We start from the raw sequence: 128,695 nt of genomic DNA, 5'->3' as shown, positions 1-128,695 counted from the left end.
AGCACCATCGGCTAGCAAAAGCACTACAGGTCTTCAGGGCACCACAGACCTGCCAGGGGCACCAGAGGCCTGTCAGGGACACTATCGGCTTCGCAGGGGAACCACCGGCTTCTCAAGGGCACCATGGGCCTGTCAAGGGCACCACAAGCCTGTCGTTGGCAATTTAGGATTGTCAGAGGCACCCAAACCTGTCAAGGGCACCTACGTTCTAACAGGGCACCACAACCTGCCAAGGCCCAGGGACACCACTAGCAAGGACACCACAGGCCTGTCAGGGGCACCACGGGCCTGTCAGGGCCCATGGGCACCTAAGTCATGTCAGGGCCCACCGTAGGCTTGTCAGGGGGCAGGGTAGGTAGGTACCACAGTCTTTCCAGGGGCACCAGCGGCTTAGCAGGGGCACCAGTCATCACATGACTAACCAAAAATAAAGCAAAAAAAACTGAAAATAGGGCACCACCAAAATTAAGTGGGCGAAATCCGTTGAGGTTTTAATTTTGGGCATAGGTACTAGGTAGGGGCACCACTTCGATTCATGAACCTCCCCTTTCCCGAATTTCCCGAGTTTTCCCGAATCCGCCCCTGGTACTAATACATCAAATTTAAGGGGGGGCACCTTGCTATTGGTGCCCCCCTTGCAGAATCCAAGGGGGGGCACGGTGCCCCGGTGCCCCCCCCCCCCCGTTCCGCCGCCTATGGTTTTGAGTTGAGATAGCCAAATTGGTGGCCATGGCCTGAAAATACCGGTTTGGGCACTCACAACATCGAAAAATGCTTTAATTCGGAGATATGGAATTTCAAACTTGCAGTTTTCGGATTCTAAGGGGCTAATGTATTGGTATGCCCCCTTAGAATTTGTGACGTCAGCGGAGGTCTAACGATTTTTAAATCTTTTACTAAAACGTTTGGTAGCACGCGGTGGTATGCGTATTTACAAATTGCAACCGAGCTCCGCCGTGGGGTAAGTTGGGCAGGGGTTTTTGCACTACGGCTGCGGTTGAACTACCGTCTGTGGTAGAAACTTCAGGACGATGGCGCGTTTCATACGAAATCTGGCGCAATGTTTGTTTGCTTCTGAACTTGTATGTAATGTTATTGCTGTGAATTCTTGAAGTGGGAGTGTTTCAATAGGTAACAATTTGTGGATTATTTGAGTTTCTTTATATAAACATAGAAAAGTATTATGAAATATTTTGTGGAAACTGCAAATGCTGATATGATCAATTACTTAGTTTGGGAATTGATACACATTTTGTAGAGATTTGTCTGGCAAATGGTGTAACAAACCTCAAGCCTATCATGATCTGAAGCTGTTGTAACAAATCAAAATTGCTTTGATGTTACATAGAACCTTGTTGGAAACACTGGAGCATGGTTCAAGATGATGCGTAAAAATTCAAGATTTGTGCGAAAGCTTGTGACTGAAGAACGAAAACAGTTCGATATGATGGCTCAATCAAACGTGGAAATGGACGACAAAAGTAGAGTTTCAACATTCCAGCATGTGAGAATAACTTCAGAAATTCATAGTTCTTGTAGTATTGCATTCTTCTTATGTACAGTTATAGGTTTTGTTAGGGTATTTCAAATTCATTGTGTCAGTTGAGATAAAGATGGATTGCGGAAAAAAATTAGAATCATTGCATGGTAGCTAGGTACTTGTTCGGTAAAAAGGTATGTGATGAATGCCATGAGAAGGTTTTTTATTTAATATATGGTCGTTGTTGTACCTACAAAAATGCAAGCTTACTAGCAACTAGTTTCTGAATCATAATCAAATCGAAAGTATTTGCCATGAATGTAAATATGTACCTGCAAAGTGTGTCAATAAATTTGTGTGATGTTGACCAGAGAGTTTTATCATCTGGGCATTTATGTCGCTTCTTACGTTAGGTGTTAAGCATAGTAATTACGCATGAACTTTGTGCCAATATCTTCAATGCACAATGTATGTAGCATGTCTACAACCCTCACTGATCCTGCTATAGCTATAGGCATTTGGCACCAGCTTGACCAAGGGCATGAACTTCACAGTTGCACAACCTTTTGTCATGTACCACCAGTCACTTTTTTACCTAAGGTGCACATAGTGCACACAACAATGTGCAGAGGGCCTACACAAAAACAACATGAATAGTGTGCACTATGCACAGCATTGTACCCTGATTATTTGAATATTTTGACCACTTAACAGTCAACAGTCAGGAGATAATTATTGAATATCACATTTATTATACATCACTTGTCAAACAAGAGCATGATGACACACATTTTGACAAGCAATCATGGTAGTATTCCAATAAGTTGGACAGTCACCTCCCTGGGCGTCATTTTCCCAGGAAGGTACCTCTGTAGGTGTTGTGGTAGGCTAGGTTGAAATGGGTTTAAGTTAGGCGAAGTAAGGTGGTTAGGACCAGGCCAGACAGTAAGCCTTACTGAGTAAGGACTGGTCAGGTTGATTTTAATCTTTCATTCTAATTTGACATAGATACCTATTACCTATGTATTTGCTCCAGCCTGAATTTCATTAGGTAATGAGTTAATTTTGCTTTGTTTTTATCTGTCTTGTTTTGTGTTTTTGTCCCTTATATTTTGCCCCATAGGCAAGGGTGGAGCTTTTCCAGGGAAGGTGGTGGAGCATGATTGGAGGCGCTCAACCAGACGGCATAGGAGGGCACGGTTTCTGAACGCGCACTGATGCCTGATTCAAGCCACGGTGTCTTCATGCGGGGCGGCGCGCTACTTAAAAGTCCCTAAAAGAACGGGAAGTGATGCCGATAGAACCTTCAATCATTCTGGGCTAACGCTTATGACTTGGGAAAAGTCGCGATCCCAATTCAATCGAAAACCTGTGGGCTCTTGTTCAGCAGGAGGTGCATGAAGAGCCACCCGCCATAAGCACTGCTCCATCGCAGGCACAGGTTTAGACGGCGTTGGTCCGCATCAAAGCCAGTGTGCTGGAGAATTCATTGGCTGAAATGCTTCAGAACATTCACCACTGTGTTTTTATGAAAGGTGGCTACAAGCTCAGTTAAAAGAAAAAGTACCAGATTGTTTTGCTTTTTAATTACAGCTGCAAGAAAGGTGTCCGGATAATTTCGTTACACCCCCTGTAATGTTCAAATGGTTGCTAAATTCGAAATCAGCTCCAAAAACTAGCCTAGAAACATGTAAAACTCGAAAAATGAACCGAGGTCATCAAAGGTCATTGAGCTGACCTGACCTTCAGGTGACCTTGACACCCACCCTAATGCATGGGACCAGCATCATATCACATGTTTCAACGGTTGAAACCACGTGAAGACTGCAACCGCGCGGCTAATGCGAGCCGACATACGCCGAATCGCGATTCGGGCCAAACATGGTCTCGAGAAATAGGTCACAGGTCAAAGGTTATTTGGGTCAGGTCATGAAATGAAAAATGATTAAATCGGGGTCATTGAAAGTTTCGTCGCGATCGGACGGTTTTTACGCGAGTTACTCACGAAAAACCGATAAAGCGCACCCAAAAAGGCAGAAATATGCACATGCGATATCCTATACTGCGAAAAAAGTGCATCATTTTTTAATGTCGCCGACAAATTGTAATTACCCTAAGCTCAGGCAGATGTATGGTAGAAAATCCCTCAAGTGAAATACACTACGGCGGAAATAAAATACCTTTAAAGGGACCCTCCCACCTTCAAAAAAGTTAATGAATTGGCACGAAAGTGGTGTCGCTCGGTTCAGAAAGAGCGAAAACGAATATCTACCAAATTTCATCGAAAAATATTCACCGGTTTTCAAGATATTAGACTTTTACATTTGTTTACTTTTTGGGATCTCCGCTGTTCCTAGCGACTTTATTTGAAAGTGCGGCATTTGTTGCGCGCAAAGCAGCATATACCACCGCGTGCTACCAAACGTTTTAGTAAAAGATTTAAAAATCGTTAGATCTCCGCTGACGTCACAAATTCTAAGGGGGCATACCAATGCACTAGCCCCTTAGAATCCGAAAACTGCAAGTTTGAAATTCCATATCTCCGAATTAAAGCATTTGTCGATGTTGTGAGTGCCCAAACCGGTATTTGCAGGCCATGGCCACCAATTTGGCTATCTCAACTCAAAACTAATGTTAAGGTGGGAGTGTCCCTTTAACTCCGATTCCAGGCAGAACTGTCGACTCCGACCGACTCCAACTCTGACTCCGACTCTTACTCTGCAGCCCTGGTCGAAACTGCTGAAACCCTCTCATGTCCCTAGGAATAGGTATAAAAGGGTACAATTGCCGTGTAGGGTACAATTGCCGATTTATTGTTAAATGCTTGTTTATTTGAATAATGACCTTATCCTCGTATTTAAAAAGGTTAAATCAAAACACTTTTTATTAATGATTTCGAGCACAGCTCTTCATCAGAATATCAAGTCAAAAAGTTTTTTGACTTGATATTTTGATGAAGAGCTGTGCTCGAAATTATTAATGAAAAAGTGTTTTGATTTAGGTAACCTGTTTAAATATGAGGATAAGGTCATTTTTCAAATATGCTTTAATATCTTTCTCGCTCAAGCACTGAGAAACTGCTTGTTTGTTACCCATTGACTGAGTGCTTATTTATAAGTACCTACCTAAGATTAAATCCAAAAAAGGTAGGTACAGCTCAATTTTCTCACAGTTGCTTACCTACCTATTACATTCAACATCGAGAGATCGCTAACCTGACATTAGGTCACCGATAGCGAAATTCCGATAAAACTTTATAAGAAAGTAGGTTGTTATGCTATCGATGGCCAGTAGCGGAGGAACACCTTCAATTAAGAAGGGGGCACTGCCGACTTTTGGTCCCATTCTTTCCACGCAACGCCCATAGGGCTAATGTTAAAATATGCCCAAATCAAAGGGGAGCACGGTGCCCCGGTGCCCTCCCCGTTCAATGATTTTCTTGAGGGCCCACTTGACGTGACGTAGTATTGACCTTTAATTTATTTAAATATATAATATTATCAGATGTGTTGGAAAGATAAATCACCAGCACCTTGCGTAATGCGTGCCAAGCACTTAGCGCCGCTGGAAAAAAAAAAACAAAGAACGGGAGATCGCGTAAATAGCAGGTATGGAACATGTTCCGAGCAATCGAAATAAGACAGTCAGTTGTTAATGGCTCAGGTTGCAACCGGGCTAGATAAAGTGAATCCAGATTTTCATGTAGGCACGGAACATAACAGCTTACCCTATTTCGCTTCAATATGAACTTTATATAGGCAAGAAGGTGCTTTATTGCAGATCAATCATCAGTCATCTCCTTTAAATCGACCGTCGAGATTCGCACGGTTCTTGCATTGCCCCCCAAAAAACGGCAAACGTTAATTGGCACCGGCACAGTGCACTGGCGCAGTCAGCTCTTTTGTCCAATCCGGCTCATCTCTTCTCTCACGACTAACTGTTTTAGATGAAAAACATTCGGCGATAAGTCACTCCGTCGGAATACCACTCATGGAATTGTCAAAAAACTGTCCAAAAGTTTCTGATATTGGCGCAGCCTGCCGGCGACGCCACATAACTGCGATCCCTGCCGGTTCGTCGCCTGTGACGTCATATGCTCTGTGCCAGGAGGTGACAGATCCAACTGCCACCGCTGCCCGCTGCCGTGACCATGAGCACCAACTGTTACGTCACTGGTCGACACAACTGTATAGGCAGCCGCGGATGATCACAACGATATGATCCTGGGATTCTCAGCCCAACGGCACTGAAAGGAACAATTTCAATGGAAAATTGTCTGTCAATGTCTCCACACTGCTGGCTTTAAAATTGATGCGGCGATCTCAGTCACGATGGTACCGGATAAAAAACATACCTTTTTCTGTCCGTTTGGAAATTCTTGATGGGAAATTCTCGATAGATGACATTCAGAAAAACGCTTTCTTTTCAATGTTTACGATGCACAGCCCACAGCTAAAGTAATGTGAGGTTCTGCCAATCGACAGATGGCTTTGACTGGCGGTTTTTGAATATGGAAAACAGACTACAGACAGCAAGTTTGAATAATAGCGCTTGCCGCTTATGCTTCGGCTCTGAAGTTAGTATGCGTTTCAGTAGCCCCTGCACAAGCCCCATGACCAGAAACTACATACCTACAGACGATTGTTCGGATATTGGTACATGCTTGCGGTAGCTGAAGTACGACACCATTTCTGGCTAACTGCAGTGCTATTGCATTATTTGATTTACCTATATTGATTAATCAAATTTTGAATGAGCTAAATGAAAGTAGAAACGACATGCCCAGAACGAAGCCACGAAAAAGGCATGAGCGAGACTTCAATTAGTTTTAGTTGTTGACCCAGCCTCGGAGGTCAAAGCAGCGTATTTTGACCCATGACTCAGAGTCTCTCGCACTCGGGGTGCGTCTGGCCTTTCCGGTAGCTCCTGTCCTGTTTGGACGGACGGCTGGTATTCTCCACCAGAGGCGGACGTGTCTGGGGGACCAGTTGACCGCAGTACGGGCTGGGCTGGTGATCCAGTGAAGACGGTGGAATATGGTGATTGGTAGGAAGGGAGGGGTTTTCCAGTGAGGATTACATACTGATCGAAAGCATTTTTTTTTCCTAACGAGAGCGTCATTGTCCATAAACAAAGGGCCTTTGGATGATATGCAGTATACTTCTCTCTCTCTCTATTGACATTCAGTTGGAATATGCGCACTTGTAAGATATGACATCGTTTTCTGATACTACCTTATAGGTATGCTCCAATAGGACGCTTGGATCTAATCGGATTTCCTCAGAAGTGGTTATTTTGTTCATATAAGGCACACATGCATGCCATTTAACAACAGAGTAATTGTGGTCAAACCCGTAATTCAATATACCCTGGTCAAACCTTCTTAACAATATATAATAACCCAACCATGTTATGCGGCTCATCCACAACATGGGCTGATCAATAAGTGGATTACCGGTTATAATGAGGTCGACGCACTATCATTGCAAGCTGCAACCATGAACCAGATGCTTTCGGCGACACTAGCGCCGACATAAGACTTGTTAAAATTAGAAATAAAGATCTAGACACAGAACATAGGCAGGCCTAGACGGAGTTACTTGTGACTTCAGAGTTGTCTGACCTTTTTTACAAATAAATAAGCACCCTAGATGTCCACTGATATTTTTATTTGATATAGATATGTTGTCATTCGTCACAAACTTTTAATTGACTCATTGAGGATCGTATGAAAATGTGCCCTCATTTATAAAACAAGCTTATAAATCCAAAAATGCATGTATGCGTATTGCGTACGTATTATGAGTTACGTACCCGAGTCGCTGTCGCCGCGTGCTTGCTGTCGTCTCCACCTGGACCGGTCCTGCTCGTGCCTATATAAGGCCGCTGGCCGCCCAGTCGGCCCAGACCCGCCGACATCGCCCCGTCGCCGCCGTACGATCGCAGTACCTCCCCAGCGGCCGCGCCATGGATTTCAAACTGATGGTAAGTGCAGGGGAACGTGGGGCGAGTGGTACCGCTAATTAGCTAATGATCTGATTGCAAGTGACTTGCACAAACTGCATATATTGCATCCGATGTGACCTAAGAAATTTTAAACTGAAACTGCCGTAAACGGAAATTTTGTACTTCTTGGTTTACAATCAACATCATTTATTAAAACGGTTATAATTTACAGTTCATAAAAGTAAGACATGTTTTGTGTGTATAAAAGTTTGGAGCCTATTTTGGTAACATATTAGGCATGCGTAAGTGACCGTCTCGTCTTACTGTTCCGATTATTTTTTCTTTGAGCACCACGTTACAGAGACGACGTTTAACAACTATTGGGCGGTACCGAGGCATGTGTAAGGAATGCCTGGCATGACACTTAATACAGTAGACTCATGCATTAATGCCCGTAAATAAAGCGATTCTTAATTTGAATTATTACCTATAACTACATGTTAAAAAAATATAAATGATCTATTTTGCTTGCATTGTACAGCTTTAAATAACCAAAAAATTTCAGTGGAAACGAGCAGAATGGCCACTTGAACGTTAATGGCCTCAAATGTAAGTGTCCTTAACCCGGCGGCCGCTGGGCCTCCGCGCTACCCGCCGGCCACTGGGGGGGGGGGGGCATATAGTTCCCCCCTTTACTTCTGCGACGATATCGTCGTAATGCGAAAAGACAGAGAGGCGAAACTTCGCACACATCCTTCTGTATACCTACCCGAGGTTGTGTCCAAATTTGGTGTCGATCCCATTTGAAATGACGTCACAGTGACGTCAGAAGTAAAATTATAGATTTGCGACTCTCGGGTTTGTCACGATATATCCGATATGTGAGACCGAATATAAAGAACTAATTATTGGTCAGGAACTAGTTGGAAGTGTACTTAGATGCTTTAGGATGACAGCTGGTGCTGTCTGGTTCATTTACAGTTGAGTTTCATGCTCAGCGACATCAGAAACTGTCCATATCAGAAAACGACAAAAGTTTATGACGTCACTGTGACGTCATCTTAAGTGCTACAACCACCAAACTTTCCTCAAACATTGCCTGGGTATTGATTTGAAGCTATGCCAAGTTTCACGTTTGTAGCACATCAGGTTTCGGAGATATTTTACAAAACGTAAAGGGGGGCAACTTTATGCCCCCCCCCCCCCCCCCAGCCGCTCGTGGGTTAATTAAATCAGACGACCAGTAAGCAATAGGTACCTACGCATTTTTAGCAATGCCGTTCAGTTAATGTAATTTCTTCTGTAGACCAAGTTAAGTGTTCGTAAACCAAACTATTTATTTTGAAAATCTATTTTTTATTAGGTTCTTAAAGTACCTATATTTATTGTTCCCTGTCCACCGAAGATAAGAGTCGATCTCTATTTCCATTAATTCCATCTTTTTCTGCCTTTTGAAAAGGTAGTTATAGTATATGTATTTTGTTTATACCTAATATAATTAATTTTTGCTATATTTCCTTTTCTAGTAATTATTCATGCAATACGTTTTATAATATGTGTATTATTTGCCGGTAATATGCGTGTTAAAACCACTACAATTGTACCACAGGTGAAGCTATCCCACGAAGCCGGCGGATTAAATGTCGTTCATTCCAAACTGATAGTATCAGATCATTGATGGTCAAGCCAAAAAAAAAGTGCTTGCATAAAATCGCTGCTGCCCTCCCAGCGGTCGTTTTTATCTGCACGGAGCAGTAGGGAGCGATTAAGCGCGAAAGGCTCATTTTTATGTCTAGAAGTCCTTCAGTCTGATCCGAATTGGTTAGGATAAATTTGATTAGTGGGGTAAACGCCCCACGTCCCAACAGAACTGTATATGGAGGTGGAAACTCCACCCATGATTGCATCCTTTTATCACTAATCAGTGTTTTCAATCGAAATCTTGCTTCTAATCCCAAAAGTTTATGCAAGAAAGAAAATAATCGCAGTTAACAGCCGGCATACCTACAGTTAATATCCATAGCATCGGGTATCTATCTATTCAGGTGTGCTGTCACGACAAGTGCCGTTGGTTCCTGCCCTGCCGTGCGGTATATCCTGTTCTCCATCGCCCGCCGCCATATCGGAGCGTGCACGACCCAGTAGGTCGAGGCTACCGGCCGGACAGCGGCCGGTCTCACTGGGACGGCCTCCCTCGGACCACTTCCTCAGGGCGCGCCCTCTCCCCTTCTAGAAAACAGGGCCGCTTTGTGCCGTCACAAAGCCGGCCACTTAGCCAGGCGCGGGGTCACAATGTCACCATCTCATCATAGCGGTACTGGGAACGGTGGCGAAACGTCTTGTCAGGAGCGGTTTAATGACGGGGAGGATGCAACTGCATCGTTTACACATCTGCCGCGTGGGACGGTTGGTGCCATTAGAGATGCATTCTTTTGGCACCGCTATTGCTGCTGCCGCCTAAATTGCATATAGGCGCTCTTGCTTTGTTGGCTTCTCGTCTTTAGCATACCTGTTAGACGGTGATAGCAGTGCATGACGTAACGTTATGGACTTTAAGTTGAGTTCAATGGTTTGTCTTCCATGATCAATCAAATGCACTTCTTTGATTGTTCATCAAAATTAACACGTCTGCGCATTTGCATCAGGCGCGGATACAAGGGGGGGGGCCATGGGGGCCATGGCCCCCCCTTGGCCGATTTTTTTCAAAAATAAAATAAAAAGTTAAAAAGTTGAAAAGCTGAAAAGGGGGCCTCCTGAAAATAAAGTGGCCGAAATCCGATGAGTTTTTTTTTTTAACCTACCCACTTAGTTATTTCTTAGAAGACTAGCTGAGAAGACTTCTTTGTTAGAAGATTGGTAAAGCTTTTCATAACTTGGAGGTCTCTTATACTCACAGAGATGACCACTTTTACAGGGCCTCCTAACCTGCACAGAGGGCCTCCAAGCCTGCACAGATGTTGAGATGTTGTCTGAACAGCTAGATAAGCTCAATAGACGCAGTTTTTTTTTTGGGGGGGGGGGGCCAACAAGTGGGAAGATGGGGCCTCCAACAGGTGGGATTATGGGGGGGGGGGCTCCTGGTTTCTAATGGCCCCTCCCTTGGAGATTTTCTGGATCCGCCCCTGATTTGCATCGATGTATTTGCCGGGACAAAGATAATTCCCATGCAACAGGAAGACGCTAGATAAACAAGTTGTTAACTTGCAAACCTAATAATTGTTTATATAACTTCACTTTTATCATCAGGCCCTCACATTTGCCTGACAATGAAGATATTATGTTCTCCTCGCTGATGATATCATCTATGTAATTAGACAGAAAACAACAATTACCCCTTCATTCTGAGCAGCATAACAAGTCAACACTTCGCAATCGAGGATTTCTTATTAGCGTCGAGGAAATACCCGTTGACTACCTCGGTTCCTTGCCGTCCTCCCCTGCGCCGCTCCGTCCCGCCGTCCGGAAGTGCCGGGCGCCTCACGAAGGCCGGGAACAGGGCGCTGTTTTCTGACCGGGACCCCGACCCCGCCGTCGCCACTCACGGCGCTTCTCTGTCACTCTATCGCCGATTGTGCGTCGAACAATGGAGCGTGACGGCTGTGATATATACACAGCCTGCCGTCGTCACGGTCACTAGACAGACTGAAAAAACGTCAACGCATCCTCAGAGCGTGAACAAACGATCTGAGTGCCTCTCTGAGGTATTCAAGTGGTCTTTTTGTTAGAACTGTATGACCGCCTTGATAGTAACACTCATTAAATGCGAAACGACGTCACACTGAGGTGTAATGTGCTGCATAAATGTAGGTAAACCATGATATCCGAATAAATGTGACACTGCGCGTTTGTCCGGCAGCTGGTTTTGTCTGCGCTGGGCATGACCTGCGGGGCGTCCATCCAAGACCCGTACATCCACGACTCTGCCGAGGACCAGATCGCCATGGAGTCGGGTCCGGTGCAGACGGTGGTGATGGCGCCTCCCCACCTGCAGGCCGCCGCCTCCGAGCCCCTGCCGACGGAGGTGCTGGCCGACCAGCAGATCACCGAACCCGAGGTGGCCACCAACGAGCTTACCGAGCCCGACACCGAGACCAAGAAACAGTCGACACCCTTCACCGTGCTGGTGAACGGTGAGTCCGTCACGAGTGTGACCCGGGGTCTGTTAGTGGGGCGCTGAGAGCCCCGTGACCTGCAGTCAGGGATTCGGGACGGATCGAATGTTCTTTTACGCTTCGTTGACGATGACAGGCAGTGGCAGAGGTGACGGTATCAGCAGTTTTTATTGGGTGATTCCGTTAGGTCACCACGTCGCTCGTGGTATCGCAGGTCGCCCAACGGGTGTCACGGTGAGCTAACGGGGCCCGTGTCGACGACCGTGACCACGCGCCGCGCCGCCGCGCCGTTCGTGACATGGACGCGAACCGGAGGCGCCGCGTCGCCGCCGCCTGACGTCGCAGCTGAGTGGCTGACAGCCGGTTCGGCGGCGTTCCACCTGGCTACAGACTGGTCACGGAAGCTCGGCCGGATTGGGCACGGCGTGTTTGACGACCCGTCGGCAGCTCACACAACGTCCGTTTGCAGCTTTCTCTTGGCACAGTGTGGAGAGGTGGCCTGACGATCGGCGCACCCACTTCCGCAAACGCTCACCAGTCTGTGCGCGAGGTCGACCCGGACATGCGCCGGCTGATCGCGAAAGGGCAGGCCGAGGGTCATCCATCAGTCACGTTTTTCACGTTCTGCCACGACTGGAGGCGGGATCACCGGGTCTTAGTGTGAAGGATGCCAGCGGGAAGGGCGATGGACCCAGGAACGGAAGAGGTGGGCAAGAGCTTTCAGGAAAGAGACCGCTCAGTACTTCCTTTCGAAACGGGAAACATGACCGTGATGTTACAGGTCAGCGACATATTAGCGGTCTGACGATCTGGTTTATGCCAGTGCCTAAGAGTCAGCGGTCAAACCTGCCTTTCCCTGACCTCTGACTGGGTGAGCGGATTCATGGCTCATAAACACCGCCAGACTGGAGTCTCTTCCAGCATTGAGGTCGCACGATGATGAGCGGTATCACGCCAGCGAATCGCCGGTGCATTAAAACTGGTCTATCCGCCCGATCTGTACCGGTCGCGGCGATCTTGCAGACAGCCTGGAAGCCCTGCAGGCCCCGAGTGCCAACCAGGGCCGGGTTTCCCGAATTCCGGTAGTCAGTTTATGGCACGGATTTAGGCCGAGGTAAGCCCGTTTCGTGCCTGGACCGAGAACCTGACCGAAACAAAGTCACACAGCGGAATTGTTTCTTAGTTGTCGGAGCAAAAAACATCGTAACTAAAAATCCTTCAGAGTCGTGTTACAATTAAAACAAAACATTTCCACAGCTATTCCATTGTCAGAATAAAACAAATCACTATCAAAACACGACACGTTGACGCGCGGCCCAACTTCCTGGAACTCCAACCACAGCTCTGACTGGAAACTCCTGCGACTCGTTTCGCATGCGACAAACGGCGTACTTCTTAAACGCCTTTCGCTGCATTCAGCTCTATTGTAATACCTCACCGGGCCGGTTAATGAAAGCGGCATGGTGGCCGACCGGGCGTGGACGGGCACTGTCCCGGCATTCCGATCGTTCCCCGTGCTGAGCCGTGCCTGGCTCCGGGGGCGGCAGACGAGCTTCAAACGGAGAGAGACACCGCCTTATATGGCGGGCGTGGGCTGCAGACGCACGAGCCGCACCATCGCCAGCCATTAGCGCGTGCTGAAGGCGTCAATGTGGCGCCACAGCCAGCGCCGGCGCCCCCATCGATTAGCAAGACGCCCTGGAAGGAGGAAGGATGTCCAGGGTGAACGCTGGGGTGAATGTCCAGCTGTGCAGCGTACCTGAAACATAGGCACCGACCTTGGTAAGGTGATAGGCCAATAGCTGACTCACAAAGAAAATTACTCACTGCAAGGCTGCGACAAATGACCTTGGTAGCAATTGCTGTAAAAACGTGGAATGATTTTAGGCATGAACATGGGTTGTGATCCCTATTTGGCTCGTATTTTCATACTTTTTACATAGGCGCCAGAGCTGAGTCAGCCTTATTGCCTTTCGAATGCCGTCATCTCGGTTACCACGGCAGGTTAGCCTGCATGTAACCAGTCGTTTACGGCGTTAAGTCCGTGCGTCAGTGGCGAATTGTCCAGTTGGTCTGCGACCGAGGTTACATGCCTGTGGCTTTGGCGACATGGCATCCCGCTGTAGGCACTCGGCGGCATTAGCGTCAAAAACAGCCAACAAAAATATCAGGGGCTCAACGGTAGATCACATGCGGCGAGCACAACACATCGGGCAAGCCCATTCCGAACCCTGCACGTCCAAAAGCCCGTGATAACAGTTCCGTGTACCTCTTTTTTATTTCGGCTTGACAACAGACCCATTTATCGCTAGCACCCGCTTTTCTCACCACATTTTAAAAAGCTCATCTGAGATCACTCTGTGTATGTGGTGGGCGGTGGCCTTCAGGTCGCGTCACACCCGTCTCGGGGTGCGGCTCGGACGCCTCCTCACGAGCGGATGGTTTACGGGCTCGGATCACGGTCCAACGGGCAGAAATAGTCGTGACCGGCAGAGAGGGTCGTGACTGTCACGGAGAGGGCGCGCGGGTCAAGGGAGACCTGGGAGCATATGCGTGTGGAAAGGGCAGACGTTAGAGAGGGGAGGGTATGCAGGGGCGGGAGGAGTGCAGCCACAGACATGTGTCGCTGCTCGGAGGGGATTTATGCAAACTAGCCACTCCTGTTTTGGTGTGGCTTGGGTTTGTCCCGTCGAGGGGACTGAGTTTAAGTCTCTGACACGGTAATCGCCTCCGCTATGCTATACTGAGAAATTAACGATGGTGAGACCGCGGCCTACGCATTGTTTAATGCTACTTTATTATCCGTGTCTGGAACGACATATTTGGTTGCTGATTCCCGTGTATAACGGAGACGAGATGCGGTCTTCTGAGGCCGTCAATGATAAGGGATTCAGTTCACCCCTAGCCACCACTTCAACTGACAAATTTGTAGTTATATTTCTCAAAACACATTTTTACAGTGGTCAACGACTGTTCTGTAAGTTTAATGCCCGGGTATATGTACTTCTTTGCAAATACCGCAAAGGAAACATGACGAAAATTTGTCAGTAACGGTCGAAATTCGTTGAACCACTACTTTCCGTACTTTTATGAGGCGTTTATAAAACTTGACTGAGATGATTCTTCGAAAATACGCGACCACATGTAGCGATTGACCAGAACTAATTTACCATAACCATTGTAACGTAATGACTACTGACGTGTCTACATTCTCGTACACTTCAATTGAACTGTTGGTTTTGTACGTACCGAGAAGTGAACAGCCACAAACAAAAGTCAATCATGCGATTTACAAACATCTCGAAGCTCTGCATTATGGCACAAACAATGATTTATGACCCCATTACATGCACGACCTAATTAACGGTTGAAGGTCCTTGATTTTTAGTGCCGTTAAATTCCTTAGTCCGCCTCATGACGGCACTCAACACTACTGCCCACGGTCGGTGCGTCTGCTGAGTTCTATTGCATGACTGATACAGGGCATTAAACAAGGTGCTTATCACACGATCAGCCCCGGTGCACGCGACTTCCCGGCCGGTTTTCCATGCATCTCTGTATACGCAGTTGGGGCAGCGGTCACCTGTCTGGTCACAGATCCTTCACCTTATTCGTACCGGTATTGCCGGTTATATGTATAATTCGTAGAAACAAGCGTGTACATGAGGTCAACTCAGAGTCTGCCTCGCCTCAGTTTCCACGCTCGCCCATGGTGCTGTGTCCATATACGACAATCAGACAACGCGTAATTTTAACATTACTTTTATCGATGGCCAAATCCCCTTCCCACGAGCTCTGCAACACTCGTTTGGAGCGGAGCTCACCATGTTCACAGCGCCCATCTCTCACGTTTGAACTGCAGCTCTGACGGTATGTGTGTGTTTTTTTTTTTCCGTCCGCAGATGAGCCGATCGAGTCGGTGGTGGAGGCGGCGCCCCAGCCGGCGGCCCAGCCGGCGCCGGTGCGGCCCTCGTTCAGCGCGTTCGCCGTCCGTCGTCCGGCGCTCTCCCCGCTGATGCAGATGTCTCTGCTGAGCCGGCTGCAGCCGCAGCTGCAGTTGGGCGGCGCCCTGGGCGGCTTCGGCGGCTCGCCGGTGATCCTCCTGCAGCCCATTATCGTGCCCGTGCCCGTAGCGGCCCGTGACGCCGAGCAGCGCCCCAACTCACTGGCCGACTCGGTCATGTCGAGCCTGGTGCTGCGCCGGGCGCCGCGGCCCCGTCCGCTCAGTCTGATGGACATCCTGCAGCGAGGCTACTACGGATTCTGAGCGGTCCCCTGCGTCCGACCGAGACCGCCAAGGGTCTGGTCTTGACGTGTGTCGGTCTGTCGGTCAGTTCATCTTCCAGTCCGTCCGTTCCGCGGTCCGTCCGTCCTCCATCCGCCTTTCCTCCGTCCGCCAGTTCATCCGTCATATGTTATTGAGGTGTGGTGCGCCCGGTCCCTCATCCCCGACCGCTCAGACCTCCTGCCGACCTCCTGTATCGCCAAGCGAGCATGCGAACGAGCAGAGGCACCTGTCATAGAAAGGTCACCTGTCACAGAAAGGACACCTGTCATGGAGTCAGGCTGACAGGACCGTTGGTCGAAGCAGACAGGCGGTGTGGTTGGGACCGGAGCTGCGTCCCCCTGCGGTGCCTGGTACGGGCCGTCGCGCGCCGCGTCCGAGCCTGATCGCTGCACGGGAGATTTGTGGACGAAGTGATGAGATGAGATTTAGGGTGCGGCAGAGTGGCTCAGAGGCGATCCATGGCATTACTGTACTTGTTGGCTTGTTGACAGTGTGTGAGTGGGATGAGTGGTAATTTATTGCAGGCTCTGATACAGCCAAAGATTTGAGAGTGACACGCAACTTGGCCCTCATTATCGTGACCCCGTAACGAGAAAGAAAAGATTATTGTTCTTTGGCTGCGCTGGAACGCTATTTAACACGAGTGTGATGATCAATTGGTTGCAGTGTCATTTTCATCAATAAACGGTTATATATTTCAAATATCTTTAGCATCTTCAGCATCTTTAAGATCTTTACAATTCTATGCTCGCAGCTGGCTTTAACCCCTTGCATCGTTCCGAGACGCATGCGATGACAAACTTCAACGCACTGAATCCCACGCATGAAGCATTGTGAACGGATACTCGTCTCTCACAAGCTTAGAACCTGATTCGTAGATTTACGCCAGTAATCACGCATAGAACTAATTCGTAGCGTCATCAGATGGTCAATATATGCAACATTCGGTCACAGTAATGCGCGATTATTTGGCTGTTTAGCTTATAAGCCCCATCGCCCACGTCAGATGAAGCAGGATAACGAGTTTGTGGTATTACATCCTGTAGAGGACATCACCATTTGTGTAATCGTATTTTGTGCTGGGCTCATTATGTAACAGCGAGCTTCAGCTACACCAAAAATAAGAACAATGATTTCTAACTTTCCCTCGATTGTTCACAGTTCCATTTCACGTGCTCGCACGCAAGTGCAAAACGGCATCTTTCCTTAGGGAGACCTGTGTGTCTACCATAAATGCGTGACGATCGTCGCATTTCTAGGGGCCTAATCACAAATCTGAAGAGTTTAAATAGAAAACAAGTCTACAGTCACCTTCGGCAACTTATTACCGTATGCATGTTGAATGACGTTTATTCATCCCAAAGTTTGGTTATGAGAGAATCAAAGTCTAATCAAAGATCAATAGCTTCATTGGCAAGATAAAAGTTAAAAATGGGGTAGGTAGGTACAGTATGTCTACAATATAAGTCCTCTCCGTATGCGGGCAGGTGGCGCCCGAGTAGCGCTCAGGCGCTAACTGCCCACTGGTGACCCGCATACGGCGGGGACTTATTTTGTAGACCTTCTGTACCTAACATTGAAATGACAACATCAACATCAAATAGAATACGTAAACATTATACACGGATACAAAAAGAAAATGCTGACTGTTCACAGATCTCCCAGCACACAAGACAAGACTCACCAAATATTTATGAATACACACAACATGACAAAATGAGAATGTAATTAACTACCAAGTCACGAGCGGTTCTCTGGAATCCCGGGGTGATGTTTTTTATTTTCTGCTGCCGCCACAGTCCGTCTATTCCCGCCGTATAGCGGTGGGCCGTACCCAGGGTATATTGAGGGCCGTACCCGGATTTGGGGATCAGCGCGCGGATGAGCTCGCCCGATAATAAAACCGGTCCGTTTCCGGTCGAACAGACGATCGATATAAATAACATCGCGGACGGCCTAGAGAAGAATAAATGGCTATGCATGTCATTTGATGCATGTCACGCAAACAGACTGAAACATCCGGATATCTATGTCAAAATCGGGTATTCTGTAATGCTACATATCACGATTCAGTGCGACTATTTTATTGGACGAATAAGTAGAGCAAAAGCCCGATCTAAAGGGTGAGGCTGTTAGATGTCCTTATAGTCTAATCAACAGATTCGGCAGAATGTCAGTTCAACCAAATGTCATACTTAGCTGCATACAATAATGCAGCAAATTCGGCTAGAAGAACGTTTATCATTTGAGTTGTAAACTTTGTATCATAGTTGTCATTATTTATTCCCATTTTTCGTGTCACGAAAATACGCATATTGTTACGAATACGAAAAAAAATAAACTAAAATGTGAAAATGCGAGAGAAAACGGTCGGGGTTTAGATGCGCCAGCGATTTCGTCTTTGATTAACCATACTGTTGTTGAACCTTGGTGGCTCTCCAAAACTTGTCAGGCTTACCTTTAATTAAAATCATTCATAAATCTCGATTGCTCTCAGCAGTTGTTTCGCGGTGACCTCATCGTCCTCTCATGGTCACTGTTTGGCTGCTTCCGTTGCTTGCGGTCTCACATGCGACCAAACCTCGAGCACTGAAAAATATCATAACGGTCGACAAGGGACCAGAGCTGACGATGAAATAACGTTACAAACACCCCTGTCCCCAGCAGAGATGAGCGGGGACTCTCTGACACATACCCCAGGAATGCAGGATGCAGCCTCAGGTGCTGTTAGGTATATGACGAAACCAGAAAACACTTCTGATGATAAGCCGTAAGCGCAAGGTGACATGTGGTCAGCTTCACGATTTGGAATGTATCGTTCGGTGTGGTTAGGTTTAGCATAGGTATGATTGGGAAGGGAGTTGTGGTTTCAAAGCGAACATGTGGGCATACAAAATAATCGACCACGAAGGAACGGTGACGATGTGCAGCTGTTATAGATGCATTAGCATATAGCATGCCTGCCAGCAATGGGAAAAATATATTTGTGCATAATGGCGCACGATTTACATATGTTATGGACAAGGATTCAATCGAATGTCGTTTCAACTTACATTTCGCATGCATTTCCTTTAGCACGTTAGCATAGAAAGTCTCAGACCTTTCAGCTTTGCATGTCAATTCATGTCTATATAACTGATGCTTGGATTTTCAAATAATTAACATGTGTGTTTGTCGTTTAAGTTGGGAGTGCCTCATTTTATTGCGAAATTGAAAACTTCCCGCAAAAGCCCAAATACGTAGTCTAGCTGAAAGCATTTATTGGATGTATTTGGTATTTGAAATATCAGTCACGATGGCAAGTTACAAGTGAGCAAGGGATAGTATTTCTTTAAAAATAATCCCCACTTCATGATGAAGGAAGAGGAAATAGCACAAATTACCGCGTAGCCTTCTATACGGGTAATAACACATCTCGAAATGACGAGAGAACGAGGGGGGATGATGGGGATGACCTTTTCTTGGAAAACCGAGTACACTGAACAAAGATTATCGCGCAGATAAAACGTGTTTGTGAGCTCTACAGCGTGGAATGCGGAGACATCGAAACTGTTCCGTGTCCACCGTTCGCAGCGAACAATAATGTCCTCTCTTCACTGCCCATGGACAGAGAAGACGACACCGACAATAGAGACGTAGGCGACGACGGAGACAATGACGACTGCCAACACCGACAATAGAGACGTAGGCGAGTTAATTTGCAGACTAGTTCAGCGAAAAGTCAAACGGGTCAGATAAGTCAGCGGACTCGGTCTAAGTCGCGCAGACCATGACTGCTCGTCATTTAGCCGGACAGCGGAAGTGACTGCGGCCTTTGACCCATGCCGACCCCGTTTGGGCAGAGCCGCCGGTTTTCGGACCGGTACGGACCCGGTGGGAAGCGGGTGGGATGGGGAGGGGTCGGACAGGGCTGCAGACTATGCCGATCAGACGGTAGCTGGCGCAGACGCCGCACCGAATGACCTTCAGGTCACTGCGGCCACCCGCCCCGTCTGCACCGAACTGACGTGGGCTATGTGGAGAGAGGAGTGGCCTGTCACGGGCCGCTGGGTAAGCAGTTATGTTCCGATCACAATGGCCCCAGCAGATCTCTTCGGGTGACCGCAGACAGATGCTTCTTACTTCTTAGTCAAATGCATGATGGGATTTGGCTGCTTTTTTCATCTACGTTGTCACATGCCAATTGCTATTGGTTGGTATCTGTGGGACACGGATATTTTTTCATTATATTAGAAAACTGTTTTTTGATGCCGATCTTATTATTTTCACAAGTGTGCCATACCATAGGAAGTTATTTTGGCAGGTCTTTTAACTTTGTGACATTCAAAATGTTTTCAAGCTTTAATCATTGCTTTTGCTAAAACAAAATGTCAACCTAATGGAGTGCAGGGTGGCAAGCATGCTTAGATTAGCCATGAGGAGAATGAGTATAACAGTGACACTTCGGAGACATACTTTGACACCTGTGGTTCTGTGGCATTACCCAAATCCATAACAGATGACCGATAGTGACCACGGCTGAGTGCTCGTAAAACCTGAGGAATGTACGGAGACGGGCGCTGGTGATCCGCAGCTCATGATGAGGCTCGAAACGGGATCGACACGACTCGGGAAACGTGCTCGTTTTCGTGTATCAGAAAACAAAAATACCTATACGGCTCTCGGCTTAACCGGTGCCTGGCACAATCCATGAGCCGTGCCGTGTAGAGACACCTGTTACATGCAGACGTTGCATCAACAGGCAATAAAACAGCAGTGAGTAACGCTACGATTATCTTGTGTGTGAGAAAAGCTTAATGTAGGTATACATCATTTTTTATACATATCTAGGTACCGTGTTTCCCGAATGAAAATAAGGACCACTTTTTACCTGTGCGCTCCAATATCGCAGAGTCCTTCTGTTACCAGAAACTGACTCATCGCTATAACCACCTTAGAGTGTTAAACCGTTTTAAATAAACAGTCTCTCGAGGATTATCAAATGACAGATGTGACATATAAGGTATGGCCAAAACTTTTGAATTCATTTTAAAAGGGAATTATAAAATAATTTTAAAGTGGTAAATTGCGTTTTTATCCCTTTTAAAATGAATTCAAAAGTTTAAGTCATGCATGCACTTATAAAACAGTCTCTTGTTAAAAACCGCTTAGGTCTACACCATTTTCGAACCTAGTTAAGACAAATGAAGCCCAATTTAAAACTGTTGATTTTTTAATTAAAACAATCGAAAAAATTGTTAAAACACGTGATATTCAGCTTAAAACGACCAACACGTAGTTTCGCGTGTCAGTTGTTTTAAGCTAGATGGCACGTGTTTTAACCCACTTTTCGATTGTTTTAATTCAAAAATCAACAGTTTTAAATTGGGCTTCATTTGTCTTAACTTGGTTCGAAAATGGTGTAGTCAGAGATTAACGATTAACATTTTCCTTTAACAAAAAAACTTCTAGATATAGGCACCTACATGCTAACTACTTATCAACCTCCAAACCAGAGAAAACAAACAGATAGTCCACAAATTCCCAGGCATACTTTGTCTCGGTCGTGCCGTTATCGTTTATCGGTATCTGGTGACGTTCCGCCTGCAAAGGAGCTATCCCCATTATTACGGAGCGAGCGAAGCGAGCGTAGTCTTTCCTTAGATTAACGGAAATTTCTGAGTATGAGCGGCCGGCCGGCCGGCCGGTGGTCACGCTTTTGCGAGGCTTATATCTCAGCAACCACTTGACCGATTTACACGCGGTAATTTTTGTAGGGTAGCTTCATTCCTTCTCCCAAGTATTGGACTATTCCTGATGCATGTGGGTGACCCCTTATGCACGTGCCACGTGCAAAACGAAGAGGTGTCCGTTTTGTAATTGTTGCAATATCTTGGTAACTACTTGGCCGATTGCGCTGAAAGTTGGCATGTAGGTAGGCACCCACTAGGCACTGCATATCCATGTGCCAGAGTTGGGGTGCTGCTGCACGTGCGCACGTGCAGGGGTCGATTCCAGATCTCGAGAACGGCTGGACCGATGGCGCTCAAATTTGGCACATGGGTAGGGACCGGTTAGTAGGGTGCCGTGCAAAAGTCAGTTGGGACCCATTTTGCACGTGCGCACGTGCAGGGTGCCGCTTCCAGATCTCGAGAACGGCTGGGCCGATTGTGCTCAAATTTGGCACATCGCTAGAGACCGGTTAGTAGGGTGCCGTGCATAAGTCAGCTGGAGGTACCCCCTCGAAATGTCGCACGTGCAAGGCTCACCCTCTCGCTCGCTCCGTTAGTCGCCCCAAAAGGCGTTATACTGGTTATGTTCACTCAATAATTACACCAGGACTTGTCAGCCAAATGACGCATGTCTCCAAATCCCATAGAACAAAAGTAATGATGGAATCTTCTCACACTAATCAGTCCTTCTCATGAGGCTACATCACTTGATAAAGACCGCAGGACGAAGCTCGACCGATAGTCGTGAAGCATAAAAATGCAACTGGTGAGTATAAAAGTCACCCTCGTTTGTAGCCAGACAGTCGGCAAAACCGCTTTGCGTGTATCATCGATAGAAGTGTAGGTCGGTAGGTCATATTTTGTGAGCATTTTGCGAATGCCCATTTGATACAGACCACTGGATAGCTGAGGGGCAAGCTCAAGCGCAAATAATAAATGTTACGAAAATGATAGTTGTGTGACTGCTGACTGTGTCTATTCATATTGGCCTATAAGTACCGCTACAGGGACACGGAATGGAAGAATTAAGTATCAGACTAGGGGGGAGGCCAGGGGGAGGGATTCGACCATCGACTGGTAATCGCAGCCGCTGAGCCCATCCGTTGCTTGGGACGGGGCCACGGGACGGGGTCACGACGGGACGGGACTCACGAAAGGCCACCCAACCGCCCAAACAGACACTTCGGACGAATGGACCTTTCTAAAATATGCCCTCAATACCTACCTACGGTGCCAGACTGCAAAACGTTATTGTAAGGAGTGCACCTGTCACCACAACGTCTACATAGGTTAGGTAGGACTCGTACTGCAGCGCATCCTTGTGGTAAACACAGGCAACTATACTAGCTCACTAGAGGGCGACGTGGTAGCGGCCAACGACGCAAGAAAATGTGTGGTCTTCTGCGCAACACGAAAGTCGACTGTATTTTTACAGTAAGGAAAGAGTTCGAAAAGACCGTTCGACCTTTCCGTGCTTCTATCCTCAGGATACTGAAATCCTTCTCCTCCACGCCGCAACCGCCCTCCGGGCTGGACAGGCAACTTTATCTCATGCGGGCTGCTCCCTTGGAGCGGCACCGCTGCTCCTGAGGGAGCGCACCCCGTAGCCGGGTGCAGTGAGTGCCTCGGGGCTGGGTGGTCTGTCCTCTGGACGGGCTCAGCCCCGGCGACTCACTAGGGTGCCTGTCCAGACCAATGTCTCCCCCTAATTCCTATCATCCTTCCGGCTCTGCAATGGTCTTGTCGACCGAAAGGGCCTAACCCAACAAAACAAACAAAAAGACCGTTCCGTGCTTCTATCCTCAGGATACTGAAATCCTTCTCCTCCACGCTGCAACCTCCCTCCGGGCTGGACAGGCAACTTTATCTCATGCGGGCTGCTCCCTTGGAGCGGCACCGCTGCTCCTGAGGGAGCGCACCCCGTAGCCGGGTGCAGTGAGTGCCTTGGGGCTGGGTGTCCTGTCCTCTGGACGGGCTCAGCCCCGGCGACTCACTAGGGTGCCTGCCCAGACCAATGTCTCCCCCTAAATCCTATCATCCTTCCGGCTCTGCAATGGTCTTGTCAGACCGAAAGGGCCTAACCCAACAAAACAAAACAAGTTCGAAAAGTCAAAGGAAATGCTGAGGACGTTTGTAAATTAAATGAAAAATTCAGTTAGATCAAAGCGTTTTAATCGTTCAACTTCGTCAATAGCTACGTCTTTATACGGCTCGTCCGTTCGAGGCCCGACCTTATATATGTTATGTCAATTTATATCGCGCAGAGGTCGAGAGCATTATGCGGATATCATGGAGACCAAGCCTATACATAAAACTTAGGTGGAGTCCTAGTTCAAACTTCAGAACGGGACAAATTTAGCAAAACATGATACCTATAAGAGGAGCGATTAGCCGAAGAAACTCCGACTGCAAGCTTGATATGGAACAGACTATAGTCTTGTGCTTCCGGACAGTTATGAATTATGATGGCTGTGAAATGAATTCTTATAACACGTGCTTCTGATGATTCATGCACATGCAGCCTGGTCCTGATTGACTCGATAAAATGGGCTGTAAGGCATATTGAGGTTAAAGGGGAATTATCCCGCACCGTAGACAGTGTTTACACTTTACAATTGCTTCACATGCAAAGAGAGAAAATTATCAGATGTCCTGATTTGTTAACCCTCGCCCCGTTGGGGGGCCATTTTGGCCCCCCCTGTTGTTTTTCCTGAATAGCAAGAAAACGGCGGCGCGCAGCGCCGCCAAATTTTCAGTACCTTCCCGGGCATCAATTTGACACCTTCACACCAAATTTCAAGTCTTAGGTCACCTTAGGTCAGGAGTTATTGAGGTCAAACTGAGGTCATGTTCGAGCAAAAATGAGCAAAAAACATGCAATCTTGAAACGCTCACCAAATCTACAGTTATCAAGCAATTTCAAACTTCTTTATATGGTCTAGTAGACAAAAAGAGGCGCTACAAAACTGCTATCTCGGATTTTCAAAATTTTTTGTTTTTGACCAAAAAAATATTCAAAAAATTGATTTTTTAGAAAAATTTGAAAAAATCCAAAATTTTCCGAATTTCGAAAAAACCGGAATATATATGATAGTCCTAGCGCTCTTCTATATACATACCAAATTTCAGATCGATATCTCGTTTTTTGGCCAAGTTATAGCGAAAAAACTGTTTAAAAATGATGACGTCAAATTTTTGAACTCAATTTTTAGCGATTCTAGACCACGTACGGCAAAACAAAGACCACCATTGAACTCCCCGTGACGAGCTGCATCGATTCGATACCCATTTTATGCAAAAATATTAACTTTGAAATTTGACCTAATTTGACCTGACCTTGACCTGACCTTGACCTGACCTTGACCAAAACGTGACCTAAGCTGGCCCCAAAGGCTGCCTGACCCACATAATCGCATTTGTCATGTAAAATGGACCATAAAACATGTATCACACGACACTTTCATATTGTGACCCCCCCGTGACCTGACCTCTGTGACCTGACCTGGTATCAGTGACCTCAAATAGCAAAATATGTGTTTGAAGAACATTTCCCCATCGATGATTTTCAATGAAATGCATTTTACTCGATTTTACAACGCATTTCTTGAAATGCCTGTAAACGGTGAAAATTGGACCTTTGACCTGAACTGTGACGTCATCGGTTTGACCTAGGTCAATGAAATTGGGTCACAAGGTAGTTCCCCGTTGGGGCTATCCAACGCCGTTTACCGCTTGTCGCTATGTTGCGTGGTTCTCGAGATCTTAGGGGGGCCAAAATGCCCCCCCCCAACCGGGCGCGTTGCTCGGCAGAGCCCAACGGGGCGCGGGTTAAACGTCTAGACGATTGTCAAACTGTTAAACGTCTTGTAGACATTTCGTCTAGTCTGAAATGTGTCGTATTTTTATATAAAAAAGTATTTTTTTACCTTTAAGCGCCCGAAAGATATCGGCTGTCGCTCGTACGTAGAAAAATCTTTTAAACGCCAGGCCTATCGGCTCGACGTTTAAAAAAATTATTCTACCTACTCGCGGTTTAATATATACCTTCATTTGAACGGTAATGTAATAGAAAGGTCCATTTACGGTAATAGCTTCATTTGAACGGTAATGACTAATGACATTATCCTTGGATCCGGCACTATCCTTGGACGGCAAAGGACAGTCTGTCTTAAAAGTACTACGCAAAGCAACGGTGGATCCATCAAGCCTGACTAAGGAAGGACTGCTAAATTTGAGTCACCGAAGCAATGGACATCCTCGTCCATTCCCCAGGTCAATTGGTTCGGTGACTTTCAAATTATAGCACGCCCTTCCTAGTTCCTCGGTCAGGCTTGATGGATCCACCGTCACCTTGCGCGGTACTTTTAAGACAGACTGGACAGTGAGTGAACAATGCCTCGGGGAACGGACACATTTGAGCCATACGTAGGTATCTAGGTAGGTGCTTTTGAGATGTATCGCTCGAGGACACTTGTTTTCTTTTTTGGAAAGCTATTCGAAATGCCTAGCTGAATCGAATTTCACTGGCATAATGTATTAAACCCCTCTTCCCACGTGCTTTTGGCTAAAAGGTAGCAGTGAGTTGTGCAGTCAGTGGGCATTGATAAGCTTATCCCAGCGCGTGGGTGTTTGACACGCGTCACACGGTTTGCCTTATCGGTCAGTAGGGAGCCGGCGGTCGATACCGAAGGCCGCGCAGCGTTGCGTCACTGGCCGCCGTCATTGCGCCGTTACAGGCGCCGAGAGCAGAGGCAAGTCTGCAAAAGGAAACCACTGCGCAGTGAACATTGAACAGTCGTGAGATGAATGCTTGGACTTCACTCTCGATTGAAGGCTGCAATGCTACTACTGAATATGGGTGGTTACTGGTTAGAGCCGCCAGAGTAACGTTTTTGCAAAGGGAAAGCTGCTCTCACAATCGCCGTGAGTTCGGGCTTACACCGTGCGCCAAACGTGTATAATCTGGCCACTCTACTACCGAACGGTGCAGCGGCAGGACCGGCGCAAACCGGCAGCTCGGTCACGTGACTCTTGCTAGCTGCAGTCTGTAATCAGCTGTTCCCGCACCGCCGCGGGCGCCGGTCGCCGGCGAGCGGCCCCGTGTCACGAGTCTGAGGAAAGGGAAGCAGTAGTGAAGTGTGGGCCGCACAGCAACTGTGAAACACGTGTTCTACTGCGCACCGGCTGGCGACTCGCTCCCCGTCTCATCGCCCATCGGTGCCGAGCCGGACGAGTCTGCAGTTTTTGCTGCCTGATATTCTGCGCAGCTGGCTGCGGCCTCCAACGGAACGACACGGCGACGATCGACAGATAGACCCGTGAAGCACCGACGGTTCAAGCTCTCAAGCTCGTCGGCGCGACGCCCGCCAAGGTCACGGCGTCAAAACAATCGGTGGGCGGGCGCACGTGGAAAGTGCCGTGAACGGGTAGTGTTCGAACTTCGTGACCGCCAGGCGGCGTTGAGAATCCCGGTGCCGATCACGTGAGCCGCCGGAACGGAGGATCGGATCACGGTGTCTGGTGGCTCTCCTGACCGTCTCGTGTGCCGACAGGACACCAGACGCGTTTGTTTATCGTTGTGAAACGGGAGATAGATCACGTCTTGCGTCAGCGCGGGCGTGGTGTGCTGTTGAGTGGCCCATCCACTGTGTCATTACGCTGTTGCGTCGTGCGTCGCCTGGTCGTGACTTGCATTAGGTTGTGTTAGTTCTGAAGTGCTGCAATGGCCGAGGGTCGGGATCCGACCGTTCCGCGGGCATCTGAGGCTCCCCTGGGCTCCGGCTCCGGCTCCGGCTCCGGCTCGGGCCGCCGCGCCGTCTCCGGCTCCGTCTCCGTGCCCCGCTCCCGGCGGTCAGAGGACTCCTACGAGCCGGGCTCCCTGAGCCAGTCGGTGGACTCGTGTCTCTCCGCCGGGGAACTGTGCCGACAGGAGGAGCGGATGGCCTCCATGAGCGACTCCCTGTACAGCACTGCCAGTGACGTGACACTGGTCGGGGAGTGCTCCTGCCCCGCCGGCGCTCCGTGCCTCTGCGGTGCCGTGAAGGATCTAGGAGAGGAGGTGAGCAGCAGCACGGACAGCGGCGCATCGGTGAGGGAGTGTGCCAGCAGCAGGAACGGCAGTGGTGCCGAAAAACTGATGTCAATCGAGGCGGCAGCAAATTGTGAACGAGAGGGACGCGAAAAAGCTGGTAAGGTATTAAAGTCTGACACTAGGGAGGAGAAAGGTCGCTCACGCTCGGTTGGTAGAGATAATAACACGCCAACTCTTCCTGTTGTTACAATTCATGACGAGGCAGCTACTGCAGCTGCTGAAGACGATGACGAAGCGACGCCTCGAGCGCCGGCCGCCGGCCGCCCGTCCGCTCCCGTCACTGCGTCGGGAGGCTCGGGTCTCCGAGTGCCCGAACCTGAGCGAACCCGACGTCTGTCGCTGGATTCGTCGGGAATACTCGCTGCGGCCTTCCACCAGAGCGAGCAGTTCCACGAGCTCAACGACGCCCGCGACGACCGGCCGGTCAGCTTCGTCGTCTCCGGCGGAGCGGACCGGTCCCAGTCGCGGAGCACGTCGGCTTCGGAGAGCCGCAGCGACGAGGGCGAGGGGGGCGACGACGGCGGCGACGACGAAGACGTTGTTGACGACGACAGCCGGTCTGACAATGAGCTCGAGCAGGCGCTGTATCAGTTCCACCATCAGCGGCGGGAGAGCTTAACCTCGGCCTCGGATGTCAGCGTCCAGGAGCTAGAGTTGGAGACGACCGGAGACTTTCCTCACGACTTCCAGTTCCCGGGCGCTGGCGGCTCCAGTCGGCACCCGCCCGCGGTGTGGCCCAGTGAGGCCGAGGCGGCACGGAGACTCGCCGAGAGGGTCGGGATGAGTAACGGATCTCGATCGCGACGTCAGGCCGCCCGGAGATCGTCAGAGGACAGAGGGAGACGAGAGACAGCAGCACAACCCTCTAGACCTCCCGTGGTGCCTGCGGTTGTCATAGAGCCTGCCGACGAGCCTGCCGCCAGCGCCGCCGCCGCGCCGCCTCCCGCCCGGCCCCCACCCGTGCGACGGGGCCTGCTGGCCAGACTGGTGGACTCGACGGCCGCCTTTCTGCTGGGCGGCATGCAGGACGACGGTGGCGACCGGCGGCACCGCTCGTACACGGTCAGCGCCTCCGACTACCGCCGCTCCGCCGCCGCCGCCGCCGCCGCCGCGGCGAGACGGGCCGCGGCAGAGGCCGGCGAGGACCCGACCGCCTCCCCGGCGGGGTCCGCTGAGCCGGACGCCGCCTCCACTTCCTCCCGCTCCCCGGTGCTGGGCCAGGTGGAGGAGCCGGCCACGGTCTGCCGGCAGTGTCAGGAGCCGAGCTGCTCGCCTGAGGTGGCCTGTCAACGGCCGCTCGCCCGACGCCTCTCGGTACACAGCGACGATCGACCGGTCGCCATCATCTCGTGAGTGCGGGAGATGGGAGGGAGGGACACGGGGTGGGGTGGCTCCGCAAATACGCATAGGAAACATTGCCGCTTGTGTAGTGCATTATCTTGATAGCGTGTCAGTGTCTTATTGAAAACGGCATTTGATGTGATTGTTACCCAATAAGTTAAATTGGTTTTATCAATTGAAATTAATGATGCAATTGTGATATGAAGTACCTGTGAATTGCAACTATGAAGTACAAATATTGCATCTTCAATATTCTATTATTCTGTAGCAGTAAGAACTGTCACTCACCCACGCCTCGTCCGTTTTCCAGGGAGCAGCGAGACGGCCTTCTGGCGCCACCTACCGTGGTGGGTGGCGGTGGTGGCGGTGTCGGCAGCGACCGACCCCCGTCAGCGGAGGGACCGACAGGTAGGTCTACTGGCCATCCGTTAGACACGCTGAATGAGCTGGTTACAGTGGTTGGGGTGCCGTTCTTATTTAACGCCGTCCTGTTTGTGCATCTGTCTTGAGTCTTGCATCTGTCTTACCAACAAAAAGACCGTTACAACGCGAAATCAGAAACATGCTATGTAAAGACAGGTTACAGTGGGTACGGGTACCAAAATATACTTGTTTGTTGCTTAGACCCTATTTATTTCCATTTTGTCTGTACACTGAGTTCATATTGTACGCATTAAGTATGGCTGACACAATCGCTAAGTGACATGTTTGGTTTCTTATTGAACGCTTCCAGAGCTCGGACATTATTGTATCTATACCAAGGTCAAGAGCCGAGAGGCCCTGTTTTCGTTTCTCGGTCCTCCCACCGAAACTTGGAAATAAACACGCAGTCCTACTGGACTGTATCATTTGACGAATAGCAAGTTTCATCAGTGTTTCCAAACATTTGAATTTATTAGCGAATTCAAATATTTTATTATCGATATGTACAGGGGCGGATCCAGAAAATCTCCAAGGGAGGGGCCATTAGAAACCAGGAGGCCCCCATAATCCCACCTGTTGGAGGCCCCATCTTCCCACTTGTTGGGCCCCCCCCCAAAAAAAAACTGCGTCTATTGAGCTTATCTAGCTGTTCAGGCAACATCTCAACATGAATAGCCACTTTATTTTCAGGAGGCCCCCTTTTCAGCTTTTTAACTTTTTATTTTATTTTTGAAAAAAAATCGGCCAAGGGGTGGCCATGGCCCCCATGCCCCCCCCCCCCCCTGTATCCGCGCCTGGATATGTAGCTGTTGCCTTGGAATATCGCCGCCGTCACCGCCGCAAAAATGTCCAGAACTGGTAACATTTGAGGCCACCAAAAATATGTTTGGTATCAACTATCAAGCGATACCAATCAAGCGATTGGACTGGATCTTGGCAGACGTCGTCGATACGCAATATAGACAATTAATTCCCAATTTGATTTAAATCGGTTCCCTGGGTTATAATTAAGCGTTAACCGGTAAATAAATCGGCGGTCATTAACTCGCTTTGTAGAAGTGGTAAAACTGTCCCCGGACGGGCCAATTAATTACCATGGAAATTTATTTTTTGACACATCGCTCAACTGCTCCAGTGTTATTCAGTCCTCAAAGAACTGTTGTATTATAAAAAACGACTTGTCGTCAAGCGCTGTAGACTGATAAACACCATTCATCTCGTTTCGTTAACGTCGACAGTCGACTACGTTTGGCTTATCCAAATATCCAGCCACGGCTTACCCCGTTTACCAATATCACCTGGCCTGTACCGCGAGAGAAGCCGCTGACCATCTTTAGCTATATCAACCTTGGGAGCCAATACGAGCGTGGTAGCGGCCTGAAAGGGAATGTCACCATCTAGCGTGGCTGCTTCATGAGATAATGCCTACTTCCAGGGAGCTACTGTACTTGGACGGGCAATGGCATTTCGTCGCTTTAAGTTCGGACGACAGGTAGATTAGCCGGAGTCATTGGATATACGCTGATGCTCAGTTCTTTCGTTTATCATTTATCACAATTCTGAGCTATTTCCTTAGCCCGATATTTTGTTTTTCCCATGTTTGATTACTTAACCCGCGCCCTGGTGGGGGGCTATTTTTTTGCCCCCCCCCCCCTCCAGACTTTTCGATATATCTCCAGAACCGCTGCGCCGATCGTCACCAAACTTTCAGTACCCTCCCGGACATCAATTTTACACATTGTGACCAAAAAATTTCCAAAGGCTATGATAGGTTGGCCACAAATGACGTCAGAGTGACGTCATGTTCTGCCGTTTTTGACCCAAAAAAGGGTTTCGCGGGAAGAGCTGTCAGGCCTATAGCTTTGCAAATACAGAAAAACGATTAAGACATAAAAGCTGTAGAATTGACAGGGCTACAAAACTGCTATCTCGGATTTTTAAAATTTTTGGATTTTGACCCCCAAAAGTAAAAAAATAGATTGTTTGAATATAATAGCCGAAAAATCCTTTTTTTGTATTTCGCAAAAACCGGAATACATGTGATAGTCCCTACCATCTTCTATCCACATACCAAATTTGAGATTAATACCTCTTTTTTTAGCGAAGTTATAGCGAAAAAACGGTTCAAAATTGATGACGTCAAATTTTCAAACTCAATTTTTAGCAATTCTAGACCCCGTAGCGCAAAACAAAGACCACCATTAGACTCCCTGTGACGAGCTGCATCGAATCAATACCCATTTTATGCAAAACTATCAACTAAAATTTGACCTTTTTTGACCTGACCTTGACCTGACCTTCACCAGAAAGTGACCTAAGCCGTACCTGATAGTCTTATAACCAACACCATTGAGTTGGAAATGAAAAATTGGCCATAAAACATGTATCGCACAACCTTAGTACCTAAAGTTAGGTTCATGTGACCTGACCTGTGACCCTTGGTGACCTGACCTGTGACCTGACCTGGTAATGTCAGTGACCTCTTATAGCAACATATGTACTAGGCAACTGACGCCCTATCGCTGATTCTCGACAAAATGCGTTTTCTTCGGTGTTGCAGCGCATTCCCTAGATGACCCGTGAACGGTGAAACATTTCATCTTTGACCTGACTTGTGACGTCATCGGTGACCCCGAGGTCAATGAAATTTGGTTTCCTTCGACAAATTTGACAGGCCTTTCGAACGTCGTTTGAATTTGGCGGATCCGTCCAGTAGTTTCGGAGATACGAAGGGGGCAAAAAATAACCCCCCCCCCCCCACCAGGTCGCGTTATAAACAGACCCCACCAGGGCGCAGGTTAATGGAGAAATATGAAATGAATTTAGGAAAATTATTTTATCCTACTGTATGTAGATTACATCACCGCATTACATTTCCCTGCATAACCATTGCGCAACATAACGGTACACATTTATGCACAGCATCCAAGGCATCGATCATTATTCCCACCATTATTCCCATTCCCTTTGACCCTCGTCCCCCACCCTGCTCCGGCGGTTTGTCCACAACACTACACGACTCTCCACTCACGCCACCCCACACGTGGCCTGACCGCCACTCGCTGGGGGTCTGGTCTTCTGTCTGGTTCGGGGCGGTGCCCTGTTTGGACACTGAACAGACCAGGCCAATGAGTGGCGCAGTGTAGAATCAGGGGTCAGAGAAGCTGCACGTGTCTGCTCCTGTATCAGTGTAAAGGGTTTTATAGAAAAGAGTCAGAGAAGATTTGCGTGGTAGTGTTAGTTATGCTTCTCAAATATTCGATAATGGAACAATTGCTAGATTGCGATTCTCAGATGGCCATGCAGTATAGTATATCGTGACAATGGGCTGTTTGCTACATTTAATTTCAATATGATATTGTTCCGTGGTTAAATCGCGCCCCATAAAAGTAAAAAATGGAAGTCATTGGGCTGCTTCAATATCATGGTAAGTTTGATAAATAGGTTGGCTGTTTAGATCCACAAGCGTCAACTTTGATCGAAATGTGATATTTTTACGCGTAAGAGAGGTGCCACTCACCAGCAATGCTGGAATTGTGAATTTTTGTCCTGGTCCCGGAGAATAAATTCTGTCCCAAATCTGTCCGGAGAACCGGCCAGCTTGTAGAACACTCAATATGAAAATCATATGTTTGGCCTACTAAATGTGACAGTTGATAAAATGTGTTCTCTCAATGCTATAACTGCATGTTTAAGTACATTGCATGGAAACATGGAAATGGCCATTGGTGACAATAACTATAGGCATGTGTTAGTTTTTTCTTTGCTGGCGTAGCCATTGACCTGGCCCGGAAAAGTGCAAACTTCTGACTGAGACAGAAATGCCTCTTTGCAATATTTGTTTTTTCTTCTGTTTCAGATGAGAGGCGAAAGATGCGTCAGCAGGCAATGCAGAACGATTTGAGGGTGAATGTCACCTATCACAATGTGAGTAACTGGCCGCTACGTTATTCTTTCTCTTCGCTCTTCCCCCTGGACAATGCTGCTTACCTGTTCCATTTTAGTATGATTGTGTCAATTTAGAACATTGATTTCCATTCGCAAACGTAGTACGCTTATGGACTAATTCCCCTTCCCCGGTTTGTTTTTGTTTGTTTGTTTTGTTGGGTTAGGCCCTTTCGGTCCAATTAGACCATTTCAGAGCCGGGAGGATGATAGGATATGGGGGAGACATTGGTCTGGGCAGGCACCCTAGTGAGTCACCGGGGCTGAGCCCGTCCAGAGGACAGGCCACCCAGCCCCAAGGTAATCACTGCACCCGGCTACGGGGTGCGCTCCCTCGGGAGCAGCGGTGCCGCTCCAAGGGAGCAGCCCGCATGAGATAAAGTTGCCTGTCCAGCCCGGAGGGGGTTGCGGTGCGGAGAAGAAGGATTTTTGTATTCTGAGGATGGTATCACGGAACGGTGTCCCCTTCCCCGGGACAAATAGCTCATTTCAATGGCGGGGTGGCACCGACCTGAACTTTGACCTTTCTAAGAAGATTGTGCGCTCCAAGTACAACCTATTCGTGAAAATGTTATTGAGCATCGCACGAAACTGCTATCATTCTTCTTCCGGAGATCACAGTAACCGAATTACTTCAGTCACCGAGCCATGTGCGTTTTAACGCCGTATATGAGCAATAAAGTTATGTTCATATTTTGTTCTATTCCTTATCGAGTCGAAATTGCTTATTGTACTTTGTCATGTAATCAGACAAAAAGTTTTATTTGTCGTGAAACTGATTCAGTGCAGGATGACATTTTTATATTTATTGGCGCGTCATTGTAGTTTTGTGTGTTGCATGGGCAATTGGCAACATATGTAGTGTCATTAGGCATCATTACACTGCACATATTCTCTTGCAAATATGCAAATAATGCGCAAAATAAAATTGAAAGGGTGCTGTCTTGCGCACAGTTTGAATAAATAGAACTGAAAGTAAACCTAGACCAACGGCACGCGCTACACCTTTGTTGGAAATCAAGTCCTGTTAATTTGACATCGTCAGCATTTTGTTCAAACAGTCCGTCCTCCAATCTGTCGTTATTTTGGTATTAAATGTAAATGCATTGTGTTGTTACAGTTTCTATTGGACACTTAACAATAACAGTACCAGTAAGTGGTGTTGTCGTACATGCGTTCTTCTCGTATTTTAAAGATGACAAATTTATCATTGTATCCATATAAAATCATAAGCTGATGTGTGACATGTGCTATCGCGCCGAATCTGCCTTGAGCTGGTGACTCTTGAATGCCTGGAAGTGAGCTTCTCGTCTCTCCTCATGGGAGGACGGGACGCAGTCAAGCCTCGGAGCTGCTACTATCGTCCGCCGCCGGCCCGCTCGGTGTCTCACCGGGCGACAAGTTGGACACTGCCGGCGATGCAGTGGCCATATTGGACGCCTCCCTAGTCGGTTCGGAGACCTTTCACCGCCGTCGGACCTGTCGTCGGCGATGTGTCTTCGTTGTGATGTGGACGGCTGTCATGCTGACGGCGGCGGCAATAGCTGTGCTGGTATACGAAATATTTAATGCCAAAGAACATGTTTTGGTACTGGAAAATAGGAAAGAGTTCATGGCCAAACAAGCTGATTTAAAACTGAAGGTAACGATGCCCGAGACGACAACGAAGCGAGCGACGACAACTCCATCCACCACGCCGGCTTCGACTCCATCTACGAACAGCATATTTATTCCTTACACCGGCACTGTTCCACCGTTGGACAAGGACATGGATTATGAGATATACGATGGAATGTTGGCCGTGCCGTCGATCGTGGACGGCCAAATCAATCACACAGGTGCTGTTGGAGACTATATGGGCAGCATCTTGAGCGACTACGGGAGTCTAGTAGGGGACTACAGTGATCCCCAAGTCGGAGATAGTGCCACTGGCCGCCGCCGTAGACACGTCAGGGATGTCTCTGGAGGGTACAAAACGCGGAACACCATCCAGCAAGATGTTGGTGGTGATCGTAAAATAAAGAAGTACTCTGCTGGCGCTGGGAGTTATCTACCATCTATCACTAGCTCTCTTAGTAAAGCCATGGGACTGTTGAATAATATTCTGACAGGGAAAACTTCTGCTAGCAGGCTGGCCTTGCTCCTAGGTATGCTCAACGACACAGCGACAACCGCAGCAGAGAAGAGACACAGCTTGGGAGAAAAAGGCCAGCCAAGTACGACTGAAGCAGCAAAAGGGACAAGTCTTGATATAGCTACAGCTTCCGAATCGACACAACATTCAACTGAAAGTACAAGACTGAGGTCAAGTGAGCTCGAAACCGGTACTTCCAAGTCTGTGCCAACAGAATTGACTCAGAAGCCGACTCTTCCAGATGGATTACAGAGTGCGATCGACAAGAATGGGCCTGTCGCTGCAACCGAGGTAACAATGGAGCCCACGTATATCAACGCTAAATATGTCCTAGATGATGGGAGCATCTCAAACTCAACTGAGAACCAAACATCGACAGAGGCTGGAAGTGGCAGGACTTACATGATTTCAACTCTTGATGAAGACCAACATCCAACTGAACCTGCCAGCATGGGGTCAATTGTCGACCGTGCCGAGAATATTTCCAGATTCAATGGGAACCGGACTACGTCGGAGCCCGGAAATGACGAGAACGACAGTATTGTATCTCGGCAATCAGCCCAGCATTTTACTGAATCTTCCAGTCTTGGGGCGAGTGTGAACCAGACCGGCTCTTCAGAAACAGTTCCTATAGCGTCGGCAAATCTAAATCTGAGTGCGGCACATGGATTGGTAATTTCAATTAATATCACTAATTTGGTCATAGACATTGATGAGACGACGGAGTCTGAATCGAATTCTGAACGGGTAACAAACAATGATCAAGCCATTTCAAGTCCAGAGGATGACGACTGCGCACCGTCATCGACCATGCCGTCTGTTTTCGATTCTGATGGAGACGACTTGGTCGCTAGCGGCTTGGACTACACGTCATTATTTCCGGTTGATTTAGTCGGCAGCACAGAGAGCCTTAGAGGTAACGACAGAGTAGAGGCCTCGACGGTGGCTTCATTTGAGTGTGCTGATAGTGGAGATCATATTGGCGTGGATGGAGGCTGCCAGGACTCGCCGTCGTCTACACCGGGCTCAACAGATGCCATCTCAGAAAAAGATGGCTCACAGAAAAGTAGTGATTTGGAATCTGGCAAAAATGCCTCAATAGTTTCTGAAAGCACTATTGTACCTACTCCGGGTATCGCACATTCATCTCACAGTTCACACGATGTCACAGTAGGGACCAACAGCTCACAACTTCCGTGGAGTTCCACCTCAGATGATAGTGACTTTGGGACGACGGTGATGAGTGCCGGGAAAAGAAGCTTTAGTGCATTACCTCCTTCTCAAGATCGCACGATCAACGATATGGAGAGCACTGTCACAGAACAGGTAACAACAGCTTCGCCATTTTCAGCGTCCATTACGGCTGCTGATCTGACAGAGAGTGACTGGACCGGTGGTGGTTTGAAATTCGGATCAACGGACGCTCAAACTTCGGCAAGCAGAGCCACTTCCCAACCGGACCTCGACTTGATTTATACCACTTCACTGCTCAACCAGCCAGACACTTCAACTTTGGCTGCCGACATCCAGCACAGCTCAACGTCTGAACCTTACTCCAGTCCAGAGCTGACGAGCCAATCGAAGGAAGCAGTTACTATGCCAGCGTCAACATCCGAGCGGCCTCCCATAGGCACAGACGAAATTGAGCCATCTTCCCGGCAAACTACTGGAACTGTCGATGACATAATCGATACCAGCGAAAGTGTTACTCAATCGGAGGATGAACTCCTATCGACACAATTGACCACAAGAAGTCCTGATGAATGGTTATCTTCGTCGGAGCCGAAACAAACTACAGAGTTCTGGGACAGAACTGAAGTTTCGACTGAGAAACGGAGAGGCGAAAATGAAACGCAAGGAATACACGAAACGACCTCGATACCAGAGACCACATCGAAAGCAAATCCGTCAGGAGATCCATTTTATTTGCATACAGCAAAGCCGTCACTCAAACCGCAACCGTCTAGTACAGATTTACATTCAGTGTCTGAAAAGCCGACCGAAGAAGCTTCTAGATCAACGTCTGAAACACCCGAGGTAGATGCAACATCAGCATCTGATCAGCCGACTATTGGAGAGCCAACATCATCAGCCAGTAGCCATGCAACATTTAAAGAACCACCTGAGGAAGAGATAACACTGGCAGAGGGAGAGGCAACGTCAGCATCCGGTCAAACCATGACTTCGCCTGTTGTTGTCATGCGTAGATTCGGCGTGGACCGTGAAGGTGGATTCACATCATCGTCCGAAACAAACAAGGGGCAGGAAACCGAGGTGGCCAGTTCCACTGGGCCTCTTCATGAAGCGGATTCGACCTTCGAGTTCGGCGAGACGACGACGAAGCAACTGCTGACCGATCCTGAGCATCAAAGCACAGAGAGTATCTCGGAAAAAGCAACTGGGAGTATGTTGCCCTCGTTACATACGACCGAGAGAATGCGGACAAGTTATGGAAATGATGGGCCAGAAGCGACAACAGGTGCTAAAGACATAAGCACTGCGCCAATGTCTTCACTCGATGATGTTACTCAAGGAGAACCAAAGATAGAAGAGCTGACAACCAAAGGCAAGAGCGTAACAGAAGTATTGCCGTTAGAGTCCATGGTAGGCAACGAAACCGAGAATAGCCAACCGTCTCATCGTCCTGTCACTACCAGCTGGGGAACGGAACACATGGATAAGGGTGGAACGACATCAGCACATCCAGTAGGAGAAGGCGAACTGACAACTGATCAAACGTTAAGTGACAACTTAACGACACTACCCCAGGAGTCAACAGTTTGGGCACCTTCTTCAAACAAAACTGAGTCGACTGTACTCAACAAAAAGGAAACTAGGCATCAGACGTCTCCGATCTCGCCGAATTACAATGAAGACAGATTTTTCACAGTGGGTCACACAGATGAGTATAAAACGATATCCACAACAACAGAAGAATCTGTGACAACGGAACAGCCATCCAGTGATGTGATGCTGTCGTCTCAGCAACCAACAGGTTTCGCTGGTGCGATGAACAGCACGGAGTCGACTACATGGGACACGACGAAGGATTACCAACAGACATATACAGTTCCGACGCCTACCGGTGAAGAGGAGGCTTCAACTACTGACTATACATATGAGGAACGAACGACACCGGAAGTCAATCAGTCAAAAAGAGGGGAGGCAACAACAGATCACCCTCATAGCGATAGCTCGACATCACTGCTTGGGCAGTCAACTGTTGATGCTGCCACGATCAACAACACCGTGTCTGCTGCATTGAACGGAACGGAAAGTCGCACTCAGACTTCATTCTCAGCGACTACCGGGGAAGGAGGGCCTGTGTCTTTTACCAGGACAGTTTCCGAGGAACATGATACAAAATGGAATACATTGGAGGATTTGAGCACAATCCAACAATCAACACCAGTGTTCGAGCCAACAAATGGAGTTTATGTGCCTTCGGTCTCCGGTAATGAAGTGAAAACATCCGTACAACCAGTGACGTCTTCTCAGGATCAAACTATCCAGGAATCGAACGTAACGTCCGAGTACAAAACAACCACTGATGGTTTGACTCCAGAACCACTCGAAAGTACTGAATCTGCGATTAATGGAACATTCTCCACGAAAACATCCCAACAGCATTCAAGAACGTTCCAAATCAATTTAAGAAGAGCAGGTGTTGGAAGGAAGACAACAACGAAGAACATCAATGTGTCTACGCCATTATCTGTGGCGGCTCCGAAAGAACAAATGACAACGGAAATATACCAATGGTATTCAAAAACTTACCAGGATAATTTCACAGAAGTTGAAGTTGGAAGAACGACGCCAAGCACAAAGAAAACCAACGAGTCAACGATACCGGAAGAGCATTTGTTAACCTCAACAGAACTGTCGACAACTGCTGAATACACTAACAGCGGGTCAACAACCAGATCGAATGATAGCGCTCAACTGACGTCCGCCTTGTTTGATGAGCTAACAACCATGACCTCGGAAAGTACCGTTGACGATGGCTTCTTGTTTGAGACGGGCACGACTACTACGAACTCATGGGGCGAAGGCGAAGAGACGGCTACTGATTGGAATGTAGAAGAAGGAAACGAGGACTATTTCCATGAGACGCCCACATCCAGCACAATGAATGAGAATGGAACCCCGACGCCGGAGAGGACAAACGTCTCTGGGTCTGCGACTTCAACCGACAAGGCAGTTCGGGAAGATTCAACAGAATCGGTTAGAGAGGCGTCTGTTTCACCACAACATCACCGCTCAAAAGGAATGTTGGCATCAACCAAACAACATACTGGAGAAGAACCGCTAGTAACGTCTGAACTCCCAGTAACGATGCATCCAACAACAAAATATGTGCCGTCGATCACTATCAACCGCAACAATGTCACCGTAATCGACGATATATTGCACCCAGACTTTGTGACCCCATCGACAGCCGTGCCTTTTGATCAAGCTAGTGATGATTCAGCAACAGATGCTTACCAAGAACCTGATATGACGTTTACAGCGGAGATGCCTACCACAGCGTCTGGTAAACCGGATCGTCTGATGACAGGTCAGGATTCTGGAGAGGAAAGTGGTGAGAAGTCGCAGTCGACCCAGACACATGCGCAAATGTCCACAACTCAGTCTGAGTTCCAGTCAACATCCAAGCGCCCTGATTCCTCTGGTAACGGAACGCTTGATGAAGTGCTGACACAAGAAGATGATAACGTCGGGGAAACGTCTGCGCCAGGTGGCTACGCAGGTGTAACGACTTCAAGGACGATAGGTGATGACCGCGATTTAGATACGACATTGGAAAAATATTCAACCACAGAGACGCTAGGCGGATCTGAAGATTGGACCTCGAGCTGGTCTGGCTTTGTAGAGCATTCACGAACACCTCCAATAATCGATGGACACAGTTCAGTTTCCACTTTTGAAATTAATGCAACCACAGAGGCGTTCAGAGAAGCTGAAGAGGCGACTACGAGCTGGTCTAACTTTGGAGGATATTCACGAACGTCTCCAACAAGCGATGAGCGCAGTCCAAATTTGACGGTCCAAGAAAATGTTACCACAGAGATGATTAGCAAAACTGGAGAGACGACCACGAGGTGGTCGGACTTTGAGAAAGGTTCACGAACACCGCCAGCGCCCGATGAACACAGTTCAGTTGCTACGATCGAAGCAAGTGCCACCACAGAGGCGCTAAGCGTAACTGAAGAGACAGTCTCGAGCTGGTCTAAATCTGAGGAGGGCTCACGAACACAGTCAACACTCGATGGACACATCTCAGTTTCTACGGTTGAAGGACTTGCTACCACAGAGACACCAAGCGAAACAAAAGAGACGGTCTCAAAGTGGAACACATTTGCTGAGACGTCACAAACAGTGGCGGGGATCCTTCAAACAAAGACCTCAGTCGAACCTTTCTCAGCACCAACAGACAACGTCACTGATGCTACGAAGGTAGACCAAACGCGAGAGTCCACAACAGAGTATAATGGCAAATTTGGGGTAGACGACGAGTCGACGACAGCTGCATCCCAGTCGAAGGGAACGTTAGAGCCTCAAACAACCTCATTTGGTATGGCTGACTGGGAACGTACCCACGAGACAACACCGATTCTAGTTCGAGCAACTCAAAGGAACCAAATCTTAGAGCCGTCAGAAATTCCAATAGATATATCAGATGCTGGACGAATCCAAGGCTCAGGAGCGGACACAAATGGTACAGTCGATTCGGAGCAAAGTCTGGAGTACTCGACCAGCCCAATCGGTACAACGGACACGGGACAAAATCTAGAGTCAACGACCGGTCTAGCCGACACATATAATACAGAGGAAATTACGGAGCCTGCAATTATCGTTAATATTTCAACAGGTACGGAGCTAACTCTTGAATTAACAACAACACTGGATAATGCAACAAATACGGAAGGACTCATAGAGTCGACAGAAAGCCGACTGGGTGGGAAAGATGTGGAGCCAACCCTAGAATCGACAATAACCCAAAACGTTACCGCAGATACAGATGTATTCCTAGAGTTGACAACAAATGCAAGTGTTACATCAGATGCGGAGGTTATAACAGAATCAACGATAAGCCACAGGTCTACAACAGTTACGGAGCGAATCCTGGGGTTAACAACGAGCTCCATTGGCACAAGTACTAACAATCAAATATTGGATGCTTCAAAAAGCTCAAGAAGTACAGCAGATGCGGAGGGTATGGCCCAGTCAACAACGCCAATCAGCCGAACAATCGCAGAGCGGATCATGGGCTCAACAAGTGCCAGTGTTACAGCGAAAACCGAGCAAATACTTGGCAAGACCTATAACAAATCGGCAACATCCGCGACAAATACCACGGTGGAAACGACGACAGTGATGGCTACAGTGTCGAAACCATCGACATACGTCACAGACAAGGTTGAGTATGAGTGGACGGGGCCGGTGGTGCGGAGGAGAAACAAACACGCAGGAGCTGACGAAGGCACAAAACCGACAACAAAGCCCCTGCCTCTCACCAGGAAAACGACAACAACGACGAAACGACCAGTGACTAAGAAAACAGCGAAGCCATCACAAGCGTGCTTCAAAACATGGATCGAGTGGCGCGGTTCTTGCTACAAAGCCTTTCCCTGGCCGGTTCCCTGGACGTACGCTCAGCTGTTCTGTCAAAAACGAAAGGCCAGCCTGGCCAGCGTCCACAGCAACGACGAGAACTTCTTCCTGATGGGTCGTTTCGGTCCGGTCTGCCACGAGGGCAAGTGCCGCGCCGTCACAGGCCTCCACATCGGCCTCACGGACGCGGCCGAGGAGGGTCGCTACGTCTGGACGGACGGCAGCGACGTCGACTTCCTCAACTGGAGCGACTCCGAGCCGTCCAACTCGCCGCCGCCCTACGGCGACAGCCAGGGCGAGGACTGCGCGGAGCTGCGCGTCGTCTTCGGCTTCGGACAGTGGAACGACATCAGCTGCTCCTCCGTGAAACGACCCTTCGTCTGCAAGGCGCCGGCCTTCGAACATCTGCGCCGCTTCGGCTACTGATGGAATGTTGATCACACACAACTAAAGCTCTGGCAGCGAGTGTTCGCGCATGCCACTAAAGCTTGAACAGCAATAAAAGTTGACGCTGGCTTCTTGAGCCGTGGCAGAGGTTATTGCCTTCAGTTTGAGGATCTCTGAAGCCAGCTCAGCGGCCTTTGAAGTCAAGTCGAGGAACCGATGATACTTATTACTTGCATCTCGATGTTAGCCTCATATTTCAAGATTTAGACGAATCTGCCCTGAAAGGAGGGTAGTTACGCATTGCAGCTTTCAGATATTGCGTTTTGAGTGATGTGATTGCTTACCATGTCAAGAGCTGTATGACGCAATGCGAAATCGATTCCGATCGAGATCTGTGTGGTCCGTTTTTGTTAATATGAGCATTGATTGTGTATTGATGTGTGCATTAATGTTCCTATTTTTGTTCAGTAGTGTTTAAAAATTTATAGTTTCCGAGCTGTTCCTAGGAATGTGAATACTTTTTAACGTAAATATTTACTGTCTAAATAAATATTATGGCCACGTTTTCCTTGCTGGCTTAAGTCTTCATTTTTGTTTTTGATATGCGCCTTATTGGAAAGTATGAATTTATAACGATGTGCAGGATAACGCACGTAGTTCCTTTTTCTCGAGTTATGTATGCAAAACGACGAGACTTAAGTCTCACCGCTGATAACTTCATTTCTACTATAGTTCGTTTACTAGGGTTACCCGCGTGCTCCGCAACGCGAAGAAGGGTTATTTTTGACCAGTGGGTATTGGGTTGGTCTGTGTCGATTTGGTTGGTATCCATTTCGTTCGATTTCTTTTTGACGGCCAAGCATCTTGTAATAAAACAAAAAAGATACATCGCATCGAGGTGCCCGTGTCGTATTATCATGCGTTCTACTTTAGAATGATTCGAAAACTGGCGTGAAGTCTTTTGAGGGCCATCGATGAATTTCGCTAAAAATGACGATGCAATGGTTTGGAAAATTTACATTTTTTAAGAATACTGTTGCTAATCATGCAAAAATGAAGAGTGAATATTGGACAGAATTGCATGCTCTATCCAATGGTACCATATTCAATTACCAACGGTATCAGGTTATGCAGCAAACCCCGTGTGATTAATAAAGTGACACAAAATTGACAAACACCATTTTCTCCCGTGATTTGTACCACCTTGATTTGGATCAATCAGCTTTTCACAATTTTTATATGAGAGGCGGTACCTTTCTCTTGCAAATAGGCGTTGATTCAACTCGCTCCATTTAACGGTCACCTAAAAATAAAATTAATTCCAAAATCCCTCAAAAACCGCAATTTTTCAAATAAAAGTGCCCTCTCCGGTGCACGTGGCGCGTGCTATCCTCTGCACTGCACACCATTCAATAGCCCGTTCAATTCTGTACACGATGGTGTTTTCCCAGTGCCGATCGGACCCCTGGTCACCAAGATATTGCACCGGGACCGGACCCGTGTCGGGCAAATTTGGCCGTTTTCGCCCGATTTCGCGCGCCGATTTATACATGTAAAGTCTATGACGCGAATTTGCACTTTTTGGGCACGCGCCACGCGCTCAATATCGACCCGATCGAGCTGAGACCCCTCAAAGGCACGTCGCGCATCCTTGATCTATAAGTTGTGCAAATTTCACCGGGCTAGGTGCAACGGTCTGGCCTGTAGTCCACGCAAAGCACCACCAAGTCGGGACCTCGGTAACGGACAGACGCACCCTCCTCAAATAGTAATATAGACTAGGTGCAACGGTCTGGCCTGTAGTCCACGCAAAGCACCACCAAGTCGGGACCTCGGTAACGGACAGACGCACCCTCCTCAAATAGTAATATAGATGGAGGTGTGGAAGGGGTGCGTTTTTGGAGAATCTTTTTCTTCGCGTGATGGTAAATCATCTGGTAAATATATGCTGTATGCAAGTTTGCAAGTGTTCGAGGAATGCAATGTGCAATAACTACGGGCATTTTTTTCGCTCCTGTGGCGAACTCAAGGTCGACCGTATAGGTATTTGACGGGTTAGTGAATTAGTGAATTAGTGGGCAGGCTGACTGACTGACTGACTGACTGACTGACTGACTGACTGACTGACTGACTGACTGACTGACTGACTGACTGACTGACTGACTGACTGACTGACTGACTGACTGACTGACTGACTGACTGACTGACTGACTGACTGACTGACTGACTGACTGACTGACTGACTGACTGACTGACTGACTGACTGACTGACTGACTGACTGACTGACTGACTGACTGACTGACTGACTGACTGACTGACTGACTGACTGACTGACTGACTGACTGACTGACTGACTGACTGACTGACTGACTGACTGACTGACTGACTGACTGACTGACTGACTGACTGACTGACTGACTGACTGACTGACTGACTGACTGACTGACTGACTGACTGACTGACTGACTGACTGACTGACTGACTGACTGACTGAATGACTGAATGACTGAATGACTGAATGACTGAATGACTGAATGACTGAATGACTGAATGACTGAATGACTGAATGACTGAATGACTGAATGACTGAATGACTGAATGACTGAATGACTGAATGACTGAATGACTGAATGACTGAATGACTGAATGACTGAATGACTGAATGACTGAATGACTGAATGACTGAATGACTGAATGACTGAATGACTGAATGACTGAATGACTGAATGACTGAATGACTGAATGACTGAATGACTGAATGACTGAATGACTGAATGACTGAATGACTGAATGACTGAATGACTGAATGACTGAATGACTGAATGACTGAATGACTGAATGACTGAATGACTGAATGAATGAATGAATGAATGAATGAATGAATGAATGAATGAATGAATGAATGAATGAATATTAGATAGATAGATAAGTTGGTGAATAAATGAATTTGATAAGGACTGACCGACAGAATGAACGTACCAATGAATGAATGAATGAATGAATGAGGAAAGGAATGAAGAAATGAAGTGATTTGAAAGTTAGGCTTTATTTTCTCACAACGGCATGTTTGTCTAGTGTCCTTTCGTCACCATGTTTCTGGTTTATGCGAGACAAGATGATAGGGGGATCATGAGGAAAGCTTTCCGATTCATGCTCCCTCGCCACTTTCTCTCTTTCTCATATGTCATATGTCATGTGCCGCGACGCAACATATACCGTCTCCGAGAGGTGTGTTTTACATGAACTTTCTTCCCTGAACATTTGTACATAGAAAATCAGTTTCGCTAAACACACTTTCGACCACGATCACCGGTGTAGGTAAGACTTAGGTAGGAGTAGGACTTGGTACAACCGATGCTGGAATAAGTCGACGACATGCACGTAATGCACATACGTAATTACAGTCTTAACTCTCTCTCTCTCTCTCTCTCTCTCTCTCTCTCTCTCTCTCTCTCTCTCTCTCTCTCTCTCTCTCTCTCTCTCTCTCTCTCTCTCTCTCTCTCTCTCTCTCTCTCTCTCTCTCTCTCTCTCTCTCTCTCTCTCTCCCCCTCTCCCTCTCCCTCTCCCTCTCCCTCTCCCTCTCCCTCTCCCTCTCCCTCTCCCTCTCCCTCTCCCTCTCCCTCTCCCTCTCCCTCTCCCTCTCCCTCTCCCTCTCCCTCTCCCTCTCCCTCTCCCTCTCCCTCTCCCTCTCCCTCTCCCTCTCCCTTCTTCCCTCTCCCTCTCCCATTTTAACTTCGATTCACACGTTTGTCTATTTCGTGTCGCGCAGGTGAAGCCCGGTGAGACCATCCCAAGTATCGCCGCCTTCTACGAGTGCCTGCCGGGCGAGCTGAAGGAGCTGAACCGACTGCAGTTCAAGAAGACCATTCTGCCGGGCCAGGTGTTGCGTGTTCTGGATCGGCGATCCACTCCAGAGCCGACCCAGAGCCAAGGTCAGACGATAACACAGTGATAAACGGCTGGCTGCAGCTCTTTTTCAATATCCGTAATGATCGAAATGGCTAGCTGACTGACGTGTTGTCGTTATATTTTGTGTGGCACAGGAGCTGATGCTCTGCAGTGCCTGATAGGCTCGTGCCACTGCCCCCAGCGCCTCCAATCTTATCTATCGATGTGTTCTTTTTGTGAGGGTCTTTCAAAGGCCTGGATGTGGTGTGTTACTGCCAGTTATCTTGTTTATTGCTGTCCAGTATCCAGTTCCGTCGTAATTAGTGGTGCGTCTCTGTGTGTGGCGCGTTCTCAGGAGGCGGTGACGCCGACCAGGAGCCCCCATCGGACAGCGGAGGGCTGTCGATCAGACACCGCTCGCGGTCCACACCGAGCGGCTCGCACGGAACGGCCCGTGCCGGGGACGACACGAACGGCAAGCAGCACATCCAGATCCGCCGGACGCGACTCTTCACGGAGTCCGAGGTGATTACGGTGGTGGTATAGTCTGAAATGACCAATTTTTAAAGGGACCCTCCCACCTTCAAAAAAGTTAATGAATTGGCATGAAAGTGATGTCGTTCGGCTCAGAAAGAGCAAAAACGAATATCCACCAAATTTCATCGAAAAATATTCACCGGTTTTCAAGATATTAGACTTTTACTTTTGTTTACTTTTTGGGATCTCCGCTGTTCCTATAGCGACTTTATTTGAAAGTGCGGCATTTGTTGCGCGCAAAGCAGCATATACCACCGCGTGCTACAAAACGTTTTAGTCAAACATTTAAAAATCGTTAGATATCTGCAATGACGTCACACATTCAGAGGGGTATTCCTATGCATTAGCCCCTCTGAATCAAAATGCTGCAATTTTGAAATTCAATATTTCCGACTTAAGGCATTTCTCGATGTTGTGAGTGCCGAAACCGGTAATTGTGAGCCAGGGACCCCATTTTGGCTATCTCAACTCAAATCTAATGCTAAGGTGGGAGGGTACCTTTAAGCTTTTGATTTTCTGCAAGATCGAATATCCAGCGTGGTGGTATTCAATCTGATGCTCTTTGCGTGAAAATCTAGCGGATGTTGTATGACGGAGCATTTTTGACGCTTTTCATGACGCGGTTTCTATTCTGACCGTCACGACTCCCCACTCTGCTATGTCATTACTCTCTTCGGGATCAGTCATTACGGTTGTACCTCTCTGTGTCGTCAGGGCGTGGCGGTGGGCACGCTAATCATGACGCCCAACTCGCTCATGTTCCGCCCGAACGTGTCCGACCCGCTGGTGGTGGACCGCGGCGTGGAGTACTACACGGTCGACGTACCGGTACGGTACCTGGTGACGGCCGAATACTATACGGAGCCGCCCCACCACAGCCCCGCCGCCGCCTCACAACAGTGAGTGGATGATACGAGCTAGTTAGTGAATAGTGGGGTATGCTGAGAGATGTGATGTGGGGACGGTAAAGTGATATGCGGTAGTTTTGTTGAAATTGCGCTTAGATTGGGATTCCGTTTGCGTTGTTCGTCAGGTTTTGTTTATCATGTTTTTTTTTTTTTTTGTTATCGAGAACATGTGGAGATAATATGTTTCGGAATTTAATATTAACATGTCTATGTCATCGTTCCACAGCCGAGAGGCACATCGAGAATCGTTCAGCTCCAAGGAAAAGCGTCGGAGCTCGGCACCGGACCCTACGACTTCGGAAGGGGGCGCTAAGGTCGAGACGTCCACCACAGATGACTCGCACATCACCGTATCTGGCGGCAAGCGACCCTGTTCCACCAGCTCGGACGATGGACAGGGTCCAGAGGGATCCACCACCGCTCTCGGAGACAGTAAACCCTCGTCACCACAGAAGCCAAAGACGGACACTGGATCCAAACCCGACCCGGGTGAACCGGGCGACCCGGGCAGCCCGGAGAAGCGTAACGACTCGAGCCCGGCCGGCGCTGACCGCTCGCCGTCTTCCCCGGCCAGTGCGGGCGAGGCCAAGCGGCCGGCGTACGGTAGGGGGTCGAGGGACGGTCGGGCCAGCTTCTCCGCGCCGCCGCCGCCGCAGGAAGGAGACGAGGAGTACGGATCGCCTCTGTCCAGTGTCATACCCATCGTGTCCTCAGTGTCGTCCGCGACAGAGGGCTCCGAGTGGTGAGTCCGCTGGGTGACTGTCAGAGCGGGGCGGCTTAGCCAAGTAGTTACCAGGATGGCGATTTTTTGCTTAAATGTCCCTCGACGGGACACTTAGAGGACATTCATTGCTTGTTGTCATGCGGATTTGTGTGATCTGCAAAAAGGAAGCCGGGAATCTCATTTTCATATACATTCTTTGCAGAGACCGCTATAAGCTGCATTTAAGAGACAATGCGGATTATTCAGTGTCATGGAAAAGAAGCTTGTTACGGTCTGGAAGCCTTGCGTCTTATGCTCCTGCTCATAAAGGCGGGGCATAATACCGTCTTTGTCAACCAGTTAGCAGCCGCTGTGTAGTTTTCCGTCGACTGTTGTCTACTAACTAGAAAGCTCCTTCTTCCACCCATGTCTGAGAGGACTGTGCTGCCTGCATATATCCCTTTCCCTGCAGTCCCGATATCCCCTTATCTGACTCGACCTCCGTGTCTCACGCAGCTCACTGCCGCTGTCTACGAGCCTGCGCAGCCAGGGCTCAGTCGGTGTCCCTTCCCCGGCACCGGAGGCCACCGCTACGGGAGAGGCGCAGGATGATAAACAGAACACCGAAGCAGCTGAACGGTAGGACAAATAGTCTGATGTCTTGCTTGAAACTAAAGGTTTATGTGGAAGAAACGAAAATCAGGATTAAGGTTCAATGTCCCTTGGAATTATGATTCGTTGATATGTTAGTCAACATTGTGGATAGTTCATTCACTCACATTTTTGTCTCCTTTCAGCGCAAAGACCATTGCTCTCCGGAAAGGCTCTACTGGCTCGGAACACTCGCTCAAGAACGAAATAGCTTTTGACGAGAAGCCTTCACTGTTCAAGGCAGCAGACGGTATGTTTTCGGTTTATTCGTTTTGAACGTCGAAAAGCTTGTTCGATTTTGTTAATCGCCTATAACTAGTCACTTTCCATTTCAACGAATTTTGCCGCTCTGTTCGTATAAGCTGCTGAGTGTTGATTGAAACACTACCCCCTCTCTCCCTTGGCCAGCCTGTCTCTAGTCTGACCTACCTTCCCCTTATTCAGAGCTGCTGTGGGTGTACACCCCGATGGTGTCTGTACCTCCTGTCCTGCCCCTCCCTCTGCCAGCCTGTCTCTGGCCTGATCCCCCTCCCCGTATACAGAGCTGCTGCGGGTGCATACCCCGGTGGTGTCGCAGCCACCTCTTTACCTGGAGATGGTGACGGGAAAGACGCGCGGCCGGCTGCTGCCCCGCTCAGAGCGCACCAAAGTCATGTTCTGTGGCCAGCGCCGTCTGCCCTCGCGTGTGCTGTTCGCCGTACCCCGAGACAGGTGAGGTGGTCTAGGAACTGTCGTGGGAGGGTTCTCAATAGTGTGGTTTACGAGAATGTGACGAAAGCATTATGCAGAAACCGATATTGGAAGTAATCGGTAAATGTGAAAGTTCGATCAGAGGCTGTAGGACGTGGTATTTAGATATTGCAAACTGCATACATTACGTCCGTTTGTGCCTGACAATGCAAATAACCATGCATGTGATTTGTGTGCTGAGATGACCTGTTTTATTGCTGTCTCGTACTTTATACCTTATCTGCGCCTGCCGTTCTCGGATCATTCGCAGTATATTCCTTGTCGCACGAAACATCGCCGGTGCTTGACTGACCCGAATCACTCCCCCACTCTCAGATGCGAGGAGCTGCACCAGTTCATCACCCAGTGGACGCCGGAGCTCTCTGACGATGTCGATCTAACAACCAAGCTGCAGCGCCAGGGCTTTGAGCAAATCGACTCTGACGACGGTAAGCGGTCCCCTGTCTTATTCAATCGCTCAGCCGAGGCGGCTCGTTTTTCCACTGCTATTGAATCTCAATCGCGCATTCATCCATTCCGGATTTGTGAAATCGCCCATCCACGATGCGTTGGACGCGTGTTGACTGAGGCGGGCTGTTTGTGGCAGATATCTGGGAGCCGGAGGAGCTGGAGGGCGACTGGGAGGAGGTGGATTTCGGCGGGTACCCGCTCGGGAGAGGAGCAAAGGTGAGTACAGCTGTTGATGTTCACATGGGTGCTGGTGTGGCGGTGTGGTGTGATCTATTAGATAAAAAAAATTGTTCTCTCCCTGATGGTAGACTGTAGAATAACCTGATTGCATGATTGTAGAGTAACTGATAACGGATTGACAATTTTTTTTTTGCCTGTCTTTTTACTTTGAGTAGAAAAATACGGGAAAGTTTCCAACACTCCCGAGAACCTGTCTGTGATGTAGCTATGTTGAATGCGACACAAACGATAGTCCTTAAAAACGGATTTAACAAGATTATGTCGTGCGCAATTCACAACCGCAGAAAAGAATTTTAAATGGCTCAACGCAATCCTCAACATTTGATGAATGGTACTTTGCGCAATAGTATGTCTGTTCGGTATGTTTAGTTATAATTGATTCATTAGCAACACATTCATGCACAGCCCACAATCACAAATTGCATCCCACTCAGCAATGAACCAATGCTAGCACCGAGCCGGGTTTGTGATTCCGATCTCGGTCGTAAAGCGTGCAGCGTCGACTCTGTCTCCGAGAAACTGGCCGAGAGAGCCCCAAAACTGGCCGAGAGAGACCCAGAACAAAACTGGCCCGGGAAGGCCCAGAACTGGTTTCCGCCTACCTGGATTTGCGTCGAAATATGTTTCTCGGTAAACACCTTCATCAATAATGCTGTGACATTTTGCAATGCCTGCCGTCATGCCGCGGCCGTGGCTCGCCTTGCAAGGGCTATTGTGCATTGCAGAACGCATATTTCGGAGAAAGATGGACGGGCTCGGCATTTGCTCCAAAGGGCATATGGGCGCGGGGCTGGTGAACAAACCTCAGCCGTGTATGTCAAACGGCGCACGTGCCGGTCGATGACAGGAACGGACAGATATGACAGCCGGCCTGGGACGGCGATGGGAGCACGGGTTTGCCGTCTCGTACACGTGCCGTGTGACCTATGGGTGACCTGGTTGTGGTGTGGGGTACACGGGTCCACCGACCTGTTATTTCTGCTGTTGCACATCTTGACATGTCGCGTCATAGACTTATCTGGATAGTCTTCAGAAAACTTAGTCACATTTTAGTGGCATGGTGACGAAATTGCATGTGCCATTGCGACATCTTGTGCCATTTGCCATACCAAAGTTATCCATCTGAACGTCATTAAAAGGATCCTGCCAAGGTTTTTCGACGTGTTCATTGGCAAAGGCATTGCTAGTTTTTGCATTCGATTGCGTTTGCTGTTTTTTTTTTCTCCAAATATCTTGCGGAGCGGAACGGGTGTTTCGAGCAAAAAGTCGCATATTGAAATTTCAATTGCATTTGTGTTTAAGTTTTTATCCTGCTAACTTAAGCAATTAGACCTGAATCTGTAATTAGATCAAGGCCGTGTTAGAGCTGCAGAACGCACGCACTTGTTACAGTTAACGCTTAGAAAGTCGTCTTCGCTCGGCAGCCAGCACACTCCGCTATTTTTAGGCGTAACTAATTTGTAAGTAGCTTATTTTTATCTCTTCGTACCGACCACAGATAAACCTTAACGCTTGATTACCATTAACCTCTACACAGCCAAGTAAGAGAGTAAGCACGCCAAACTTAATGTGTGACTCAGGCTGACTAATACGGAGATTTGCTAATCGCCTGTGCAATTGCATGTGTGGTGGGCGCTGCCGAGTGGTGTCATTTCCAATCGATTCTGTCGCTCACAAAATCGGTCGGTCGGTCGGAGGGTCGGGGGGAGGGGGGTGAGTTGGCGTGTCTTGATGACCCACTAACCCGCCCAGCCGGGTCGGCGTGCAAAATGCAATAACTCTATCTATCTGCAGGGCGTCATTGATTGATTAAACGTGGTATTGTGTTCCAGAAATGGCTGGCCATGGCCCGTAAAAAGTAATCACACAACAGTGGCTAAGACGTGTCACTTTTTCGATGCGTCTCTGATAAGCAGAATGTTCGGACACTGCACGCAAAGAGATAAGCAGTCTTGACTATCAACCAAAATGTCTCAATAATTAAAGGGACTATCCCACCTTTAACATGGGGTTTGAGTTGAGATAGCCAAGTTTGCGGCGAGGTTCAGAAACCACTATCTATCTAGGTTGCAACCCCCGCGGCCTCTTGGTGTTGAAGAAATTCGTTCCCTTCATTTGAAAATGGGCCTTGCGCAAGGCCCTATCTTCAACATGGAGCGACCGTTAGTGTGACGTCACCTCGTTTAGTCATTCTGATTTAAATAGGTTTGTTCGTTGAAAAATCGCTTAAAACTTGGTCTGAACTTTGTTTTGGTGCCTACAGAGTAAAAAGAATCAGCTTTATGACAGTAATGTGGCCTGGGGAAGGAGGTAATTTTGGGCTGTGACGTCACATATTTGAAAGTTTGTGTTTGGAATATGGGAAGCCTAAGATGTTTAATGAAAAATAAATGCCAGAACGTGTTCCTGGTCATCCAATCTATAAAGTCGGGCACAATTTAACTGGTTTTAACAACATTTTAGAAGGTGGGATAGTCCCTTTAAACGAAGCCAAGTTTGCATGTGATGCTTTTCGTGTCCGATGCATAATATGATTACAAGAAGCAAGAACATTTCAAATAGGAGATTAAATTGCACCTTATCATAGGCTACTTTATAATGCGTCTAGTTGTCTATAAGTCAATCTCATTTTGACGTCATCAAATTATATTTTCCATGTCTGCAACAGATACAAAAAGTCGATCTGGTGTGCCTGAAAAAAAACTTTAATAACAGCCTCCCTGTTTTCTGAGAAAGCGTGCCCGTCAGTCGATTAGGTGCATGTATTTAGTTACCTACCCTGGATCAGCGGGCTCCTCAGTGGTCGGTTCTGGGTCGGTTCAGGCGGATAGCCAACAGCCATGACGTCACTTATTCGTGATAGTTTCAGCTGACCCATCATGACTTGGTTCATTTCTCCATGTTCATATGCATCATCGTTCGGTGATTGTGCGTGGACGTGGCATTGGAACGGTTTGGCGGAACTTTGCAGCGGATGTCAGCTGATCTGTAGTTGTAGAAAGAGTTGTAATGAGGTCATACCGGAACTTCTGGTCCATTGAGTGCCAGGCTTGGCTCCACGAATATCCGTGAGCATTATCACCCCGTTGGTCACGTCGTGCGAGCCCGTGAAGCCATTCTTAGGGCATGCCATATGTTTGGTCTTCCCGGTCCCAAGTTTGTCTCGTGAAACATGACTGTCGGAATAGGGCTTAGTCATGTTCCAAACTTCTGCAAACATAGTTGGGTATTCCAAAGCTTGGCGACTAGCCGTCAGAATCTACATACTCTCTTCCTCGTTCTTCTTCTCTCGTGTTATCGCCCTTATCACTGAAGCCGATTGTCATGATGGGTTACGAAATGAAGGTCGTTCTCTCGTAGTTGAGTTCATAATAGATGACGATCCACCATCCGCACTGAAAACAAATCTACTCTTCTCTCGTGAGTAAACTCACGGAAGAGCGGTTATATGGACACCACCTATTTGACGGCCCCAGCGACCGGTTAATCAACTCACCACATGCCGGTCAACTTTCCGAAGAAACGTGCGTTTACTCATGCATATTTACCCACGCTCGATGAGTTAACTCATTGTGAAAACTCATGTATCGCTGGTTACTCATTTCCGTTACTCTCATTCTGTGAGATAATTTACTCATGGATGGGCGGTTTTATGGACACCACCTATTTGACTGCGCCAGCGACCGGTCAATCTACTCACCTAACTCATTGTGAAAACTCATGTATCGCTGGTTACTCATTTCCGTTACTCTCATTCTGTGAGTTAATTTACTAATGGATGGGCGGTTTTATGGACACCACCTATTTGACTGCGCCAGCGACCGGTCAATCTCCTCACCTCTTACCAGTCAACCTACCTATCAGTCATAGGTAACGTTGACCGGCAGGAGATGAGTAGATTTTCCGCTGTTAATATTACGGATAACGCGACTTATCAGATTTTCATTCCCATCTTGCGTGTTATTTTGTGTGTAAAATAGCATGCAAGACGAGGAAGAACATCCAACAAGACCATACACTATCCGTAATACTAACACCGAGCAATGACACCGAACACAGAAACGTGGTCGTTTTGTAGGAACAATCAACAAGATATCGATTGATCTGTAAAACGACAAGTGCGTGGACACCTATTGTCATGCCATGGGCGACATAAAATTGACAAAATAATAACCCTGCGCTCATTTTGTACTGTTTATAACGAATGACAAGTCAAGAGAACAGCAAAGTTAAATCTGTATTTCATGCACATACGAACAAGCAAGCTGGACAACCTATTATGGACGGTAACGCTCAATGATCATAGCTGGTTGCAAGACCAGACCAGCTATAGGAACCGATCATAAGGAGCAGACTATTATACCAAGTAGCTTTCTATTTCACAGTCTTATGTGCGATTATGTTATTTCGTATTCTATAGAAAGGTCGTGCAACCATGGCATGTGAAAGACGCAGTTTCCGAATAATCATACGCAAAAACAGTTTCAATGGTTTGGTTAACTGATACATTTACGACTCCAAAGCTCTGCCTGTGCTTAACATCAAAGTGCCTTGTATCTCATTCATTAGCGTCCAACGTTTCACGTCTCTTAACGGTTAAGGGACACTCTGCAGCAAAACATAAACGAACTGCAACAAGCTAATTCAACTGCAACTAGTTATAATGACAAAAACTTGCGGAACAGAAAACAGAAACAAACAGAGAAAAGTATGAGGCACCAACAGAACTCTGCCGGTCAGTCTCTGTCCCGGCAGCTGGTCACTTAAGTCGACCGCCGAGGTTATAGCTCTTTGAACTCGACAACCGTCTCATCCTCCACGTAGAGCATGCCAGCTCGAACTTGCGGCCATGGGTACTGGGGATAGCTGAAACACAGCTCCGTGCTCGCCAGCGCGGTGCAGCAGGTGGTCGACTGCATCGTCTGCAACGAGAACAAATATTTTCGATATTATTAATGGTTATATCCCGAGCAAGTTGCCTCGGGTCGATTAACGCATATTTTATTCTCGAGTGATGTAACGGTTTTATCCCGAGCCGTCAGGTGAAAAAAAAAACAGGAACTTTGAGAGCAGAAAAGAAAATATACACACCCGGGGCTGGGGACAATTTAATTATGTCACCGAGTTTTTGCCGAAGTTCCGAGGGTCATTAGACCCGAGGTATTTCGATAAAATACGAGGTTATATGATTAAATTGCCAGCCCTAGGGCAAGTTCATTTCCAAACATGCAACGCTCACAAATGTTCACAAAGTCCATAAGTGCTGCTAAATAAATTAAATTTAACAGAGGGCCGGACAACGTCCTTGACGACGGGCAGGGCAACATATTATTCAGACGGAGGCTGAGCGGAGCGAAGCCGTATTCATCCAAATGAACATTCACTCTCTATACCCACCGATAACGAGCCAGCTCTCCTCAATGTCCATCGCCGGCGGCCCGCTCGCGCTGGTGCCCTCACCGGGGTCGGCGGTGGCGGCCGTGACCTCCGCATCGACAGAGGTGCTGCGACTCTGAATAACAAACAAATGGATGCTATTAATGTACGCCACAACAATAAATGCACAGTTACGGTCAGCCATTCTATTTTGAACAGAGTTTCCTGAGAGCAAACTAATGCACCGGTGCTGGGAGAAAATGTCATCTGATTTTGCAACTTTTAATGTTTAATTTTGCTGCAATACGTTCTACTGGTTTGTTTAAAAAGCGGGCATTAAAACATGTTTAAAAGGTCAGGTCAGGTAAAAAAAGGTCAAATTTTGAAGTTAATTGTTTTGCATAAAATGGGTATTGATTCGATGCAGCTCGTCACGGGGAGTCTAATGGTGGTCTTTGTTTTGCGCTACGGGGTCTAAAATTGCGAAAAATTGAGTTTGAAAATTTGACGTCATCAATTTTGAAGTTTTTTTTTCGCTATAACTTCGCCAAAAAAGAGGTATCAATCTCAAATTTGGTATGTGGATAGAAGGCGGTAAGGACTATCACATATGTACCGGTTTTTGCGAAATTCAAAAAACTTTTTGGATTTTTCGGCTATTATATTCAAAAAATCTATTTTTGATTTTTGGGGGTCAAAATCCAAAAATTTGAAAAATCTGAGATAACAGTTTTGTAGCGCTGTCAATTCTACAGCTTTTATGCCTTTATCGTTTTTCTGTATTTGCAAAGCCATAGGCCTGGCAGGTCTTCCCGCGAAACCCTTTTTTGGGTCGAAAACGGCAGAACATGACGTCACTCTGACGTCGTTTCCGGCGAACCTATCATAGCCTTTGGAAAAAGTTTTGGTCATAATGTGTAAAATTGATGTCCGGGAGGATACTGAAAGTTTGGTGACGATCGGCGCAGCGGTGCTGGAGATATATCGAAAAGTCTGGAGGGGGGCAAAAAATAGCCCCCCCCCCCCCACCAGGGCGCGGGTTAACGTCCATGGGAAACTGCAGTGTGGCATGGACACTGGCCAGCCTGCGAGTCATGTGCACAAGGAATATTTGTGGTGAAATATCATCTGAGAACAGCCAATAAGCAGTTTCAAAAACATTTTTCACCAGACACCAAGCACAGCATTCCAACCTACCCACCTTCGACCTAAATCATTTTTATAATAGCTGGGCACCTGTGAACTTGCATATTTTGTCATTTGTTTGCATTTACATTTTGGTATTCCTCTGATATGCATGTCACAGATAGCTTTTGGATGGTACTGGTATTTTTTTGTCTTTAGCAGTGATAAACCATCAAAATAGGTCAAAATTTTCTTTTTTACCCTGAATTTTAAGGCTCTGAAAACCTGATATATTTTCTAATTCAGCGCATATAGATTATAGATGTTACGCTGGACATGCACTGAAGCTTTTGGCATGCAATTTTGCCACTACAAGCATGACCCTGGCTATGTGCATATTAATAATATAAGCTAATTCTGCCTGTGACCCTGGATCTGGATGTACAGTGGTCTATAAATTCATTGTATGCTGCTTGAAAGGCAGTCTGATACCTAAACTGCAGTATGATGTGGACGCAGGGTCACACATGTGAACTTCCTGGCCCCTTTTCTGTATATTAATATCCCAGGCATGCATATAGGTTAGCAAAGAGAGCTGTCGTTTAATTCCCCGGTATTTGCCACGCACAATACACTTAAAAAAGCAAAATATCTGGTATTTTACTCACCTTAACTTGCAGCACGCGACTCCCCCTGCACACACGGATCCGGCCGGAACAGAAATGGCGGCGAGGCGGCCTATGATCCATCGGTAAAGAAACACGTCAAAAACGAGTTTGATAACCGGTCGGCTGTGAGTACGCTTTTTACACACGATTTGTGATTTTATTTACTCATAATTCATTTCCAGAACTCGCTTTCTACAGATTTAGTGAATGCATGATTCGTGAGTACGATAATTACGCGCAATACATGAGTCAAGAAACTCGCATTTCCTGACAGACAAGCATTATTTCATGCGTTCGGGGCCGCCTTACTCATGGATGGAAGGTCATTGATTTCTTTGTATGAGTTTTTGTAATAAGTAAACCAGAACTCAGGGCTAGGAATGCTTCATACACGAGTAAACCAGCGGTTGAAACTCATTAGCGGCTGGTAAAATGACCTTTACTCTCCATATACGAGTAGATTTGTTTTCAGTGCGGGACTTTCGGGTTGTCGTCATGATTTGAAGTTCCGCTTCCGGCTCCACCACTCCGATGCCAGGCCGTGCCAGGCATCGGTGATCGGAGATCTTTTAGATCGTTTTCAAGCGTTTCTTTTTTCGTAAAGTGCTTACAGCATTGCAGCTTATATGTATGAACGGTAATATCCAAAGCTTGGCGACTAGCCGTCAGAATCTACATACTCTCTTCCTCGTTCTTCTTCTCTCGTGTTATCGCCCTTATCACTGAAGCCGATTGTCATGATGGGTTACGAAATGAAGGTCGTTCTCTCGTAGTTGAGTTCATAATAGATGACGATCCACCATCCGGGACTTTCGGGTTGTCGTCATGATTTGAAGTTCCGCTTCCGGCTCCACCACTCCGATGCCAGGCCGTGCCAGGCATCGGTGATCGGAGATCTTTTAGATCGTTTTCAAGCGTTTCTTTTTTCGTAAAGTGCTTACAGCATTGCAGCTTATATGTATGAACGGTAATAATTTTGGGAAGTCCAATAATATACCAAGATGGGAAATGAGTGGATGCATGAGGAAAGTCGTTAACTGGAGGGGAGGGTCTAACGTAACTTCAAAATTTGCTCTATTTGGTGGGCTCTATTTTGTGGTGAGACTGGAAGTTTTTTGAGGTCCATCTTCCCATGACTATAGAGTCTTACCTGGGAAGTCTAGCTTAGTCGATACGGCGAAGAAGACTATTTTAGTGGGACGCAGCGCAGCGAGACGTTTAGAAATTAAGCTCGACAAGTTTAACGTTAGAAAACTTATCAAGGCCTTTCAAAGGTAATTGTGCACCTAGGCGTATATGTGCCTTGAATTGGCCTTTAATTCATAACAAGCTGAATTTTGTTACAAGCTAACGAGAGGTCATTGATCGCGGTTTGTGTAGATACATGCGCTAGAGTACCTGGATTGGTCTTTGAAAACCCACGTAGAATGACGTGATTTGGGAGTGATCATTTCGCTAGCGTATGGTGGATTTCCTGTTTTATGACCACCTTTTATTGCCAATCAATTTCCCTAAGCTCGGTTTATACTATGTCTAATCTTGTACTGGAATTCGTTCCGGGCGTCCAATGTATTGACATCGTGCTCTGCGCGGCAATTAGTAATAAATTATGTTTGTCAGAAGCCGTAGGAGTTTTATTTGTTATGCGACTGGTTAAAGACCGCTCATTAGACTAATCTGGTTTATGTTTTACCAAATAGCTGGACTCTACCCTGGAGTCTGAGTGGAAAATATGGCTGCAACTTCCACAACGAACGTTACGCGCTGTTGATGGAGCGAAGTTGGTTTTGCCCTCCTCAATCGAGGCATACATCAGATCGTTGCGTTCCAATTCGGCTGATGCAAATGACCATGCGTGCTGGCTAGGTCTGTCGCCCACTCTGCAAGCTCGGCGTGAGTTCATGGTAAGCCACTCTCGGCCGGACGCAGCAAAAAGTGGAGGTCGACGCCCACTGTGTCCGGCGGCGGTCCGGGCCAGCCCTTTCTCTGGTCGGAGCGGCCCGGCCGGCCGGGCGGCTGCCGGTGGCGGTGCCTGGCGGCGCCGCGCCGGCCGGGCCGCCGCGGGCTGCCCCGCTCACTGGACCGCTCACCGGGCGGCACCCGTCAGTTGTGTGAGAGCCGGCGGACGGTGAGGGCGCACGTGCTGTGCCGGTGATCAGGGGGAGCTGCGCTGCGGTCCAGACATGACCGAGACCGGAGTTCACCTGGAGATGCCGTCGCCGGGCTCGCCGCGAACGCCGAAGACGGGTAAAATCCATATCCGAGTGTCGGACTGGATCGCCTCAGTGAAACGTATGGTGAAGAAGAAGAAACTGCTGCCCAAGCTGCGTCTGCGGAAGAAGGCCAAGAAGGTAACTATGAGGTCTTGATGCATGTGCCGTGTGTTTCGCATCACGTTTACTGGCTGCCTGATGTTGAGCGTACCATGATCGTCCAGTGACCAACTCATGCTGCCGATTGAAATCCATAGTAGACGTAGTCGCAACAGTGCGCTGCCAGAAAACTGGCTTCTGAAACCAATTAGAGAAGCGTTTCCCTGTGTTAGGCAATGGGTTTTACTTTCCGCTCGCTTGCCGAACGTTTTTGCAATGGAACAATGATGTTCGAACTTCATTGTGTCGGTCTTGAGCTCCCGAATCATTGTGTCGGACGGTCCTCAAGGCCCGGAGCCCGTTTACTGGTGCAGCTAACTCCAGAATGTTGACCAGCGTTAATGGCTGCAAACTATTCAAACAGCTGAACTGACCTTCGGCTGCCCCAGTCGGGATTCTGTACGGCAACGTTTTACAATGACGGTTTCAAGCAAGTCCGTGCGATTGTGAACACTGAACAGTTCCGTCTAGTCGCAACAAACGTTTCGTGAATCATACCATTAGGAAGTCTACGATGAAAGGCATAGCACTGAAGTGTTCAAATAGTTAGCCGGACAATTGCCATTTTCATTCCACTGTCGTTGACCGTTCTGTTTAAACGTGTGAGTGAAGCACGCTTCACAGTTCACACTACGGTACAAGCTTACGCCCATAACCACATGGTGCTAACACTACGTGACTTTGGTAGGTCAAGCGTGGCATAGAGACGACGTTCCACGCTTCACCGCTTCAGACATGCTACTGTCAGTCGCGTGACACAGCTCAATGACAGCTGCGGCTCTCATCTGCCACTGACGCGCCTCTCATGCCCGGGGTGCCGGTGCGTCTCATCCGTCTACCCTTCCCGTTCAGCACGGCTCGTCAGCGCTCCGTTCTGGCCGCCGCGCGCGGCTCGGAGGTCCGACCTCCACCGCTGACCCCGCCGTTCAGCTCCGACGGCGGCGGCGACCTCGGAGCGCCGTCGGTTACGTCAGCCGACGGTGGTAGACGCTAATTTGCGCGAGGCCCGTCTGCGACCCAGATTGGGGCTCAGTTGGTGAGTCCTGCCGTCAAACGAGGCTAGGACGGGGTTCTCGTGGCTGTCTGCTGGCTTTGGACAAGAAGCGGGATAAATGGTGGAGGGGTTATCGGGTTTTAAAGGTGATAAAGGTGACGATAGCGAAAAGACGAACGGCCAGGGAAGGTCGTGCTCCTGATCCGTACTGGGATGGATGGAAACTGTGGACGGTTACGTAAAAGTCAGCTTTGGAGGGTCAGCACGACGCTGCAGTCCCTACCAGCTACCTGAGTACGGGTTTCATCACGTATCAAAATTTGTCGGTGGATGGGCCAATCCCATGCCCTGAGATGGCCTACTGTGTGCTTTAAGATCTCTGATCTTAAAGTGCTTGAACAAAGTTACGACCAACGAAAGTCGAAACATAAAAAACATGCCAAAACGCCTCTTATTGTTCGAGCCTACCGTTAAAGGCAATGATAGGTTCGTTTCCCAGGCACATACGGTCGCAATCAATTTTGTCACTTCCTGTCGTTTTAAATCCACAAAGTGCTGACACCATGGAAACCCATCTGAATTACTATCCATCCTTTTGAATGGGAGCCGGCGCTGGCTGCTCTGACCCTAGGGTCACCGTCACCGGCCAGTAGCCACCGTCACAGTCACCTCTGCCTGTTGTTCCGCCGGGATACTGTGACACAGCACAGCCTCTGTTGTTCCGCCGGGGACTGTGACACAGCACAGCCGACCGGATGTCGGTCGCGCACCTGCCCGTCAGCGGTGGTGGGGTGGGGCTGATGGACGTGATTCGGTCAGAGATTGCACGCCCCGGATATTGGTGCAAAAGTGAGCTGACGTGCAGCGGGAGCCGTGTGACGCTAGGTTTGGGCAGTTATTGTTTTCCTTCTCCGGGTTACTATAGGCTAATGTTATATAACTTTTCTCCTTATTATACAGATCGTAGCTTTTCTCATGACATTGACAAGTTGTGGTACAGCATGACGAGTTAGTATCCTTGAGGTAATGAGATTCCTTAGCGCATTTGATCAGCTTCCTCGTTGTGCTTCCCTTCGCATTTCGACATTCAGAATCAGCATGTTTTCCTTTGCATTTACCTATCAGCCAGTCTGCCCGGTCAGGGTCTGTTTTTACCTAAACCTGCCCGCCTTACAAACGGGGCGCTGTCGCAATGGCCACGCATTAGCCAACAGACGCGTGTATCTCCTCACTCTGATCCATTGTTATCCTCGCTTTAGTCCCTTTGTTGTCTGCGAGCGGCCCGAGTAGGCGCCTGCAGACGCCACCGGACTTCGCAAACACCAAGGACACGGTGTAACGCAATCGGAGGCGAGATTTGTTATTGTTTTGGGCACTATGCGGCTGGTCTGCGCCGCCAGGCTTTCTGCCTGCGTGGTAGGCTGTGCCGCACTACACATATGCCTTGCGGGGCAGTCTACCAATCAGGCGTTTAGAAATCGGCTGCCGCCTAGCGTTCTGCTGCGCCGCAATGCATCAGAGGCTTCCCGCGCAGCATGTCGTAAACTCTCACCTTACGATGATAGCTTCATGACTCAATTTTACGTAATGTATTCACAGAGTGATATTATTTCGCCATATCGAAATCTGCTGCAAGACTTAGTGGTGCTGGCTATTTGCTAACTAAGCACAGATGAACTAAAAAGATATTTCATCAACACTGTCGTTCTAAATAAATAATTATTTTACCCGTCCTTCGGTTTTGCTTTTTTCGATTTCTCAGTCAATTACTGAAGATAACCGCAAGCAAGAAATGTTTTTGCAAACGGACTTGCTGTTTTAAGCTTTGTATTTTATTGTAGCCCGTTGTAATGCACATTTGCCATGCTCACGCGGAGCTGCGGTAAAAATAACACTTCCTTGACGTCACATTCATGGAACAGATTCGGTCAGTTCCTAGAACGGTCGTGTTATGGCCAGCGCAGTGTGGGTGCCGTGCTCAGCGACCCGATCTGATACTGCTGCTCAAGTCTTCAGTCCACTGTGTGGCCAACAGCCGCCCTGACCGGTCACCTCCGATCTGAATTTCAAATTGTATGTTGCAGAGGATTGATGACATGTCCGGTTGCCATTATTTACCGTACAGGCTCTGAATAAATCATAAACCTTTTGATAGGTCGAGAGCTTCCGAGGAATGCCTATTTTGTTGACATGCGTCGGTGGTTTGAAAGCTGTCGCTCTTTTTGTGAAAGATCTGATACAATTGATATACCCGATATGTAAAATTATTGTGTCGCACAAAATGTAGGCTCATCGGTTTTCACTAGCCCTTGAAAATGCGATATTGATATTTCTAAGCAAAAATCCTTGAAGATTGAGACCTGTTTTATTGAAGGGCATATTGTTTTGGGCGTTCAGCTTTTTCGTTCTGAATTTGACGTGTTCCCTATATTGCACCAGAAGTAAGCAGCTAATTCGCCGCCTAAACATATGCTCGCGTAGGTCGATATCACTGGGTGCAATTGCTGGCTTGCTTTCTGTCCTCTCATTGCATATGTTCGTTACATATAAGCTTTGACCCTGACCCTGACCTAGCTTTGAGTAGAACAAATCGAGTTCTTCGTTGGATGATAGGGATTTCACGCTCCGCAAAGCTTATTTTCAACGATCCAACAGGAACTCAAACCACAGCTTCAGATACCGTAAGTCTCAGATTATGGGTCTCCGCCTGGGCCAGTCCTAAAGTTCAGTGGAGTTCCGTGTCATTTCTACTTTCTAGTAAAGGCTGCAGAGATGTTCTTCGGAAATGCTCGAGAGACTGTGATTTATAGAATTCCCTAAGTAAAAAGACTATTGTCACTTTGGTATCCTGTACATACATGGTGATTACATCATGTTCGGACCCCAAAAGTCCCATTCATAATCCTCGCGCCGTATTCTAACCGTTCCCCTCACACCTTGAACAATGTGCTAGAAAGCGCGCCGTCGGCACGACCGCCCCTCTGCTGCACTTTCTCTCCTCTCCTTCCCGCACCGCCGGACTGCACAGTGCACACGTAGCGGCGTGTTACGCAGACGGCGCCGCCAGTCTCGCCTCCCCCGCCGGCAGCGCGTCCGTCCGGCTGGCACGGCGGCCGGGTCAGGGTCGCGCCGTGCGCTCCACCTGCGAGTGGCGCCGTCCCCGGCAGCGCCACTAGGCCACCGAGCCGGAAGGTGCGACCGTGCCTCCTCTGTACACGGAACACGGCGAGCGCGCGCGCCTGCAACCAGCCCAGGGCCCTTCCGGGACGGTCACGAGACTGCCGGCGAGGCCGCGACGTGCAGGTGTGATGCAACCGTCCGCGGGATCCCTGATGTCCTCATCAGGGATGACATGGTTATGCATGTGCTCTGGATGACCTTAAATGTCATAAAGGATAATCAAAGTGGGTATTTGATATGCGTGCTCACTGCTCATCATATGGGACGTGGGAGTCAATGTGACTTGTTCGCTGCTGAGTAAGAACTCTGCAGTCTGCACTATCCAGATTGTCACAGACACGGCAGATTACAGAGTTGTTCTACCTGTTCCGATGATATATATCTTTTTAATGCGTCATATAAAGAGGTAAATGCGACAGCTAATTAAATAAAATTGCGGAAGAGCGCTGTTCCCACAAGTGACGAATACGCCTTCGTGCGGCGCCGTCCCATAGTCTTTCGCATCTCTGATGAATCCTTCCAATATTTCGCCTTTCTCCCCCGCCACCCACCTACCACCTAGCGGTGTATCATTCGGCTCTTCACGGAAAATCCAGCTGAGATTGGTGGCCGTCCCAGCCCTTCCACTGCGCCCACGATGCATTCCTGGCGCTCCCTGGGCTCCCCACATCTCTCCCCGTCTCTCCCCGTCTCTCCCCGTCTCTCCCCACATCTCTCCCAGTCTCCTCGTCCCTCCCTCGGTGCCGGGCGGTCCAGCCTGCAGACCGGACGTCGCTCGGTTTCCAGCCGTTACCTGCAGCGTCCCGCCTGCAGGCGGGCCGCGTACGGTACCGGTAGGCACGCCTGCCGAATGCCGCGCCTCCGGGCCAGGCAGGCGCTCTGTGCAGATATGTGGGCCACCGAAATGGGACGGTGCGACCCGGCGGCGGGGGAAAGACAGCCAGGGGGAGGCTGACGTGAGGATCACAATGTAGTAATGCGAGTTGTTTGAGAGATTATGCAACGTAAAGAACGCAGACGGATAAGAGATTTAAATGAGGAAACCCAGGCCGCGCCGAGGTGGGGCTGCACAAAATGGGAAATCCGACCGACTGGGCGTCCGGTGTCCGGTTCGCCGGCCCTAGAGTCGGGTCTGTCACCTGGGATAGGCGCGTCTGTCTGGGCTGGCCCGCCCGGCGGCGGAGGTGCACTCCGGAGGAGTTCGGTACCACCCGGTGCCGCGCGGCGTGACCAACGGATCCACGGTAGTACGACACTCTGTCTGTCTGTCTGTCTGTCTGTCTGTCAGGGCTGCGGAGTCGGAGTCGCTCGTAGTCGACAGTCGTGACCGAAGTCAGAGTCTGAGTTGGTTTTTAAAAGCCGGAGTCGGAGTCGGAGTCTCCAAAAATCCATCGACTCCGCAGTCCTGCAGTGTCTGTCTCCCGTGTGACCCCAGCTGACTGTGGCCCGTGGACGATGGTCCGTTGGGCGCGGTGTGGTGCCGCCCGGTGCCGCTCCCGGCTGTCCGTGCCTTGTCGACCGTGTCGCCCTGTGCCGTGCACGGTGTGCGACTGTCGGGGGTGCAACTATCGCTCCAACAGATGGTCAGATCGCACGATAGATTGGACGGTGTGCCGTGATGTGTATCAGCGGGGGCGGGTGGCAACTGAGGGCTGTGCAGCGATCGGGAGGTATAGAACGGCATGTTAAGGCCGCCGTGAGAGTATGGGGGAGGAATGCGGAGAGGGAGTGGAATTAGAATCGCACGGACCTCGGGTGGTGCAATGGAGAACAGGATGGCGACCCGCCCAGCTAGTTTCGCCCGTTCGGCGAGCCAAAGTGCCGGAAATCTCGCGCAAAATGCGTCGTGTAAACGTCAAATCTGCAACGAGCGAATAGCTTAAACGTCACTTTGCTACGGCCGGCTAGCCACAATGAACGGCGCCAAGGTTGCGTTACGACAAGAGGCTCGTTGGACCGCGCTCGGTTCTCGTTTGTGGCGCTCTCACTGGGCTCTGTGGCCGCCGTTCGTCTTGGCCAACACACGGCAAGGCCGGGTAACGGCCAGGGACCCGCGGCGGCGGCAGCGGGCCAGGCACCCGGTGACACCACCCCTGTTTGTCCGCCGGCGCCGAGAGCTCCATGACGCCGGCTCTGTGGACGTTTTGGCCAGATTTGATGGGATTAGCCGCCGAGTTGTGGGGCTATTTATTACCTCGGCGGTTGGGGAGCGGTGGCTGCTGGACGTGTGACGCACGTCGGTGATGTTTGCAGGTGTTGACGCTCGGTGACGGGTGCCGACATGCTGTCGTTGACGGTTGAGGTAGGCAGCTGGAAGCCGGATTAGCGATACGATTTGTCCATGACCATGAATTAGCATCACTGTCATGGTGAGATGAGCGTCCAATCGATCTTTCTGATTCATTGTCTTTGATTTTATTTTAAAAAGGTTGATGAACTCATCCTGCAGAATATTGCAAGTGCATATCTACATATGCATTTTCACTACCGGCCGGTATGTAGAAAGCTATCCTTTCTGGTGACTTGCAGATTCTGCTCGAGCCCGTCCCGTTCTCCCGCTGCGGCCGTAAGTTTCACATTTTCCGCCTCCGGGCCCGACCTTCTATTTGGTGCTCCACCGCGAGACATTGCGTCACGGCTCACGGCACAGGTCGGCCCGGCCGATTTTCGCGTCACACGCCATCCACGTGGCACGGTTTCGCACGCTTCTCACCCGGTGGTGATCCTCTTTTCCATGACTGTCTGGGCATGGAATAAATAGGCAGTATTTCTGTGGATTATTACGCTACTACGATGCCGCACCCGGTGCTTAGCTTTTCCGGGAGTTTGTGCAAGGTAGTGGCCTGCCACCAGATTGTTTCATTATTCATGATCTCGCTTCTCCGAAGAAAAAAAAAACAAGCTAGCCGTTGACAGATTAAATATGGTATTCATCTGACATCTGTTTCAGCTTGATTTCTGAGCATTGATGCTCGGCTTGTTTGTTTTGCCTTTTAGGGATGTCTCCACTCTCCACTCGGCTGCACATTTGAAATGCGGTGGCATCTATCATAAGGTTGGAGTTAAGCCGTCTAAATGCCAACTTGTCAAGTGATCTTCCGTAAAGAACATCTTATCCCTACAAAAAAAAACCTAGTGCTCGCTGCTGAGCACAATCCCGAGTAGTGTTGGGAATTCCTCTAAGTCCCTAGGCATGTGTCTGCCGTTACTTCTCTCGCACACTCCACGATGAACAAGAATGGCAAGTAATGAGTAAAATAAAATCCGTGCGCTTATGCCACATTATAGTCTCGGCTGAGTTGACGGGTGTGCCCCTAATGATACCAGTCACTCCGGTATGCGACTTTAGGCACCTGGCACCGAGCCTGGCACAGCCTTGTGCTCACGGCGGCGTAAGAAACCAGTCCGCTGCTTACAATTATCGCGGTGTTTTGTATTCCTTCATCGTAACACGTAAACACGTATGGCCGTGCTGTGGTGGATAAGATTGCCGAATATGGTTGGTCTGCCCCATCAGGGTCAGACTGGGAAACCATCATCGATATGCACACCGTCGCTTCTGACCATCAGCGTTCTTCAGGGCCGCCTCTCTCGGGCGTGCATGCACGCGTGCTCACGTGCTTACGTCGCCTGGCGCTGCCTGGCATAGGATTGCGTTGCAGCCTCGGTGCGTGCGGGGTGCGTGTTTTTGCGTTCTGTCGCCGCCCCAGCCTCATATCAATGCGCCGATGCCGGCCGATGAGTCAGAGGCAGCGGCGGACTGCCGAGAGCCGACAGGCACCTGACAGCTCCTTCCCCCGCGCTCAGCAGGACTGCCGAGCGCCTTCCTGCACCTGACAGCTCCTTCCCCCGCGCTCAGCAGTCTTTCATTAGGCCGTCATCTCATTACAGCAGTCTGTCTTTACGCCTTCTGTCATTAACATCATGTTTCGCTGACAGGCTGGAGAGCCGACTGACGGACCTGCCCAGCCGGCAGCACCACCCTCGCCGCTGGACGCGGCCTTCCTTCCGGAGCTGATCGGTAACACAGAGCTGCTGACGGACGAGGCGAGACTGTGCCTGCAGCGACACCTGCCCGCCCGAGTGGAAGGTGAGGACGGGAGGGGAATGGAACGGGAGCGGGAGAGAAGAGAGTGCGAAAGATGGAGGAGCGAAAGATGATGTGTGCTGGTTATTATGTATGAATAGCTATTCGCTAAATGAGACAGTAGGCCGGTTAGGTTAGCGAGTGAATCGGACACGCTGGATTGAAGTTTAACGGACACTGAAACTACAGCACACAATGGAAGTGAACGGCATGGCTGGCTGGCCTTGCGATGCGTACCACAGGCAGTTGATAAAAGAAACGTCACCGTTTTCAGGAACCGGACAGTTAGCAAAAATCCGAGACGTCCTTGTCGTACGACTATCGCCTGTCACATTGGCCGTTCGCCAATACATTGTCTGATGACAAGCATGACTATGTGATAGCTACTGTCTTTGCATTTTTAATTAAGGAAGTGCGGTTTAATTTTTAAATGAGCGAGGTTCATGACCGAACCAAGGTCACTATTAGCTGTCACGTATTAAGTGAGCTCATCCAATTACACTGTAGCAGCAGCAATCGACCTTGCAGGGCGCAATGATCCTTGACGTCACCGTGGGGCCGCTGCTAATCATCCTCAACTAGCCCTGTCGCTGCACGGTGAACGTAGCGTCTTGTTCTCGATGTGTGTATAACCCCGAGTTGGCGTTTGTTTCAGGTCACCCGTGGCAGCTGGTGTATAGCGCCTCCGAGCACGGCTTCAGTCTGAAGTCGCTCTACCGGCAGGCCGTCGAGTTTGACTGCCCCATGCTGATGGTAGTCAAGGATGCATCCGATAGCGTGAGTTTGTCTGCGGGGAATTGTCTCAGCCAGTAAAGGAGACACAGGCTGGATGGGCGGCCAGTGTGCTTCGGTGTGAACTGCAGTGCTTTTCAGTATTGTGATTTGAATCATGTGACCGATCGTCGGCTCAGACGGGTAGTCTCCAATAAAGCCCTTTAATCTGGTTAAAACTGGGTGATCTAGGTCACGTGCTAAACCCTGTTCAGCTCAAAGTCGAGGATTGTGATTTCGCCACAGTCCATTCAGCTGTTTGGGAAACCCGTTTTAGTACAGCTCGCCTAACTCAAGTTGCCAAACTTCTACCATAATTAGACACGCGGTCTCACCGCTAACACCCAGCTGTATAATTCTCACCACTATCACACTGTTGTATTCTCACCACTAACACACTGTTGTGTTGTCTTCCTCAGGTGTTTGGTGCGGTCTGCACCGATCCGATCCGGTTCGGCAAACACTACTACGGCACCGGCGAATCGTTCCTGTTTACGCTGCGGCCCCAGTTCCGCGTGTACCGCTGGTCCGGCGAGAACCAGTACTTCGCCAGGGGATCGACCGACTGCCTCGAGTTCGGCTCTGGAGAGTGAGTGGAGTATGAGCGCAGGGGAAGGTAGACTGTGGTTGCCCAGTGGTTTGGGGCTCTGTGGTTTAGCAGGTGCCTCAGTGGTTTAAGTTTAGTGGTTTGGCGGGTCGGTCTCAATGGTTTCAGGTTCAGTGGTTTGAGTGGGGGGGGGGGGATTCAGATATGCGGTGATTGGAGTTATGGTAGGAAGGCTGTAAGACATGTTTCTGTGGAAAGCTGTGTTATATCGAGCTCTTCCATGACTGACCTCTCGACTCTCGAGTACGCGCCTGACTGACATCTGTGTATCGTTCTGCCCGCAGTGGTCGCGCAGGTCTCTACGTAGACGAGGACCTGGCGCGAGGCATCACAGAGCCGTGTCAAACCTACAACAACGACCCGCTCACGGTCGGCAAGGAGTTCTTCATCACCGCCGTGGAGCTGTGGGCGCTGGGCTGAGCCGCCTCTTCGACAGACATCAGCATTTCACTGCTGCCTGTCGTCCCGTACGGACGGAGTACGGCCGTCTCTCCCGTACGGACGGAGTACGGCCTGTCTCCCCCGTACGGACGGAGCGACGGAGCCTGCTCTCGGCGCAGTGCAGGACACTGCAGGGACGGGCAACCCAGTGACACTGGAACCCGAGTGAGCGCTCCGGTGGTCTTTTCAAAGCCGCTGAGAGTGGCAGACTGGTGTTCGAAGACTGTGTCAAGATGGCGGCGTCAAAAGCGAGTCGGCGTCACACGGCACAGGTGACGCCGTGTGTCGCTGGGGTGACTTCACAAAGCGAACTGGGCCTAGTGAGCCGACCGTCACACGAAAAGACAGTTGCGTCGCAGCCTTTCTACAATGTGTCAGTGTGTGCTGTCGTGTGTAATTTAATGTGAGCAGTGGTGACGTGTGGAATTCTTCAGGCTGTGAGTCTCCTGTGTATCGTGTGTTTGTATGGCGATAATCTGTCCCGCCCAATGTACGGAGGGTGCAGTCTTTCGCCTTAGGGCCAGAAACCACGCGTCACAGCTGCGTTACGTCGAATGTGTAATAATCGCCAGCTCTTTGTGTGTATCCATCTCGACCGTATCCACCAAGCTATGGTTTGGTCATTCCAACGCCGCCGGCTCGTGCTTCTGGTGTGCCAGGGCCGGCCGGTCCGATTTCCCGTTGTTTTATGTCTGTACTTTCACATCGTCACCGTCTTTTACTACTGAATGTGCACTGTATGCTACGCTGCTGGTTAAGATATGTTCAATTGTAAATAAACGGACAGTGTTTGAGGAGATTGTTACTGGAGCCTGTTCATTGTATGTTGGTAACGGGCCCGAACACGTGATCCGTCCCGAGGGCCGAGGTTCATTTGTATTTATTTAATGCTTCTATAGTATTATCAATGTCACACCAAGAAATGTTGATGGCATGACAAATTAACAAACAGCGCAGACCAGATATGGCATACATTGCTTGCTATAACTTCCAAGTATAATTTGAACGGAAAGGGAACGAGTAGTTTGTTCCTTTCCCAAAAACGACAGAATCTGCTCTGCTATGCGATATCAGGGGAAAAAATGACTGCTTGGCTGTTCGTTATTTTTGATACTGTAGAAACAACTAACTGAGGAAATATTGTCAAAGCAGCAAAACAACTAATATAATATAACGCTCATTTTTCGCCCTTTGGCAGTTCAATCGAAGTCCTTGCGAACCTTGCGATGCTTGCGAATCTCAGCAGCATAAAGAAAGGAAAACTTCATTTGGTAGCATCTTGTAGCAGCGTAACATGTTTCTCTATCTGGCGCAAGTAGGCAAATAACCGTTTCGATACTTTTGTTCTTTTTTGCCCTGAACAGCTAATTTATGCGTTTATGCTGCGAGTTGCCTAGTAATTTGATATTGCTTGTGAAATGAAGCGCGTACATTAGTAACATTCTCAGCGCCTACCTCACAGTCGAACACTTATTGTCTATTCACTTATTCCTTTTCTGTGTCTGGATTGAAATTATTTACTATTTTCGGCATCGAGCTCGGTGGTCAGGTGATTGGTATGGTATTTTTGCATTTACCGAGTGTATGACGAACGAAAAGTGAATCTAGGATATCTATGTGCATTGTGCAAAGATCAAAAGATATGGGCTTAAAATCGAAATACTGAAACATAAGTGATAGCCCAGATTGAAGTTAAATGGCTATTTATCCACATTTCTAATGCAAACATAAGATGCATTTTTATAAACTTTGATGCCATTTTATTATCATATACTTAACATGTACTTTATCTCTTAATGCTACATCTGCTTATCACTTGTGTCAGTGTAGGAGCTGCTTTTTAATGGGTTGTATGGAAGGTTCCGAGCTTATAAGTGACGTTCGCTCATATTTTTTTTTAGCAGGCTGCCAGCTTGCTGGTGTTTGACAGCTTCTACAGCTTCTTAAACGAACCCAGCAAAAACAACTGGTGCAATTTCCTCCTGATATTTCAAGGCATCCTAGATAAAATGTTGATGTTTAGTTATGTCATTGATTGATTGTATTTCTTAATAGACAAGTTCCAAAAAAGAAGGTATCTATTTATTGTCACTAAGGTATGTTACTATGCTTACATTATTTTGCAGAGCAAAGACTAGTTAGCAAGATGGAGGATGAGATCAACAATGCTGCATTAAAGGAAGCCTTAGAAAGTGGCATCGACCTACGTCAGTACTCTACTGAAGTGGAGCAAAAACTGAGACAGGTGATGAGAATGAGAAATAAATGAAAATGATTTTCTAGATGCTAAAAACCAACACTTTTGTAGCTGAAATAAAGACAATCAGACACTTGGACCTTGGCTCAGTAATTGGATATGTCCGTGAATGTAGATTGCTCAAAGTGGTCCCTATTTAAAAGATGTTTTGATTCACTTTGAAATATTTGTGTAATATTGCTATGTTGAGCCAAAGACTATCTTATTTGTAACAGTAAATAAGTTTATGATGTGATTGGGCTCCAGAAGCTAACTGAACATAAATCATGCATGTCATGAACTTGATGGAATTATTGTTATGGTTCTCTGTTTTCAAAGCGTCGCTTAAACTCCCATAGATAATTGAAAATAATGCTTGTAATGTGTGATCAATATTTACAGCAAAAATCCTATTTTGTTTTAGGTGGAAAATGCATCTATTCAGGACTACATCAAAGAGAGCAGAAATATCACTGAACTTCATGGCCAGATCACAGCTTGTGATGAAATTCTGGATGTGAGTAACCGAATAGTCTAGCAATAACAAACAACAAAACGTGTTTACTAAACATAGGATGGAAGTGAGCATACAGTCTAGGTGGTGCAAAAGCTGATGTTTAACTGGGGGCATCACCACCTGGTAACATAACAGGATAAATGAATGTGGTCCTGCCCATGGCCCCCCAACGTCGTGTCGGCTGCCACGGCCGTTAGCAGTGATGAGCAGGCCGAGAGAGAGGTGTGCAGTGTGACCTGTAATTTATTCCATCATTGGCTTTATAACTTCAACATGTCCAGCATATTTTTGTATTAATGAAGTTTTAGGCAATAGCAATGCAGGTAATAATTCCGTTTCATTTTGTCTGTCTAACCCAGTCATGCTCCCACCCTCACTGAATTCTTACCGTCCGTCGCCAGCGTATGGAGTCAATGCTGCAGACCTTCCAGTCAGATCTGGGCAGCATCAGCTCGGAGATAGTCCACCTGCAGCAGCAGTCGGTCGACATGAACCTGCGCCTCAAGAACCGGCAGGCGGTGCGCGGCCAGCTCAGCCAGTTCGTGGACGATATGACCGTGCCCGAGGCCATGATACGGTGAGTGGCCGGGTGGTGTCGTCATCGTGGAGGTAGTGACGTGCGGAATGGTTTTCGGTTTCGCGGAGCCGATAATACGCTATAGAATATGCTGCTGCTCTCGTGGCTGCTGAAATTTGAAATCTGAATGTTTGGGGCCTTAGGGAGAGAGCAATATGGGAATGCCACGAGAGTGTATAGTACCGAAATAGATGATGCGATCTTCTTACTATTCTGTCGTACCGGGAACCTTACTACAATGGCGCTATGAACTTGTGAAATGAGATACTGCGATCGATCGGTGTGTTTTAGTCTGTGCTTGCATTGTTCCAGGCACATACTGGAAACTCCCGTCACTGAGAGGGAGTTTCTGGAGCAGCTCTTCACTCTCGATCACAAACTGAGCTTTGTCAAAGAGCAGAGCTTCAGAGGTTAGTCAAAGGGTTTAGTATTTGCATATGTGGGATCCACTTTTCATTGGCCATTACTTTGACTTGTTTGACATATTACTTGTTTAAGTTTAGTTGTCTTCAGGTTTCCCGATAAGATTTTCATGTAGGACATTAGACATAAGCTGTCAATCGCTTGCAGGTTCACTTTACTATATAGTACGCCAACTTCCGGCAACATCATTGATGACCATTGCGATTTTGAATGATGTTAATGGTGCATATGAAGTGGATGCTTACTTGTCAACTCACTTTGACTTTCTTTGTCTTTCCCAGAGGCGAAGTCGTGCCACGATGTCAGTGGCGTTCTGGAGAAGCTGAAGATCAAAGCCATCGCCAAAATCCGCGAGTACCTCCTGCAGAAAGTGCAGCAGTTCAGAAAACCGATGACCAACTTCCAGGTTCCGCAAAACGCCATGCTAAAACACAAGTATGTACGGCGAAGCCGTAAATGCGAACTTTTTTTCTTGGTTTTCATTTTTACTGGCGTTGTCTAACGTAATACAAAGTAATGGATTCTACCTACCTAATTCCACTCCTTATTCGCAGTACGCACACCTCCTACACGTTCATTTTCTGCAGGTTCTTCTACAAGTTTCTGGTGGCTAACGAGCGGGAAGTGGCGCGGGAGATCCGAGACGACTACATCGAGACCATGAGCAAGGTGTACTTCAGCTACTTCAAGTCCTACTCCACACGGCTCATGAAACTGCAGGTGAGTGCAGCTGTAGTGGTGGAGGTTTGTAAAATGTAGGCTTCGTTAGGATTGTATGTGCAGTTTTTATGCTTGACCTCAATTGATACTTTTCTTTCGATACAGAAATCCTGAAGGATGAGGCCCTCGCCCCTCAGACTCAATCGATACTTTTCTTTCGATGCAGGAACCCTGAGAGATGAAGTCCTCAGAGTTCACGCGTTTTTTATGAATATAATGTATTTTCCTGCTTGAGAAGTAACATTATGACCTAACATTTCATGGAGCGCTGGTAATACCCATCCTGTTCCGTTGTGTTATGCGGATGGTTTCACTGCATGCCCACTACTTTCTTTTTTATCCGCCAGTTCGAGGAGGGTCCGACCAAGGACGACCTGCTGGCGGCCGACGAGGCAGCCTCCCGCTCGCTGTTCGGCAAGCCCTCGCTCCGTAACCGGTCCACGGTATTCTCTGTGGGCTCGCGCGGGGAGGTACTGAACGCCCTAGAGGCGGCCGTGCTGGTTCCGCACGCCGCGCACAAGGCAGACGCCCACTACCCACTCGAGAGCCTGTTCCGCAGCATACAGTACGCGCTGGTGGACAACGCCTGCCGCGAGTACCTCTTCCTCACAGAGTTTTTCATGGTGCACGGCAACGCGGCGCAGGATTTGTTCGCCTCCGTGATGGGGAAGACTCTACACAGCTGCGCGGTAAGAGCTCGGGGCGATTTGGGTTGGATCTAGTGAAGAAATGTGTTCATGTGACAGTCTGACCTGTAATAATTTGTTTTCATTGAAGCATATTTAAATGTTGTGCAACGTCATTTATTTTTGGAGTTCCTAGACACTATGAATGTTTAAAAAAACGATAATTACACGTTGGAAATAGATTAATTCCAGCTACTTCAAACTTATACAGTATTCGACAGTAATTCGTGCCGTGTTTTCCGGCAGAAATCGGTGGACGCGACGGTGACCGAGTGCCACGACAGTATCGCGCTGTTCCTGTGCATTCACCTGGTGCTGCGCTACCAGCTCATGTGCCACAAGCGGGCCGTGCCAGCGCTCGACAAGTACTGGGACATGCTGCTCAACATGCTCTGGCCTAAGTAAGGGATCATGCTCAGCTGTTAAAGCCTGTGGTTATGTAGATGTAGAGACCACTCGTGCTCAGAGGTCAACCTGTATTGGTCGCTCGCCAGTCAGTCACTGCCACAGACCAGTCCACACGACACGCTCGTCCACATTGAGCCTCAGGCAATATGCGGGTCAGCCTACCCTCCCGGCTCCCGCATGCGCAGACGCAGCCGTATGGTGGGGCCCGTATCATAAACGCAGCTACGGTAATATGTACGGTCAGGGCCTACGGAGATCGGTGAAACGTAACAGTTAACACCAATCCACCATACAATACACTCTCCTCCCTTTAACAAATAAGTTTAGATAACGAAAACACACGTTACGCCTGGAAAAACTCAGTTTGTTTCCGCACGCGAGATGATCTTCGCGGAGCCATCTCCGTAGCCGATGCAGGCACAGACTTCGGAAGAGCTGGCTCAGATGGCAGAGGCATCGCGGGCAGATCCTTCGTGCCGGGCCCCGTCGAGGACCCTCCCGTCGGCTGCGTCGCCGCAGCCGTCAGCGAGCCACCGGTGTCAGGGCCACCGGTCTCCGGTACGGTGGGCAGACCAGTGCAGACGGCCTCGGCAGCCGGCGCGGCCGTCAGCTGCTCCGACGGGCTGAGCTGCTCGTGAGCAGCTACATCAGCAGCAGGTCCTGTGACGGGATAGTTTGCGTCAGTTTTCCGCATCAACTGATCCTGATGACGACGCCAGATCCTACCATCCTCTAATTTGACCACATATGACTGCGATCCATCTATACCCACAACTACACCTGATATCCACGTGGGTCCCACACCATAATTGCGAGCATATATCGCATCCCCGATGTTCAGCTGTAACACTCGGGGTACAGCAGGGTCATGATTCAGCTTCTGCTGCAGCTGCTTCCGCTGAACACGGCTCTGCAGGTCAGGATGAAGAAGGTCTAGCCGGCTCCGGATCACTCGTCCCAGCATCAGCTCTGAGGGTGACACAGACGTAGTTGAGTGAGGGATTTTCCTCTGATACAGCAACCACTCAGCCAACACAGTCTCCCAGTTCCCATCTCCACTGCGCTTAAGAGCCTGCTTAACGTCACGAACTGCCCGCTCTGCTAGCCCGTTGCCTTGACTGTGACGTGGCTCTATCGTTCTATGTTGAACCCCATTAGCCGCCAGGAACTGCTGAAAATCCTGTGAGGTAAACGTTGTAGCATTATCAGAGCAGAGCATGTCAGGCAAGCCCCATCTTGCAAACATACGTCGCAATTTGACCATGGCTGCTTGCGAACTCACACTTGAGCACGGCTCAGCCTCAACCCACTTTGAATAGGCGTCCACTACCACAAAAATGTACTTGCCTTTGATTGGTTCCGCAAAATCCACATGAACCCTTGACCATGGGCGTCTCGGCCAGGGCCACATACTCAGGTCAGCCCGATGAGGGGTCGGACGACTCTCCTGACACGCAGAACATCGTCTGACCGCCATTTCCAGGTCACCGTCAATCTGGGGCCACCAGACGCAGCTCCTTGCCAGTGATTTCATCCGGCCGATCCCTGGATGGGCAGAATGCAGCTCTGAAATCACAGACTGGCGGCCCTTCTGTGGTATCACGACCCTGTGCCCCCACAGCAGCACGCCTGCACACACAGACAGCTCCCAGCGTTTCTCTGAAAACGGTTTCAATGCCGGGTCAGCTATCTCGGGCCACCCGCCCTTCTGCACCAGGTTCATTACTCTGGAAAGAACGGGGTCACGAGCTGTCAAACGTGCTACTTGCTTAGCATCAAATACAGCATCCTCAATCAGCAGCACCAGATCTTCCTGGCCAGAGCCATCTGCAACTGGCAGGGGAAGCCTGCTGAGGGCGTCCGCGTTACCCATGTCTTCCGTGCGCCTAAATTGGATGGCATACTGGTACGCAGACAACTTCAATGCCCACCTACGAATGCGAGCAGACGCCATAGCCGGAATGTCTTTGTTTTCTCCAAACAAAACTACCAGCGGCTTGTGATCCGTGACCAGTATGAACTTATTACCCAGCAAGTATTGATTGAACTTTTCTACCGCGAAAACGATCGCGAGAGCTTCCCTCTCCAACTGAGAATACTTCTGCTCTGAAGAGGTCAGACTCCTTGACACGTACCCGACAGGACGCTCAGCTCCATCCGCTTCACGCTGAGCCAGTACCGCTCCAATGCCTCGAGACGATGCGTCACAGACCAGCACTTGCTCCTTCGCCGCATCGAAGTGAGCTAGAACAGAGTCCGAGGTAAGGACACTCTGGGCCCAGTGGAAGCTTTTCCGCTGTTCTGGTCCCCATATCCAGTCCTTGTCCTTCTTGAGAAGGTCGTACAGCGCAGCCAGCCTCTGAGCGCGCGCTGGTAAGTACCTGGAGTAGTAAGTCAACAACCCAAGAAAGCTCTTCAGCTCAGACACGTTCCTAGGTTCAGGCACTGACCTGATCGCTTCAGTTTTCTCAGAAGTCGGGGAAATTCCATGCCTGCTGACCACGTGACCCAGGTACTCAACCTGCTGAACCAAAAACTTACACTTATCTGCTCTGGCTTTTAGACCCGCGTCTTCAAGCCTAGAAAACACCTTCTCCAGCGTGGTCAGGTGTTCGGCCTGTGTCTTTCCACTCACCAGAACGTCATCCAGGAAAACAATGACGTTGGGTATGCCCTGGACTGGAGAACCTTTTCAATCTCTCTCTGAAATATACCCACAGAACTGTTGATGCCGAACGGGAGCCTCGAAAATCTGAGAAGACCTCGTGAGGTGTTGATGGTCATGATGTCTCGAGAGTCCTCGTGAAGAACTAACTGATTGTAGGCCGAAGCCAGATCAATTTTCGAGAATACGGTACCTCCCGCTAGCGTTGCAAACAGATCCGGGACCTGTGGCAATGGATATCTGTCCAACCTCACCGCTCGGTTGGCCGTCAACTTAAAGTTGCCGCAGACTCGGACATTCCCGTCTTTCTTCAGCACCGGAACAATGGGCGCCGCCCAGCTGCTGTTCTGCACTTCCTCCAGGACGCCGCTGTCGATGTCCTTCTGGAGCTGGGCCTCCACCTTCTCCTTGAACACATAGGGCAGAGAGCGGGCCTTGCAGAACCTCGGTGGTACAGTACGGTCAATGTCCAGACGTACCTTTACCCCCTTCAGCTCTCCCAGGCCCGGCTCAAAGAGGCGCCGATACTTCTCCTTCAGGCCCTGCAAGGAACTGGTTCGAATGGCGTGCACGGCCCGCCAGTTGAGGTTGATGTGCTCCAGCCAGTCTCGTCCTAGAAGGTTAGTCCTGGCATCTTTTACCACCACAACTGTCAGGGCACGGTGCTGTTTGCCTTCATACCACACGTCTGTTTGAAACTCTCCCAACAATGGTATGAACTGACCCGTATACGTTTTCAAACGAGATGAGCACATTTTGAGTTTAGGCTTTCTGTTCAACTGTTCAAACGTATCCTGCCCAATCAACGATACGCTAGAACCAGTGTCAATCTCCATATCTACATCTGTACCTTGAAACTGAACCAGACAAGAAATGGGAGGTACACTCACCCGATGGACCGCTTCCGTTCTGCAGATCTCTTCATCCTGTTCTGCACGGCCAACATCTGTCGTGTAGTCCGCCTCCCATTCTTCATCTGCTTCAACGGCGTTTGCTCTGCCCTGCTGCCTCCGAGGTCTGACTGTCGTCTTTCTGACTGTGCACATTTTAGCCAAATGTCCAGCTTTCGAACAGTTGTGACACTTGTACGACGCAAAACGACACACATCAGGTGAGTGGCTCCTCCCGCCACAACGCCAACAGCGAGCCCCTGGACGAGCTGACTGACCTGACGGCAGGCCTTGCGCCCTTACCTCACATACCTCTGCCGGCACTGTACCCGGTGTGCCGGAGATCAGGTGAGCGTCTCTGCTGGAAGCCTCTATCGCCAGGCAGATCCTCTGTGCTGAGCTGAAGTCCAGGCTGGATTCTGACAGCAACCGCCGCTGCATCCGAGGATCCCTGATGCCGCAAACAAACTGCTCAGTGAGTCTGTCATCAAGCGTGGCTCCAAAACAGCAGTGCTCGGTAGCCTTCCTTAGCACAGAAACAAAATCAGCAACGGATTGGCCTGCCGTTCGTTGACACGAGTTGAACTTGAATCGCGACACAATGACAGATGGTTTGGGTTCTTTGTGCTCCCTTATTACTTGCAAAAGCTCATCAAACGACTTCTCAGACGTCTTAGACGGTGCTATCAAGCTACAAATAAGCGAAAAGGCCTCTTTCCCACATACCGTCAACAGCGTGGCGCGTTTCCTGCTCTCGCCTTGAATGCCGTTACATTCGATGAAGTAGTGCAGACGCTCCTCCCACTGGCTCCAGGAGTCCGTCGCCGGGTTGAAGGGCTCCAGCTGCAGGGTGGCCGACGCTGCCCCATCCATGGCCGTAGAAGTCGCCCCGCCGCGCCGGTTCAAATCCTCGTCGCCAGTGTAGAGACCACTCGTGCTCAGAGGTCAACCTGTATTGGTCGCTCGCCAGTCAGTCACTGCCACAGACCAGTCCACACGACACGCTCGTCCACATTGAGCCTCAGGCAATATGCGGGTCAGCCTACCCTCCCGGCTCCCGCATGCGCAGACGCAGCCGTATGGTGGGGCCCGTATCATAAACGCAGCTACGGTAATATGTACGGTCAGGGCCTACGGAGATCGGTGAAACGTAACAGTTAACACCAATCCACCGTACAATACAGTAGATATTTCATAATATTCGGTTTATTGGACGATGCATTGTAGTCGGACTCTATGACATTGTTTCGTCCTAGTGTCGTAACATTACAAAAATGGCATTCCTTAACATCATTCAGGTATACCAACTGCTAGTCGACTGTTTCGTAACAGCCTCACTAACACCGTCATCTATCCCGTCAGGTTCTGTCACATCATGGAGCTGAACATTGCCAGTGTGCGCCAGTGTGACCCGTCCAAGATCGGAACCATCGACGTCCGGCCTCACTACGTGAGTAACACCGTTACTGTAACTCTTCGTGAGTTACACTGGCGGCATACTGTTCGTGAGTTTTCCCGCCGGCATAACTTCGTGGGCTGTCGACCTACCAGTGTGACTCGTGGCGAGTGCCTCTGCCGCATGGTTCGGTGAACACCATTCGGGGTATTCGATACTGGGACTAGCCGCTAGCAAACTGCTATTTGGGACGCGGAAGTGGTGTCGGTTGCATTTATCCTTGCTGGTGAAACGATGCTAACTCTGGCATTAGATTCCGTTCAATCCGATTCAAAGGTGTTATGTACCGACATAATGAAATCTCTCATATCTCCCTCCCCTCTCACGACCAGATCACGCGTCGGTACGCCGAGTTCTCGGCGGCGCTGGTGGGCATCAACGAGTCGTTCCCCTCGGAGCGGGTGCACCGGCTGCTGGCGCAGCTGCAGGCCGAGATGGAGAGCCTGGTGCTGCGGCTGGCGGCAGAGTTCCGACGCAGGAAGGAGCAGCTCATCTTCCTCATCAACAACTACGACATGATGCTCGGCGTCATCATGGTACAGACCATGGGATGATGCCTACGTAGAGCGGTGGGGCGATGCGGTTACGTCAGTAATTTAGAGGTATCCTGCAAACGTACAATGGCAGGAGTGCTGGAGGTGCAGCGTAGGAGTCTAATTGAATTTTTACCCCAATACTAAGATAGCTTTTAGCTGCAGAGTGCGATAGCGAAATTGTAATTGCAATGCCTGGTCACGTTCTTGGTGGCCGTCATATAATGTAGCACGCTTCTGAACGATCGCATCTTTTCTCCATGCGCAATTATGTAACGTAAACCAGCAGCCTATGTCAAACGTCCACTATTCCAGCCCCTCCTGGTCCAATGCCTCGTATGTCCCGTCCTATTACCCCCTCCCCGGCCCCCAACATCTCACCCACGCTTTACCCACCCCTATCGTCCGTCAGGAGCGCACCAAGGACAACAGTAAGGAATCTGAGACGTTCCGCGAGCTGCTGGCCGTGCGCACGGCCGAGTACGTCGAGGAGACGCTGTCGCCCCACTTTGGCGGCCTGATGCAGTTCGTCAGGGATGCCGAGGCCATGGTGGAGCGCGGAGACTCGGAGGCGCTGAAGAGAGAGGAGCGTGAGTAGAGGGGGGGCAGAGAGATGGAGTGGTGAGCGAGAGAAGGAGATACGCATTTCAGCTGGGCTGTGTGGATATTTAACCCGCGGGGGGGGGGGGGGCTATTCATAGCCCCCCTCCCGCTTTTCTGCAATAACTTCCAAACCGCTTGACGTATCGACGCCAAACTTTCAACACCTTCGGCTGCATCAATTTGACACCTTGTGTCAAAATATGAACTTCGTAGCTACCATAAGTCGGCCGGAAATGACGTCAGAGTAACGTCATGTTCGGCCGATTTCGACGCAAAGCATTGAACCACGGCAATCGCTCCCAAGAGCTCAGTTTTTAAGCTAGATCCAATTTCTCTGCATGAGAGGACTCAAAATAGATTGCGCTATCAAACTGCTATCTCGGTTTTTCAAAATTTTGAAAATTTCGAAAATTTTATATAATAAAATTCAAAATTTATATTTTCATATTTTGTTTCAAAAAGTTTTTGACTTTTCGAAAAAAAACGGAATATGTATGATAGAACGCATGCTTATGACTAACTCTAGCAAGTTTTAGCTAAATATCTTCACAAATGGCCAAGTTATACGCATTATTGCAAAAAAACTCAATTAATAATTTTTCAAATCAATTTTTCAGTACGTATTTGACATCGTGCACCAATATAAATAGCACCATCGTGTTCCTGAGCTCAAACTGCATCCGATAGACACCTTTTTTGTTGAAAATTTTTACTTTAAAATTTGACCTGGAAGTGACCTGAAAGTGACTGACCTAAGCAAAATTCGACTCAAAATGACCTCGAATGACATAGACGACATCAAATTCGAAATATATGGCCTAAATGGACCATAAAACATGTGTCACGTGACCGACGCATGATATAATATTTCCGTGACCTGTGATGACGTGACCCTGACCTGAAAATCAAAGTACAATTTTGGTACCCTCAGGGTATCTAGAGCATCTGTTCACGAGAGTGTATACCAAAAATGAGCCTGATCTGACCTGTAAGACGGCGGCCAGAGCCCAAAATGTGAATAAACCAAAATGCTAATAATTTTTACTTTGACCTGACCTGTGACGTCATCGGTGACCTTGAGAGGTCAATGAAATTAGGTTTTGTTCGACAGTTTTTCCGGGGCTATCAGATGCCGTTTGAATTTTGACGATCGGCTCAGTAGTTTCGGAGTTAGGATGAAGGAGTTAGGAGCTAGGACTATGAAGAGCCCCCCCCCCCCCCCCCCCAGTAGGGCGTGTTATACGCAGACCCCAGTGGGGCGCGGGTTAAAGAAAAGTTATTCATTAGCAATGTCCTCGGCTTGTAAGTTTCATTTTAGTGGTTAGAAATAACTGCATCGCATCTGCTGATGTTGCCGAAGAGGCGTCAAGCCCTCATTGCTTTATAAAGTGTGCCCTGTGCTTACCAATCTCAAATGGGCCCCCGAGATGCTGATTGCGCATTCCACGCGTTCTGAGTGTAGCCTTTTTGACCTATGCTGAAGCCTGAATATCATTTTGTTGTCTATAGGGTGAAGTCGTATAAGAGTACGCACTAAGTGGATTTCTTGCTCTCATTTGTTTAATATTTGAAGGAAAGAAATCGCAAATAGGGAATATTAAAGTTCATTGAATTAGCCATCAACCCATGGGGCAACGATCCTTCAGCGTAAATGGAAGTGGTCTAAAACTGACATTTTCTGAACCGTTGCACTTGCGTACTCTTACCATATGGGGTGTGTAAGAGTACGCACGCCAGGCGGGTGGAGTACGCAAGCATATGAACACACACCTATGCAGCTTGCACTGTCCAAATGCTTAACTTTAAACTCAGAAGGCATTTAAGTTCATTCTAGTATCCAAAAAGAAAAACATAAAATAAATCTTTCGAGTCTATAAATCAGGAAATAATCATGTCGTGTGTTTCTAAAAAAAAAAAAAAATGCACAATCAAAAAGGAGAATAACTCGTATTTGGAAGAATTTCGGGTACGCATCTGCATCACAGTGCTCCATTGATGATATACCTACAAAACAAACGTCATTGAGCGATAGATTAATAATTATATATTTCTGTATATTCGATTTAATGTATAATTCTGCGTACTCTTACCCTCCTGAACAGTGCGTCCTCTTACCGTACATGCAATTCGCGCACAAAACAACCCCGAAACGTTGTGCAAAACTTCGCAAACAGAATATTGCACTGTACAGTATTTCCCCAGATAACCTCACAAGTTTCCCACAACAATCACGGAAATGTACCTCATCTCAACTGCCAAGTATCAAAATTATTGTACCATATCATAATAATATCATAACGCTCGAAAATAATATTCATCGCCTTAAACTCAACAGCGTCGCCGCTCAACGCCCACGTTCCGTTGGTGACATGCACGCACTGGCGGCTTCATGTCACTTCATGAACTCGACAAACCTGCGTTGCGAAGCAACCGAAACAGCTGATGCGTACTCTTACGCCCGCGTACTCTTACCCGTCCTTACCCTACTGACAATTTTTTGTCTGCTTGTCTTGAGCTAATACGATCTTCAAGAAATAAATGCCGTCTGACTGATAACGAAGCTGTAGATGCCGCTAGTGACGCACTTCGGTTTTCAGTTTCAGCCGATAGGTGTCACTACTATTGTACGCCTGATTTTATGCTGTACCGCACGGCTTGAATATTACCAGGCGCCCCCTTGATTGACCTAGTGGTACCGATAGTGATACGACGGATACCCACCACCGTGTCAATGACCCCACCGTGTCCCCTGTCCCAGGTTCACCTGAAACTGACAATAATACCGCCGCCAACAGGTCAGTGACCCTGCACTGTCCCCCTGCCGCAGGCCGCATCACCGAGCTGGTCCGCTCCTTCTCCGCCGGCTGGAAAAAGTCGCTGGAGGAGATCAACAACGAGATCATGCGGTCGTTCACAAACTTCCGCAACGGCACCAACATTCTTCAGGACGCACTGAAACAGCTCATCCTCTACTACAACCGGTTCACCAAGATCCTCGGACTGCAGGTGCTGAAGAGCCTGCCGGCGCGCGGCGAGGCCATCAACATCCACCACATCATGGTGGAGGTGAAGAAGTACAAGCCCAACTTCTAGCCGGAGGCCGCGGCTCGGGGACCGGGGCTTGGTGTGCGAGGTCTACGAGGACCTCACAGTGTGTATGTGGGGGGGGGGGGGAGGGGGGGCAGTGAAGTGAGCCGAGTCGGGTGGTTGGATCGGGGTGTGTGCTCGTGCAATGTGCGTGTTCCGCCTATATTATATATGAGTCAAGTGTAATGCTGGTTATATTTATTGTGTCGATGCATTGTGATAAGAGCTATATTTGTGTCCTGTTAGTGATACGCATTTGAAACATTCCTGTAATATATTACACAGGTGGTTTGTGCAGTGCGATTCTTGATAGTCAAACTAAGTTAGTGGCCGGGTCTCATAAATTCTGAAGGCTGATTGTTGATAGTCAAACTAAGTTAGTGGCCGGGTCTCATAAATGCTGAAGGCCCACGGCTTATATACTCAAGAGCCAAAGCACATGACCTTGACGTCGACCGAATACCTTTTTATAACGCTCGCAATCATCGATACCGAATAGCAAAGAGTGACATAAATTGGACGTATATTATCCAACAGGGGCTCACTGTTTGTACTGCGTCAACAAAATTCGCCTCTGGCGTCACAGTCAACAAAAGTTCTCAGTTGTACACTTATTTGTACGACCTTACTTCGGCCTAGGAACATCAAATAGGGTAAGGAAAGACTGCGGCATCTACAGATTCGGGTATCCGGGCTTACCTTGTCTCAAAATAAACGCCATCAGCCATGAGTATGACGTCTAAATGGCTGGACCTCACAGCTCTCTCTCCAACCAGCTACAGTTGTCTACTGTAGCGAAGTGAAAATGAAACAAACTTATTTTACCACATCTACCCATCACCTCTACCACAGCCTGCAGTTTAACAGACATAACTGATGGCAATGACAGTCCTGTAAACATGACTCTGAGCTTAAATCGGTGGCGGTAGTGGTGGCTCTGGCCCAGAGCTGTCGATACTTCTTCAGCAGCACTGCGGCCTACCGTCCCAGCCAGGCCCGCGCGACGTGATGGGACACCACGCCCACCCAGTCAGCTGTAGTCGGACAAAGACCTGCCGGATTGCAGCCGTTTACATACGGTCAGTCGGCGGCAAATGTACTGATTCACATGAAATTTGCACCATCGGGATAGGGCATATCGATCTCGCATGGACATTGACATAGAAAGATGCCGGTGTCGCATGGACAATGGACATAGATATTGATGACGCATGTACAACGAACATAGAAAGATACCGATGACGCATGGACAATGGACAATGGAGCGCAGACAAAGGACTCGCCCCTACCAAATGGAAAGTCCGGGGGCTGTTCCGGCGGGGGACAGGCGTAATTCACCTTTGCTAGCAAAGAGCCCGGGGCGGGCGCAACTCACCTTTACCAGATGGAAAGTCCGGCGGTGCCCGGAGCTGCTGTCCCCGGGAGGCTCACCACAGTCTGCTTGGCACGACCTGCCAACAGACCGAGGTCAGTCTGTGCCTCCTGGAGGAGCCCGCCTTCAGGCGCCTGTGCGCCACGGTGGGAGGTGTGGGCCGCAAGGCCCGCCGCGCCCGGCCTGCAACCGGTCGCGGTACGCCAAACGGGCTCCATCGCGCCCTCTCCGAGAGGGACCTCACGGCGGCCTTCCGTCGCCACCTCTCCGTCCTCGAGAGTTCCTGCTGGCGGGTCTGGGTGCCGCGCGCGCAGCGCGGCCCCGGCCCGCTGAATGATTAGTACACCGGCCGCGCCCCCCTCCGGCCCCGCCGACGGAGGGGGCGCTCGTCGGGCCCCGGTGGGACTGGACCGGAGACGGATCAAGAACCGAAGATATCACCGCAACCGTACGCGCCGCAGCCGCCTCACCATAGTGTGTTGGAACGCGGAGGGGCTCCGTACCAAGCTACAAGAGCTCCAACGCTGGCTCCCGACGGTCAACGCGGACATCGTCGCGGTTCAAGAAGCTCAATTCTCATCTAAGGCTGTATCCAGACTCCCCGGCTTTCAGCCCCCGGTGGTCGTCCGACGGACAAGAGGTCGCGCGGCCGGCGGAGGGGTGGTGAAGGGCGGCGACGTCGCGCTCTACCTGCGCGCGGGGCTCCAGTTCGCCGCCCTGACCTGCCCCCTACTTCACCCTAACGACGACTCTACAGAGGTATGCGGGGTGCGTCTCCTCGGGGACCGCCCCCTCACCATCATCAACCTCTACCGACCTCCGATTCGTGCTACCGATCTCGACACACGGATGGACAACTTCGATCCCTCGGCTCTTCCGGCGGACAACCACACCCTGCTGGTGGGGGACTTCAACGCTCACCACCCCATGTGGGACCACGGCTGCGACGCGGCAGACGCGGTCGGCGCGAGAGTGGCTGCGTGGCTTGGCTCCGTAGGCTGGACCACGCTGAACTCCGGCGAACCCACCCACGTCAGCTATCGCAACGGCTCCCAGACTGCGCCTGATCTGATCGCCTGCAGCGATGACCTCGCGAGGCGGGCGACGTGGCACCTGGGCCCCGATCTGGGTAGCGATCACCTGCCAATGGTCGCTCAAGTCGCCACGTCCAACCACGGCTCCCGCTGCATCCGCAAGCCGCGGTGGTCCTTCAAGAAAGCGGACTGGGCGGCGTTCCAGGCCGAATGTGAGGCTGCCTTCGAGGAGGCGGAGCCTTCGCTGTCGACCCAGGAGCTGTCCACCCTGTTCGTGAACGTCCTCCACCAAGCCAGCGTCCACCACATCCCCCGTGGTGCCCGGGCTGACCCGAAGCCCTGGGCGCTGGACCCGGAGCTGAGGGAAGCCATCGCGGAGCGCCGCGAGGCCCGCCGCCTGCTCCGCCGCGACGACCCCCCCTCGAAGGCCCGCTGGGTCGAGGCAAAACGCCGGGCTGCATCAGTCGAGCGCCGCGTCACCCAGGCTCACTTTCGCGACTTCGTTGGCACCACCCTGAACAAGCCAGCTAGTCTCGGAAAAGTCGCGAAGATCCTGAAGAAGTGGGAAGGCGCCCCCGCCGACCACCGACCAGGCGAGGCTATGGAGGACGGGGACTGGCTGCTCGTGACGGATGCCCAGAAGGCCTCAGCTTTTAACCGGACCTACGCACATGTCTCCCGGCACTCGGCAGGTCCGCGACCCCAAACTCGATCGGGCGGCCCAGCGCAAGGCGCGACAACACAGTCGCTGCGCAGCCTGCGAAGACACCCGCACGGGCTGCTGCGGCGCCTTCTCGATGGAGGAACTGGTTTCCCAGCTCCGGCGCTGTCAGCTGAGGAAGTCTCCTGGACCAGACGAGCTGTCGGCCGAACACCTCAAGCACCTGGGACCGATCGCCCGCGGGGCTCTACTGCGCCTGATCAACCTGTCATGGCTTGAAGGCGTGACCCCCCAGGAGTGGCGGCGGGCTGTGATCGTCCCGATTCCCAAGTCAGGGAAGGACAAGCGCAAGATAGCCAGTTACCGCCCAATAGCGCTAACCAGCCAATTGCTAAGCTGATGGAGCGCCTCGTCCTGGCCCGACTCACCTTTATCACCGACCAGCTCAAGATCATCCCGCCGGAGCAAGTCGGCTTCAGGGAGAAGCGCTCAGTCGAGGACAACCTTGGCCGCCTGATTCAAGAGGTGCAGGACGGCTGGAACCGACCAAGGTCCCGCCGGTTACACACCCCAGATGGCCAGTCTGCCCAGAAGTTTGTTCTCCTGGCGTTCGATTTCTCCAGGGCATACGATACGGTAGACCACCGCCTGTTCCGTGCGCGCCTCCTGGGCCAGGGTCTGCCTCGCTGCTTCGTCCGGTGGGTCTGGCAGTTCCTCCGCGACCGCCGCGCGTGCGTGGAGCTCAACGGCACGCGCAGCAGCGAGCGCATCTACCGGGCCGGACTTCCCCAGGGCAGCGTCTTGGCGCCGACCTTGTTCTTGTTGTGGTCGGCGCCTCTCGTCGCCTCCCTGAGGTCTGTCCCTGGAGTGTCTCCCTTCATGTATGCGGACGACACCGCGGCGCTGTGCGCAGGAAACGACATCATCACCGCCAAGCGGCGCGCCCAGCGTGCGGCGGACGCTCTGGTGCACTGGGCAAGACAGTCCAAGATGCTGGTGGCGGGTGAGAAGACCCAGCTGCTCGTCCTCTCCCAGAGCGCCGCCGACGCTGCGGACTGCGCCATAAAAGTCGACGGGAAACTGGTCCCAGCGGCCAACCGTCTTAAGCTTCTCGGAGTGACTCTCGACCGGCTTCTTCACTTCGGGGCCCACTGCCGCAGCCTCCGCTCCCGGGTGCGCCCCCGGACCCAGCAGCTCCGCAAGCTGACGGGGCGAAGCTGGGGACTGGAGGAGCGGCAGCTCCGCGCGGTGGCGTCGGGCTACGTGGGAGGAGCACTGCTGCACGCGGCCGCCGCCTGGCTCCCGGCGACACCTCAGTCCCACGTGGAGCTCCTCGAGAGGGAGATGCGGGCGGCGGCCCGCACCATCACCGGCTGCCCGCTGTCCACCCCGGCCCACGCTGTGATGGCGGAGGCCGGGCTGATGCCGGTGGCTGCTCGCCGGCGGGCCGCCCAGCCGGCTGAAGACTGTGACGGGCTGGCGCGGGGTGGGGCATGATACCTGGCGGGCTGCTGGGATCGTGCTGCCGATCGAGCCCCTGCTGCCCGCCCGCGCGCCGCCGTGGGAGGTGGCCGCCTGCCCACACGTCACATTCTCCCTGGACATCGGAGCGCTGCGGCGGGACGCCCCACCTGACGAACTGCACCAGGCGGCGCAGAGACACCTAGCGTCCCTCCCCCAGCAAGCCATCTGGGTTTGGACGGATGGGTCGGCGGATGCGGGAGTCCGCAGCGGAGGAGCAGGAGCCTTTGTGGAGTGGCCGGACGGTGCGACCGACGAGCTACGCGTCCCGGCCGGTCAACTTTGCTCGAGCTTCAGGGCGGAGATGGTCGCACTCCGCGCGGCCCTGAACCACCTGCGCGACCACCCGCACCAGCCGAGCGCGCTGATCACCATCTGCTCGGACTCGCAGTCGGCCCTCGCGACGCTGAGAGAGGGCCCGGCGTCCCAGAAGACCCTGCTAGGAGCCGCCATCTGGACCAAACTAGCGGCCCTGGCCGGTCCGTCCCGCCGGATCCACCTACAGTGGGTGCCGTCCCTTTGCGGCGTCGACGGAAACGAGCGCGCCGACCAGATCGCCAAGGAGGCGGCCGCGCTCCCCCAGGCGGCGGTCCCGGTGGACGTCGCTACCGCCCACCGCGCGGCCGCCGGACTGGCCCGCGACCGCACCATCGCCGCCTGGCCGGAGGGCTGGTACCGGACCCTGATGGGGAACCGGCTGCCGCCGCCGGCCGCGACGGGGGACAGATCGTCGGCCGTCGACGTCCACCAGCTCCGCGCGGGACACTGGTCAGGATCCCGCCAATACCTTCACCGGATTGGACGGAACCCTTCCGATGATTGCCGCCAGTGCCCTGACACCGACTGTGCGGCGGGCCTGTGCACCGTGTGCCGGGAGGAGGCCGACACGCCCCGGCACTTCTTCTTCCGGTGCCCGGCCCTCATGGGCTGGCGTCTCCGGAGGTACGGGACGATTTTCCCGAACCCGGAAGACGTCCGCGACGACGGAGAGGTGGGGCCAGGGCCGCCGTGAGGGACCTCCAGAGCCGCACGGCTACACCGCGGTGACGCGGCTGGAGGGAACACACAACAACACAACAACAACAACAGGTCAGTCTGTCAGTCCTGACCATTCGGAACAGTCAAGTTTAGCCCGCCAGTCTCAGTTAGACAGTCCAATAAAGTCTGCCAGTCCGTTCAAACCAGCCTAGTCCACCAGTTCAACCCAGTCTGCCAGCAAACCTCAGTATGTCAGCCCAGTCCCATCAGAACAGTCCAGTTCAGTCTGACAGCCCGACCCAGCAGCTAACCAGGGTACAGACTGCAGGCCGTTGGTGTGTGTGTGGGGGGGGAGGGGGGAAGGCTGGGTAAGTAGTAAACATGGGCAAACGCACTTATGGCGCCACAGATCATAGTAACAGCACCAAGAAGCAAACTGTGTAGCGACTTTCACATGACAGCTAAACATGTAATGATGCAAGCCAAATGTTCATACCCGATGGCCAGTCTTGCTTAGGCTATAGTGTCTGAACACCTACCGCCCTCTCTCCTAGCTACAGCTCCACTAAGTCCCCACTACACGTGCTCTTACCGCGGCCACATCCGAGGTTCATCCTGTGGAGGGCCTTCTCCACCGACTGGTCAGCGCTGGGGCCGGCGCTGAGGCCCACCGGCGCCGTCACCTCCTGCACCCGCTGACCTGGCGACGCACGGTGACGGGAGACGTTAGCGAGGGAACGCATATTTAGCAGAGATGTGGGGTGAGGAGACACCGATGAGGGAATAGGATGTCACGGTGGGGGATGAAAAGGGGTGAGGAAAGAAGCGTGAGATGGTGACGGTAGGGCCATATAAAAGAGCTGTAGCCCCGAAAGACAGCATTAATATGTCCCGTAGCCTGTCCCGTAGCTCACTTGGTAGAGCGTTGGACTCCCGGTAGTGAGTCGTGAGAGCCCGGGTCCTCACAGGGATGGTCTGCGGTTGGTGGGAGCAGCCGCAGCCAGTTGAAGTGAGTTGAGTGGGACAGGCCAGGCCGTGTCCGGCTTTGAAGGGCACGTTAAACTTTGGCATCTAAAATTCTGCGGCCGGGGCTGGTCACTCACCCCTGCCGAGCTGCGGCCGGGCCGTCAGAGCCAGTGTGCTCGAGTAGGGCATGCGCGGCACGGTGGGGCGCCGGCCCACCCCCGTCGAGGCCGAGGCTGCCGTGGTGGAGCTGGCTGCTGACGGCGGCGCCGAACCGCCCTCCTGGATCTGCCTCAGACGCGCCACCGTCTCCGAGCGGAACTGGCGCCGCGACGACTTGCCCATCGGCTCCTGCGGGAACCTGACCGGTCGCAGTAAAGGCCGTGTCACTGGGTGACTGGGCGGGAGTGGGCCTTATGCAGTACTTCATGTAATATCGGTACGGAACAGCGTTTTGGAAACATGCAAGCGTTTCTAGTTACAGTGCACCTCAGTATATATTGCGCTAACGACCATTTAGCCTTGCACGTGGCAAAACTCGGGCAAACTCGGTCTTATCGATGGCTTTACAATGCGTCATAGCTGCTTGGTGCAGACGGACACCTCCCTGTAAATTATCCCCCTCCCCTCCCTCCCCCCCCCCCCATCACAACAGACTTACTCCATCCAGCCCGCATCGCCATTCCCACAGAAAGTTCGGGTCAAATGATTCACCTTCCCGGCTCCCACTATACCCCAGTGGGGCCCCGAGCCACCTGTGACCCACCTGTACACGTCTCGGTTGGAGATGGCCGCGCTCGGGTCATACGAGCCGCGGCGACGGTACGACGGAACCGCGGCCACGTCGTCGTCCCAGTTCTCGCCGCTGGAGAACTGAAAGTCGGGCGCGCTGTCGATGGGCTGGGACCGGATCCGTTTGTCCGACTCGTGGACTGCCAGACACCGGGAGGGTCATGAGACTACGTGCGAGGTAAGAAATATACAACTGCAAATCGAGAGCAATCAAAGTTGATCGACTGAGGCCTTCTAAACGATAATCAGGGTTCCATTAAATTAGTCATGAGGGTGCATCGGTAAAGTCAGCCGATAAATCATATTTGTAAATGAGTTGCATTTATATAGGTTAGTCATAAATCAGTCTACATGTAACCGACCCATCACAACCACACACAGGTGACGGGCATTCAGACATATTCAGCGCTCTGCCACCCCCCGAAGCGAAGTCTCACTCTCGGCCAGTTTTTCCGTGATGACCCGGTCGAGGCGGTCCCGGTCCGGGCAGTGCTCGATGTGGTGCGCGTACTTCGGCACGTCGATTATGTGCTTGGCATTGAACGTGCAGATGCGGACGTCACGGCCCACTGTTTGCTGTAAGGTGCCAAAAGAAGAAGAAAATTGTATTTTTTATTATTCATTATTATCATTATTAAATCATGCTTTTCCATTTAAACCACGCATGACTGGGGGGGGGGGGGGGGGGGGGCTCTACAGAGCCACCCTCCCGTTTTTCGGCAATATCTTCTAAACCGTTTCACGGATCAACACGAAACATGCAGTAACCTCAGCGGCATCAATTTGACACCTTGTGTTAAAGTTCAACTTTCTAGCTAGCATAGTTTGGCCGGAAATAGCGTCAGAGTGACGTGATGTCGGTCGATTTTGATGCAAAATATTGAATTATGGCAAACGCTCTCAAGAGCTTAGTTTTAAAGCTAGATCCAATTTCTTTACATCAGTGGACTACAAAGACACGTAGCTATCAAACTGCTGTCTCGAATTTTCGAAATTTTGAAAATGTTAAAAATATGTTTTTACAATTACAAAAGATTTATTTCTTTTTTTTAAGTTTTTGATTTTTCGCAAAAACCGGAATATATGTGATAGAACACACACTGATAAACTACTCTAGCAAGTTTTAGCCCAATATCTTCAAAAATAGCCAAGTTATTTGCATTATTGTCAAAATTTTACAATTATACATTTTCAAAACCATTTTCCAGTATGTTGGCACTATCGTGTTCCTGAGCTCAAACTGCATCTGATAGGCACCTTTTTTTTTGTTGAAAAATTTCATTTTTAAAATTTGACTGTTCTGCCCTGAAATTGACCTGACCTCCGGTAATTTCATCTGAAAATGACCTCAAATGACCCATACATTATTTTTCGAAATTTACGTGTAAAATGGACCATAAAACATGCGTCACGTGACCGATACATGATATACAATTTTCATGACCTAGGATGACCTGGCCTTGACCTGAAAAATTCGAAGTAAAAGTTCGGTACCCTCAGGATATCTAAAACATATATCAAGAAGTGCATAAACCAAAAATGAGCCTGATCGGACTTGTCAGTCGGCGGCTAGAGCCTAAATTGTAAACAAGCAAAAATGCCGATAATTTTTACTTTGACCTGACCTGTGACGTCATCGGTGACCTCGAGGTCAATGAAAATAGGTTTCGCTCTACAGTTTTTCCGGGGCTATCAGACGCCGTTTAAATTTTGACGATCGGCCCAGTAGTTTCGGAGATAGGACGGGGGGCTCTGGAGAGCCCCCCACCCCCCTCCCAGTCATTCGCGTTATGGAAAATACCCCAGTCATGCGCGGGTTAAATCTATTATATTTTATGAGTGCATGAAACACAAACATTGGTCGGTCCCGTAGCTCAGTCGGTAGAGCGTTGGACTCCGCATGGTGAGAGCACGCGTTCCCGGCTACAACAGTCCGGGTTCGAAGCGCGACGGGCGCTTGACGTTTATGGGCCTCCTGACAGGCATGGTTGCGGTTGGTAGCAGGCCGTAGCCAGGCGAAGTCAGTGAGGGGACCGGCCGTGCGCGGCTACGTGTGCACGTTAAACTTTGGACTCTAAATTCTGCCATAGAACTGGAATTGCGCGATCGGAGGGTAGAGGGCAGGGTCAACGCAACAAGCTTCGCTTAGCGGGGGCTCTGTTCTTGTGAATCCTTCCAATCAAAAGTGTTGGTGCAGCAAAACCAAGAGTCACAATTGCATAAAATCCAGGACCCGACGGCTTTGCAGCGATAACCGCTCGTGAAAATTTAAATGACAAGTTTAACGAATTTAGGTAGACTCGAGAGACAAAAAGGAAGAGAAAGAAAATTTTTGAAATGGCTTGAATGGCAAACCTCGAAACGATAAATATAATATAGGAAACGAAACAAATGAAGAAACACTAAGAACCGCGAAGTAAAACGAAGAAATCAGAAGAATAACGAAACGAAATGAAAAGTGATTAGTAAATCATGACGGTGTATTGACATGGAAATCACTTGCGAGGTTAAAATACATGTTAAATTACGATTAAGTTGATATCGTATCGAATCACCAAAGCCATTTGATGCCAACAGGCACTAACAGTTTCGAGGTGTCTATATCAACAATAGTGCAATGCAAGAATAAATGTTATCAAGAACTGAAAGTCGAATATTCACAGTTTTAGGCTCAGCTGAGTCTACATTGAAGCTATCATTACTCCCGATATTATTTGAGCCTGGTGTTGTTCCGTCAAGAAGAATTGTTTGAAGAATTGTCAAGAAGATTAATAGCACGCTGCTATTGCTAATTCGAATTCATACAAAAGTTGTCAAACCTGCTATCGAGGTAAGGTCTACACAGCAATTATAATCCCTGGCAACTAAATCAACGGCATCAACTGCATAACTTGGACACCCGTTGGCCTGTGCTTCACCCTAGTTTCTTAGCGTACCGTTACGAGACAATGGAGAATTTGAAAGTGTCTGAACTTAAAATGATGCTGAAGGCACGCGGTCTTAGCTGTAAAGGAAACAAGGCCACGCTTGTAAATAGATTGGTAAATGTGCTAGGAGCGCGGAATACGTTAGATGCCGAGCCATGTTTGGAAAATAGTGCAGTTCATCCCGATGACAGTGTGTCCCGTGTTGAGTCCCCGTCTGCTTCTGTGTCTCCTTCCAATGTTAAGTCTGAGTTAAGGCGCGCAGAGGAGGCAGCCGATAGAGCCGCTCTCATCGAAAGATTAAAGTCCTTAAAAGAAAAACAGCTCATTGAGAGTCAAATTGCTGAACTTAGACGTGGACAGGAGCTGCTGGAAATTCAGGCGACCTTAAATGAATTAACTGCTAGAGAGCAGGCGTTAAAGACGTATAGAAATGATGATGATGTAAGCCCATTACCAGCGAGCTTTCATTCGTTACCCTCACATGAGACGGAAACCACTCGCATCTCTCACTCTCACGCTAACCCTACACTCCAGTACGTCCCAAACTTGCGGCCGGATATATCTCAGCAAGCACCACCCGCGTTTAGTCGCCGCGCTCATGAAGGCACATCTGCTGCTTTAATAACCGAAAGAGAAAGGACGGCAGCGTTGATGCGTCTGCCTCCGATCGAAATCAAGAAATTTGGGGGTGATACCACTCAGTTCGCTCAGTTTATTCGATGTTTCGAAATGAAGATCGCTTCTAAATTGGATGATGACAGTGAAAAGTTATATTACCTGGAACAAAACATAATTCCGGGAAGTAAGCCGCACAGTATTGTTGAGAGCTGCATGTATCTTGAAGACGGGTATCAACATGCGATGCAGATTTTGCACAAGAGGTATGGCCAGCCTAGCACAATCGCAGCTGCCTTTATTGATAGAATAAGTAGCCAGGAACAGCTCAATGCAGAAAATGGAGAAGAGCTGGACCAGTTCTCGTTGTTGCTCCTCAGTTGTAAGAATGCACTAGGAAGCTCGTGCAGCTTCATGAATGATCCTCGAACCCTGCGTACTATTACAAGGAAGCTACCGGTACCACTCCTGAGTAGATGGCGACGTCGTGTAGACGATTTGGAAGAGTATCAGGGGCGGCCAGCAGTCTTCGAAGACCTGGTTGAATTTGTAGCACGAGAAGCCAGAATAGCCACAAACGCTTCGTTTGGACAACATATGTATAGCAGCCGTGAAGGAGCAAGTGCAAAGCAGAACGAAGGGGAATTATTTTCCCAAAGTTATCAGAAACCTTTAGTTGCGGCGACGCGCACCCAGTCTCAGAATGACAGCGGGTGTCTGTTTTGCGGGGAGAAAACGCATAATGTTACGGAGTGTAACAGGCTGAACAGCGTCCCATTTGAAGAGAGAAAACAATTTGTGATGAAAAATGCTTTATGCTTTGGGTGCCTCCGTAGAGGCCATAGACGTTCATTTTGTCGCAGACCAGTGAGCTGCCAGCTATGTAACCGAAATCATCCGACGGCGCTGCATGATCGCACTTTAGAAGATCGGCAAACGCTGCTTAAACAGCCGCCTTTGCCAGAGGATACAAACACAGCCAATGCGACCACTTGCCGTGTCGCAGCAGACGAACTCAAAAGGGGTGCTATGCTGCCGTTGGTGGCTGTGAAGATCAAAAGCTCTTCGGGACAATACACTACATACGCCTTCCTAGACAGTGGTTCAACGCATTCGTTTATAGCGACGTCATTATTGCGCCTGCTCGGTATGGAGCACCGTCCCGGTCGGCAGCTGTCGCTGACCACGGTGCATGGTGCCGCTTCTATCCCGACTCAGATAGCAGAGGGGTTGTCCATTACTGACCTCCAGGGCTTCAATACTTTGCAGCTGCCACCCCTCTACACTCTGCCAAGTATTCCCGTTGACTCTGGTCATTTCCCTAAGGTTGCAGATGTTGAAAGGTGGGAACACTTACGAGGCATTGATCTCCCAGATTCTAATGTATCAGAAGTCGGTTTGTTATTGGGAGCCAATGCATATTTAGCAATGGAACCACTGAGGGTTATACCAAGCATAAATAACAGTCCGTATGCAATACTCACAAGATTTGGATGGATAGTATGTGGAATAAATCAGACGGAAGGTCAGACGGCAAACAACGCGATCTTCAAGACAAACGTAACCGCGAGCACAACGCTAGAAGAAATGGTAAAATCTCTATACAACCACGAATATGAAGAAAGCCTTCACTGTACCAGGAGAGGTTTGTCTGCAGAAGATCGGTTGTGGCTCCAAAGAGTCAATACTTCGATTGAACATGACGGCCATCACTACAGTATTACTTTACCACTGACTGAAGAAAGTTTGGTTTTACCGAACAATATCTCAATTGCAAGATCGCGGTTAAACAAGTTAAAATTCAGATTGGAAAGAAACAAACTGTTCGCTTTCGATTACATGTCGTATGTGGACACAATGATACAGAAAGGATTTGCAGAACGTGTTCCAGAAGGAAGTGAAAATAGAAACGATGGTAGGGTGTGGTACCTGCCTCACCATGCCGTTTATCACTCGCACAAACCCGACAAAATACGGGTGGTTTTTGACTGTGCCGCTCAATTTCAGGGCATATCACTGAACGATTGCTTGCTTCAGGGCCCAGACCAAACCAACACACTTCTAGATGTGCTTCTACGTTTCCGATTAGAGCCAATCGCCTTTATAGCTGACATAGAGGGCATGTTTAATCAAGTAAATGTTCACGAGTCAGACAGAGATTTACTCAGGTTCCTCTGGTGGCGAGATGGAAACACGTCAAACGAATTACAACAGTTCAGAATGAAGGTGCATATTTTTGGCGCCAAGTCGTCTCCTGCCGTTGCTTGCTATGCACTCAGGCGAACAGCCGAAGATAACAAAACTCATTTTTCCGAAGAAGTCGTAAGCACAATACGACACAATTTTTATGTTGATGATGTACTGAAGTCATCTCCCGACGAGCAGACAGCTATTGGTCTAGCTCATGAGCTCAAGGAGTTATGTAGCAAGGGTGGCTTTAATCTTACAAAATTCTCGAGCAACAGCCGGACGGTGGTCAATTCTATCGCATCGGATGACAGGTCCAAGAAACTTAGAAAAGCTTTGATTGAAAATGAGCATCACCCCGATGAACTGGCACTTGGTATAATATGGAAAACTGAGGAAGATGATTTGTCTGTTTCCTTAGACATGTCGAGTCTCACTTCAAGGTCAAAGACCAGGCGAGGCCTATTGTCCGCTGTCAGCTCACTCTATGATCCGTTGGGCATGATTGCCCCGACTATTCTACAAGGAAAAAGAATCCTCCAAGATCTTGCCAGAAAACAGGTTAACTGGGATGGGGAAATCCCGGAAGAAGAGCAGAAAAGGTGGGTAGCATGGCTGATGAATGTTTCTAAAACAAGTCTCATATCGATCCCGCGCTGCATTAAGCCAACAACTTTTGGAAGCATCGTATCGTGCGAGCTGCATCACTTCGCTGATGCCAGCGAGTGGGCATATGGCACTGTCTCTTACGTCCGTATTGTTGATACAGCGGGGAATATCCATTGCTCATTTCTGAAGGGAAAGGCACATTTAGCTCCACTGAAGACTGTGACCATCCCCCGTCTCGAGTTGATGGCGGCCGTCACGGCTGTAAGAATCAGTGCATTACTCTCTGATGCGATTATTTATGCAGGGTCACCTTGTAAGGTCACTCAGGAGCTATTCTGGACGGATAGCACGACAGTCTTGCGCTATATCTCGAACAGGAAAACACGATTCCACACCTTCGTGGCTAACAGGTTAGCTATTATCCACGACGGGTCTACTCAAGAGCAGTGGATGTTCGTACCAAGTGCTCTAAACCCCGCCGATGATGTTTCAAGGGGTGAACAAAGTGATCGGTGGTTGACAGGACCAGAATTCTTGTGGAAGTCGAGAAAGGACTGGCCCAAAAAACCTTCAGCTCTACTGGAGTTAAAGGAAGACGACCCAGAACTTAAAGTTTTAGTGAGTTCTATTGGTGTGAGCAATGATCTTCTGAGGGACGAAACAAACGTGAAACATACATTAAGTGACCCGATTGAAAAGCTTCTCAAGCATTACAGCGATCGAAGAAGGCTCATTCGTGCGGTAGCTTGGATCCTCAAGGTAAAGAAGCTTCTAAAATCGCGCATTGTACACGGGGAGGGCCCCTCCTCACGCTTAACGAACTCGGATCTTACGATAGCTGAGGAAGAAATCATCAGATATGTTCAGACTAACGCATTTGTTCAAGACTTTACTCAACTTCGCGCGGGAAATCATGTCCGTGCATCAAGCACCCTGCACAAGTTGGATCCATTCCTCAAAAATGGATTGTTGCGAGTTGGAGGACGTTTGCAGAACGCTGACCTGACCTACAACGCTAAACACCCGGTCATTTTGCCTTCTCGCAGCAGTTACACTGAGATGCTTGTGCACGACACTCATAGACTTTCTGGGCACGCTGGTAGGCAGCATGTTCTTGCTGATTTGCGGAAGAACTTTTGGATTCTCAAAGCGAATGCCACGGTTAGAAGGATGTTGAAATCGTGCGTATTCTGCCAGAAGAAATTTCATCCAGTTGAAGTGCAAAAATGCGCAAACTTGCCAGAAGACAGGGTAATGGCTTTGGAAAAGGCATTCACAAGAACGGGTGTCGACTACTTTGGGCCATTTTATGTGCGACATGGTCGGGGCCAGATTAAGCGTTATGGCGTGCTCTTTACCTGTTTATCCATACGAGCCGTGCACCTTGAAGTAGCTGATGATCTGTCTGCCGACTCTTTTATTTGCGCCCTAAAAAGATTTGTTTGCAGGAGAGGTCACGTCAAGGTTTTACGTTCGGATAGGGGCACAAACTTTGTGGGAGCCAATAATGAGTTACAGCGAGAACTGCACAGACAAGAGCAAAACGAAGACTGGATCCACTACAAGGCGCTGACAATGGAAATCGACTGGATATACAATGTGGGAGGAGCGTCCCATCATGGAGGTGCGTGGGAAAGGCAAATTAGAACGATCCGGAGACTTCTCGAGACCGTGATCAATGGAGCGATGAAGGATGAAACGTTGCAGACGATTATGTGCGAGGTCGAATCCATCATAAACAACAGACCATTGACGCCAGTTTCAGCCGACTCATGTGACATTCCACCACTTACCCCTAACCACATTCTGCTCGCTGGCAATGGGTATGATTTAGTCCCCACCAACTTATTTGATAGGTCTGACTGCGATAGTCGTAAACGGTGGAAACAGGCTGCGTATTACGCTAGTATGTTTTGGACACGCTGGCGAACAGAGTACTTGCCGTTACTACAAGAAAGACCCAGTGAGACAGCTAAAGATAGGCCAAATGTTGGAGTGGGCGATGTGGTGCTGCTTGTAGATGATGATGTACCTCGAGGCCAGTGGCCGCTAGGTAGAGTGTTAGGGGTGAAGCACAGCGCCGATGGGCTGGTTCGTACCGTCAAGCTGAAGGTCAGGGGCACGACCTTCGAGCGCCCAGTGACGAAGCTTGTGAAGATACAAACAAGAAGTTGTTGAAACCTCATAGATGTTTCAAGGGGAGGGTGTTGGTGCAGCAAAACCAAGAGTCACAATTGCATAAAATCCAGGACCCGACGGCTTTGCAGCGATAACCGCTCGTGAAAATTTAAATGACAAGTTTAACGAATTTAGGTAGACTCGAGAGACAAAAAGGAAGAGAAAGAAAATTTTTGAAATGGCTTGAATGGCAAACCTCGAAACGATAAATATAATATAGGAAACGAAACAAATGAAGAAACACTAAGAACCGCGAAGTAAAACGAAGAAATCAGAAGAATAACGAAACGAAATGAAAAGTGATTAGTAAATCATGACGGTGTATTGACATGGAAATCACTTGCGAGGTTAAAATACATGTTAAATTACGATTAAGTTGATATCGTATCGAATCACCAAAGCCATTTGATGCCAACAGGCACTAACAAAAAGGTTCGGACTAAATTTATATAAGGAATAACATCAAACCATATTCTTACCTACGTACTATGCACAGCACTTTGGTACCAGCTATTGTGTTCAGTACTGAAAATGAGGCCGCTTTCTGGTCCCGGTGTTTTATTCTCCGGGTGGGTTAACCCCGTCTAGCGCTTAGCCTTTCGGGACCCTCTCAGGGCCGCGGTTGTATTCGCCGCTCGGCCCATTCGAGATGCGAAGTTGATGGTCACACGAAGTTTATTTAGGCCTTTGAATGCACAACTTCGAAATTAATCGATTCTACAAAACCTTTCTCTTTTATCTATATGCATTAACAGTAACTCCAGCCTAGGCTGGTTTGGCTGGCCCTCAATAAGCTTCGTGCGACTATTAACTTTGCATCTCGACTGGGGCGAGCGGCGAAAACAACCACGACCCTGAGTGGGTCCCGAAAGGCTAAACGCTGGACGAGATTAACCCAACCGGATAATATAACGCCGGGCCAGAAAGCGGCCTCATATTTTCCAGCACTGATTGTGTTTTCCTTTATAAACTTACACATTAAAAAATATCAGCATGAATTACACCAACACCTGCAGCAACAGGCTATGATACAAGTGAGGGCTATATAAGTGAGGAATATACAGGGTGTCTCAAAAGTTCGCTTACAGGTACCAGCCATGCTTTTTTGTCAATAATTCTGAATCAACATGAAATTAACTGTCGAAATTTTGCATGGGCATTGGTAACAACCTTCCTCAAGCAGCCTCATTGTTTTCAAGCGCATTCGACCCTTCATGAGCTCACAAAAAGGGTTCACCTCTGACCATGGATCAGGCATGAAAATGGAGGTCGCATACTCGGGTCGGCTGAGAAACTCTGCTTCACGAGTAATGGGAATGGTTAGGTCGGAAATGACACATGGCAAAGTGTCGGCGAGGATGAGTACAACATGATGGTCATCTAATAAAAACGGTGGCTAAAATTTTTGAAGGACAAACCCTTGCGAGACTAACAGCGCTTTGAACGACCCTTGTACCGCAGCAGACTCGTGCTCCGGAAAGCAGCTGAACATGCAGTCCTAACTATTGAAAACTGACTAGAAGCTCACAGACAGAGGTTACCCAGTTTCAAAAATTGCAGGTCATCATAAAATAAAGACAAAATATCATTTAAAATTGTTTATAATATCTATAACGCTAAATTTTGAGGGAAAATAATGCGAAAATCGTCAATGCCGAGGACAAGTGACCCTCCAAAAGTGTCAATTAATGTAAAGTTTTATCTAACGAAGTTTCAAGAGGCAGATCTGGAGCAAATAGCTTTCTTTTACACAAAATCCGGACAAAACCGCACGATGGACAGGTTTTGGCCGTTTACAAAGCAGAACCTCTCCTGAGGAAAACACTCCGGAACCCAGCGAAGGTCTTGGCATTGGGAATGACGAGCGTTCGGGGTTTGCAAATTTTGCAAAATGTGTCTAAGAAACAGATGGCCGACACATTCTGCTACGATATGCTGCGAAAAATTTTCCCCTGGCACTTCCCATTTGTTCAGGAATGGGGTTGTTTTGAAAAGGAAAATGGTGCTTGGGAGGTCGGCGCCAGTCATTCATGAAGGAGTTAGCGCCAGAGAAGACCTACAAAATACTCACGGATGGTGTCGATGCAAGCTATCGGCTTTCAGGGAGAAGCGGATGTTGCCGGGGAGCTCGTCAAACCTAAATCCGAGGCAGAAACTGCGGGGGATTCCCCTACAAGAGCTTGAAAGCTGGTAACCTTTTATCAGCCTCCGGCAGCTGACGGAGTGACGAAAATCGGTATGGGCAAATATTTTTGGAGATGCAGCAAAGGGTTTGGTTTCCAACCTTCCGAATCAGTTGTCAAAGCATGCATATTTGTCTAGTGTACACACGGACAGCAAAACCTTATATTTTTGGCCGGTTCTTATATGCTTTATTGACATGGGAAATGTGTAAACGAACTTTTGAGACACCCTGTACTTTTCGAGCCTCTCCTCATGGCTCATCAACAGTATTCTAACACTGCTTTTCTCGGAATGTTTTTGACACATTTCATATAGGCATTTAGCATAAGTTGAGTTAACTCTTCTGGTCATAACTGAATGAGTGATTCTCTGAAATTCTAACAAGAAGCGTGTTCATTCCTCACCTTGGCACACCTGACGATGTGAAGATGATATCGCATCCCAGTAATTTGGTGTGCCTTGTTGAAGGGACAAGTGATTGTCTCTTCTGCCACTCTGTAGGTATTAAAGTCAGCTGGCCACATTCTTCCAGACTGATGCCTGTCTTCTGAAACCAGCAAATTAATTGGGTTTTCAATTAATGCTGCAATAAGACAGACACTTCAGCATTATGCATAAAAGTTGCAAACATGATTTTATGCTTGTTTATTCATTTAACAATCATCATCAGACTTGTACCCAATCACAAGTGATGTCTTCATATTGGATTGGGTCTGCACAACAGCCATACTTTGATTTGCTTACCTCATCTGATTACATTTAACACAATACAAGACAACGAGGCCCATAAGCAGCCCACCGCTTCAGAAATGCGAGGCTTTACAAACCTCAACAGATGGCTTAGACTGACAATTTTTAAGTATGAAGTGATCCAGAGCTCTGTTCGGTGGCTGTTTTTATCAGCGAGCTGTCGGGTTTCCCCATATACCTACAGAAGTAATTGCTGGCGCTTCTTGGCCTCCCATTGCTCCAATGAATAGCCACTTTCGACCAGTGGGGCGAAAACAACCGCGCTGGACTCGACCAATGAGGAGCCAAGAAGTAGCAGCATGCTCACAGCCTGCTGATAAAAAAACTGAGACCGAACAATGTCCAGGAGTAGCCAGCAAAAGATAAACTTAGGTATAGCTGCAAAGATAATGACACCCACGTCTATGTAAGCTACATTCCAGGTTTCATTGTGGTCTGGCAAATCGTTCCTAAGATACAGATGCAAAGCATAACCGCGACTGATACCGCACATTACTTCTGCAGTGGACAGGAGCAACTGGAGGTACCGGGCACAGTATTAACTGGATTATTTGCCGTCTGCCGCCGTCTGAAGGCGCTAGCATAGCTTGTTATATATCAGCGCTAGATATAAAAAAACTAAATAACTATTCATTAATTTCTCAATTAGTGCCCTTTTGAGTTTTGTGTATTTATGTCCATCTACTACCATGCTTATATTATATATTCATAAACATGGTAGCTATCATACATCATCAGCTGGCCAGCCATGAGCCAGCTGACTGAATCCAGTTAATACTGAGGCTCGAGGTACAGGTCTCGCGACAGTGTGGCTAAATTCATTTTACGTTAGGGGGAGGATGTAGAAAAAAGGCCGGTAAGGATGTCGCTATTTTCATAAAACTTGACTTCGACCCTTTTTAAGCACTGTTTTATATGTGTCACGAGAAAATGATGTAGAAATATTAAATACTGATAAAACTATGAAGGCATTCTGATATTCGGGATGATAAATGAGTTTTTTTTTAGGTCGGGTCATATATTTGAACATTATAGACTGGCCTTCGAATGGTTGTCTTGGCGTGTTGTGAGACTTTGCGAGGTTTGTGTTTCTCTTGCTCCTAGACGTTTGGGTTGGAAGTTGTTTAAGTCTTGGCTGCCGTGCGGATGTTTTTATTTATATTTTTTAGGATGTGATTATACTTTTCATTATGGGTGGATTTCCCCGCATCATTACAATTTTGGACACACTGTCTCGCGAGATTAGGCAGTAGGTTTTGCACTTTTACCTTTCCGGTTATATCTCAGAAACTAACCGATCTACGATGAAGCCATTTTACACGATCATGGCCGGCTTGTTACCCAACAAGTCGATCGCATCTTAAATGCTTAAAAGCCTAAGACGACGAAGATATAGCCTAAAGTACACTAAATTTTCTAGGTGCAAAACCTACCGCTAAAACCCGCGAGACCTGTACCTACCTAGTACCTACCGACCTTGTACATGAATAATACTGATACAATCCTGTTGTTGTCAGTTTCAAAAAACAAATTAGGGGTTTCCTAGCTGTAGCGTACGGCCCTCACCCTCATGCCTCAGGTATTTAGTGGTTGGTTGCCAACATCACAATAAGCAATCCGCATTGATGAATACGTCTAATGGCTGCTGAAAACCATTGCCGAAGTGTGTGCACGAACCCTCTTGTCATTTCTATTGAGTCCTTTTACAGGAGTGTCTCTGTCATTCAAAGTTATTACACCAAAAGCACATAGGCTGACCAACCATTCTTTTGCTGGGAGTTGGAGTGGGAGGGCCGCATTAGACTGCGTTCATGTTCCGGGCAGGTTCCCCGCGCCCCTTGCCCTTTGATATCTATGCTCTTGCCCAAGATAAATATAAGAAATATCTTACTTAACCGAACTTTCTTCCTTGCTTATATTATATCCCTTTCTCACGTGCACCGTGCACAACCGATATCTCCCCACGTGTTGTCAACGTGTTGGGAGCTTGTGTTATTGTTGTGATGCGTTTGCAAGAATGAAAACCGTAGCTGAAACAAGTGCGCCACATTTCATATGAACAGTGCCACTAAAATATGTGCGTATACTTGCATGTTATTTATTCACATTCACATACCTACACATTCAAGTTTGTCCGAATATTGATAGTTTAATCAATATTCAGATTCATATTTTTTTCCAAATATTGGTGACCTTTAACGCATACTCACATTCACGCTCAGGTCAATATTCTTGGAAGTTGGAGCACTTTTCGATAAGGCTTTCACCAGTAGCGGCGGCACACATTCAGGCTTCTATCAAGGGGGCCGGGGGGGGGGGGCACTGCCGACTTTTGGTCCCATTCTTTCCATGCAACGGCCATAGGGCTAATGTTGAAATGGCAAAATCAAGCAAGGGGGCACGGTGCCCCGCCCCCTGGTGCCCCTCCCCCCCCCCCCCGTTCCGCCGCCTATGCCCTATGACTCACAAAGTTTAGGATACAAAAAGGTTCGTTACACTTCACAGTGCGAAAAGTATTTTCAACTGACTTCAGACACCACTTGATTTTGAAATTTAGCGTTGTAAGTCGGGGTACCGCATGCTACCATTCGTCTGATCCATTCGTGATCATGATGATCATGATCCATTCGTCTGTTTTCTATGCGGTATGCTTCCAGCTTCGGGCTGTCCGATAACCTATATAGGTACATCAGATGGTTACAGGTTAATGGCATGTTAATGGTAAATGATGGTTAAATAATAAGCTACACGGCTTAACCCTTGCCAGAACTGTTTTTTTTTTTTTACATACCTAACCCCCAGCCCACAACCGGGGTAGGTTGGTACTACGACCCCCTCGCCTCGCCGTTTCGCCCATAATAGAGCCAGAACCTCGCCGAAAAAAAACGAGCGTGTGCGCTGGTACGAGCGGGTATACCCGATTTCAAGGTCTCAGGTCAGCCGGTGATCTCTGATGTCAGGTCAAGTGGCCCAAAGCACTGGTTTGGTGTTTGGTATGTACCTAAATATCTTCGCAAAAATGGCCGCAGAGCCGTGATTTTGGCACCATAGTGTTTGCCTAGCTCAGGCGCGTCGAATGGTAGGTATATCTATTTTTTGTTCGGATGGGGTCAACTACAAGTGTTGACCTCGGGTGGGTCAACTACAAGTGTTGACCTCGGGTGGGTCAACTACAAGTGTTGACCTCGGGTCAAGGTCAGGTCAGAGCCCCTTAGGTCACGAAGCTGGTCGAAGGAGATCATATCGCATATCATTAGATTCGTCAGGTCTTTCCGAGTCCATCGGTGGCTTTACCGACTTGCTAGCTCAATTGGATCGGGAGTTATTGACGAAGAACTCTTATGACCTTAGCGAAGTCTTAAATGACGTCACGCAAGATCAACAATGCAAAATTGAAGCAATGGATCTTGCAAGGAATGCATGAAATCACGATTCCATGTGCTTAGGAGAGTTTCATATCATTCCCGGCGCCAAAATAATAGATCTCATATTTCCTCATTGACTTATAAATTTTAATGGTGAGGTCACGTGACCGACCTGACCTCATGTCAGGGGCAGAGCTTCCCATACAGTTGGTGGGGTGGCTGCCCCACCAACTTGGTATTTTACCCCACCAATAAGCGTCTTGCCCCACCAACTTTCGCTGATTTCTAAGACTTTGTTGCTCTGCAAATTAATCTGTTTCGCATTGAAGAGCTTTGGAATGTCTGTTTAATGCAAAATATTATATCTGTAATGATAGAAATTGATTCAGTGTGGCATTTTATTCAACTTCATATATCGGACATTGTGGGTTTGAGTTTGACGACTTTTTGCCCCCCCCCCCCCAACTTCCCTCGAAAAGCTCCACCCATGCCTCATGTGACCTTTACGTGAAAGCCGGGATGTACAAGTTGTAAGATCTCTGGAGCATGCTACGTCCTGTGAGCTTTATCTCCCTATAGCTAAAGTTTCTTTAGCTCTGAGGGCGTTGCAGCGATGTTGCGACTTCTGAGGACCGTGCAGAATGCAATTGCAGAGGTTAATTTATGACGTTCTACGGTTATAGGTCAGTGACCTGACATGACCTGAAGGTTGAAAGATGTGGACGTGGTTGGTGTCACAAGATCCAGTTTGAATCAAACGTCAGGCATGCCAACTTTTCAGCTCTATTATTGCCGGCGCGTTCCGAGCTTTCACGAAAAAACCTATGGGGGGGGGGGGGCGGCACCCACTCCCCCTTGGCCGGCGAGAGTTAAAAGCTATCCATATTGCTATTGGATAAATGAAGGCATTTTTATATTGGTGAGTGTTAACTTAACGCTCAGTTAAAGGGACTATCCCACCTTTAACATGGGGTTTGAGTTGAGATAGCCAAGTTTGCGGCGAGGTTCAGAAACCACTATCTATCTAGGTTGCAACCCCCGCGGCCTCTTGGTGTTGAAGAAATTCGTTCCCTTCATTTGAAAATGGGCCTTGCGCAAGGCCCTATCTTCAACATGGAGCGACCGTTAGTGTGACGTCACCTCGTTTAGTCATTCTGATTTAAATGGGTTTGTTCGTTGAAAAATCGCTTAAAACTTGGTCTGAACTTTGTTGTGGTGCCTACAGAGTAAAAACAATCAGCTTTATGACAGTAATGTGGCCTGGGGAAGGAGGTAATTTTGGGCTATGACGTCACATATTTGAAAGTTTGTGTTTGGAATATGGGAAGCCTAAGATGTTAAATGAAAAATAAATGCCAGAACCGTGTTCCTGGTCATCCAATCTATAAAGTCGGGCACAATTTACCTGGTTTTAACAACATTTTAGAAGGTGGGATAGTCCCTTTAAGGTAGGTATTCGTGCGTGTATGGGGAAGGGAAGGGAGACAGGGACCTCCCGAACAATTTGTTTCGTCCAGTGGCGGATCCAGGGGGGGGGCAAAATGGTCATTTGCCCCCCCCCCCAAACGGCATAATTTTAACATTACGCCTATGGACGAGGCATGGAAAGAATCGATAAATTGTTAACGGTTTGCCCCGCCCCCCCCCAAAAAAAAACACTGAGCTGGATCCGCCTCTGGTTGCGTCTCCCGACTTCCACAGTGGTAAAGGCGGTGTCGTTGAACATATGTGACGTTTTGACATCGGGCACAATGAAATCACATTCTACCTGAATGAAACTGTGGCATAAAGAGAGGACCCCCGACCGTCCGAAGCTGCTGCACCCTCTGCCCAACTCTTCACCCCACTGCATGTAGTGCATTGTACGGGTGGGGCACAGTAGCTTTTTTGTCTGATGAGCTCGACGGCCTATAGTATATCCATGGGTGTTCCCGACTAGAGGTGGAAATGAATATTAGTCATTAGTTAAAAATTAGTCGTCTGACGTTAGTCAAGCGCTTTTTTAGTCAGTCAAAAGTCAGTGAACCAAAATGTGTGTTAGTCATTTGTCAGTCATTAGTCAATGGTTTTGTTGCATATTAGTCGAGTAATTTGTCGTGGTTCGTGAGATGACTTAAAGTTAGTTCACTTTCCTGAAAGTAGTTTTTTTGCAATGGATTTATGATTTATAATTTTTTATGCTTGAAATGATCAGCAAGGAAAATAAAACTTTTTTATAAAAATATTATTTTCTTTATTTTAATAAAGGAAGAACTATATTCTATAAAAAAATATCGTTTGATACGGAAGCTTATTACACGTTGGCCAATCATATTCTGTAGTAAAAACCCACTGGCTCTAAGCAGCATGCTGATTGGCTGATGATGGCATGGCTGCATTCCTCAGCAAGGCACACATTCCTCTGCAAGGCACTCTTTTCGGAACGAGAAATGGAATATCTTCGTCTAGGGCGATCGTTGGGCCGTAAAAGCTTCTGATTTGTGCTAGAATCAGCTCAAGCTACAAAACTACTATTCCAGTTCAAAACCCCACCATTTTTAAAGTGAACAATTCCCTATTACCCGCGCCCCACTGGGTTCGCCGGCCGAACGCGCCGGACTGGGGGGGGGGGGGGTAAATTTTACCCGCTTGTTATCTTCCGAACCAGGCGTCTTAGCGGCCGACAAGATATCCTGCGCTCGCTTCGCATCGTAAAAAATTAGGGATAAAATTTGGGATCGATTGGCGTTTCCGGTGTCGATCGGACGTCTAGAAGCTTTGATACCTATTCGCGAAAAACTTGCGTTACTTGTAAAGTGCTTGCCAATGCATGTAGTAACTACTTGATACTTGCCCAAGATGTTTAAGGCATTTCAGTCAGGCATAGAATGTCGTTTGCCCAATGCCCAGCATGACAAGCATTCCCAGCTGCTGATTGTATTGCTTGTATTCAATTGTGTTCATTGTGTTCAAACATCACATGCTGTTCTGAAATACTAAATGAAATAATTAATAAACATTAAAATAGAACATGGTGCTGCTCATCGTTTATATTTCTTGCCGTATCGGCAGATTTTCATTTACACAGTGTTAACAAAGTCCGAAATTTAGTTAACCCTCGTCCCGTTGGAGGGGGGGGGGGGGGTAATTTGGCCCCCCTGTGGTTTTTCCTGAATAGCAAGAAAACGGCGGCGCGCAGCGCCACCAAATTTTCAGTACCTTCCCGGGCATCAATTTGACACCTTCACACAAAATTTCAAGTCTTGGATCACATTAGGTCAGGAGTTATTGAGTTCAAACTGAGGTCATGTTCGAGCAAAAATGAGCAAAAAACATGCAATCTTGAAACGCTCACCAAATCTACAGTTACCAAGCAATTTCAAAGTTCTTTATATGATCATGTAGACGAAAAGTGGGGCTACAAAACTGCTATCTAGGATTTTCAAAGTTTTGGGGTTTTGACCCCCAAAAATTCAAAAAATTGATTTTCTAAGAAAAAACTAAAAAATAAATCCAGAAAATTTTCCGAATTTCGAAATAACCGGAATATATGTGGTAGTCCCTGCGCTCTTCTATATACATACCAAATTTCAGATCAATATCTCGTTTTTTTGGCCAAGTTATAGCGAAAAAACGTTCAAAAATGATGACTTCAAATTTTTGAACTCAATTTGTAGCGATTCTAGACCACGTAGGGCAAAACCAAGACCACCATTGAACTCCCCGTGACGAGCTGCATCGAATCGATACCCATTTTATGCAAAAATATCAACTTTGAACTTTTATCTCATTTGACCTGACCTTGACCTGACCTTGACCTGACCTTCACCAGAACACAATCTAAACTGACCTCAAAGGCTACCTGACCCACATAATCGCATTTGGCATATAAAATGGACCATAAAACATGCATCACATGACATTTTTGATTTGTGACCCTCAGTGACCTGACCTCTGTGACCTGACCTGGTATCAGTGACCTCAAATAGCAAAATATGTGTTTAAAGAACATTTCTCCATTGATGATTTTTAATGAAATGCATTTTACTCGATTTTACAACGCATTTCTTGAAATGCCTGTAAACGGTGAAAATTCGACCTTTGACCTGACCTGTGAGGTCATCGGTTTGACCTAGGTCAATGAAATTGGGTCACAAGGTAGTTCCCTGATGGAGCTATCCAACACCGTTTGCCGCTTGTCGTTTGCCGCAAAGTTGCGTGGTTCTTGAGATCTTAGGGGGGGGGGGGGGGTAAATTGCCCCACTCCCAACAGGGCGCGTTGCTCGGCAGAGCCCAACGGGGCGCGGGTTAAGTGTTAGTCCAAATCAAGAGAAATGGCGTTAGCGTCATTCATTAGTCAGTCCAGCTTTTTGAGACGAAAGATAAGTCAGTCAACAGTCAGTCAACCTCAGTCATGAGTCATTTGTCATTCATTTGTCAAGTATTTTTGGAAAACGCTACTTCGTTTCCATCATACTCCCGACTCTGCCATGTCTCTGCCGGGTGCAGATACACCTGAGAGCAGTGTTCCGGTTGCAGCGACATGGATCACCGACAGACAGGCCGCTGACACACTACACCACACTAACCGCCCCAGGCCGGCACGGTCCGTCAGTGATTACAATGCTGTAACGCAAGATGTGGCCTCTCAGCTGGCGGCGATACCCGAGATGGTTGGCTCGGTGGCTGCAGTGGTAGCGTCGAGGAGCAGAGTCCGATTTGTGTGTGAGAGGGGAGGGGAGGGGAGGGAAGGGCGGGAGAAGTGAGTTACGAGCAAACTGAGAAACGTACTGTAGTGAGTATTGACTGCTCAGTAGTCATCTACATAGTTACGTCGCCTATCGGTATACTCGTGTAGGTGAGGGGCAACGGGCAGTGCAAAATAAGATGATCGTGTTTTCAGTTATTCTGATATATACCTAATCCTAACATATATTTGTACCATGTGCCATAATGTAATTAAAACACAAGAAGAAGTAAAGTAGGTAGGTAGGTAGTCCCCACCCCGTCTGCAGAAGTGCCTACTTGGCTTACGGTCCACGGTCGCCACTCGCCACTCGCCAGCATGGCTATACGCAGTAGGCAGTAGGCAATAGGCACTAGGCACTGGCAGCCCTTATGTGACGGTAACGAGACAGGGGCGATATGAGAGCGTGAGGCGGGCTGGGGTCATGAGGTAGGAGTGGGGAAATGGACGGCGGAACAGGTGGGGAGGGCAGCGCGAGAGCCGACCGGTCAAAGCGGCGTCTAGGGGGTGAGGGGAGGGACGGGGGCCCGAGCGGGCGGTAAGCGATGGTGACCGGCGTCGAGGAGGGCCGGGCACTTGAAAGGGACCCGCCGCGGCGGGCTGGGTGGGGTGCCGGTCGCAGCAGACGGCGCGGCGGGACGAGGGACGGGGGCTCCCCACGCCGGTCACCGCGTGGGGGCGAGCCGCGTGTGGGAGGAGTGAGGGTCTAGGGGATATCGAAGGCTAGGGACGGACCCGCGACGGACGGACGCTCGTGATGTCACCACGTGATCAATCACTGCGACACTGGCCCGCCCGCTCCACCGCTGGTCCCTGGCGTCCCGCAGTGTCGGACCCCCCCCCCCAGCCTGCCCGGCTAACGGACCCCTCGATGCGGCGTGGCGGCCTCTTCAAACAGCGCGCGCTACCCTCTCCCATCTGATCACGCGCGGTGCGCTAGGATCGTGAATGGGAGAGAGAGAGAGAGAGAGAGAGAGAGAGAGAGAGAGAGAGAGAGAGAGAGAGAGAGAGAGAGAGAGAGAGAGAGAGAGGGGGAGAGAGAGCTGCACGGTTCCATTGGTGTCGGTGACATGTGACAACACAAACAACTATTTATAAAAAAAAACTATTTTTAGCCTGCCTGCTATTAGTAAAGTAATCTTGACTGCCTGCCACTTGATAACGGTTTCATGTCAATCCTCATGACAGTCAAAACACCTCGAACAGTCGAACTGTCAACAGACGCTTCTTTACAGCCGCGCTGGGGTGGCCTGCCCATTGTGCACAGGTGGCCCATCAGCACGTACAACACACACACGCATACATGCCCCCGGGGCACGACTCGTCTTCGCCCCTTGTCACCCGGCGACAGCGGTGCTGCCCGCTGATTGGCTGGACGCCGGGCGGGGCGGAGTCAATTGCCGCCGGGCCGTCTTGGGAGCAGCGCGCGGAGGCGTTTCTCACGGGACGCCGCCGCAGGGGCCGCAAGGGGGCTCGGGGCCAGCGGACGAATATCGCCGGCGTTTAGTTTTCAGTGATTGACTGGTGTGTAAGGACGTGGTTACGTATCTGAGATGTGCACGCGTGAGTGCTTTGTGAGAGCCACCGAGATGGCTACGGCCCGGGGGCGCCCGGTAGATGGAGTCTTGAGAGAGGCCGTGTGGCGTGGTGGCCATGTGATCAAGGGGGATAGTCAAATCACGCATTACGAGATTCTGGTGTTAAAAGTGCAATGGATCCGAACACTATCAAGGAACTTGGACGGAGCTGGTGACGACAGGTGGTGAGTACATCTGTTTGTTGTGTAGTGCATGGACGGTTAGTTCAGTGCTCACGCGGCTTTTTTGGCACCCGAACCGCCATCGGCCGTGCCGAGCGATCAGTGTTTGGATTTGGAAAGTGGCTTCTACAATCTCGTCAGGTTTCTACACTTACTCGCGGGACCATCCAATTGATGTCAATGTGGAATATGGATTGGTTGCAAATTTTCCGTGCGCGATTGTAACCCTCCGCCTCGCGGTTTGCGTGGTTGTGCGTAATGCGGATTTCAGTGGACCGCGTTTTTTTTTTCCACTGGCTGATACGGCTCCTCTCCGCTGACCCGCCTCACATGTTTTGGTGGTCGCCCGGCTGCCTGCGGTGTCGATTTTTGCAGATCCTTTTGAGCCCAATTGCAATTGCTTCGATATGTGGAATCGACGTTTTTCAAGTTAGAGCTAACGCAATGTTGATGTAGCCTTCGTTCATTCAAAGCTGAATTTCGTTCGTTTATAGTTGGAGGGGAGATGTGCTTGAAAACCGTTTTGGCATTACTGGGCAATTCGGTATTCTTATATCTTATGTGCCTCAAAATATCGGTTATTAGAAGACAATTGTTCCTACAAAAATATCGACTAATTTTCTTTCATGACTTTTTGGAAATAGCTTCATGCATGATGAGGAGAACGGTAGTGAGAGTGTTTTTTATGAATTTGAAACGATTTTGAAGCATAGATTTCAAGCTCGGTTTGAACCAGAAGCGGACGATCCCACCAGCCTTTCGGTCGGTCTGTATTCGCCTGTGACCTGGACCCTGGTAGCCGTTTTGACACCGGTGCGCTGTATGTTCGTCAGGTATATATTTTCTTTAACTACCTATCTAAAGCTTTTCACCCTGCTACATGTAAAGAATGGGTTAGCTTGCCGCAGGAAATGAGCAAACTTTAATACCGAACTAAGGAGCCCCTAGCCACTAGCTGGAGCATCCGGTAGTCGGTGAAAATTGACCGAGTCGAAACTTGAGTCGCTGCTGGCTAGTTAGTCGAGGCGCTAGTAAGTTTTTTGAGGAAGATATACAATCAAATAAACGTGTTGGATCATGCGAAATTATCATTAGAATTCAATGAAGTGTCTTCGCAGTGGCCTTCGCTATATAGGCGCTTGCTTTGGTCTTCGTCCCGTTATGCGGCATCCAATGCTTAATCCACCGGGCGGAGGAGCCCTCGGCAGTGAGTTGCTGGAGAATGAGCACGCGGGCTATTGTTGCGCCGTCAGTGCTCGTGCGTCGCGCCAACGGACGTCCGGTGCCTTCCAAGGCCTTTCTAACTAGGCGTGTTTCTGTACATGAACTTCATGTGTTTCATCCATTATTTGATTCTAGTTTAAAACAAGGGTTTGAACTTCAAGGGTTTAACCCTCGCCCTGGCAGGGGGGGGGTCGATGCGACCCCCCTAAGGTTTTTCGAAGATAGCGTAAAAACGGCGGCGCGCAGCGCCGCCAAATTTGGCACAGCCTATGGGGCAACCTTTTTACATATGACCTGAAAATTTCAGGTCCGGGTGACCTTGGGTCAGGTCACCAGGTCAGAAAAACCGGTACAAGGTCATGGTCAAATTTCAACTTTCTTTTTGCACCTGTACAACTCACAGTTTTCGACTGATTTCCTTCAAACTTTCAGGATGTGCTAAGTTCACCGAGTTGTATAACATATAGTACGGGTTTTTTGAGGTCACTGACCTGAGGTCAGTTAGAGGTCATTGCGTCGTAATGTTAAGCCTATGGGAAAATACTAAATTTGGAAAATACTGGAGATATCCGCTTCGTTCTATCACTTTTGTGCTTTGAAACCACAGTACTTTACAGCAGGTCACTTGGTGCTTCTTTGTTTGGTGTACTTATCCATGGGTCAGGTCAAATGAGGTCAACTGAGGTCAAATCACATTTTTTCCAATAACTTGGCACATAATGACGCTAGAGCTTAAAAAATGGTGTCATTGTGTTCCTGGTGATCAGCCGAATCGAATGATATGCGATATGATGCAATTTGGTTAATTTGAACTTAATTAGTTAATTAAAGTTTACTTAAAAATTAAGAAAAACTTTAAGTACACTTAAGCAAGCTAAAAAGTATATCATTCGACGCGCCTTGACGTGCTGAGTTCACTGGTGCTTTTCTTTTTGCTCTATCTTAATTAGATCAAAAGTTATAAGCGAAAAACTTTTGACCTGTTTTTAGCGAAATTTTTACATTTATACCCCCCAAAACTCCCCTAAATATTGACCTAGAACAACCAAATTTGCACAGGGGCGAGAACTCCATGGGGCCCACCTACCTACCAATTTTGGTGTTTCTAGGTGCCATAGGAGCCAATCGCGAGGGGGGGTCGCATCGACCCCCCCCCCTGCCAGGCCGTGTTATGAAAAAGGCCCTGCCAGGGCGAGGGTTAAACCTAGGGTTTCAGCTTCAAAATTGACATGCCTCCCTTACCATATATGGCTACTGTAAAAAAAACGAGAATGCGATTCATTCGGAATGTCTTTTCAATTATCTTTAGGTATCATAGGTAGTCCCTGATAGGTACGATGATTATTTTGTAACTGGATATTATCTGCAAAGTGCAATATGCAAAACTAGCTATGTCCTTTCTCCTCTAGCGTATCCGGGGGAGGGGAAGAGGTATTAGGACAATTCCCCCCTCGCACCGCCCGAAATCGTTGGAAATTTTTCTTCTAGAAAGTTAAACTTTTATGAGGCAAAGTTTGCTTTAACGGTAAACCCTCGCCCGTATTGGTGTTTTGCTAGCCGAGAACGCATGGGGGAGGGGGGGGGGGCGTGGGACCCCTTGCCGTGTCCGGCCCAAGATCGAGCTAGAGCTTCACGAAAAAAGAGCGTGTTGCCCGCGACGAGAGGGAGCCGATGATATCCGGCTTTTAAGTTTTAGATCATTACTGGTTGACCTTCCAGGTCAGGTGAATGACCCAAATGTCGGGAAAATAGGGACATTTTAGAACTTCGTAAATTAATGATGTGAAGGTTTTCTTTCGGGATGCCGATCATGAATTTCATGCTAGCTTTGATCACTGATGATTTCTTCACGCATTTAGTTTATTTTTAGTTAGGTCCGGTTGACGTTATGGGCGCAAAATGACCTAAGTAGTCGGCGCGCCCTAAAGCCCCAATTAACAAACAAACAAAGTTAGGTCGGGTCAGGTCTGGTCAGGTCAACCAGTAGAGGTCCTGCCGGCTATCCATAGTAGGCGTCAACTACCACTGACAGCTTCGTTACATGTTACGAAGGCACTAAAAGTACTTCGTAATTGTTCAGATAGGCGGTAAACTCGAAATCGGGTCCCAAAACTACCTTAGATAAACGTTCAACTTGAAAAAGTAAACCAAGGTCACTAAGGCCAATGACCTTGACATGACCTTTACGTGACCTTGACACACACCGTAACGCAATATGACCAACATCATTTCACATATTTGGGCGTTTACAACCACTAAAAGACTGGAAACACGCCGATAATGTGACAGGACAGCCAAGTCGCGATTCCGTCCAAACATGGTCTCGAGAAATAGGCTACAGGTCAAAGGTCATTTGGGTCAGGGTCATGAAATTTTTAGGGTAGGTGTAAAATTAATCAACTCGAGAGCACTGAATGCTTGGTCGCGATCGACCGCTTTTTGCGTGAGTTATTTGCGAAAAACCGAGGGGGGGGCAGTTAGACCCCTCCCCTATACATAGGCGATATAAGTGCGATGTACACTGAAAAAAGTTTTTACCATCAATTTACTAAGTTACTAGCTTTGGTAAATTTTACCATCAGCCTACCATCATATTACTACCAGCCTACTATGGTGCTGAATACTATCCTGCCTTGACATGTTGATATTACCATGGTTACGTTTATCAGGGGTGGTTTTGTACCCCAGTTTACAAGGTGGTAACCACCTGAGGCTAGTAGATACCCTCGTAAGCTAATATTCCCTACCATAGTAAAATCAACCTTTCCACGGGCGGATCCAGCAGGTGAATTCGGCGATCAAGTCTCCTCCTTTCCATAGAGGTGTTTGCCAATTTTTGATATGTTGGAAGGAGCGTCATCCAAGGACTAGCTGAGACCCTGAGCAATTAATAGTTTTATGGACGAAAGGCCAGAAATTTCTTGCAACAGTTCCCTGGGTGTGCTTCTGCTGCTATGGTAAGGTATACCATGGCAACACCATGACAACACTACACCCTTACTAACAATCCACGTGCGTCTGACTCTGCTGCAGCGGCGCCGCCATGTCAGTTCCGGCCGCGCGCCGGCGTTGTGAAGGTGCTCCGTGGTTTTAAATATTTGAACGGTGATTGTGTGGGTGGTTAGCGTAGCTGACGGTGGAGGATACTCGGAAATAACAAGTAAGTCGTTGTATCTTCAGCATAATAATACTTATCTCACGAGTGCCATTTCCAGCAAAGATCGCAGCCTTTGTTTCGGTTCATGTTGTTGAATTTCCTTGAGACCCTGTTGGACCGGGTAGGGGGAGGGTGGTGGGGTGGGTATCATTGCGGGCATTTCCCAGCGTCGGAAATCAACGTGTTTTTTATTTGTTAACCCACGCCTCACTGGGGTATGTGCTCTAACGCGCCCCACAGCACGTTACAGCACGTTACAGTGGGGGGGGGGGGGGCTCCTAACTCCGAAACTACTGGGCCGATTGTCAAAATTCAAACGGCCCCTGGTAGCCCTGGAAATATTGTTGAGCGAAGCCTAATGTCATTGACCTCGAGGTCATCGATGACGTCACAGGTCAGGTCAAAGTAAAAATATCAGCGTCTTGGCACTCTGGGCGCCGGCCAACAAATCAGATCAGGCTCATTTTTTGTTTGCACACTCGTGAATATATGCGTAACATAACCTGAGGGTACCGAACTTGTACTTCGAATTTTTCAGGTCAAGGCCATCTCATCCCAGGTCACGAAAGCTTTATATCGTGCATCGGTGACGTGAGACATGTTTTATGGTTCATGTAGGCCATATATATCGAAATCAGTGTTGTATGTGTCAGTTTAGGCCATTTTAGCTGAATATAGCTGAGGTCAGGTCAGGTCACTTTAGGTCAAAAATGGTCAAATTTTGAAGTTGACATTTTTCAACAAAAAAGGTGTTTGTCAGATGAAGTTCACATATATTCAACGCATATGTGTTCAAACACATATAGACCCCGTTTCCATGGGCATCACTGATCCGGATCAGCAAACTTAAATCGTATTATATTTCTCGAACTCTTCGTTACATGATATAATTCCAAGTGGATTAGGCTTATATAATCAGTTAATCCCTTATTTTCATTTTCATATATTGTCTAACTATACTGGATTAGCTAATCCATTTTTACTGATCCGGATCAGTGATGCCCATGGAAACGTGGTCATATTCTGCTTTTTTTCATTCAGAAACGTATATGTAAAAAAATAAAAAATACAATTTCTGAGTTTTTATATTTATAATTTTCAAAATATTCAACATTTCGAAAGTCCGAAATCAGTTTGGTAGCCCTGTAGAGTCCACCCATGCAAAAAAAGGATCTAGCTTAACCCTCAAGGCGGTGGGGGGGGGGGGGGCATTTTTTGCATCCATCTTTAGTTTTTTTTTTCGATATATCTCCAGAACCGCTGCGCCGATCTTCACCAAACTTTCAGTACCCTTTTGCACATTGTGACCAAATTTTTTTTCCAAAGGCTATGATAAGTTGGCCGCTACGTCGGAGTGACGTCATTTCTGCCATTGTCGACCAAAAAAAAAGCTTCGCGGGAAGAGCTGTCAGGTCTATAAATTTGATTATGCATAAAAATGTTCAAGACATGAAATGTGTAGAATTACCAGGGCTACTATACTGTTCTCTCGATTTTGTTTTTGAAGTTGACCCCAAAAATAAAAAGAAATAGATATAATAGCCAAAAAATCCCAAAAGTTTTTCGATTTTCGAAACAAACGGAATATATGTAATAGCCACTATGGACTTCTATTCACATTCCAAGTATTAGATCGATAACTCCTTTTTGCCAAGTTATAACAAAAAAAAACTGTTCAAAATTAATGACGTCAAATTTTCAAACTCGATTTTGGCAATTCTAGACCACAAAGCGCAAAACAAAGACCACCATTAGACTCGCCGTGACGAGTGGCATCGAATCAATACCAATTTTATGCGAAACTATCAACTTTGACCTGAAATTTGACCTTTTTGACCTGACATTGACCTGACCTCCACCAGAAAGTGACCAAAAAAACCGTCCCTGATGGTCTTATAACCAACACCATTGAGGCGAATATGAAAAATTGGCCATAAAACATGCATCGCACAACCCTACTTAGTAAAGATAGGTTCATGTGCTGACCCTTGGTGATCGGACCTGGTATTATCAGTGACCTCCAATAGCAACATATGCTCGTATAATAGGCAACTCACGCCCTATCGCTGATTTTTGACAAAATGCCCTTTACTCGATGTTGCAGCGCATTCCTTAAAAGACCCGTGAACGGTGAAACATTTTATCTTTGACTTGGCCTGTGATGTCATCGGTGACCCCGAGGTCAATGAAATTGAAGTTCCCTCGACAAATTTAACAAGGCTATCGAACGCCATTTAAATTTTACCGATCCGTCATAGTAGCTTCGGAGATTCGGGGGGGGGGGGGGTCAAAAATCCCCCCCCCCTCCCACCGCGCGGAAGGTAGCCGGGAGGCCCACCGCTTGCCGGGTTAAAACTCAGATCTTGAGAGCGATTACCGTTGTTCAATGCTTTGCATCAAAATCGGCCGAACATGATGTCACTCTGGCGTCATTTCCGGCCGATCTATAGTAGCTACGAAAATTTTATTAGTGCACAAGGTGTCAAATAAATTGATGCAGCCGAAGGTCCTAAAAGCTTTGTTTTGATACGTCCAGCGGTTTTAAAGATATTGCGTAAACACGAGAGGGGCTATGAATAGCCCTCCCCACAGTAGGGTGGGGGTTAACCCTCGCCCGTATTGGTGTTTTTCAGCCACGAACGTTTAAGGGGGGGGGGTCCGTTGAACCCCCTCCTTGCCGTTTCGCCCCTGATTGAGCTAGAGCTTCGCGGAAAAAACGAGCGTGCTGCCCGTGACGAGAGAAAGCCGATGGTACCCAATTTTATCCTAGGTCGTCGGTCCTAGGTCATCGGTTGACCTTCCAGGTCAGGTCAATGACCCAAAAGTGGGGAAAACTGGGACCTGTTAGAACGTCGTAAAACGTGGCTGCTATTGGGTTTTTTAGGGAACTGATCACGAATATCATGTTAGCTATGATCATAGATGATGTCTTCATGCATTTAGGCCAGGTCGGGTCAGGTCAGGTCAGGTCAACCAGTAAGGGTTTTGCCGGGTATTCGTAGTAGGTGCACTAGGTGGCAACCGCCTCTGACAGCTTCGTAACATGTTACGAAGGCACCAAAACTACTTCGTAAATGTTCATATATGGTTGTTAAATTCGAAATCAGCTAAAAAAAACTAGCCTAGAAAGATGCTGATAAAACTCGAAAAAGTAAACCGAGGTCATCAAAGGTCAATGAACTGACCTGACCTTCTGGTGACCTTGACATCCACCCTAATGCATGGGAGCAGCATCATATCCCATGTTTGAACGCTTGAAACCACGAAAGGACTGCAAACGCGCGGCAAATGCGAGCCGACATACGCCGAATCGCGATTCCGGCCAAACATGGTCTCGAAAAGTAGGTCACAGGTCAAAGGTCATTAGTCAGGGCCATTACATTTTTTAGGGTAGGTGTAAAATTGATTATAACTCGAGGGTACTGAAAGCTTCGTTGCGGTCGGCCGCTTTTTACGCGAGGTATTCGCGAAAAACCGAGGGGGAGTCCGTTCGACCCCCCCCCCTATACGGGGGAGGGTTAACCCTCGCCCGTAAACGGCGATCTGCCACCTTCGCCCATGCAGGGGGGGGGGTTGGTGCGACCCCCCCCTTGGCGTTTGAAAACGGAGCGTCGTAGAGCTTAGCGGAAAAGACCAACGGATTGCTCTCGCCGAGATCTCGCGATTGGTGGTATATTTTTTGGTCCTAGGTCAACATTTGACCTACTTTTGACCGGTCAAAGGTCAAATTTTCGGAAAAATAGACTTTTTCAAATTTTCCGCGGCGATTGCGGCAAAACGGTGGGAGATATCGACTTGAAACCTTCACTATCGTGTTCCTTGATCAATTCTCTATCGTTTGGTATGTATTTCGTTTCCCTAGCTCTAAAAATGGCGCGTTGGGAGCGCCGGAAGTCGGCAAGGTCACAGTCGGCGGCAGAAATTCGAAAAATCAAAATTTAAATTTTTGAAATCTGATTGTATTTTTGGATTTGGGATGTCCATTTGCTCCCTATAGAAGCTAATATTGCTGCATATTCCCATTGAGGTGACAAGAATTAGCAAAATAGTGGTTCGGGCGCTTTTCAAAAATAGTACCGGACGCTGTTCCTCTTGTGACGTCATAGCTCCGTGACCTGACCTGACCCGGTCAAGTTTCTTATACCATATGATAGCCAATACTTGCCCCAACATGCATGGGAAGTTTCATTACGATCCATCAACCGATGTCCGTACCACCGGCAGGAAACCTCGGGCGTTGGCACTCAGTTTGTGAAAATCCAGCCGGAGGCTGTTCCCTTTGTGACGTCATAACTCCGTGACCTGACATGACCCGGTCAAAATTTTTTTATCAAAAGATGCGCAAGATTTGCCCCATAAGGTACCCAAAATTTGGCGGCGCTGCGCGCCGCCGTTTTTGCACTATTTCCGAAAAACCTCAGGGGGGGGGGTTGCACCAACCCCCCCCCCCCCTACATGGGCGAGGGTTAACAAGCCAAAACGTTGCTAATTTTTATTTTGATCTGACCTGTGACGTCAACGGTGATCTCGAGGTCAATAAAATTAGGTTTTGCTCGACAGTTTTTCCAGGGCTATCAGACGCCGTTTCAGTTTTGACAATCGGCCCAGTAGTTTCGGAGTTGGAGCGGGGGGGGGGGGTTCTATAAATAGCCCCCGCCTCCCCCAGTGGAGTGCGTTACAGAACATACCCCAGTGGGGCGCTGGTTAAGAGTAGAATTTTGAATTATTGCCAACACTCAACACTGCACCTCATGGCAATTAATTCATTATAGGGCATTTTACCTGAACCAGCCTCTGGCCTAATGTCCCAAATTTGCTAAATTCCTCACCCTACAAATCCCCTGTTCTATTAGATGCTGCCATTTTTTTAAAACAACTTATCTTAAATCCTTGTTTCATCAAACTGGGAGCTAGGTCACGGGACACTGCGAGTCAAGGTGGGAGGGGTAGGAGATAGAGTGTCACTGCAGCACACACAATCAATCTTTCCATTGGTTTATCTTATATCAATGCCTGCTCTTTTCCAGAGCTGGCTTTCGAAGTTCGAACCTTCGGTATATGGCTACCAATGCCCTTGGAGAAGGTGTTGCGTGATAAATCGCTGGAAGGGCGACATTCAACGATTGTGTGAAAAGAGACCGATTGCATTGTGATGATAAAGTGAACTGTAATAATTGTTGTTCATGCGCGTTGTTTGGTTATGTGCAGACGTAACTTTGTTTGTGGCCAAATGCTTTTTATGTGTGAAATATTTCATGTAGGTTACTAGGTAGATGCTTTGGAAAAGTGAAGAGCTGCTTTGTCGACTGCTAGGTAGATACTGTCATGCATGCTGTTGTGCATCAGTAAGTGGCTGTCGTAATGATAAACAAATTTGGCATGGATAGGCTAAAGCACAGCATATGAAGCATGCTGGTTGATGACTAGTAAGATCCTGTTAACCGACTGGTAATATCACAATAAATGTCACATAGTAAACTATTGTTTTACGATGGTTGGCCAGCAAAGCAAAGCTGGTATCCAGATGACAAAAGGATGGTTTTACCATGATAAGTCATTAGTAAGCATTACCAGGGAGTAGCTAACGATAGTAAAGTCCTAGTTTCGTGCTAGTATCACGTGGGTTTTTGGGCATGGTATGACGACATATAGTTACCGTGTTAATACCATGGTAATTTTTACTGGCATTGGTATTCACATGGTTTTACATTCATATTAGGCCTAGTATTTGGGTCGTAAGTTAGTTTACCATAGGTAAGAGGCTGTTCAAAATATGACCACCACTCGAAAACTAACTAGGGTGGTATTTTTCTTAGTAGGCGGTACCAGGATAATACTAGCGTTAGTAGAGCTTTGGTTTCTTATTAGTTATGCTTTAGTTTCAAGGTAGTATGATGAAAAAATATTACCGTACTAAGACCATGGTATTTTGATGAGCATTGGTAGTTGCATAGTATTCCTTTGATATTGGGCCTAGTATTTGGATCGTAAACTGGTTTACCATAAGTAAAAGGCTGTTCAAAATATGACCACCACCCAAAAACTAACTAGGGTGGTATTTTTTTCTTTCAGTGTAAGTGCGAGAGTTATTAATACTACACAGCACTGTATCAGGAATCGAAATCGAGGTTTATTTTTTTAGTTTGGAAAAAAATCCGGGCATGCCCCCCCCCCCCCCGCAGCGCCCGAGACCGCTTTTCTGGATCCATTTGTGTCTCCGAGGATTGCGTGTCTCCGATTTTAGCGACAAATGATATGACTGGTTATTGGTTAACATACCCAGTCCTACATGTAAGCGATTGTTGAAGATGAACATATCTTTGTGTAAAAGAAATCCACGGCGTCTTTCGTGCCTTCATTGCAAGAAACTTTAAATTCAGACCTTCACTTGTATTGAAAGATAGATGATTCGATTATTGTTTTCGAAACCGATCCACTTCTGCACATCAGGGCAGCATTTCATTTATGATCAGCTCTGGCGCAGCACACGATCGTTACGTATATCGTCTACATTGGCGGACCCAGAGGGGTGGGTGGAGGGGGGGGGGGGGGGCAGGATCTGACGCCGCGTATAGGAAGCGAATCTATTAAAAGATAAGTTTTCTTATGCGCTGCTGTGAGTTCTAACTGACACTTTCCCCAACAAAATCCAAAAGCTGCTTATTTTTCTTTTACGTGAAGAAAACGACATGACAATTTCAGACTCTCAGGGGGGGGGGGGGCGTCCCAGGCCAAATGTCCCACTCTAGTGCACGAAAACTAACGGACGCCATTAAAACTAACCATACCAGCCTTGATACCAGCGGCCCTGGGCAGTGCTTCACGGCCGCTGCTAGCACGCTGCCACCACGCTGCCAGCGCATTTCGCGAGCTGACGTCGTAGGTTATGGTCAAGTCACTCAATGTTGGAGCGGCCGAGTTTGTTGATGTTTCCATGGAGACCGAATTTGCCATGTGTGCTGGCAGCGTGATGGCAGCGGCCGTGATGCACCGCCCTGGAACGGGCGCTCGTTTCCGACGATCACCTCGTGAGTTTATGAGGGTGCGCTGATACAGGGCGCCGTTGTTCCATTTTATGGCACCCAGATGCTACGCTCGGCTCTCGGACACTGGTGGCGCAGAGGGTGTTGTGTGTTTGTGGGGGGGGGGGGGGGGGGGGATTGGCTGGACGGCTGGTCAGTTTACAAGGATCAGTTCCGGGGTTTGAGACGGCGGCTTGGTCCGGCCGCGCCGCAGTCGTCCGGACGCGCTGTTTTCATGTCTGGCTGACTGCGTTTGATATCGCTGAATGGATACCTTCGCTGGAAACCGGAGTTGTTGCATTTTTCCCGACACAAGAACCGGAGTTAGAGCCAAGTGGTGTCCATGAATTTATGACTGCATCCCTGGCCTGGCTAGGCCGGACACATCACATCACACATGAGGCATCGGACATGAGCCTCAACGAGAAGCCACGGTGGTGGGCAGCCCCCACCCCACCAACGATATCGCCCGCAGCGGCACTGGAGTCAGATGGCTGTAGCCGAAGTACCGAGCTGCACATGGTATCCCATCGCGGCGCCGCGTGTCGCGTACGGTGGCAACTCGGTGGGAATGCCGACCGCAGCGACATCTTTATTACATTGCGGCGAGTGTTGTGTTTGCGTGCAGGACGGTGGTGACATCTTCTGGCCGACATGGTAAGTAACTGATGTAAAACCTGAATGACTGACGTGAAATGCTGACATCATTAGCGTCGCCACGGGGGGGCAAGCGGGGCAGCTTGCCCCCCCAACCTCGGACCGGGCACCCCCTGAGATCGATACAGATCCGATGAGATTTTGGAGTCGGGAAAAAATGGGGGTACCTTTCTGAGAATGCCTGTGAGGTCAGACTCGGTTTGAGCGTGCAGTTCAAACCAGAGTCTGACTCGCAGTCGCCAAAATCTTCAAGACTCCGAGTCCAGACTCGGAAATGTCAATGCTGTGATTCATTACATGTTCCTAGTTCGTTCTTTATTACATTTTACAGCTGATTTTCATAAGTTTTGGAGTGCTGACACAATTTTCGTTCAAAGCGTGAAACGAAATCTTCGGGGCCTTTCTCAACTCGTCAAATGTCTGCGACAGGCTCAAGTACCTACCGTACAAGTGTCACAGGGCTCATGAGCTTGCTTTAAACAAAGGCTCCTAAGGAGCTCCAGTGAGCCCTAAAGAAGCTTTCAGAGGGCCCAAACCGGCCTCTGAAAGTCCCACTGGTGTTCATGTTCTCTGAGGGCCCATACAGGGATCTTTGAGCCTTCGAACATTTCTGAGAACCTTAACTGGCCTCTGATAGTTCAGCCAAATTTTTGAGGCGACAGACTTTGCCAACCCCAAGCCGGCATCTGAGGGGTCACAGCCCACGTGTCCCTCTGAGGTCCGCAACACATGTTTATTATGTCCCTACGTAGGGTCCTTAGGGATTCGACACAGACCCCGAGGGTTCACACTGCTATCCGAGGGCTCCAGGCTCACCCTGGGCCTAGTCTCTTAGCGCCCGCCGCCCACACTGCTTCTGAGGGCCCCACCTTGGGCTCGGAAAGCCCTAAAGCACCACGTACACGTAAATATTTGAGGTGACCCACGTCGATCTCCGGGATCCTAAGCAGGCTTCTGAGAGTCAGCACTGACCCTGAGTGGCCTGAAATGGCCTGGAAATCACAAACCTATCTCTACGGGATCCCTTGCCGCTATGCCGTGCGTTACTTTTGGTTCCGTTTATCAGTTTTTGTTCGCGTTTGTAGCGCTTCCCTTCACACGAAAAACGAGAAACTTTTGTTCACACTCGAGTGAACAAAACACTTCATCTCACTGAAGCAAAGATGAATTCCTTCCGAATTCCGATTCACACTTCCGACATTCACTCTCCACCGAATGCCCAACTTAGCTACAATCGGCGGCTGGGATAAGCCCTATGCATTTCACGTAAAACCTCTGCATGCATCCGTGAATGGAGGTTCTAGCAGGGTGATCCGATTAAATGGAGCGTTTTTCACCTCTTAATGGGTAATGATCATGAGCGTCGAGCGTCTGCACAGGGGCCCTCTGCAGTGCGTCGGCAATCGCAGCCACTATAATTCTACCAGTCGTTTTGTTATGAAATTTCAAAGTTTCGAATTTTTCTGTAAAAAATTACATGTCATAGCTAGAAGGAAACCTTTGTCACCATCGGATTCCTCGCACCATTGCGCGTCGAATGATATGTAAAACGAGTGAGTAAAGACTGGGGAAAGGCAAGTTTTGACACAAAAGTTGATTTTGCCCCCCCCAACCGACAATCTCTGGCGACGCCTATGGCTGACATGCAATGCTTATTGCTGATATTGTTCAATGACAGTGTGCAATGTTGGCAGGTGATGATGATAGCTTAACCTTTGCCGTGGTGGGGAGGGAGCGGAGAGTGAAAGGGGAGGAGGGCATTTGGCGACACTCGAGTTTTTTACATGGGGGGGGGGGGAAAGTGACTGCCCGAACTTTTAAAAAGGCGATGAATTGACCTAAAAGTGATGTACCTACCTAGGTTCAAATCAGACCTGTTCGTGCTTCTATCCTCAGGATCAGTGGCGCAGCCAGGATTTCGTTTCGGGGGGGTCATCGCCTCCAAAGCGGGCCCCCTAGTGTGCGGGCCCCCACCCATTTTTCAGAAACTTTCCATATTTCATACGCATTCTGCTGAGCGGGCCCCCCTTTACCTACACGATAACCCTGAGCGAGTTTGAATCGGCAAATTTTGATAGAACAATAGCTCGGTAATCACCCGGTGTTCAATTTCTACGCGAATTGACCATGACAGAAATATGTTACTATGAGGTATGAATTCGTATTTTTCGAGGCCGAAATGTGCCCCTTCCGCAATATGCATAGCATATATGCAAACGGAGCTGTTGCCTGCTTCTATCGATCGGACAAGATTTAAGTAGTTCCATGTGCCTGTCCTAAGTCATCTATTGGCTGCTGTAGAAGATTATGCCTTTATCCTTCTTCATTACGTGAATTCGCTCACAAGAAGTTTTTCGCGAATAACTCGCGTAAAAAGCGGCCGATCGCGACAACACATGGAGTACCCTCGCGTTTATCAGTTTTACACCTACCCTAGAAATTGCATGACCCTGACTCAAATGACCTTTGACCTGTGACCTACTTTCCGAGACATGTTTGGCCAGAATCGCGATTGGGCGTATGCCGGCTCGCATTAGCCGCGCGTTTGCAGTCTTTTCGTGATTTCAAGCGTTCAAACATGTGAGTTGATGCTGCTCCCATGCGTTAGGGTGGGTGTCAAGGTCACCTGAAGGTCAGGTCAGGTCATTGACCTATGATGACCTCGGTAGTCGGTACCTTTTCGAATTATACATGTTTCTAGGCTAGTTTTTGGAGCTGAATCCGAATTTAGCAACCATTTGAACATTCACGAAGTAGTTTTGGTGCCTTCGTAGCATATTACGAAGCTGCTAGAGGCGGCTGACACGTAGGTACTACAAATACCCGGCAGGACTCCTATTGGTTGACCTGACCTGACCTGACCCGACCTGACCTAAATGCATAAAGACATCATCTGTGATCAAAACTAACATGATAACTATTCGTGATCAGCACCCCGAAAACCCTATAGCAGCCACACTTTACGACGTTCTAACAGGTCCCGATTTTCCC

At 48.8% G+C, this 128,695-nt stretch overlaps 6 protein-coding genes and 2 long non-coding RNA genes across 15 annotated transcripts; 5 read left to right on the top strand and 3 right to left on the bottom strand.

The window, feature by feature from the left end:
- The first annotated feature begins 7,077 nt into the window (after positions 1–7,077).
- On the top strand, positions 7,078–16,528 carry LOC122366702. The gene is made up of 3 exons (XM_043339223.1): positions 7,078–7,465; positions 11,283–11,556; positions 15,441–16,528. Exons 1-3 carry the CDS (start codon positions 7,448–7,450, stop codon positions 15,803–15,805), a joined length of 657 nt encoding a protein of 218 aa, XP_043195158.1. The 5' UTR covers positions 7,078–7,447; the 3' UTR covers positions 15,806–16,528.
- A 10,079-nt stretch (positions 16,529–26,607) lies between these two features.
- LOC122366694 (oxidation resistance protein 1-like) lies at positions 26,608–71,016 on the top strand. 2 transcript variants are annotated; one of them, XM_043339209.1, is made up of 16 exons: positions 26,608–28,977; positions 29,280–29,377; positions 33,252–33,319; positions 46,244–46,406; positions 46,718–46,887; positions 47,614–47,798; positions 48,034–48,549; positions 49,027–49,149; positions 49,308–49,411; positions 49,704–49,872; positions 50,227–50,339; positions 50,498–50,577; positions 68,256–68,406; positions 69,059–69,180; positions 69,594–69,763; positions 70,066–71,016. In XM_043339209.1, the coding sequence occupies exons 1-16, from the start codon at positions 27,260–27,262 to the stop codon at positions 70,199–70,201; spliced, it is 4,086 nt and encodes a 1,361-aa protein (XP_043195144.1). In that variant the 5' UTR covers positions 26,608–27,259; the 3' UTR covers positions 70,202–71,016. The 2 variants fall into 2 exon arrangements, with proteins under 2 accessions (XP_043195144.1, XP_043195145.1); XM_043339210.1 differs by having other exon boundaries at positions 26,626–28,977; positions 46,721–46,887.
- Positions 34,391–43,061, top strand: LOC122366693 (mucin-16-like). Its single transcript, XM_043339208.1, has one exon. It carries the CDS (start codon positions 34,626–34,628, stop codon positions 42,510–42,512), a length of 7,887 nt encoding a protein of 2,628 aa, XP_043195143.1. The 5' UTR covers positions 34,391–34,625; the 3' UTR covers positions 42,513–43,061.
- LOC122366695 lies at positions 54,825–56,304 on the bottom strand. The gene is made up of 2 exons (XR_006253931.1): positions 55,999–56,304; positions 54,825–55,523 (listed from the first exon to the last, which is right to left on the bottom strand). It is a non-coding gene; the product is annotated as an uncharacterized LOC122366695 (long non-coding RNA).
- A 607-nt stretch (positions 71,017–71,623) lies between the features above and the next one.
- On the top strand, positions 71,624–85,317 carry LOC122366697 (vacuolar protein sorting-associated protein 52 homolog). Of its 3 annotated transcripts, none has more exons than XM_043339214.1 (13): positions 71,624–71,771; positions 72,349–72,467; positions 72,883–72,975; positions 73,377–73,552; positions 73,865–73,962; positions 74,257–74,410; positions 74,563–74,695; positions 75,043–75,384; positions 75,628–75,782; positions 80,707–80,794; positions 81,133–81,336; positions 81,746–81,923; positions 84,764–85,317. In XM_043339214.1, exons 2-13 carry the CDS (start codon positions 72,369–72,371, stop codon positions 85,027–85,029), a joined length of 1,986 nt encoding a protein of 661 aa, XP_043195149.1. In that variant the 5' UTR covers positions 71,624–71,771; positions 72,349–72,368; the 3' UTR covers positions 85,030–85,317. The 3 variants fall into 3 exon arrangements, with proteins under 3 accessions (XP_043195149.1, XP_043195147.1, XP_043195150.1); XM_043339212.1 differs by having other exon boundaries at positions 71,675–71,778; XM_043339215.1 differs by having other exon boundaries at positions 71,737–71,766.
- LOC122366699 lies at positions 76,091–80,521 on the bottom strand. The gene is made up of 2 exons (XM_043339216.1): positions 79,345–80,521; positions 76,091–76,449 (listed from the first exon to the last, which is right to left on the bottom strand). The coding sequence occupies exons 1-2, from the start codon at positions 80,215–80,217 to the stop codon at positions 76,432–76,434; spliced, it is 891 nt and encodes a 296-aa protein (XP_043195151.1). The 5' UTR covers positions 80,218–80,521; the 3' UTR covers positions 76,091–76,431.
- A 216-nt stretch (positions 85,318–85,533) lies between the features above and the next one.
- Positions 85,534–105,793, bottom strand: LOC122366700. Of its 5 annotated transcripts, none has more exons than XM_043339219.1 (8): positions 105,730–105,793; positions 103,449–103,591; positions 92,782–92,920; positions 92,319–92,484; positions 91,693–91,913; positions 91,182–91,289; positions 86,399–86,474; positions 85,534–86,075 (listed from the first exon to the last, which is right to left on the bottom strand). In XM_043339219.1, the coding sequence occupies exons 2-7, from the start codon at positions 103,566–103,568 to the stop codon at positions 86,401–86,403; spliced, it is 828 nt and encodes a 275-aa protein (XP_043195154.1). In that variant the 5' UTR covers positions 103,569–103,591; positions 105,730–105,793; the 3' UTR covers positions 85,534–86,075; positions 86,399–86,400. The 5 variants fall into 5 exon arrangements, with proteins under 5 accessions (XP_043195154.1, XP_043195155.1, XP_043195157.1 ...); XM_043339220.1 differs by having other exon boundaries at positions 105,746–105,782; XM_043339222.1 differs by having other exon boundaries at positions 105,686–105,772.
- On the top strand, positions 94,536–101,231 carry LOC122366701. Its single transcript, XR_006253932.1, has 2 exons — positions 94,536–95,174; positions 101,000–101,231. It is a non-coding gene; the product is annotated as an uncharacterized LOC122366701 (long non-coding RNA).
- Positions 105,794–128,695: the final 22,902 nt, after the last annotated feature.

This window comes from Amphibalanus amphitrite, unplaced genomic scaffold, assembly GCF_019059575.1.
Source record: "Amphibalanus amphitrite isolate SeventyFive unplaced genomic scaffold, NRLGWU_Aamphi_draft 000825F_arrow, whole genome shotgun sequence".
Taxonomy (NCBI): domain Eukaryota; kingdom Metazoa; phylum Arthropoda; class Thecostraca; order Balanomorpha; family Balanidae; genus Amphibalanus; species Amphibalanus amphitrite.
Note: the sequence above shows the minus strand (reverse complement) of the source record. Positions and strands in the feature narration are given on the sequence as shown.

Coding starts and splice junctions, on each gene's coding strand:
- LOC122366702 (XM_043339223.1), top strand. Junction 11,557..15,440: donor CTTCACCGTGCTGGTGAACG/GTGAGTCCGTCA, acceptor TTCCGTCCGCAG/ATGAGCCGATCGAGTCGGTG.
- LOC122366694 (XM_043339209.1), top strand. CDS start 27,260: ATGGCCGAGGGTCGGGATCCGACCGTTCCGCGGGCATCTGAGGCTCCC. Junction 49,873..50,226: donor TTCGCCGTACCCCGAGACAG/GTGAGGTGGTCT, acceptor CCCCACTCTCAG/ATGCGAGGAGCTGCACCAGT. Junction 68,407..69,058: donor CCTGCCCGCCCGAGTGGAAG/GTGAGGACGGGA, acceptor CGTTTGTTTCAG/GTCACCCGTGGCAGCTGGTG.
- LOC122366693 (XM_043339208.1), top strand. CDS start 34,626: ATGCCTGGAAGTGAGCTTCTCGTCTCTCCTCATGGGAGGACGGGACGC.
- LOC122366697 (XM_043339214.1), top strand. CDS start 72,369: ATGGAGGATGAGATCAACAATGCTGCATTAAAGGAAGCCTTAGAAAGT. Junction 74,696..75,042: donor CACGGCTCATGAAACTGCAG/GTGAGTGCAGCT, acceptor TTTATCCGCCAG/TTCGAGGAGGGTCCGACCAA. Junction 81,924..84,763: donor GGCGCTGAAGAGAGAGGAGC/GTGAGTAGAGGG, acceptor CCCCTGCCGCAG/GCCGCATCACCGAGCTGGTC.
- LOC122366699 (XM_043339216.1), bottom strand. CDS start 80,217: ATGGATGGGGCAGCGTCGGCCACCCTGCAGCTGGAGCCCTTCAACCCG.
- LOC122366700 (XM_043339217.1), bottom strand. CDS start 105,593: ATGCGGCCCTCCCACTCCAACTCCCAGCAAAAGAATG. Junction 103,592..105,556: donor CAACTCCCAGCAAAAGAATG/GTTGGTCAGCCT, acceptor TGCTGGTTTCAG/AAGACAGGCATCAGTCTGGA. Junction 91,290..91,692: donor CCGGCCGCAGCTCGGCAGGG/GTGAGTGACCAG, acceptor GTGCGTCGCCAG/GTCAGCGGGTGCAGGAGGTG.